Source organism: Gossypium arboreum, chromosome 7 (assembly GCF_025698485.1).
Source record: "Gossypium arboreum isolate Shixiya-1 chromosome 7, ASM2569848v2, whole genome shotgun sequence".
In the NCBI taxonomy this organism is placed as follows: Eukaryota; Viridiplantae; Streptophyta; class Magnoliopsida; order Malvales; family Malvaceae; genus Gossypium; species Gossypium arboreum.
Window position 1 is genome coordinate 72,681,648 of NC_069076.1, and position 130,135 is coordinate 72,811,782.

The 130,135-nt window shown below is 36.0% G+C and overlaps 2 non-coding genes and 2 pseudogenes across 2 annotated transcripts; 3 read left to right on the top strand and 1 right to left on the bottom strand.

The window, feature by feature from the left end:
* The first annotated feature begins 30,405 nt into the window (after positions 1 to 30,405).
* On the top strand, positions 30,406 to 30,509 carry LOC128295650 (small nucleolar RNA R71). Its single transcript, XR_008286210.1, has one exon. It is a non-coding gene; the product is annotated as a small nucleolar RNA R71 (small nucleolar RNA).
* Positions 30,510 to 47,126: 16,617 nt separating this feature from the next.
* On the top strand, positions 47,127 to 47,233 carry LOC128295882 (small nucleolar RNA R71). Its single transcript, XR_008286431.1, has one exon. It is a non-coding gene; the product is annotated as a small nucleolar RNA R71 (small nucleolar RNA).
* A 2,140-nt stretch (positions 47,234 to 49,373) lies between these two features.
* On the top strand, positions 49,374 to 104,124 carry LOC108476356 (probable polygalacturonase; annotated as a pseudogene).
* A 177-nt stretch (positions 104,125 to 104,301) lies between these two features.
* On the bottom strand, positions 104,302 to 109,175 carry LOC108476349 (mitogen-activated protein kinase homolog MMK2-like; annotated as a pseudogene).
* Positions 109,176 to 130,135: the final 20,960 nt, after the last annotated feature.

A 130,135-nucleotide genomic window follows, 5' to 3' on the forward strand; every position in this document is an offset into this window, starting at 1 on the left:
ATGCACTTTGGTGCCTCACTTATGCACTTCGGTGCCTTTGTTACACTTCAGTGTCTCTGATTCACACTACGATGCCTCTACTTGCACATTTGTGCCTCTGTATAGCATCAATAATGCCTGTGGTGTAGTTACCTGAGTATCTGAGTCGAGTTACTTAGTTCATCGGGCTAAATGTTAATGGAAAGTACAATTGAGTTATGGATGTAAATGTTGATACTTATTCAAGATGTTAGATGTTATTTATTTCTAAATGAGAACATTTATATTGATGAAATGTTGGTTGTGAATGTGATAAGTTATTTGTGATGAAGATTATGATTATCTATTTTGATATGAGAGAATGAACTAATTTAATTTGTGAATTTTGTACTTGAATATCAAGAGTTGTATATTATCTTTGTATATATTTATCAATCAAGGTAAGTTTGATGTTTAAAGTATGGGCTTACTAAGCTTATTAAGCTTATTTGTTTCCTTCATGCTCTTTTGTAGTTGTTAAGTTGTAGATTGACTAGACGGATCGATAGGAAGCTCACACTATCTAACATTTTGGTAGCTTTTATATTTTGTTTTGGGATGTGGCATGTATATAGGCTTTAGGTTGTTAATATGTTAAATGTTATGTTATAATGTTATATCTAGTTGAATGAATAGCTTTAAATATATACTTAAGTTGGTTTTGGTAGGTGAATATTTAAGGTTAAGGTTGGTTATAATGCTTTGGTATGGCAAATTTTTATGCATGTTTTATTATGGCTATTATGGTTGGTGAATGGAACTTGAATTGATGGTTATTATAATGTGAATTTTAAATTAGGCTATTTAAATGAGTGGACTTGATTATGGTACCTTTGAATGGCATATTTGTTAGTTATTAGGGTGTTTAAATGGATAAATATTGTCTTTTTTGGTTAGGTAACTTTTTGGCATGAATTGAATTTGCCAAATGAGATTTTTTACCATTATTGAGATAAGTATTGATACTTTGGCATTTGGTATCGATACTTGACCAAATGAACAGTATCTAAGCAAAATAGAATGTCAAAATGGTATCAATTTTCAATTGAGTTGTAATAGCCCAAAATAGGGTCTAGTTGGAACATAGGTTTCGGGACCACAAAATCTGAGATATAAATAATTATTTTATGATTATTTTGAGGTCTATGATATGATTGCATGATTGTGTGAAAAATTCGTGAAGAAATTCTATGCATAAAGTGCTTCATTCGAAGTTAGGGACTAAATTGAAAAAGTTACAAAACTTGCATTCTAGAAGTTTCTAGTATGAAATTGATTTGAAATATTAATTAGGAGGTCTTAAATAGCAATTTGACCAATTTCTAAGTTATGGACAAAATTGGACATGGATGGAATTTTGGAAAGTTTAGTAGTAAGGGTATTTTGGTCATTTAGGGTAAAATGAATTAAAATACAAAATTAAAAGCCAATTTTGCTCATCTTCTTCACCATGGACGTGTATACCAAGGAGACTCCATGGCTAGGGTTTTCAAGCTTCCCAAGCTCAATTGTAAGTCCGTTCTAACCCGTTTTCAAGTTCTTTACATTTTTGAGTCCCAAGAACTTGATTTAGCTTATGCTAGCAATAATTCAACCTAGGGTTCATATTTGGAAAAATACCCATAGGTAAAATTTGTGTATTCTGGTGTTTTATGATACAATATGAGGTTTTAAATTATGTTAGACAACTTGTGCTACTCGGTTTTAAGTGAAAACGAGCAAAAGGGCTTAATTGGTAAAAATACCTAATAGTCATAAGTATATGTTAGAGTGAGAATTTGATGTTGCCATAGAAGGAAAAGTGATCATCATGTCATAAAACATAAGAATAAGGGATGAAGTTTAATTCCAGAGCCTAGGGCAAAAGTGTAAATATGCAAAAGTTTAGGGCAAAATTGTAATTTTTCCAAAGTTTGAGTTAAGGACTGTTTTGAATAGTACATTAATTAAATAAGTAAAATATGATGTTTTAGATCCCGAAAACGAGATTTGAACCTAGAATGAGAGAAAATCGAAAATTGGGAAAGTTGGTAAAATGGCCGTTTTAATATCAAGGTAAGTTCATATGTATAATAAGCATTAATTTATGCATGTTTCAATGTAAAATTGATATATTTACTATGATCTCCGAGGTGTTGAAAGTATGTAAGTTGGTATGATAATAATACAACAATAATGATGTAATTTATATTTGAAAGTTAAATTTAGTGAATTAATTGAATTATGTTAAATTAAATGATTATGGTGCCAAGTTTATGAATTGATTTAAAAATATGTCTATGGTACATGAAGTGCATTGAATTATCATACATAAATGTGATTTCTATGATTATGGATATTATGGGAAATTGTAAGTTCATATGATTTTAATAAGACAATGTGTAATTTAATGTTATTGCGTTGATATTAAATGAGATGTAAGTTTATATGTAAGTAATACATCACTATTACTTGTATTATGATATTCTATAAAAATATTGGAAATATGTTTGTGGATAATTACTTGATTGGTGAAATTGTTGGAAAAGAGAGAAATCCGGTTGAACCTTCGGAAAGATTGGATGATACAGATGGTATGTAGCTAGGTCACATGTATAGTGCTGAGTGCACATCATGTGTACGAGAGAGCTACAAGACATTATGATGTAGCTAGGTCGCATGGGTGATACTATGTGTACACCATGTAGACAAGAGAGCTACGAGATATATGTAGCTAGGTCGCATGCGTGGTTCCAAGTGAAGGACACCATGTAGACAAGAGAACTACGAGATAAACTGGCTAGGTCACATGGGTGGTACTAAGTGTTCACCATGTGTACAAGAGAGCCGAACTATATGATGGGTGGAGCTATGTGCTGAAACCACCAAGTATGGAGGATTGATCCGAAGTGTTCAACGGGAGACTCTCTATGTATTGCTTTGTGAGTTTTGTGATGAATAAGTGCAGGAACTTGTTTATGTGAATGATGTGTTCATTAAGTGACCAGGATGTGGTAAGGTTATAAACAAGTAAGTTATACATGAGGATGATTTTATGGTGACCTTGTGATCATGGGCCTATACTTGTGATGTATGAAATGTGGTGAAAATGATTTGTGATATGTATGTTAAAATGAGGTTAATACAAAGAAAGTGTGAAAGAGTGAATTAGCAATAAAACTGTTTTGGACAGTAGCAGTGATGTGATTTTGAAAAATCACCAAAAATAGTATAAATTCAATCAGAGACTGAATGAGATATCAAATTAAATCTTAATGAGTCTATTTTCATATAAAAGAAACATACAAAGCAAAGGAGTTATATATTTTGAGATATTTATGTTTTTGTGAGATTGATTCAGAATGATTATGTGATCCCCTGTTCTGACTTTGGAAAATCATAAAAATTTGGAGAAAAATAATTAGAGGCTCAAAATTTTATTTTTAAAATCCATAATGAGTCTATTTTCAAGATAAATCAACAAGAACATTATCCGAGTTTTGTACTGTGAGATACTTATTTTTTAGTGAAGAGAGGTCAGAACTGTCAGAAAGTGAAACATGGGAAATTTTAATGAATAAACTGTACTAATTGGCTAAACAAAAAATTATGAAAATTTTATGGTGGAAATATATGTGAGTCTAGTTTCAGGGGAAATTTACAGATCTTAATTTGGAGATCTGTAGCTCGAATTATAAATAATTAAGTGACTATGACTTGTGTGGACAGTTTGATGTGAACATTTATTAGTAAATTGTGAAATCGTACTTACAAGAATGCTATATACATTAAGGATGTGGAATGGAGAGGAGGAGGAGGAAAATAAATATATGTAGAATACATGGAAACTATGGTATATGAAATATTGATGTAATGAAAGAAATGATATGTGTTTATAAGAAAACAAAAAGAGAATGTTATGTATCATGACATGTATATATATATATGACTAGTCTCAATGTAATGCTTGTTGGGTATGGAATTGAATTGAAATGTTTCAGGCAAACATGTTATTCTGTGCATCTGAATCATGGTATTTTATAAAGATATGATCTAGCTTTAAATATGAATGCTTGATGATTAAGCTGAAGATATTTGGTAAGATGATAATCTTGGTATAAATGTATAAGTGGTACTATAATAAACAAGGTAAAATGAGTATGAGAGACACATGTATGATGACATACAAATGCTATGTTTGTGGTTTAATTGAGGATGTTTAATCATTAAATGAATACCATGTTATATGCTTTTGATTTTGTATAAGTGTGTAAGAGATCAAGGTTGACCAAAGCTTGGAAAATAGCCTAGGTATATTCCACACAGGCAGAGACACGACCATGTGTCTCAGCCGTGTATGGAACACGACTTTGGGACACGGGCGTGTGGAGCCTTAAAGCAAGAAATTTCCAAGATTTTCGTAAGTTCTTGGTTTAGTCCCAAACCCTTTCTAAAGTATGTTTTGGGCTTCGTAGACTCAAATAAGGGACTATGTGTAAGAGAATGAACGCTTTGAAATATGAATAAAGTTTTATGGCTCGTATTTTAGTTTAATGTTTGTATGTTTGTCTGGTAACGCCTCGTACCTTAGCCCGGCCTCGGATACGGGTAAGGGGTGTTACATGAGTATTGATACTTTTTCATAAAATATCATACCATCAACTAATTATTGATACCATTGTTTTGCAAAGAAAACATAATTGAATTTTGGTATCGATTTTCTGAAAGGTATTGATTGGGTATCGATACCGACTGTGGAACTTTCATTTTAGCTTTAAAACTTAATGTTTTGTTTCGATTTAAGCCCAGATTATTTTTAATTTGTTTTTAGGGCCTCGTAAGCCTAAAATTAAGGCCTTCAGAGTATTTGTATTATGAACGGAACTATTTATTGAATTTCTTAAAATTATTTGAATAATTGTTTTTGAAATAAGGTGAAATATCTTGTTTTGCTTGATAACACTCTGTAACCTTAATCTGGTACTGGAAACGGGTTAGGGATGTTACACTTATCCTTTCCAATCTTTTTAATTTGGTCAAAAAATGATTTTTTTATCACACAGGTACAAAGTCTAGCTTATTCATTTGCCGGTTAATCAATAATAACTCACATCTCTTGTTTTGCTCAAATTTACACTTTAGTCCTTAAGTTTTTTAGAATTTACTATATAATCCTTTTTCCACATTCTTGCATCCATTTTCATGAGATTTTATTGTTTCCAATCCCAGAACAATACCATATGCCTTATAAAAAATTTTGGGGTGTTACATTATGGTTGCCATTTCCAACAATGTTGTCTCCAATGTTTGAACTTGCATTTTCTTTTTAGGAGTGTAATGTGTCTTACCATTGCACCCAACTACTTGTTAGACATAATTTATTAAGTCAATATAAGATATTCGTTGTTATAAAATATTATCTTATGGTAAATTTTTAAATTTTAAGAAAAATTCTTTTATATTATTCGTATCAAATATAATTTATGTTGCCTTTATTAGACTAAAAATAATTTCAAAATAAATATTTCGAGAAAATTAAACAAATAACGAAAATTTATTTATGTAAAATCACTAAAAAGTCAATGTTTCTTGGGGTAAACTATACAATGATAACCAACTATAAGCGTGTTTCTGTTTTGGCTATCAAACTATAAAATTTTTAATTTTCGTCACTAATATTATCATATGTTTCTGGTTTGGTCAACCTCCATTAAACCATTAACAAATATAATGATGTGGACTTTTTAAAATTAGTACAATTACAGATTTAGCCGTTAACACTACACATTCTATAAATATAATCACAATTCTAGATAATTAATCAACAAATTTAACCTTCCACATTTACAATTTCTATTAACTTGGTCATGTTCACCTCGTCCTTAATTATTCTTTCCCCAACAATCATGACAACTAACTTCTCATTGATCCCTTGTGCCCGTTGATTCTTATTCTTGTTCCCATTGTCATCTTTGTTATCCTTTGTAACACCTCATACTAGACTCAGTCGCCAGATTCGTGCTACGTGATGTCACAATCATTTTCGGAGCAACTACGATCAAATACAATCCAATTTAACTATGAATACATGTTAATAATTATATTACTCATTTAAAATATATTTTACAATCATTTTTAGGTCTTATACAAGCTTACGAAAGCTGTTAAGTTGATTTGAGATCGATTAGGGACCAAATTGTAATTTTGTAAACTATTGGGTTGACGTCGCAACTTCAGGGGTCCCTTGTTGCAACGCAACTCACTGACTTGATCTTGTTGCGAAGTTAAGGAGTTATACGTCGCAATGTGACTGTTTGTTTCCAAATGGTACCAAATTGTATCCCTTAAACACATAAACTGATCCCTTGTTGGAAAAAATCCTGTTTTGAAAACGGTTTTCTTGCATAGTAGAAAATAAAAATTTGAATACTGGCCCGGTTTGTGATATTTATAGCAATAACCCTAAACTGAAATCGTACTTGTGTTTTTGGATAGACAGGTCCTTAACCTTTTCTGGCTTTCAACAAAACGATCTTCTCTGCTATTCTCTTATCACGAACTCCTCGAGTATGAGCTCGAACCAATTGAATCAAAACACAGAGCTATAAAAAAGATTTCTTTTTTTTTTCTTAATGTGAAAGTGAAAAATCTCTTCTCAAATAGAAATCGGTAAAAATTGTTATTCTAGAAAATAGTTTTAATAGTTGAGAATAAATTCTCTCTATTTTCGGATAGAATAACAATATGTTAAAGTTGTGTAAATAGCCTGGGTGCCATCTATTTATAGAGAGAGAAGGTATAACCCTTGTTAAATTAGATAAGTTTATTTCAACTAGAAAACATTCTCCTTTTTAAAATAGGAATACATCAGCTTTTGGGCCCCTTTCATATCGGGTCCAATTACGAGTACTTCCTAGACTTTTTGGCCCAGTACTTTGTAATCTGATCCAACTCGATTCTGTTTTTCTATTTTTCAATATAAACTTTAATATTAAATAATTTTCTCATCCCAATTTTACCTCAGATAAAATTTTGGAGAAAATACATTTAATATTTCACGATTCAACTTGTTCACTATGATTGTATGATTTATTTTTATTTTCGTGCTTTAAAATAGCTCAAAAACATAAACTCAATCTTACGATCATTTTTGAGATATCCTTGTTGAATTCTAAATGATTTCATTTCTAAATGAATTCATTTCTCTCTTTCATTTCCATTTTGAGAAAACCACATTCATTTCCAAATGATTCTATTTTCTCAATTTTCATTTTGGAGAAAATCATAATCATTTCCTGAATGTTTTCCATTTCTATTTATTATGTTCATTTTGATTCAATACGCAATTCTTTTCTGATTTCAACGAGCTAGCGAAGGGACCAATAAGACATATGCAATTGAGGTTCAAATGATTTATAATTAACTTCCAGTTTTTTGCCTATTAATTAACAACTGATTTAGTCATGAAGTCATTCCTCTACAGTATCGTGATTGAGCTCTCCCCAACAGCATACCCATTACGAAAGCAACTAGATTAGTGCTCGGGGTAATATTTGTTCTCCCAATATGATTGTATTTTATCTCATGGTAACCATTACATCTTCCTTTATGAAAAGTTAATCACTATCAAATAGTGATCAAGTCATCCATCACAAAGAGAAACGACCTGTGGCCACATTTACTTTTCATTAACCATGTAATTCCAACGAGAGGATATCATTTACCTATGTCTCGGGTTATGAATTCCACTATTGTGAATGATGCTACATACTGTAGAAGTCGTACACCCAATGCACCAGCTTTCGATTCCTTACCTATTCGAACTTAGGCTTTTATTTACTTCAAAGTGTACAATCACACATGCATAGTTTGTCATCCACTTAGGATTTAGGTATGCCATATTATGAACATCACAAGTGAATAAGTCCATAAACGAATTTAGGATCTATTCTACTTGGGTCCTGTCCTATGTACTGTCAGTCTAGTCAGTTACATCTATTTCTCTATCTTTTAGGAGTCATCCGCTTTACTGCCCAATACAAAGCATCTCTAGAATTGGACTTGATAGACGATATAATAGTCTTTTAATTGGTTTGCTCATTTCTGATCAGACTAAAGACATGTTTAGGTTTGTCTACATAATACTGCATTTCAATAATATGATTCGACTACAGAATACTGCTTAGTTGACTGCATCTCCCTCGATCAACGAGGGAGAGATAAGAATTGACACTCAAAAATTAAAATACAATATATAAAATTACGAATTTACTGCAAGTATGACAAATCAATTGTAATACTTGTAGTGTTACAATGGAACACTAGAGTATTCTAAGGGTTGAACCCAAGAGAATCATTGATTGAACAATTTCTAAATAACGCCCGTGTAAAATAAAGATTCTAACCAACTAATCACAAATAGCTATATTACGACAAATCATGAAGTTAAGAGAAATTAATCTAATTTACTATCCAGTTAGTAAGGACTACAATCTAAAGCATGCAAAGTTGAAAAATTAAAAATTAGTTAAAAAATAGTGGTTTGTTGAAATTGTTGTGGTTTACTAATCCTTGAATTAGAGACCTAAATCACTTAAACTCCTAATATGACTACATTTTACCTCTCGGACCCCACTTTACCAAGTTAGAAAAATTAATCTGAATTATCTCTCGATCCCATCGGTTAACCTAGGACTAACGAATTGAGCCCCTAAATGATCTCCTCTCGATCTTACTTGCCTTAATGTTCCATTAGTTTAGTCAATCCTAAGTTTTTAAGTTCATTCAAATTAGTCCAATTTATTATGATTTGGTCCTTCATCCAAAAATCAGCTCACCACATCTTCATTAACCAACCCCTTAATAGTTTAGCTCCTCATGCTAGAAATAAAAATAACAACCATGAAATAATAATAATAAAAAAAACAAAGCCATTAAAGCAAAGCTTGAAAAAAATATAAAAGTTGAGATTTTTATGCAAGAAAACTTAAAAGCCATTTAAAGAGAAGCATTTAACAAGAAAATCTAAAGCAATAAACATAAAAGGAACAAACTTTAACAAATACAAAGTAAAATAAATTGAAATACATTAAACTAAATCTAAAAATGTCTTACAACTAAGGTACAGGGACTAAATGTGCAAACAAACCTAAGCTATAATGATAAATAACTTAACTAACACTGAAAACAACTAAAACAAGAAGAAAATTGTTGGGAAATGTAAAATATACAGTGAAAGAAGTGAAAACTAAGCCTAAAATAAGATAATATAGCCTCTGATGACTCCCTACAACACTCAATCAACCATTAAGTTCTTGATGGTGCATTTGGCCATTTTGGGTCTCCAAAGTAGCGTAAAACATAATATGTCATTTATTTAAATTAAAAAAGAAAACTAAGTAAAAACATAATAAAAGCACATAAATTGCTTGGAAATAAGCTCGTTAAGTGTAATGAGGAGCCTAATTTTACACGTCAAATTACGACAAATCAAACTCCCGCACACTTAGGTATTTGCTTGTCCTCAAGCAAAGAAACAAAACATGCAAAAAGCTGATGACCCTTGATCAATGAATTTATTTGGCAATTGGTGAAAAGGGCATGCACTATGTACCAAGTCCTTTTATTATCCAAGTTATAGAGAAAACAAAAGTAGAGGTAGTTTATTAAAATCAAATTTTACACATTATTCCATAACAATAAGACATGAAGATATGATGTATCTATGTATGAAAGAAATCGACTTATTCATTTACAATAAGTTTCAACAAGTTTCTGTATATACAAAGAGACACTAAGGTTACATAAGGCTTAGTGGCATGTAACATTCTGAGGCTTAGGTTGGTGCAGATTTAACCAAATGTAAGCTCAAAATGGTTCAAGCACTATGAATAGTATAGCACATGACATTATTCTCAATTGCACCCAAATGTGATTGTGTGATTTCACTACCTTATTTCTCCTTCTCTCACCTTCCATATCTTTCCAATAATGTGGATGAGATAGGTTGATTTTAGATATTTTTGTGCACTATGATTTTGAGACATTAGTTTGCTCTTTTCTCTCACAATGCTTTTGATCCTTACTATATTTCATTTCTTTTTATGCACAATTTTTAGTAAGAATCAATTATGAGCTAAATCAACCTCTCTTCTGTAACGCCTTAAATTTTAAATTTATGTTCTGATAAAATATGACACAAGTGTGTATCTGCTTCAGTGGTTAAGTGTTCTCGGTATGTGTGAGAGGTCCCAAGTTCAAGCCACAACTTGGGTGAATTTTGGTATTTTTATGAATAAAGCCTTAACCTTTCTCAGTAGGCTTAAGTTTAATTGTTGTAAGTGTATAGCAGAATGGGCCTGCTGGTCTAGTGGTTAAGTGGAGTGTCAAATTGCTAAAGGTTCTGTGTTCGAATCTCTACGTGGGCAAAAGAGCTTTTTTTTGCTCGGTTTAGCAGCTTAAAGTTTGAGTTGTATAAAAAATATAAGAAGTGGGTGGTTGAGATAGTGTAGGTAGTAGGGTTCTGAGTAAATCAGTGTTCCCCAAATTTCTCTCTCTTCAAAAAACTAATCTCTCTCTGCCACTTTCCTTTTCTTTTTCTTACTGTTTCCTTTTTGCTGCTGCCCCTTCTATAACCTTGCTACCATTTTTTTTGTTGTTTTTGATTCCCTCATATACTCTCAAATTTTTGTGACTCGTTAATTCAAATTTTGCGCGTTATTGGTAAGTTTTAGCTTTTTTCTAATCTAAACATTTTTGAATATTTTCTAAAAGGGGTTTCTATGCGGTGTTTAGGATTTAATAAAATGACTGTATATCGTTCGCAATCGACGAGTTAAGTACGTGGATTCCTCGCTTCGATCGAAGGTATGGTTTTCGATAGTTAATGGATGAACGTCTCGTTACAATCTTATTTAAGTTTTGATAAGGTTACTGAAATTAGGCATTGGAATGTCAGTTTTTAGGTTCTGGAGTGCTCGTGGTTGCTTTTGCATCATTTCGATACCAGATGTGTACCTGAGAACACAGAAAACGAGAATCCATGAAAGTCAAAAAATGAAACTGTCGACGCCACACTAGTGTGTGGTCGCCTGTGTGGTAGGCCGTATGGTAGTACACAGCCATGTGGTCAACAAATTAGGCCGTGCACGCTTGAGATGAACGTATGACAGCCATGTGATGGGCAGAGAGGCTGTGTGCTAGACACGGGCTCGATTAATTGGGCCGTGTGGGCCCATACAGGTAAACCACATAGGCATGCGGGATCGTGTGCCAGGCCGTGTGATTCACACAACCTAGGTCAATTTGGGTCATGTGGGCCCACATGCCCGCAGGCCACATGGGCATGTGAGCCTATTTTTCTGAAATAATCTATAAGGTTGCACGGGTCGCTTGAGTCAACTGTGACCTACCGTAGGGTCGGTAAGCATTACATAGACCCTTGTATGAATGATCTGCCTGTCTGATTTCCGTACTGAGCATGAATTCTGAAAGAGAAATGTATGAACTGTAATTGCATAATAGCATGACATTCTATGTATGTTGTATTGCATTGGGGTGGGTTGATGATTTATTGGAAGAAGTGTCTGAAAGGCTCTTAAGCCTGTTATCTAGAAGTTTTGTTGTGATATTCTGACTTTGCACCGCACTCCAGTGCAAATATCTGTTTATGTGCCGCATTTCAGTACAACATGGTGTATAGAGATGGGTGGGTTGATTCAGTCCCCACATGGTGTGTAGGGTTAGACGGAGATGGTGTGTAGAGGCTAGTGGGTAAGATTATGATATTCTGTTTTGATCTACATATCATATCTAAGATGGGCTAAGGCCTTAATTTATATCTGATTCTGCATCTAAGTGGGTTAAGGCCCATACTGATTTTGTAATGGGCTTAGGCCGAAACTATATATACATGATTGATTTATGATATTATGCTGAGTGCATGTATTCTGTGGGGATTACACACTAAGTTTACGAAAACTCCCCCTTTTCTGTTTGATCTGTTCAGGTAATCCCCAACATTAGACGGATCAGAGCTGCAGAGGACTCGACAGTGACCACCACGATTTCGTACTATGTTAATGCAGCTTTCCTTAGTTATCTGTTTCCTATTTTAGTTTGGGTTTTTACTTTGTAATTTCTGGGACTTTGGACTTTCTGGTTTTAATTCGGTTTTATACTGTTGATGTTTTGTTTTTGACAAGCATGATCAAAATTTTGTTTTCACCAATAACAAATGGTTTTCTTATAAACTAAGGTTTTTAGAATTAATTACGGGATTCCCTAAAATTGTATGTTTTCCAAGCTTTCGCGAAAAAGAGATACGTTTTTAATCATAATAAAGAATAATTAACTGGAACGATTTTTATTCGTCAAGTACGATTTCAAAAGCACTATCATGTGACATCGCCAGATTTGGTCATTACATCCTGACCAATTTTGGAGTATTATATTTAGTGGTATCAGAGCCTAGTTCAAAATTCGACTGTGAATTTTGGGTTCCAAAATTGTATTTTTTTAAAGAATTATTTCCAAATATTTTGAAATATTTTTGATTAAGTATGTGGTACACCGAGTCTCCGGCGCCAATCCTGTAAGTTCTTGAAACTCTGTTTAGAGTTGTCTGAAAGTATGATTAGAATATAGTGAAACTACTTTAGGTAGTATTTCACACTGAAAACACTCTAGGTAGTGTAAACTAAAAACTTTAGTGAGACTACTACTCGCGATAACCGACTCTGAACATTTTGATATTGTATTACATAAAATATCTGTTAATAAAATATTGGAACTGTTAACTAATACATAAAACTGTTAATACTGATAAATTCTAAAATTTACGATGAGCGCAAATGGTACTCATGGACAGGGTACTAGAGGCCGAGGTAGAGGCCGTATAGGGGCTCGAACTGAGTCCACTTCTAGGGATAATATACCGAATTTAGACACAAGTGAGATGCCAGTGTTGCCTGTTACTGAGACTGGGTCTTGTAATTGTATGGCTGGGTACAACGCATTTTCCCAGGCTATGCTCAAAATTTTGGAGAGGGTCGCTGGGCCCAATGCAGGATCTGGGGGCTGTGGATCGGTTACGGAACGACTCCGGTCCAACGGGGCTGAGTAATTTAAGGGTGTCACAGGAGTCACCCCTAACGTGGCCGAGTATTGGATGGAGGCCACAGAGAGAATTATTGATGACCTGGATTGTACTACTGAGCAAAAGCTTAAGGGATCCGTATCTCTACTTTGTGATGAGGCGTACTAGTGGTGGTTGATGGTTAAGGAGGGCACCCAGCCCGATCGACTGACATGGGATCTTTTTAAGACAGCCTTCTAGGGTAAATATATGGGGCCAATTATATTAACGCTAGGAGGTGCGAGTTCCTTAATCTCACTTAGGGAGATCGGTCAGTGATCGAGGATGAGGCCGAGTTCCTGAGGTTGAGCCGTTATGCACGAGGCATGGTGGCAACTGAGCATGAGCGCTGTGTCTGGTTTGAGGATGGTCTCAGGGACAATTTCTGAATTCTAATAGCTTCACAGAGGGAGTGTGATTTTTTTGTTCTTGTTGAGAATACGAAGATTGTCGAAGAAGTAAAGCACACTGAGCGTCAAAATCGAGACAGAGGAAAGACTAAGAGGGATTTGGAGCCCTCGAATTATGGGATAAGGCCTAAAAAAAAGACAGATCTGATGGGCCAGTGAGAGTTGAGCCTCTTATGGTACCTACTAGGGTGGCACTTTGTGGAAACTATGCTAGACGCCATCTGGGCGAGTGTTGGAGTACTACTGGGGCATATCTGAGATGTGGGTCCACTAAACACCATGTTTGAGATTTCCCATTGAGAACTGATTAGATACAAGCTCCAGTTATTGGGACTAGACAACCACCAAGGGTATTTCAGCAGTCACCTAGGGATCGGGGTCAGGCCAGGGGTGGTAACGGCATGGTCCAAGGACAGAGAGCACCGGGCAGAGGTGCTGGGCCGACGGAGGTGAGGCAGCCTGTTTGGTTCTATGCTACTCGTCGTCGTGAGGATAAAGATGCTCCGAATGTCATTACGGGTAAGTTTTTAATTTATAATGTACCTTACCTTGCACTAATAGACATAGGCTCTACCCACTCATATGTAACTAGTATCGTGTCTAAAACCTTGGGATTCCAGTGGAGAGTACTTCTAGTGGGGTAATTGTGGTAAGTTCGCTGGGGCAGTCTATCTGAGTGAGTAAATTATTTAGAGACATCCCGCTAAAGGTTCAAGGTATAGTATTTCTGGCCGATCTAATGGAGCTTCCATTTGGGGAGTTTGATCTATTTCTAGGGATGGACTGGCTGGTTAAACACCGGATGAGTCTAGATTGTGCAACGAAAAAGGTTGTCTTAAGGACCGAGGAGGACAATGAGGTAGTCTTGATTGGGGAACGACATGACTATCTGACTAATGTAATTTTTGCATTAACGGCAGAAAAGTTAGTAAGGAAAGGGTGTGAGACATTCTTAGCCTACGTCAGTGTTTCTGATTCAGAGAACTCTTCAGTTAAGGACATCAGAACCGTGAGGGACTTTCCAGATGTATTTCCTGAGGAACTACCAGGGTTGCCTTTGAGTCGTGAGATAGAGTTTGGGATCAAGTTGATTCCTGGTACAGCTTTGGTGTCTATCGCCATTTACCAAATGGCACCGAAATAGCTTATAGAGCTTAAGGCTCTAATTCAAGAACTATTAGATCATAGGTTCATTCATCCCAGTGTGTCTCCATGGGGAGCACCTGTTCTATTTTTGAAAAAGAAAGATAGGACAATGAGGATGTGTATCGATTACCATCAGTTGAACAAGTTAATGATCAATAATAAGTAACCACTTCCGAGAATAGATGATTTATTTGACCAGTTCAGAGGGGCTTTTATGTTTTCTAAGATCGATCTACGTCAAGATATCATCAGTTGAGAGTAAAGGAGACTAACGTGCATAAGACGGCATTTAGGACCCGATATGGACATTATGAGTTCCTAGTTATTCCTTTTGGTTTGACTAATGCACTAGCAGCATTTATGGACTTGATGAACTGAGTGTTCCAACCCTTTTTGGACCAATTCGTGGTGGTATTCATCGATGACATCTTGGTATTCTAAGACAGAGGATGAGCACGATGAGCATCTCAGAGTGGTTCTACAGATTCTTCGTGAGAAACAGTTGTATACGAAGTTCAGCAAGTGTGAGTTCTGGCTTCGGGAAGTGACATTTCTGGGACATGTAGTTTCTGCTGAGGGGATACGAGTCGATCCTCATAAGATTAAGGCAATGTTGGATTGGAAACATCCGAGGAATGTGTCTGAGATTCGTAGCTTTCTGGGGTTGGCAGGGTATTATCGACATTTTGTAGAAGGATTCTTCTTGATCGCAGCTCCGTTGACTAAGCTTCTACGTAAGGGAGTTCCTTTCATTTGGAGTGATGTACAATAGGAGAGTTTCGATAAGCTTAAGACTATTCTGACTCAAGCTCCTGTTCTGATTCAGCCAGAGCCCGGTAAGGACTTAGTGGTATATAGTGATGCGTCACATGTGGGTCTGGGTTGTGTTCTGATACAAGACGGAAAGGTTGTTGCTTATGCGTCTCATTAGCTTAAGATTCATGAGGCTAATTATCCGACGCATGATCTGGAGTTGGCAATGGTAGATTTCGCTTTAAAAATCTAGAGGCACTATCTGTACGGCGAGAAGTGCACTATCTACACTGATCACAAGAGCGTCAAATATCTCCTTACTAAGAAGGAGTTAAATCTTAGGCAACATAGATGGGTTGAGCTCTTAAAGATTATGATTGTACCATCGAGTACCATCTTGGTAAGGCCAATATGGTGGCCGATGCGTTGAGTCATAGAGCCATAACCGATCTGAGAGTGATGTTCACTCGACTTAGTCTTTTCGATGATGGGAGTATGTTGGCAACACTTTAGGTTAGACCAAGATGGATTGATCAGATCAGCGATAAACAAATGGGGAATATGTTTCTTGAATTGCATTTCCGTCAGGCTGAGAGTGGTACTACTACGGATTTGGGATTTATAAGGATGGGGTGTTATGTTTTCACGGTTGGATTTGTGTACCGAATGATGAGGACTTGAGACGGTAGATTCTGAGGGAAGCGCATAATAGCCCTTATGCTATGCATCCTGGCGGGAATAAAATGTACTGAGATCTGTGAGAGTTGTACTGGTGGCCAGGGTTGAAGCGTGAAGTTATTGACTTCGTTACTCGCTGTCTGACTTGTTAGCAGGTTAAAGCTGAGGATCAGTTACCTTTGGGGTTGTTGTAGTCAGTTAAGATTCCGTTATGAAAATGGGAGCGAGTAACGATAGACTTCTTTAGTGGGTTGCCTCCAACATCCACTAAGAAGGATTCTATCTGGGTCATCGTTAATCGATTGACCAAGTCTGCTCACTTCATTTCGATTAAGATAGTGAGGTTGAACGGGGTACCTGTCTCGATCATCTCTGATAGGGATCCTCGTTTCATGTCTCGGTTCTGGAAGAAGCTGCATGAGGCTCTGGGTTCGAGGTTAAAATTCAGTACTACTATCCATCCTCAGATAGATGGTCAGTCGGAAAGGGTGATTTAGATACTAGAGGACATGTTGAGGGGCTGTATTATTGATTTTTGAGGCAGTTGGGAAGAGTAGTTGCCATTAACAGAGTTTGCTTACAATAACAGCTACCAGTCTAGTATACAGATGGCACCTTACGAGGTACTGTATGGTCTTAAGTGTCGCACTCCTTTATGCTGGACTGAGTTGGGTGAGAGACGTATTCTGGGTTCGGAATTGGTTTCTGAAAGCGGTTTCTAATAGGCAGAAGTCTTATGCAGACTTGAAGCGTCGAGAGACAGAATATTCCATGGGAGACCTCGTTTTCCTTAAGGTCTCACCATAGAAAAAATTCTGAGGTTCGGTCGCAAGGGCAAGTTGAGCCCTAGGTTTATTGGACCGTACTGAATTCTGAAATGAGTGGGGCCAGTCGCATATTAGTTGGAGCTACCTCTAGAGTTAGATCGCATTTATGATGTTTTCCACATCTTAATTTTGAGATGCTATCGCTCTGATCCCACGCACATTGTTCCTATAGAGGAGATTGAAGTTCGGTCAGATCTAACATTTGAGGAAGAACTGGTTCAGATTTTAGATCGTAACATTAAGGTTTTAAGAAGAAAATCTATTCCCTTAGTGAAGGTGCTGTGGAAGCTATTTGGGAGCCAGAGGATTCGATGCGTCAACAGTATCCTCAACTTTTCTGATCAGGTAAAATTTCGAGGCCAAAATTTTCTTTTAGGAGGGTAAATTATAACGCCCCAAGTTTTAAATTTATGTTCTGATACAATATGACACAAGTGTGTATCTGCATCAGTGGTTAAGTGTTCTGGGTATGTGTGAGAGGTCCCAAGTTCAAGCCACAACTTGGGTGAATTTTGGTATTTTTATGAATAAAGCATTAACCTTGCTCAGTAGGCTTAAGTTTAATTGTTGTAAGTGTATAACAAAATGGGCCTGCTGGTCTAGTGGTTAAGTGGAGTGTCAGACTGTTGAAGGTTCTGTGTTCGAATCTTTGTGTGAGCAAAATAGATTATTTTTGCTCGGTTTGGTGGTTTAGAGTTTGAATTGTATCGAAAATCTGAGAAGTGGGTGGTTGAGATAGTGTAAGTAGTGGGGTTCTGAGTAAATTAGTTTTCCCCAAATTTCTCTCTCTTCAGAAAACTGATCTCTCTCTGCCACTTTCCCTTTTCTTTTTCTTGCAGTTTCCTTTTTGCCGCCGCCCATTCTATTCCCTTGCTACCATTTTTTGTTGTTTTTGATTCCCCTATCTACTCCCGAATTTTTGTGAATCATTAATTCGATTTTTGCGCGTTACTGGTAAGTTTTGGATTTATGCTAATCTAAATGTTTTTGGATACTTTCTAAAAAGGGTTTCCATTTGGCGTTTAGGATTTAATCAATGGATCGTATATCGTTCGCAGTCGATGAGTTAAGTCCGTGGATTCCTCGTTGCGATTGAAGGTATGGTTTTCCATAGTTAATAGATGAACGTCTCGTTACAATCTCGTTTATGTTTTGATAAAGTTACTAAAATTAGGCGTTGGAATGTTGGTTTTTAGGTTTTGGAGTGCTCGTGGTTGCTTTAGCATCGTTTTGATACCAAGTGTGTACCTGGGAACAAAAAAAACAAGAATCGATGAAAGCCAAAAAATGAAACTGTCAATGCCATACGGGCGTGTGGTCGCCCGTGTGGTAGGCCGTATGGCAGGCAGTACACGACCTTGTGGTCGATGAATTAGGCTATGCGCGTGTGAGATGGGCGTATGACACGGCCATGTGATGGGCAGAAAGGCCGTGTTCTAGACACAGGCTCGATTAATTGGGCCGTGTGGGCCACACGGGAGTGCGGGATCCTAGGCAGGCTGTGTGATCCACACAGCCTAGATCCATTTGGGTCGTGTGGGCCACATGGGCGTGTGGGCCCACACGGGTAAGCCACATGGGCTTGTGAGTCCATTTTTCTGAAATAATCTGTAAGGTTGCACGGGTCACTTGAGTTGACTGTGACCTACCATAGGATCGGTAAGCATTACATAGACCCTTGTATGAGTGATCTGCTTGTCTAATTTCCGTACTGAGCATGAATTCTGAAATAGAAATGTATGAACTGTAATTGCATAATAGCATGACATTCTATGTATGTTGCATTGTATCGGGGTGGGTTGATGATTTATTGGAGGAAGTGTCTGAAAGGCTCTTAAACCTGTTATCGGGCAACTTTACTATGATACTTTGACGTTGCGCCGCACTACGGTGCAAATATCTGTTTATGTGTCGTATTTCAGTACAGCATGGTGAGTAGGGATGGGTGAGTTGGTTCAATCCCCACATGGTGTGTAGGGTTGGACGGAGATGATGTGTAGAGGCTGGTGGGTAGGATTCTGATATTCTGTTCTGATCTACATATCATATCTGAGATGGGCTAAGGCCATAATTTATATTCGATTCTGTATCTGAGTGGGCTAAGGCCCATACTGATTCTGTAATGGGCTCAGGCCCAAACTGTATATACACGATTGATTTTTGATATTATGTTGAGTGCATGTATTCTATGGGGATTACACACTGAGTTTGCAAAAACTCACCTTTTTTTGTTTGATTTGTTCAGGTAATCCCCAGCATTAGATGGATCAGAGCAGTGGAGGACTCGGCGATGACCACCACGATTTCATACTATGTTAATGCAGTTTTCCTTAGTTATCTGTTTCCTCTTTTAGCTTGGGTTTTTACTTTGTAATTTTTGGGACTTTGGACTTTCTAGTTTTAATTCGGTTTTATACTGTTGATGTTTTGTTTTTGATGAGCATGATCAAAATTCCATTTTCACCAATAACAAACAGTTTTCTTATAAACTAAGGTTTTTAGAATTAATTATGAGATTCCCTAAAATGGTATGTTTTCTAAGCTTCTGCGAAAAAGAGATGTTTTTAATCATAATAAAGAATAATTAACTAGAACAATTTTTACTCGCTAAGTACGATTTCAAAAGCACTATCATGTGGCATCGCCAGATTCGGTCATTACATCTTCACTCATCACTCAAGTAAATTTTATAAGAAACCTCCGTACTATTCCTACCCAACCCTCAATGTCCATATCTTGATGTCCATTCAATAGTGCAATACAAAGTTAGGGACTGTAAAGAGTTGAGTTTCAAACTCAATTTCCACTCAATGTTTAAAACATAAAGGCTCATCTAGAATGTACAATGGAAGGCTCAAATTTGGGAACTAGGGATAATGTAGCATCTAAGGTTGGTCCTTTGGGCTCTAGGTTGCACAAACAATGCCTTAGGTCATCCCTTAGCATTTCAATGGATACAAAACCGAAACAAGTTTCTACTTATTTCCATAAATAATGGAAATTTCTAAAACATGAATGTATACAACTATCTTCATTCTTATTGATCATTTGGATAAAATAAAGAATTTTTCAACTACCTCTATACTATTATAGAATGTAACTAATTAAACTAAACAATTTATTCACAAAGCATGGAATTCATGAAGCATCAATTAAAATTTATACATTCAAAGAACTTAATCCACAATATCATGCCACAATTCAAAAATATCAATCGATTCATGTCCGAACACCATGCAATAACAAAAATCAAAGAAATAAAAGAAAATTCAATTTGATTTTTTTCTTAAAAAATGGCATAAAAGTCGAAAACATGAAAAAGACACATATAAACAAAGAAAAAAAATTGTGTATCCCTCCTATTTAAATTACACATTGTCCTCAATGTGTGGCCTAATACGAAAGAAAGAAGGTTACCAAACTTCCCTAGTAGTGTGATCGCTCATCGTGGTATGGTTGGGTAGTCCACCTTCGCATTGGCATTCGAAGTGGAATGATAAGAGTCTTAATGCCCAATTTTAGGCACATGGATGTGATGGGCTTACATTACATCAAGGCTTAACAACAAGGTCAAAGGTTAAAGAAATCAAAACAAGATTCGATCAAAGTCAGCATGTGAGGATGAATCTTTTTGAAAAAACGAGGAATGGCACATGCACGGAATGGGTTCATCAAAGTCATATGTTAGGTGACTACCTTCCCATCTTAGGTTGTCGTTAAACACCAAACATGCATAACTATACGAATCATAAGAAGGATAATATCCTTGCCTCCGATAGAGGCTGTAATCATCCCAGTTAGGCATTAAAGTACCATCAACATCAGACACAAATGAACCTTTAGGCCGCCTATAATTGTCATTAAATATGACTATCGGTCAACAATCAACAAAACAAAATTAAGAAAAGTATAAAAACAAAAATAAAATTTCATATCTATAAACTTAACTTTCACTAATTATCTCCATAACAAGCATGCAACAATCACATAAAAATCACTAAATCTAGCACCAACTCCTTGGCAATAAAGCCAACAACTTGACCGCCTCTCCCTTGATCGACAAAAGACAGATAAGAATCGACACTTGAGAATTAAAATACAATATAAAAAGACACGACTTTGCTACAAGGTGACAAATCGGTTGTAGTGTTTGTAGTCTTAATGTAACACCACCTAACCCTTATTCATCGCTAGAATAGGGTTACAGACCATTACCAGACTTTTCAGATGAAATACAAACATTTACATAATTATTTAACATAGACATCATAATTTAATTATATTATCCCTCTATTAAGCCTTCGAGGCCCAAAATATATGGTAGAAACAAATTGGGACTAAAATTGCATACTTTAGATATTTTTCGTGAAATTTCAAAAATTTTCCTAGGTGCAGGGGTCAAACGCCCGTATGGTCAAGGGACACACCCGTGTGGCCATTAGATATGCTCGTGCTTTAGGCCATGTTCGACCTCGTGTAACTCTCTAAGTTAGGTCACACGGCTAGCCACAAGCCTGTGTGCTAGGCCATGGCCTCACACGGCTGAGACACGCGCCCGTGTCTCTGTCCATGTGAAAATACCTGAGTATTTGTTTTAAAAATTTTAAGTTGCAGGGGACACACGACCAAACCACACGCCCATGTGTTAGCTGTGTGTCTTACACGGTCCAGTCACACGCCTGTGTGTCTGGCCGTGTGGACTCAAAATGAACCTTAAACATCAAGTTTACCAACCCTGTAGTCTTGAACACCAAGAAACTCAAAAACCAATCATTCAACCAATCCAAAACACATTCAAATACATATAAAACATGTTAAAACAACTAATCTAATGACCTAACTAATTTACACTCTTAAGTACTTCATATAATTTATACAAAACAATCTAAATAAACACCATTCAAGCCAATTTTAATTGCATACTAAAACACACCACTTAATAGATTCAACACATCACATATGTTCATGTATTCAACCAACCAATATCAACTTATAATTTACAATCACTCCACAAAATAGTATACAATTAGACATCCTAGGTACATGCCATTACCAAAAAGAAATAAACTTCACCACAGATTGAGTTCGGGATCGTTGTGGATACTAAATCGACGATAAAATTTAACACCTAACCTGTGCAAGGAAAGCAAACCGTACGCTGAGTTTGAACTCAGTGGTATTTCTATAATTCAAATGCTTAAAGGTAAATTAATAACATACACTTTAAATCATACTATAACCATAATTATACAATTAATCAATCAATAAGTATACATTTAGAAAACATTCAATTCTTATCATTTGCTATCCTAGATAGCTTTTCACAATAAAATTCACAAATCCATGTATCTCATTTGCATTTCACATTCAATACTTTTCATTTTCAATTGTAATATCATCTCATTCAATTAGCCCTATTAACATGACTCGGACTTGGACAGATACATGGATCCAACCAAACACACCAATCTAGCACCCAATGCCTCATCAGATAATTCGAAGTAATAAGTTGACACCTAGTGTCTCATTGACTCGAAGTTGAAATAATCCCTGAAAACTTCCAATCCTATGGCATGCCATCTATATCCGACTCAGCCCGATACAGTTAATAGGGTTTCAAATCACTTTTCAATTTCAATGAATATTCATATCAATTCAAATAATCACATATACTCATGAGATCAATTTAATTCAAATCAATATCAAAATATCATATACTCACCTCAACTACTTACCATGAACATTAAATCAAAATACAACAATTTAATAGTTAAATTTGGATTATAAAAATACAAACCATAATTTTCGAGCTACTCCTCGTTGACTTTTCCTTTCCCTTCTTAGTCGAAGTTTCCGGCACAATGTTAGCACTTAAGCTTTGAACCTTAAAATCCTAATTTTCTCCTTTTCTTTCTCTTTTTCTTTTCTCCCCTTTTTTCCCGTATTTCATTTTTTATTCTGTTTGTTCTTTCTTTTTCTTTTATTTCTTTTATTTCATACTTTATATTTTAATATAATAATAATATAATATAATAATATTAATATATTTACTTAAATAATAAGTAAGTTTATTATTACTAAATATATGTATATTATTTACACACATGGATTTATATTTCACCATACAATTACTATATAAGGATTAATTACTTATTTAATCCTTCACTTTTCTTTAATTAATAATTAAATTTTCACACTTTATTGAATTTAATCCTTATACTTAATTACCCTTAACTCAAGCTAATTTACCTAGCAAAAACCTAATTAACCACACAACTAACTTTGTAAATATTTTTAATAAATATTTATGAATCCATTTTACAAAAACGAAAACCCGAAAGTACACTTTTTAATACCGTGACTATCGGGTTGTTACACTTAAAATGGAACACTAAAGTATTCCAAGATCGGACCCAAGAGAATCGAGATTGAACAATTTTTAAATAATGCACATGTAAAATAAAGGGTTTAATCAAACTAATCACACATAGCTATATTATGACAAATCATGAAGTTAAGAGAAATTAATCTAATTTACTATTTAGCTAGTGAGGATTAAATTATAAAACATGCAAAGTTACAAAATAATAATTAAATAAAAAAATGGTGGTTGGTTGAAATTGATGTGGTTCACTAATCCTTGAATTAGGGATCCAAATCTCTTAAACTCCAAAAATGGTTCCATTTTACCTTTCGGTCTTCACTTAACCAAGTTAGACAAATTAATTTGGATTATCTCTCGATCTCATCAGTTAACCCGGGACTATCGAATTGGTGCCCAACAAGATCTCCTCTCAGTTTCACTTGCCTTAATATTCCCTTAAGGTCGTAAATTGATCGCGTTATTTTGTGATAGGTTTTAAATATTTATAATTACTCGTTCTTGAACTAACTATTATCGAGATGTAGGCAAGTGTACCTATCGAACAGTAGTATAGTTTTGGCAAGACCAGATTATCGAACCCAAAGGAACTAAAAGTACTAGTAATGACTGTCTTTTTATTATCTAGTCTAAGAATAATGGGGTTTTGTTTTAATTAACTAATTATCTAAACTAAGAACTCACAGAGAAAAGAATTGGGGAATTGCTTTTGGGAAAAATCGATTGACTTAAGACAATACCTAAGGAAAAATCCACCTAGACTTTACTTGTTATTCTGACTCCGAATTGGACGATTTATTCATTCAACTTGTTCCGTAGAGATCCCTAAGTTATGTTATTATCCCTATTCAAGACTAATAATGTCTAATCCCTAGATTGAATAACCGAGACTTTTCTCTAATTAACACTCTAGGGTTGCATTAACTCAATCTATGGATCCCTTTATTAGGTTTCACCCTAATCCGGCAAACTCTTGTCACCCTATGTCTAGACGCGCAATCAACTCCGCTTAATTATGATAAATGTACTCTTAGCCAGGGTCTATTCCTCCTTTGAATAAGAGCTTATCTTGAATCAGTATCCTGGGATATCAAAACAAGAATTAAGAACACATAATTAAGAACAAGTTAAATATTTATCATACAATTCAGAAAATAATAACAAGATTCGTCTTAGGTTTCATTCCCCTTAGGTATTTAGGGGATTTAGTTCATAACTAAATAAGAAAACATCTCAGAAAAATAAAGAATACAAAACATAAAGAAAACCCAAAACTCCTGAAGAGGAATTGAGGAGAGATCTTCAGTCTTGATGATGAATCTGGCTTTTGAGATGAATCAATCGGCTTCTTTAGAGTAATTCCTTACTCCCCTATTCTTCATCTCCCTTTTTCTCCTCTTCTAGGGTGTATTTATAGGCTTTGGAATGCCTAGAAGCCCTCAAAAGTGGCCTTTTCCGAATTGGACTTAACTTGGGCTCGACAGGGACACGCCCGTGTGACATGCCCGTATGCGATTACTTCAAGCCGTGTTCGAGCCTATTAGAATGGCACAGGTGTGTGCTATACCCATGTGAGTCATGCTTCGATTCTGCCAGATTGACACGGTCGTGTGGTCTACCCTTGTGAGGAAGTTCAGGTTGTGTTAAGTTCGTACTTTGGCCCATTTTCTCTGTTTTTGGCCCGTTTCTCGTTCCTTTTGCTCTCCTATGCTCTCCTAAGTATAAAACATGAAATTAAAGCATTAGGAGCATCGAATTCACTAATTCTAATGGAAAATCATCCATAAAATACGTTAAACATGGGGTAAAAATATGTATAAATTACGGTTTATCAAATACCCCCACACTTAAGCATTTGCTTGTCCTCAAGAAAAATTCTCAACTCATAATCAAAATAAATTCTTCTCAACTTATAATTTCTATCGATAATATCTCAGAATAATCAATAGGTAATCATACATTGAGAATACAACTAAAAAGAACATAAAAGTTTCAAACATTCCAAGTTGAGTATTTAATCATGCAAACATATGTGTCTCTCCGCATCTAAGTAATTAACTTTGATTCAGAATATCACAGAGTTTCAAATCCTCACTAAAGATTCACTCAAATCACTCGAGGTGTTTAAGGACAATAAATGAAGCACTCAATAGTCAATAATGAAAAGTCATTACCATAGGCTGGCATGAAAATCAAATCTCCACCACTATAATTTAAGATGATACATCAATCAAAAGGTCCTTAGAGGGTTGTAGTGAGGCTTGGTTAGGGGGTGTGGTCACAAGCTGAAAGAAAGGGTTAGAATCGAGATCGAATTGAAAAATTGCCTAACTAGAAAAAGAGTTAGTTTTCATTTGTGTACAACAGAGCTTCTCTTAGAATATGAAATTACAGATATGTATACATAGTTTTTTTTTTCTTTAAGAACAAGTTAAATAATATAAACTAACTATTAAGAACAAAACATAGCTAAGCAATCCATTCAACTCTAATCTCGACAAAAATAGGGATTAATTTAGGGGATTTCAACAATAATGGGTTAAAAGTCAATATTAAGGGTAATACAAGAAATGGCTTGTTAGGCTCAAGGGGGTTTACTAGGGGTTAATCGTGGAGGTAGACTTTTCATGGCATGAGTGGGTTAATCCTAAGTGCCTTAATCATTTTAATATATCAAATCAAATGGTGTGGTCTCGACATGTATAATCAAGCAAGTTCTAGAATAACAGTTCAATACTGACGCACTCAAAGCAATAATAAAAGTGAGCATGAAAGGATTAATAGATGCTCAAAAGGCTCAAAAATCTCACAAAAAATTATGGCTTTTTGATGTTTAGACTCGTGAATTCCAATTCAAAGTAATGCCTAGACTTAGGAAAACAACCTATAATTTTAAATTCTTAAAAATCAACTTATCATGCTTGATTCTCAAATGTCTTAAAGTTTAAACAATCAATGCATAAATCCCTATGTTTTAATTCAAGATATATCAATCAAAATCATAAATCAATTAAAATTTATCCTAAATATGATATGAGAGTTTTTCAAGAGAACAAGGTAATCATTCAGGGATTTTTTTGATAATGAAATAAATGCCCCCCACACCTAAGATGTACATTGCCCTCAATGTACAAAGATGGGTATTATAGAATATAAAAAATAAGAAAGGGAGAGAAGTGAAACTTCCTGTATAATGAATTCCTCGAACTGGAGTTTTGGAGAGTAATTGGTTCGAGAGTGGAGAAGGATACTCTGGCTGTCGTAGAGGTTCATTAGTCCATAAATCCTGCGCCAAAAAAATATTATATCTAGTGGTACCTATGGTCGTGGTCGATCAGGACATGGCAGTCATGGAGAACCTTTCCCTGTGGAGTTTTAGTTCCTATGTGACGAAGAGCTTAAGGGCTCTATATGACTGTTATAAAATCAAGAACTTTTTAGGGGATATTAGGAAGAATAATTACTCAAAAAGAAATAACCGAATTTAATAATTAAAAATAAAACTTCTAAAATCTAATAAAAAATAAAAATAGTTTCAATAAAAATTAAAAACATAAAATAAGAAATAAATATTTCTAAACATCTTCATTGTTGGATGGTTCGCGAGGTGGGATTGGCGATGAGATGTGGAGGTGTTGACAAATCTGCTGAAGAGTAGCATCAATGTTGTCAAATCATTGAAAACACTACTGCTCGAATCGGGTGAGGCACTCAGAGATGTCAGCATATGAAGCCGCCGCATGAACTGGACGAGAGGGTGGTGGTGGCTGAGTCAGTGGGTCCTCGTGTTGTGGGGGGACATTATCAAGAATCTCCTCGTAGGCCTCCTCTTCAGTAGATTGGGTGAGACGGTTCTGGGGAGGGTAGGTTCATCAGCCCTCTCGATCATCCTCATGCTAAGCATGCTCGAGATGCCTTGTGGAGACATCTGCCGATGAGGGTGAGGGATGATTCTTGGGCCACGGTGTTGAGGAGGCTGAAGTGTCGCGCCAGCCGGGTCATGCAGGGGCCAATGGAGATGACCCCCATTCGATGCCGTTCTGACTGGTGCTGAATCGTAAGGGCGATAAAATAGGCAAGGTCGATGACGTGCCCTTGCGACATGCACCATAAGAAGTAGACGTCGTGGGTGTTGACGACGCCAGTGCTCTCTCTCCTTCCTGTAACTGTCTGAGCTAAAATAGCGTGTAAATACCTCAGGAATGGTGGGAGAACTGATTCCTTGGAGCGGCTAGGATTGTAGGAGGCCGTGCTAAGGGCCAACGTGTGCCAGCATTTCGAGGGAGAGAAATGTATGTGGCGACTGAGAGCATGTAGTTCATTCTCCTTCTTGAACTCCTCCTTATATAGGCCTAGTGCAGCACCAAACTCTAGGACGCTTAGCTAGTGGATTAACCCACCTAAGCGAAACTGGACCATGCCGGGATCATCGTACCTTGTCATTACGGTTTAAAGATGGAACATTGAGCAGAGTTCTATTGTGAGCCCGAGGTATGTCGGTTCAATAATCCCGAAGAACAGCTCTCAAAGGTCTGTGGTTAGGAGAGCCCGAATCACGTCAGCCATCTGAACTTGTTCTATGGCAGCCCAGTCGATGCAGCAGCCTGCAATTAAGGGTTGGGCCCGTAGTATTTGAAAAAGCTCTTCTTGGGGCCCTCGGGGGAGCTACAGGAGAAGGTGGCAAATTTCTACAGTTGGACCCGTCGAAGATGACGATCCCTTCCTCTTCTTCGAGGCTAGTACGACCGATTTCTTTCCTCTTGAATACGACATGGTACCTGCGATCAGAATCATCAAGTCATCTTGATGAGTGGTCAAAGTAGAAGGAATACAATTTTCAATTAAAAAGTCGAATTTCAGCCACAAACAAACATAACTAATATAATAATTTCGTGACTTTATCATTGTATGTAGTAATGGCATGTGTAAGACAAAAGAATGAAGCTTTCCAAACAACATGAAATGTATGATAAATAATTGAAAAATGCAAATTACATGAGAGACATTGACATAGAAATGTCATGAGGATAGGCATGGTAAAGTCATGGGTATGAAGTTTCCTTAATCACTTGATTTTAACATGCATTGTATAATAACTAACCTAAGAATACAAACTAAAGGATAAAATAATGAGCAAAATGAAAAATAGTTCAAAAGAAATGAAGATTATGCTAATAATAAGCATTAGTAATGAGTAAAATAGAAGTGAAAGGAGTAAACAAACGCTAAGGGGGAGAGATTGAGCGTCAAAAATGAAGTTGGAGGTGGCGCACGGGCATAGCAGGGAGGCCGTGTGGAGTAGCAGCAGCTAGGGTTAGGGTTTTTGAATGGGGAAGAAAGTGAATAGTGCAGGGTATTTATATATTTTGGGCCACACGGCCAGGGCACACGCTCGTGTTCCCCAATTTCAGCTCGTGTGATTCGCGAATTTCAAATTTAGGTGCGTCTGTCATTTAGTACACACCAGTGTTCCTCGAGCATGTGGGATCACATGGCCATGTCGCACGGTCGTGTCTAGCTTCGTTCACTTCTCCCACGCCCATGTGTGCAAGCCCTACGTCCATGTTAATTGGGTAGGTTCGACCACGGGTGTTAGACACGGGCGTGTCGCACGCTCGTGCTGTTTTAGCAGGCTCGACCATGGTTCTTCCACACGGGCGTATCGTACACCCGTGTTGTTTTGGCAAGCTCAACCACGGCCATATCACATGGCCATGGCATTTTATCGTAGCTCGTGTTGGGGAAATCCTTGCCCTGTTTTCACACAGCCTTAAGCACACCCGTGTGCTTGGCCGTGTCTATGTGGAAACACCTGTATGCAAGATTTCTATTAGTAAGTTAGGATTTAAATACCAAAATTTAAAGAAATTAATATTGTTAATGCTCGGGTAAGCCCCTAGATCAGCTAATGCATGATTAACATCTAAACTACCAATTAAGCAAGGAATAGTAAAGCTCGCTGGGTCTTTTAGTTTGTTGGGTAGTTTATTTTGGAGAATGGCTGAGCAAACTGGGTTCAGCTCCACATACGACGCTTCGTCCAACTTCCGCTTATTTGCTAAAAGCTCGTTTAAAAATTTCATTGCGTTTGGCATCTACAATAGAGCTTCAATAAACGGTAAGTTAATATGTAATTTTTTTAAGAGTTTAAGGAATTTACCAAATTATTCATCTGAGCGGTCTTTCCTTGTCGCGTTAGGGTATGGCACATGAGGTTTATATTCAACAGTCACTGGTTTGTTTGTATTTTGATCTACCTTACCTTGACCCTTGCTTACCACAGTTTCTTGCCTCGGTTCTGGTTCAGGCTCAACTACTCCTTCGTCATCTTGAATATTAATTGCGTTGATTTGTTCCCTTGGGTTAGGTTCGGTATTACTTAGCAAACTACCTTGTGGTCGTTCGAAGATCAGTTTAGAGAGTTGGCCTATCTGGGTTTCAAGCCCTTGGATCGACGCTTGTTGATTTTTAAGTGTTGTCTCAGTGTTTTGAAAATGAGTTTCTGACACCGAAATAAACTTTGAGATCATCTCTTCAAGGTTTGGCTTCTTTTCCTGTTGGTAGGGTGGTTGTTGGTAGCCCGGAGGATGTTATGGTCTTTGATTTCCTTGACCGCCCTACGAGAAATTTGGGTGGTTCCTCCAACCTGCATTGTAAGCGTTACTATATGGATTGTTTTGAGGTCGAGGATTATTACCCATGCAATTTAATTGCTCGTTATCCATGTTGTGGCCAGAAGGTTGGTATTTCGAATGGTTTGTTCCACCTCCACTTGCTTCGCACTGCATTACTGGGTGAACCTATGAAGAATTAAGAAAACCATCAATCTTTTTATTTAAGATTTCTACCTGATTAGAGAGAATGGTGACCAAATCGACGTTATAAACGCCAGCTGTTTTCGTTGGCTTTGTCCTCATGACTTGCCACTGATAGTTATTCAGTGACATCTCCTCTATAAACTCATAGGCATCTTCTGGTGTTTTATTGTTGACAGTTCCGCCCGCCGCTGCGTCAACCATTTGTCATGTCGAAGGATTCAGACCATTGTGAAATGTTTGTATTTGGAGCCAAAGTGGTAACCCATGGTGAGGGAACCTTCTCAAAAGGTCCTTGTATCTTTTCCATGCATCGTAGAGTGTTTCTAAATCCATCTGCACAAAAGAAGAGATATCATTACGTATAGTCGCTTTAGCCGACGAAAAATATTTTAGTAAAAATTTTTCTGTCATTTGTTCCCAAGTAGTAATTGACCCTTGTGGTAATGAGTTCAACCACTATTTAGCTTTATTCCTCAATGAAAAGGGAAACAACCGAAGACGAATGGCATCATCAGAAATGCCATTGATTTTAAATGTATCGCATAGTTCTAAAAAGTTATCTAAATAAGCGTTGGGATCCTCATCCTGCAAACCATCAAACTGAACAAATTGCTGTATCATTTGAATAGTGTTAGGTTTTAATTCAAAAGTATTTGCAGCTACAGCAGGTCTAACTATGCTCGATTCAATTCATGTTAAAGAGGGTTTAGCATAATCATACACAGTGCATGGAGCAGGGATTAACCGCAATTGCAGGGGGTAGCTAATTGCCTTGGTTTTCAGCCATCTCTTCGGTTGGGGGTTGAGTATCGTCTTCTTGCTCGTTCTCCGTGTATCTTAAGTTTCGCCTTATTTCTCTTTTGTTTCTATGTATTGTGCAATCAATTTCTTCGTCAAAAAGTAGCGGTCCCGACGGGTTTCTTCTAGTCATAAATTATGAAAACCTGCCAAGAGAAGGAAAAAGTAAGTTAATAAATAATAATAAAAGTAAATTAAATTGCAAGAAAAATAAATGGCTAAAGTAATAAAAATTAAGCATTCCTAATAACTTAGTTCCCTGGAAACGGAGCCAAAAACTTGATCGCGTTATTCCATGATAGGTTTTGAATATTTATAATTACTCATTCTTGAACTAACTATTATCGTGATGTAGGCAAGTGTACCTATCGAACAGTAGTATAGTTTTAGCAAGACCGGATTGTCGAACCCAATGGAACTAAAAGTACTAGTAATGACTGTCTTTTTATTTTCTAGCCTAAGAATAATGGGGTTTTGTTTTAATTAACTAATTATCTAAACTAAGAACTCACAGAGAAAAGAATTAGGGAATTTCTTTTGGGAAAAATTGATTGACTTAAGACAATACCTAAGGAAAAATCCACCTAGACTTTACTTGTTATTCTGACTCTGAATCGGACGATTTATTCATTCAACTTATTCCGTAAAGATCCTTAAGTTATGTTATTATCCCTATTTAAGACTAATAACGTCTAATCCCTAGATTGAGTAACCGATACTTTTCTCTAATTAACACTCTAAGGTTGCATTAACTCGATCTATGGATCCCCTTATTAGGTTTCACCCTAATCCGGCAAAATCTTGTCACCCTATGTCTAGGCGCGCAATCAACTCCGCTTAATTATGATAAAAGTACTCTTAGCCAGGGTCTATTCCTCCTTTGAATAAGAGCTTATCTTGAATCAGTATCCTGGGATATCAAAACAAGAATTAAGAACACATAATTAAGAACAAGTTAAATATTTATCATACAATTCAGAAAATAATAACAAGATTCATCTTAGGTTTCATTCCCCTTAGGTATTTAGGGGATTTAGTTCATAACTAAATAAGAAAACATCTCAGAAAAGTAAAGAATACAAAACATAAAGAAAACCCAAAACTCCTGAAAGAGAATTGAGGAGAGATCTTCAGTCTTGATGATGAATCCAGCTTCTGAGATGAATCAATTGGCTTCCTTGGAGTAATTCCTTACTCCCCTATTCTCCGTCTCCCCTTTTCTCCTCTTCTAGGGTGTATTTATAGGCTTTGGAATGCCTAGAAGCCCTCAAAAGTGGCCTTTTCCGAATTGGACTTAACTTGGGCTCGACAGGGACACGCCCGTGTGACACCCCCGTGTGCGATTACTTCAGGCCGTGTTCGAGCCTATTAGAATGGCATAGGCGTGTGCTATACCCGTGTGAGTGGTGCTTCGGTTCTGCCAGATTGGCACGGCTGTGTGGTCTGCCCGTGTGAGGAAGTCCAAGCCGTGTTAAGTTCGTACTTTGGCCCATTTTCTCTGTTTTTGGCCCGTTTCTCGTTCCTTTTGCTCTCTCATGCTCTCCTAAGTATAAAACATGAAATTAAAGCATTAGGAGCATCTAATTCACCAATTCTAATGGAAAATAATCCATAAAATACGTTAAACATGGGGTAAAAATATGTATAAATTACGGTTTATCATCAATCTAAAGTTTTTAAGTTTATTCAAATTAGTCCATTTATTACAATTTGGTCTTTCATCCAAAAATCAACTGACCACATCTCCATCAACCAACCATATTAAAAGTTTAGCTACTCATGCTGGAAATAAAACTAACCGTGAAAACAAAAAAGGCAAAGAAGCCATTAAAAAAAAGCTTGAGAAAAAGATAAAAGTTGAGATTTTTATGCAAGAAAACTTAAAAGGCGTGTAAAGAGAAGCATTAAACAAGAAAATGTAAAGCAATAAACGTGCAAATAAGTTAACTAACTCTAAGAACAACTAAAACAAGAAGAAAAGTTGTTGAGAAATGTAAAATCTATAACAAAGAAAGTGAAAATAAGGAACCCTAGAAGAAGAGGAAGAAAAGCTAAGAGAAAACCTAGAGAAAACTAAGTCAAAACTAAGGTAATGTGGCCTCCGATGATTCCCTACAACACTCAATTAGCCATTAAGTTCTCGATAGTGCATTTGGCTATTTTGGGTCCCAAAAGTAGCATAAAATCATATAAATTGCTCAGAAATAGTCTCGTTAAGTGTAATAAGGGGCCTAATTGGACACGTCATATTATGAAAGATCATTAATATTAGTTAAACATTAGATAAGTAGTGAGAAACATTTGTGTCCATTTTTCTTTGCATGCAAAAACCATGTGAGGATAGTATACAAAGTATTGGTGTAATTCATGAATAATTTTATTAATCAATCTGTTTGAAGAGTTACAAGTGTACTTAAACAAGAATACTACATTAAGGCATCAGATCCATCAGTCTCCCACTTGCCCCAGTGAAGCAAATAAGTCATGTTTCACATTTCTATACCCTTCTATATGTTTTTTGAATAGCTCTTTAACTAGTAGAGTCTTGGCAAAACAAATCCCTAGGGTTTGTCCTCGGATGCTATATTTGACTACATCCATTATTCAGCCAAACACTAGTGTCTCCCTTATGATACTTTGTATCAATGTGTTTTGTCCTTATATGGTTTGTTTGAGCTTTAGCTATACCGACACTATTACAATTCCATAAATTTTCCCTACCTTATATTCGGCCCTCTATAGTGAAATTAGCAGTGCAACCCTGCTTAACACTTATTCATACCATGGAGCCGTCGTTTAGGACAAAAACGTAGACCGTCATCAATTTTTTTGAATCCCGACACATTTTGGAAGTCAAAACCAGGATATCTGATAGGACTAAAATCTCCTCTACAATACACAAGCATATGATCTTTTGTTCTCTGTAAATACTTAAGTATATGCTTAACTGCTTGCTAGTGTCTTGGTTCTAGATTCGCCTAATATTGACTTACCAACCCCAATGAAAAATAGATATCTGGGCATGTGCATAACATAGCATACATGAGACTTCCTACTACCAAAATATAAAGAACCTTTTTCATTTTCTCTCTTTCTTCTATTGTTTAAGATAATCCTCTAAAAAGAGATGAAATCCCAATACGAAAGGTTGATTTCCCTTCTTTGAATAGGTCATTGCATTACGCTACAATATCATGTCTATGTATCAAGCCTGAAATAGTGCTATCACTTTCTTCTTTCGATCCCTTAAGATTTGAATGCTTAGAACAAAATTAGTTTCTCTGAAGTCCTTCATTCTAAATTATTGGGTTAACCACAATTTAACCAATGACAGTATCCTTACATCATTCCCAAAGAGTAGAATGTCATCAACATGTAGAACAAAAAAGACCACCTTCATATGCCTTAAATTTTAATAAACAGAAAGTTATCTACATTTCTTTTGAATCTAAAAGTCTTGATCGTTTGATTAAACCTTTGATTCCATAAGTGGGGTGCTTGCTGAAGCCTATATATAGATCTAAGCATTTTGCAAACTTCATGCTTGTTTCCTTTGGCTATATATCTGATAGGTTGCATAATAGAGATGCTCTCTTTAAGATAGCCATTTAAAAATATTTTTTTAACATCCATTTTCCAAATCTCATAATTGAGAGCCACTGCAATGGATAACAATATGCGAATTGACTTGAGCATGACAACCAGAGAGAAGGTTTCTTCGTAATTGATACCTTCTTTTTTAGTATAAATTTTTCCTATAAGTTTGACCTTACAAGTTTCCATTTTTTTCATCCATAATTCTTTTCCTCTTGTAGATCCACGTACATCATATAAGTTTTATCCCTTCTAGAAATTCTAAAAGTTCTCGTACTGAGTTGGAGTCTATAGAATCCATCTTAGCTTTCATAGCTATTTCCCAGAGCTTGGAATCAACACTCTGCATCGCTTTATCATAGGTGAGTGGGTCATCATCTTCCTGGTCAATAGACTTAGTGCTAAAAACACTTCTACTAGATTGGAAGAACTCAAGCTTATGAAAAACCCCTCCCACTGTGACAAAGCACCCTATGTTTCTCATCGTTTGCAAGTCTATTATTAGGAGTTGATTTTGGAACCATTTTTATAGGGTTGTTTATATTTCTTAAAAGTTCTTCGAGTACCTCTTTATTTCGAGGTTTGAAGTCATTCATGTAACTTTTTGTTTGTGAGTCCAACTTCTTTTGTTCCTTTTGAGTTTTACAGGTCTATTATTATAGTTTTCTTTTTTGGGTTATAGAACAAACCACCTATTCTTCTTTTTGGATATCCTACAAACTTGCACAATTTTGTCTGTGCATCTAAAGTCCTCGCATCTTTTTTCAATACATGGGTTGGGCATCCCCAAGTTCTTAAGTGATTAAGATTTGGCTTCTTGCCATGCTGTAATTCATATAGAGTTTTCAATACTACCTTAGTTAGTACATCATTCAGAATATAGTAAGTCGTTTGTATCACATATCCTTAAAAAGATTTTGATAGCTTTGAATTACTTAACATCAAATGTACCATGTCTAACAACGTTTGATTCCTTTTCTCTGCCATGCCATTCTATTGTGGAGTGCTCGATGTGGTTAATTAGAATAGAATACCATTCTTTATGAGGTAACACCTAAGAACTCATCTGATAAATATTCTCCACCTCGATTAGACCGAAGTGTCTCTATGGGTAAACCTAGTTGTTTATTCACTTTCGCACAAAACTCTTTGAATTTATCAAATGTTTCACTCTTACGGTGCATTAGGTATACATATCCATATCTGGAATAATCATCCATAAATGATACATAATATTCGTAACCACTTCTTGCATTGATGCTCATGGGGCCACATACATCAATGTACACAAGTTCTAAGGGTTTTACGACACTCGTTCCTTTTGCATTAAAAAATTTCTTAGTTATCTTACCTTTCAAGCAAGATTCACATTGTGGAAGATCGATTTCTTTAAGCAAACTTAAGATGTCATCTTTCAAAAGTCTAGTGATTCTTTCTTGGTTAATATGACCAAGTCTCAAATGCCAAAGGTATGCCTCATTAGAGCAAGAAGTTTTATGTTTATTTTTCAATATTTCAGTCTCAATTAGTGAGTACATCTTTGGTTTGATATAATAAATATTATTTGAAATTCATCCATTAAATATAAGATTGTGATTTCTAAATATTGCAATTACATTATTAAAACTCATGGTCAATTCATCTTTATATAAACATGCAAAATTCATTCCATGATTTATTCCACTATAGTATTGTGACTGAGCTCTCCCCAATGATATCAACTTTATTAGTGCTCGCCCAATGTCCTTGTCATAAGTGTGTTACCCTGATAGGATATCCTTAATCTCTTTAGGATAATATTTGTTCTCCTAATATGATCCTATTTTTTCTCATGGTAACCATTACATCTTCCTTCATGAAAAGGCAATCATTATTAAATAGTGATCAAGTCATCCATCACAAAGACGAATGACCCATGACCACGTTTATTTTTCATCAATCATGTAATGCCAATGAAAGGATATCATTTACCCAAGTCTTGAGTTACGAATTCCACTTTTTTGAATGATGCTACATACTACAAAATTTGTACATCCAATGCACCAGTTTTCAGTTTCTTATCTATTCAAACTCAAGCTTTTGCTTACATAAAAGAGTATGATTCCCGCATACAGAGTTTGTCATCCACTCAGGATTTAGGTATGCCACACTATGAATGTCATAAGTGAATAAATCCATAAACAAATTTGGGATCTATTCTACTTGGGTCCTATTCGATGTACTGTCAGTCCAATCAGTCACATCTATGTCTCTATCTTTTAGGAGTCATCCACTCCGACGCCTAAGACAAAACATCTCCTCAATTGGACTTGATAGACAACATATTAGACTTTCTATCGGTTTGCTCATTTCTGATTAGACTAAAAAGATGTTTAGGTTTGTCTATTAATGTAACATGTCTTTCTATATTACGATCTAACCACGTAATGCTACTTAGTATTAGTTAAACATTAGACAACCAGTAAGAAACATTTGCTTCCATTTTGCTTTGCATGCAAAAAGCATGTGAGGAAAATATAAAAAGTATTAATGTAATTCATGAATAATTTTATTAACCAATCTGTTCGAAAAATTACAAGTGTACTTGGATGAAAATACTACGCTTAGGGAACTAGATCCAACAGCCCATTAATCCAGTCATTGAAGTAAAATACCATATCCAGATGCCCATTTCTAATCATTTTAACAATACATATACATGTACATTATACAACACATCACTTTTACTTTGTTAACTATGAAAATTTCCACATTTTAACCATTTGACCATTTGGTACCTATTCATACATCTAACCTAAGATCATATTTGCATATCAAAATCATTTCAAATTCAACTATCTCAAAACCTAACATACACATTACCATTTGGCCATATCAATTAACCACTACTAATTTAAATATCAACATGATCTCATAATATACAAAAACGACTCAAAATCTAGGTGCATGCCATATATCAAAACATAAATGAACTATACAAACTTTGTTGAGTCAAGAGCTACGATTTAGATGGTGAAATCAATCCTCAAGACTTTAAGATTCCGTAATACCTACACACTGAATAAACAAATCATACACTAAGTGATAACGCTCAATGGTACTTTTGTAACACCCTCTACCAGACCCGTTCATCAAGTCTAGGTATCGAATGCTACACTAACCCGAATGACTTCACAAAATTTCTATTTTGATTTAATTACATAGTTGAACAATTTGTATTAAACTAGTAATAAAAATTTAAGGCTTCATTTCCATTAGTCGATTACAATTTTTTTTGAAAAAGACTCAATAACATAAAATGACAACTTAACCCTGAGACAGAACCTCTACTGGTGCCCCTCTATATATATGTATTGTTGGCACATTTCACCTAGCACTGAGCGAAGTCTGGCTTGGTCCCTCTTGATTTCTGAATCTTTAACTAACCTGTATTCAAGTAGAAATCTTGTAAGTTCGAGAAGACTTAGCTTGATCCTCATAGAGAATTTAAGAAAAATGTGAGACATCCAGCTTGGAATTATTCTCCATGATAATCACATTCATTATTTCTGGCAAGCGACAATTGGCGATTACCCAAGAAATTCCTATATCCGTGGTCTTTACTAGATTTTAATGTTCTTGCTGTCTTGGTATACTAGAGCTCATGAAACAACACCTTAACCTTTACTTTGTTGATATATTTCCCAAAGAGGCTTTTTAGGACATGCAACTTCTAACTTTAGTGTATAAACCATATCTTTTTGATTCTTCCTAGCTATATTTGACCTCCACTTTTCACTATCCTTTAAAGGACACTACTAGTCATTCAACATTGGGTATTCATTTACTCTTATGAAAACCCTGATTAGCCTACTCAACCATTCGACTGAAATTTTTGTTAACGTACAATATATGGTTGTGTCCTATTGTAGACTAATCCATGCCTGCTTAAATCATGTGAAATCTTCAGCTTCCCTGGTGGACTAGTATTTGTGTATCCTATGAATACCGTAATATCTAAGGAGCCTCTTTTTCTATTCACCCTGTCTGGGTTTAAGATATAGCTTTGGCATCACTCATTATTCTAACGGTCTCTATTCCCTTAACACACCAAAATCACCTTTTACCCTTGACATCCCTCATAAACTGTGGACCTTCCAATTATAACCCTGTGTTTTACACCCTAGCAGAATTTCCCATGTTTACTTTCCCGACAAACCACCCCATATTTACTGTCTCGGTGGGCTACCCCATGTTTACTGTCCTAACGGACTACCCCTTGTTTATTGTCCCGATTGACTACCATTGGTTTTCATAACTGAGCTATGGTCTTACACCTTAAACCTTTTAGAGGTGTCACCCCTAAGGACTATACCATTGTCGCGGTTTCTTCTTATAGAGCCTGCTAACTACCATCACCGCAATGCTGTATAGAACGTAAATATTTTCCTTACAGTGTCATCCTAAAGGACTTGTTTCACGTATCAACTTAATGCTCAAACACCGATGTACCCCCTCCCCGCAAGGCCCGGAGCTTCACTTATCGCGGTTTGATCCTAACAATGCCGAACGGTGGAATCTTAACAGAATTCCAATTTCCTTATTCCTCCTTCCATTCATCCATTATATCATTCCTAACCTTGATGCTCAAACACCGTAGTGTCCCCTTCACAAGGCCTGTGACAGCCCAAAATTGACCCTAATCGGGATGTGGTTTCGGGACCACAAAACCGAGGCATAAAAATAATTTAAAATTTATTTTGATGCCTATAATATGTGTTAATTCATGTGTGACATTTTTGATGTTTCGATTTAGAGTTATAAATGTGAATTTCACTAGAAAGGATCTAGTAGTAAACTTTGAAAGTATGATGGGGAAATGTGTGATGACTAGTTGATAATGCATGCAAAAATAAAGGATTTGCATGTCAAATTTCCCCCCCCCAACATGAAGTGGCCGGCCATGACAAGGGTGTATGGGCTAAACATGTCATGAAACATGTTTTGTTGGTGTATTAGGGAGAAATAATAAACAAAGGTGTATGGGTAAGAAAAGAATGAAAAGAAAAAATGTGTGTGTGAGTGTGGTAACCCCCCCATTGCCGTGAGTTGTAGAGAAAGAAAGAAAAAAATTTGTTCATCCTTTCTTTGAGCCAAAACTAAGGAAGAAGGAGGGATTTTTGCTCCATTTTTGGTTTAGAAGAGATCTAGAAGGAGATTTGGCTATACTTGCATCAAGATTAAGGTATGTATGAGGTTGTGTCATGAGATTCATGCATGTTTTAGTTGCTAACTTGATGTTCATGTTAGCCATGGTTCAAATCCTTGTTATGCCATGGAAATGGTATTTGGCCAAGGTGGATATTGTGTTAAAGCCATTGCATGCTAAATGTGAAGCTTGCTAATGATGCATGTGGTGATGGATTGACTACTCTTGAAATTTCTTTGTAGCAATCTTGAGTAAAACATTGAATTTTTTTTGTTTAACCATGACCGAAGTTGAAAGGGTATGGTTGTGATGTATTTGGCCATGGTGCATTCATGAGCATGATTTATGCTTGTTACTTGAGTGGTAAAAATTTGTGTTTTGAATGGATATGAACACCTTGAGATTGACCTTGCACCTATAAGTGTACATATGTTTGCACATGATGTATTGGTATGACATACATACTATCTCAAAGTATGTATTTTCTTGTGATTATGTTTTGGTTATGAAGTAAATGATAGATGTGTATTGAGCTACAATATGTAAAGCATTAGCTAGTAAAATGTGTGCCATTCATGTGTGGTATTAAACATGTAATTGGCCTCAACATCAACATGCATAATCGGCCATGAATGAGTGCCTAAGAGGTTGTGTTGTTCGGCCATGAGTAAGCATGTTGAAGGCTTGTGTGTTGAGTTGATTCATGAATTCCGTACTTATGTGACTTTAATGTCTAGTGAATATATGTGGGCTAAGTGCATTGAGTTCCTCTTTTCGATACTCAAATGATTGAATCAATTTATTTGTTAAATTAAGCTCAAGAGCAAAGGGGGACCAAATCCGATAAAGGGAAGGAAAAAGTAGTCGAATAGCCATCGGAATCGTTCGACAACATCCGAGGTAAGTTTTTGAGTATCGAAACTTAGATTTTGATTCGATTGAGCAAGTAATAAGCAATCGAAATTGTGCCCTTGTATGTGGCCATTGAGCGAAATGATATTCTTGATTAAGTAAATTGTGCATAAAAGTTTGTTATGAAATTGAAACAAAGATGTGTATGAATGTGCGAATTGTGATATCGGGCTAAGCCCGAAGGCAATTGTGCGAGTTGTGATATCGGGCTAAGCCCAAGGCAATTGTGCGAGTTGTGATATCCGGGTTAAGTCCGAAGGCATTTGTGCGGGTTATCATAACGGGCTATGTCCCAAGGCGGTTGAGCAGTAGCTATATCCGGTTAAACTCGAAGGTATGTGATTTGAGAATTATAAGCTTGCTGTAAAATTTTCAGTTTATGCGCTTGTGAAAGTCCCAACAACAAGGTGCGTTTTGTGTGTGCTTGGCACACTATGAGTAAGTCGTGTGAGTATTCGCTCCAATGATAAATGAGCTATCGGCCTTAACTAAGCCGTTATTTTTGTATGAATATAAGAGTTGGGATTGTGAAGTAAGCATGTCATTGAGAAATTGTGCATATGAATTATTGTTTAGCTACTTGAATGCTATGCTTTGGTTGTGTGTAAATTATGGCTCGAAACTTACTAAGCATAAATTGCTTACTCCGTTCCTTTGTTTCTCTGTTTTAGATTTTGCTCGTTAACGATCGGATTCGGGATCATTGAAGTGAAGTCATCCACACTATCAAACCCCCTTTTGGTACTCTTTTGGTTGATCTTTGGATATGGCATGTATAGGACTACCTCGGTTGTTTTCAAGTACTTTGTGATGTATATGTATGCGGCCATGCGAAAATGGTTCGTAAAAGTGGAGTCTGAATTAGACCATTTGTGGTTTGTAATTTTATATGGTTTCATGATGTTATTATGGATTGGAATGGGAGTGTTGGTCACATGATCAGCCATTGGAATGGCTAAACATGATCATATGTGGACCTATGTATGACTAGACTATAGTTGGTCCATGGAAACTACAAAATGGGTAAAGCCTACTTTAAAAACAGATGCTGCCAGCTGCAGTGACGTGGATGTGAAAAATCACCAAAATTTGTAGGAATGGTATTAAATAGTGAGTAAGTTATGTAAACGAACCTTGACGAGTCTATTTTCATATGAAAGTAACGAAATGATCATATGAACAGTATACCGAGAGATATTAAAGTTCTCGTGAGACAGGGCCAGAACAGTTTCTGGGTCCCCTGTCGAGACTTTGAAAATTTACTATAAATTATCCAGAAAGAATTAGAAGTCATGCCTTATATGTGCAGATTCCATTTTGAGTCTAGTTTCATTAGAAACAAACGGCACCAGTATTAAATCCCTTTACAGAGAGATATTCAAGTTGTAACACACGAAGGTCAGTGTAGTCGACCCCTGTAACATGGGTGACTTTAACTAATAAACTGTACCAATTGGCCCGACAAAAAATTCTAGAAATAAATCCATGGATGGATATATGAGTCTAAATTTAGGGAAAATTTACGGAATCAGTTTCTGAGTGTTGAAACTCGAGATATGCTTTTTAAGGCGACAGTGATGCAGTTCTCCAGCCTGTCTGGAAATGTCAAATTGGTCGGTGCTATAAGTGGTTTTGGCTCGTTAACCCCTCATGTCCGACACTGGAAACGGTCTCGGGTTCGGGGTGTTACAAGGCCTGGACCTTTGCACATCACAGTTTGCACTCAGCAACACCATATCGCGGTATCTGATAGAAATTCTCACTTTTTCCCAATCCTAACTTCTTCTATCCCATTTATGGTTCCCTCCCATACCACGCATACAATGTAAATTTCTGTTAAAAGTACATCACGCCAAATAAAAGTTCAACAACTACCTAATGTTAAACAATCAACACATTACTGGCAAGATCACACCATAACGTTTATCAGTCAGAAGGTAGGGTGCAGAAACTCTCCTTGCTTCCTTATCCTTGTCAATTTAGCTTATTCAAATCATTAAAGCCTCCTTTGTCCTAGCAGCAGTTCCTCAATTTCTCCACCACCAAGCTTCAATTCATACCTCTGTTGCAACATATAGAGCTTTCTTCATCTGTATCCCCTTCTTCTTTAGTACGTCTTCAGAAGATGATGCTATGGAGAGGAGAAGATTTATAAACAAAATTGAGAAAATTTTGTCTTTATTCATGCCTATATATATACTTCTTCGACTATTTCCACCATCCGTTCTTAATCATGTCGTCCCCTACTTTGTAACCAGCTAATTCTAGTCTAACTAAACTGGAATTAGATTCTAGTTATTCACAATTTAGTCACCAAAACTTTCAAATTTCCCAAGAGGGTCCAACAATTTACTAGTTCTTTCAATTTAATCTTAGCTTTTTCCAAATTTTGGGTCAATAATAGTAATAAGATGTTACAACTCCCCTACCGTTAAAGAAAATTTTGTCCTCAAAATTTCATTTCTTACTTAAATTCCTCGAGGCTGTATTCACATTAATTTCTCTTGTCTTAGAAAATTCCCTACATACCTAAAGGCAGTCACTTTCACTTTTCTCATGGACATATTGTTGCCCTAACACTTAATATTTCATCTAGATTTCACCCCGTTCACTGGTGGCTCTACCCCGACTCTATGTGAAGGGAGATTAGCAGCATGATGACCATTTTGTACTTATTCTAGCGGATTCTTAGTTGCACCATCAGCCAGACACTTCTTACCACAAAATGGATAGGCATTTCTAGGATTAACCGGGGTCATAAGGTAGATACTCGATAATCAATTAACCCTGTCAAACATTTTTATTTTTTCGATTATCGAACTGTTTAAGAAAAACCCTCTTTGACTTGAAAATTATCATATATGGATCTGGGAATTTGAATCGTTTACTTCAAATTTCCTAAGCTTCCCTTAGACAGCTACTTAAACTAAAACGTTGGGAAGAGAGGTCTTTCATCTAAAATTACTTTTCAATTCCTTATTGACCAGGTTTCCTTCTAAATCTCTAGTTTCTCTCTTAGCCTTCTTTTTTCTCTCGTCTCAGTTTCTCTCTCTTTCATCCTTTACCACTTCTTAACACGTCCCTTGAGCGACATCGCGCATGTGCGATAAAAATAGTGAATTTATAAAATAATTTTTAAAGCTCAATTTTACTGCAAACGAACAGATCAATTGTAATATTTATAGTGTTAAAATGAAACATTATTGTATTCCAAGGATCAAACCCAAGAGAGATGGCGATTAAGCGATAGCTAGCATACACGATAGAGTCTAAGTAGCTACTAATACAATTTCATAGTCCAACAATTCATTATAAGAAAAGACCGTAAGAAAATTAAATATGCTACTCTAAAGACTAAATTGCAAAAATGTAAAATTAAGGGACCACCAAGAAATAACTAATCGTTGTTGGTTGAGTTCGATGTGGTTCGCCGATCCTCAAACAATGGACTTAAATCGCGTCAATTACTAAGTGTCTCCATTTTATCTTCCAGTTTCAATCTAACTTAAAAGAATTAGCTTCAATTTATCTTCCAAACTCACCGATTAATCCGAGACTAATGAACGGGTGCACGACAAGATTATCCTCTGGTCTCACTTGCCTCGATATTCCCTTAAGAGCGTCACTTCCTAATTTTTAGGCCTATTCAATTATTCTAATTTATTATGATTTAGTGCTTTGTCCAAATATTTCAGCTTATCCATATCTCTATCTACCAACTTCCTTTGAGGTTGAACTACTCATGATGAAAGTAAAAGAAATGAACATGAAAATGGAAAACAAAACAGTCGTGAAAGTAAAGCTTAAGAAAAATATGAAAGTTCAGATTTTTATACAAGAAAACGTAAATAACATGAAACTAAAAGAATTTAACAAGAAAATCTAAAGTAATACACATAAAAAACAAGGTTTAACATATTTAAAGTAAAAGAAATCAAAATACATTAAACTAAAGCTTCAAGTATCTTAAAGCCAAGGTACAATAACTGACAGTGTAAATAAACCTTAGCTACAATAATAACTAACTTAACTAACACTAAGAACATCAAGAACAAGAAGTAAATGCAAAAAAATAAACTCTAAATTATGGTAGAAGAAGAGAAAATTGAAACCCTAGAAAAAGTGTAGAAAAACTAAGAGAAACCTAGAGAAAACTAAACATAAAACTAAGCTAATGTATGTGTCTCTCCTCCTCGGCAAATTTTGGTTGTTTTAAACTGTCTTCTGATGACTTTTTGTTTCAAAAAATGCCTCTATACGAGCCTTGATTGATTAGTGGACCGAGTGGACAAAGACTACCCTTTTTGTCCAAGTTTGTCCCTGTAAATCCCCTAACCTATCTCTATCGTCGGATTAGGGTTACGGAGTATTACAATACATATTGGAACAATTTGTAGCATAATCTATTCAATTATTTAAATAAATACCAAATGTTTAAAACATATCATCATTCATAGTATAAATACAATTACGGACCTTATATCAAGCCTACAAAACCTAAAAATCAATTCAGGAACAAGTAAGAATTCATTTGAAACAAAATAGAAAAAATTAAGAAAAATTGAAAACAGGGGTCACATGGTCTGTGGCCAGGCCGTATGACATAGCTTAGGGATTTTATCTGTATGAGAAGACATTTAGTACTGTAAATGGATCCATCTGTTTGCATCAAGCTCTGAAGTGGCAATTCAAGGATCTGTTTTATCTAGCAATACCGTGTCCCCAACCTTAAATTGGTTTGTTCCATCCACATACTCATCATGGTGTCGCTTTGTCTCTTCATCGTGCTTTTTCGATTTCTCATTAACATGTGTCTGCCATTCATCCAGTTCATCGATTTGTAACATTCGTTCTTCATGAGTCGTTCTGTTTCTATTACATGGACTTAAATGTGGCTCTATTATGTTTTTTCGAGGGGTTTCTTGCAAGGAAGGTTGAACCACATGGTTACTCATATTAACAAAACTTGTAAAATCATCTCGATCACTAGATGTCTTAACAAAATCACGAGCTTGGAGAGTAATCGTTTTGTCACCTACATGAAGTACTAATTCACCCGTACAACCATCAATTTTAGTTTTAGCAATTGCTAAAAAGGGTCGACCTATAATCAAAAGTACATCACTGTCCTCATTCATGTCTAAAACAACAAAATCAACTGGGAATATGAATTTATCAATTTTTACAAGGACATTTTCAATAATACCCCTAGGAAATCTGTTGGTTCTATCTGCTAACTAAATACTCATCCTAGTTTGTTTGTGTTTCCCAAGACCTAATTGCTTAAACATTTTATAGGGCATGACATTAATGCTAGCCGCTAAATTGGCCAAAGCATTATTAATATTCAAACTACCAATAAAACAAGGCATAGTAAAACTCCCTGGATCTTTTTAATTTGTTGGGTAGTTTATTTTGTAGTATGGCTGAGCAAATTGCATTTAGCTCCACAGTCAACGAATCATCTAACTTCCTTTTGTTCGCCAAAAGCTCCTTTAAAAATTAAACAAAATTGGGCATCTGCGAAAGAGCTTCAACAAACGGTAAATTAATATGTAATTTTTTCAGAAGTTTAAGAATTTTCCAAATTGTTTATTCGTGTGGTCTCTCTTCGTCACGCTAGGATATGGAACTCAAGGTTTATATTCCTTAACAACTAGCTTTTGTTCATTCTGGCTTACCTTAACCTTATCGTCACTTACCATAATTTTTTGCCTCGATTCCTGTTCAGATTCAACTAACCCTTCTCATCTCATACAGTAATTGTATGAAGCTGCTCCCTTGGGTTAGTTTCAGTAACTGCCTTGTGATCATTCTGAAATTAACTTAGCAAGTTGACCAATTTGGCTCTCGAGCCCCTGAATCGATGCTTGTTGATTTTTAAGTGTTGCTTCAGTGTTTTGAAAGCGGGTTTCTGACATCGGGATAAACTTCGTCAACATCTCCTCAAGGTTCGACTTCTTCTCTTGCTAGTAAGGTTGTTGTTGGAAGCCTAGAGGCGATCGTACTCTTTGATTTCCTTGACCACCCTAAGAGAAATTGGGATGGTTCCTCAAGCCTGCATTATTGTGGTTACTATAAGGGTTATTTTGAGGCCAAGAATTATTACCCATATAATTGACTTGTTTGTTCTCTGTGTTAGGACCGCATGGTAAACATTCTGGATTGTTCATTCCTCCTCCATTCGTATCGCATTGCATTACCAGATGTACTTGCGTAGGAACATAAAACCATAAATTTTATTATTTAATTATTCTATCTGATTTGATAACATGGTGACTACATCTAAATTAAAGACACCGCCTGCTTTCATTGGCTTCATCCTTATAACTTGCCATTGAAAATTATTTAGTGCCATCTCCTCTATAAATTCATAAGCCGGTTCGGGTGTTTTATTGTTAAGTGTTCCACAGGCTGCTGCATCGATCAACTGCCTAGTTGAAGGATTCAAAACGTTGTATAAGGTTTGAAACTGTAGCCATAGAGGCAACCCATGGTGAGGGCGCCTTCTCAATAAATCCTTATATCTCTCCCATGCATTATATAAGGTTTCTAAGTTGATTTGAATGAAGGAAGAGATATCATTCCTAAACTTGGTTGTCTTAGCCGGTGGGAAGTACTTTAATAGGCATTTCTCGGTCATTTGATCCCATGTAGTGATAGAACCTCGTGGTAAAGAATTCAACCATAGTTTAGCTTTGTTCCTCAACGAGAAAAGGAATAACCGTAGGCGAATGACATCATTAGAAACGCAATTAATCTTAAAAATATCGCAGATTTCTAGGAAATTGGTCAACTGAGTATTTGGATCTTTGTCTTGCAAACCATCGAACTAAACAAATTGTTGAATCATCTAAATAGTGTTCGACTCAATTCTAAATTATTCGCAGCAATAGTGGGTCGTACAATACTCGATTCAACCCCAGTTAAATTGGCCTTGGCATAATCGTACATAGTACGAGGAACATAATCTGGATTTACAAGATTTGCAACAACTGCAGGAGGTAGTTGATTATTCTGATTATCACTCATCTCCTTAGTAATAATAATAATGTCCACTTACTCTTCTGCTAAATTCTGTCAACTTTTCCTTACTTCTCTACGACTTTTGCGATCTGTACTTTCAATTTCACTATCAAATAACAATGGTTCTAACAAGTTTCTCCTAGTCATAAACTAAAAGAACCTACAAGAAGCAAATAAAAGAAAAAAAAAATAGAATGTAAAAATTAAACTAAAAACAAAATAAAAATGGCCAAATTAATAAAAATCAAGTGTTCCTAATATTTTAGTCCTCGATAATGGTGCCAAAAACTTGATGGCCACTAAACTAACTATAAATACGAGTAAGGCAACCGTACCTATCGAACAATAGTATAGTTATGATGAGTAGGGAATATCATATCCATGAAGACTAAAAGTACTAGTTATTACCATTTTTCTATTATTTAGCCGATAAATTAAAGTGATTGTTTTTAATCTAAATTTACTAATCTAATTGAACTAAAAATGCAACAGAGAATGAAATAAGAAAATAATCGAAGATAACCATTGAGAAAGGCAATACCCAGTAAAGAATCCTCCTAGATTTCACTTATTATTATGAATCTGAATTAAATGATTTATTCACTTATGTCTTGTCCGTAGAAATCCCTAAATTATGTCAATATCTCTTTCGAGAGTAAGAACAACTGACTCTAGGTTGATTAATTGAAATCTTTTTTTAATTAAAACCCCTATTGACGCATTAACTCAATCTATGAATTCCCTTATTAGATTTGACTCTAACCCGGTAGATTCATGTCGTCCTATTTCTAGGATTACATGCAACTCCACTTAATTATGCTAGATCTACTCTTAAACAGGACTTTTGCTCCACTGAAATAAGCACATTAAACATGAATTAATATCCCTAAAATATTAAAATAAGAAATAAGCATATATAATTAAGAACAAGAATCAAGTATTTATCATGTAAATCATAGGTTTCATCCTCCCTGGGTATCTAGGGAATTTAGTTCATAATCTTAAAACTCAATAAAACTTTAAAAGAAATTAAATGGAGATCTTCGATCTTGAGGGAGATCTGTTTCTTAGTTTATTTTGATGGCGTTCTTCGAGTGTTTTCTTTGATCTTCTCTGATCGCCCTCTTATGCCTTCTTCTAATTGGTATTTATAGACTTTAGAGTGCTCAAAAAGCCTAAAAATTGGGTTTTTCTGCATATTTGGGAAGTAGGGTGCGAAATCGACACAGGCTGGCACATGAGTGTGTGGCCAGCCCATATGGAAATGCCCAAGCTGTGTAGATCCTGAAAATAACTTGTTTTCTTTTTTTCTAATTTTGGCTCATTTTTTCACTCCTTTCGCTCCTAAATGCTCTCCTAGGTATAGAAACATGAATTTAAAGGATTAAGAGCATCAAATTCACTAATTTGAATAATTAATCATCCAAAAACCCATTAAGAATGGGATTAAAATATGTTACTTTTATAGTTTATCAATGTCATCATAAAGAAGGCACAAAAGGTTGTCGTTGACCTTGATGTAAAGTTGTAGGTGGATGGTAGCGATTGTAAGAGGCTAAAGACTGAATGAGGCTCTTGAAGTACCAAGGAGAGTAGTGGTAGTAGGCTGGTCCACTGTAAATGACGCAAGAAACTATCAATCCTAAGAGGGAGCTCACTCTGCTCATCTTCCCATTTCACCCTAAACTTAAACTAAGTCTACTACTTCTATGGACGTTTCTCTCATTGAACAGAGTCCGTCTGATAAGTTTGCTCTCCAAAATTCCCCTTCTGCACCACCATCTCTCCCTACTGGATCGAGGCAACCTCCTATTTCTTCTGGTGGGACATCAAGTTTGCTCTCATGGAGGGACCATTATTTTGTAGGTTAGCCTCCCTTCTCCCCAACAGAAATTAGCCAACACTGGGAGAGGGACTTGCCCCAAGAACTAAAAGAATATACTCTCCCCTCTTCCTCCAAAGCTCTTCCTCTGTGGTTGATGTCACAAAAGTGAAACTAAATGGGATCAATTGGAGGTAACCCTAGCCTCTCAAAATCAATAACTAATACAACTCTACCAAGCACAGGAGGTCGCAGCCCGCCAAGCTCAAGAGTTCACCAAGTCCGACTCCAACTAGGAGTCTAAATACAACTCATTAAAAATGAAGTTTGAGATTTTCATCACTTGGTAGGCTTAGAAAGGAACTAGAAGAAAATAATGAAGCTAAGCAAAGACTATGGTGGGGATCACGGATTATCTTCTCAAGCTAAGGTCAAATTACATCCTTCATGCCCATGTTGTCGTGGGCCCCTTTGATGTGAGCCAAGTGGATTTAAGTTGTCTGCGCCAGTACATCAACAAGAATCTAGGCTTTAATGAGATGAACCCTTCTGGAGCTGAGTGAGAAGTGTTTAAGAAGAAATGGAAATATTCTAACAGTTTTTTCTTCCCACCCAAGCCTAAGCCCACCACTCCTACTTCTATAAAAGAAACTATTGATGAGGGGGAGGAAAATGCAAAAGAAACGGTTGATCTGCCTACTGGGGATGATGCCTACTTCTCTCTTTATTTGTAATAATTCCCCACAGTAATCAAAACTCCTATCTTTTTCCTTTCCTTCTATTTTCGTGCATTATATATGTCGCCTATTTAGTTATAATCCACCAATTTTTCACTTATTCTCAGTGCACTTACTATTTTATAATAACTCTTGAAGGATTAAACCAGATCTAAGGTAACATGTATATAGGGGCTATCCCATAACTTCCTACGTCCAGAGGATCAGATAAACCGAAGCTCTAATACCATTCAATTCGTAACACCCTCTACCTGTCCCATTTGCCAGGTCCAGGCATCGGATACTACACTAAGCCGAATAACTTCACAAAAATTTTTTTTTGGTTTAATTACATACTTAAACAATTTGTATTAAAATACTAATAAAAATTTAAGGCTTCATTTCCATCAGTTGATTGTAATTTTTTGGACAAAGACTCAATAACAAAAAATGGCAACTTGACCATGAGGCAAAGCCTCTAGGGTGCCCATCTATATACATGTACAGCTGCCACACTTGACCTAACACAAGGCGAAGTCTAACTGGGCCCCTTTCGATTTTTAAATCTTTAAATAACCTGTATTCAAGCATAAATATTGTAAGTTTGGGAAATTAGTAAGATCCTTATGTAAATTTTAAGAAAAATTTAAGATATCCAGCCTAAAATTAATATCTTTGATAATCGCATTCATTATTTTTGGCAGGCAATGCTTGGTGACTACCCAAGAAATTTCTATATCCATTGTCTTCACCATATTTAAATGTTCTAGTAGTCTTGGTGTACTAGAGCTCACAAACCAACACCTTAGCCCTTACTTTGTCGATCTATTTCCCAAAAAGTTTTCTTAGGACATGCAGTTCCTACCTTTGGTAGATCAACAAGATCTCAACCATTCTTTCTGGCTATATTTGACCTCTTCTTTTCACTATCCTCTAACAGACATTACTGGTCATTTAGCATTGGGCATGCATTTCCTCTCATGAAGACTCTGATCAACCTACTCAACCCTTCAGCTGACCTTTTTGTCTATTTACAATATATGACTGTGTCCTACTGCAGACAAATTCGTGCCTGCTTAAATCGTGTGAAATCTATAGCCTCCCTAGCGGACTAGTATTTGCATATACTATGTAAACTTTCATATCTAAGGAGCCTCTTTTTCTATTTGACATATAACTCTGGCATCACTTATTATTCTAGTGGTCTATATTCCTTTTACACACCAACCTCACTTCTTCTTGTGACTTGTCGCTCCAGCCACACCATGAACTCTACATCTCTTATAAACCTTAGACTATCTAGTTATGACCACCATGTTTTATGTCCAAACGGAATTTACCGTGTTTTCTATTTTAACAAATTACCCGATGTTTACTATCCTAACAGACCACCATGTGTTTATTGACCCAGTGGACTACCCCGTGTTTACTATCCCAGCAGACTATCCCGTATTTACTATCTTGATAAAATATCCCATGTTTACTGTCCCGGAAAACTACCATTGGTTGTCATAACTGAGCTATGGTCTTACACCTTAAAGCTCTTAGAGGTGTCGTAGTGTTTCCTCATAGAGTCTGCTGACCGCCGTCGCAATGATTGTAACACCCCTAACCCGTACCTGTCACAGGAATAGAGCTAGAGAGTATTTCTAGACTAATCTCATAAACAATCAAATAATTCAAATTACAATTCTCATAATAATTAAAAATTATTCAATTACATCATATAGTCCCTAATACGAGCCCTCGAGGCCTAAAAAAAGCATTATAAGTGGTTCGGAACTAAACCTGGAACTTAGGAAAATTTCGAAATAACATAGAAAATTTTCAATGTACAAGGGACACACGCCCGTACGGCTCGACCCTGTGTCTCACACAGCCAAAGACACGCCCGTGCCACAGGCCGAGTGGACATTCAAAATGGGATCACAAGGCCGTGTCCCAGCTTGTGTCTTACCTCGTGCAACTCCCTGACTTAGGTCACACGGCCAACCACACACCCGTGTGACTAGCCCGTGTACCCTTCAAAAAGACCTTATACGCCTGTGTGCTAAGTCAGGTGCTAGGCCATGTGAAAACTGGAGGGTATACTAACTTATGCCACACGGCCAAGTCACACACTCGTGTGCTGGGCTGTGTGGAGCTACTCACTTGGTTTCTACTAAAGTACCAGCAGACACACGGTCATGTCACCAAACCGTGTGTCATACACGGATGAGACACACGCCTGTGTTTCTACCCATGCGGACAAAAATAGGCTATTTTCCAAGCCATCATTCTCACCCAAAGTGTTGTCAACTTAGGTTGAACAATGCAAAAACAACCAAGGCAGAATTAAGCACTTATAACCAACCAATTTCAAGCCAAAATCATTTACTACCAATACGAAGAACCAAAATGCTCATAATCATCCCCACTAGCCATTCAAATTCATACCAATTTCACATCCAAGAAACACTTAAATGATCAAACTCATCTATTAGACTTTGTGCCTAAATCAACATGCATACCACATTCTCAAATTCCATTATTTTGTACTCAAAATACCAATTCACAACAAGACATTCACATAGCAATTGTAACCCAGACATCAAAGGTCATTTACACATATATACACCAAGTTTACCAAAATAAGCCAAATCACATGGCTAAACCCATAACCAAAAACATATATCATTTACAAGCCAAATCAACTGGCTATCAACATTATAAACATATAAACCATATTAACCACAACATCTATACTTGCCATATAACCAAGTACACAAGTTCAAAAGTACCAAAATGATAGTTGGAGAGTGTGGTGAGATCTCCAACAACTTCCAATCCAAGCAAGCTTTGAAATCACTATAAAACACGAAAAGGTAAACAGAGTAAGCTATTAAGCTTAGTAAGTTCGTATAGCAATAAACTCAACTTACCATATGAACACAATTTAAGTAATCAAACATAACAAAATATAACTCATATTGATCCACAAATCTATCACATATTCATTCACAAGGTTAGATATGAAATTCACAAGTTTTATAAACTCAAAGCTTATATGATTCACATACATACTCGATATGATACGTATCAATCACTTATTCTTTCATACCATCAATGTACCCATTGAACCATTCAGAATAATATCGAATACTCAGGAATCTCGCACCTTAACTACCAATACATGGTCGAAACCATCTCAATCTCATATCTCATATGTAAATGCTCATCTCGAGCTATCATCGGGTCTGCTCACACAAGCTAACGTTCAAGACATAGCTACACGGTGCTATTCACACAAGCTGACGAGTAACCGCAACACATGCCGAAAAACTCAGCCATCATTAGAACATACGGACCAATACCCAAAACACAATAACCCTTAATAACATGTCATTTGTATCCTATCTATTCCTAAGGTTCAACCGGGATTTCACACATCACCAAATCTTTGTTTAATATTTTTCATGAAGTCGTATCCATCAATATTTCAATAATAAAGCATTTAAAAGACAATTACATTAATACTTATTAACAAATGAACTTACCTAAAATTTGTACAGAGAGAATCGAGCTATCAATCCACTATTTTGTTTTTCTCCCAATCTAAGTCCGAACATTACTTTTCTTGATCTATATATAATCAAATTTAACTTAATTAAATATCATTCTATTCAATTTAACCCAAAAATCACATTATGGAAAAATTACATTTTTACCCCTTAAATTTTGAATTCTTTGCAATTTAGTCCCTAGCTCATAAAATGAAAAATTCATGAAATTCCATTTCAATCTGTACTAGCCGAATTCTATATAGACTTATAGTAGCCCAAAATTTTCATTATTTCACACATTTACCACATAATTTTCACATTTCTCAATTTAATCCCTAATTGATAATTTTATCAAAAATCACTTAACAAATGTTGTTTATCTAACAACAACCATCCATTTTTTACCATCAAACATCAAAAAACATACACATTCATCAATGTTAAAACCCTATACTTTCAACAATTTTGTAAATTAGTCCCTGGGCTAGCTAGATTAAACTACGACTCCAAAAACATAGAAATCATTAAAAATAGATCAAAAATCACTTACCTATTGAAAATTTACGGTTGGCTGAAACAAGCTTCTTCCATGGCTATTCTAACCTCAATTTTTGGTTGAAGAAAGAAATAAGGAAGAAAGCTTTAATTTGGTTCTATTTATTTTATGTTTATTAACTAATTTACTTAATTAACCTTTCAATAATTAAAAATTTACTCAATATGCCAAGTCAGCATCCTCCACTATCTCATTAATGGTCTATTTACTACATAGGGACCCCCACTTTAAGTTTCCATAGCTATTAGACACTTTTAACTAATAGAACTTAACTTTTACATTTTACGCGATTTAGTCCTTTTTATCGAATTGAGGATGCAAACGATTAAATTTCTTAGTGATTTCTTATACGACACTACTAACAAGTTGTAGACATTAAAATAATAATAAAACAAATATTTTGACCTTAGATTTATGGTCCCAAAACCACTATTCCGATTCCACTGAAAACGGGTTGTTACAACTCTCCCCCCTAAGGAATTTTTGTTCCTGAAAATCTTACCAGAAAATAGGTTAGGGTACTATTTTCTAATAGCTTCCTCGGGTTCCCATGTAGCTTCTTCAACAACCTTCACTAGAGCTATGCTTTTGTTTCTTAACTTTTTAATCTCTTCAGCTAAAGTTCTTATTGATTCTTTGTTATACAACATATCAGGTTGAATTTCAATCTCTGTCGGAGAAATTATACGCGACGGATTTGATCTGTACCGTCGTAACATGGATACATAAAATACATTATGGATCTTTTCTAATTCTGACGGTCAAGCTAGTCGATATGCCACTAGCCCAATTCTTTCATTAATCTCATACGGTCCGATAAATTGTGGACTCAATTTTCCTTTGCAACCAAGTCGAAGAATCTTTTTCCATGGCGATACTTTCAAAAACACTCTATCGCCGATTTGAAATTCAATATCTTTACGTTTCAAATTCGCATATGATTTCTGTCGATCTAAAGTTTCTTTCAAACTATCACGAATTACTTTCACTTTCTCTTCGGTCTCTCTGATCAAATCAACCCCGTGAAATTTTTTCTCACTAAGCTCAATCCAATACAACGGAATTTGGCATTTACGACCATATAAAGCTTCATACGGTGCCATCTTTATACTCAATTGAAAACTATTATTATATGCAAACTCAACCAATGGTAAATATTTTTCCCAGTTGCCCTCAAACTCTAAAACACAGCAACGAAGCATATCTTCGAGAATATGAATTACTCTCTCGGATTGACCATCGGTTTGAGGATGAAATACAATACTAGAATACAACCACGTACCTAAAGCTTCTTACAATTTCTTCCAAAATCATGACGTAAACCACAGATCTCTATCCGAAATAATGGAGACTGGTACCCCGTGCAATCTAACAATCTCAGAGATGTATAAATCAGCTAATCTATCGAGTGAAAATTGTGTACGTATTGGAATAAAATGTGCAGATTTTGTCAAACGATCAACAACAACCTAGATAGCATATTTCTTTTTCTAAGATAAGGGTAATCCCGATACGAAATCCATCGTAACTCTATCCCATTTCCACTCTGGTATCATCACTGGCTGTAGTAGTCTCGAAGGCACTTGATGTCAGCTTTAACTTGTTCACAAACCAAGCTTCTGGACATAAATTCTGAAATGTCATGTTTCATGCCTGACCACCAGTACATCTGTTTCAAATCACTGTACATCTTAGTACTCCCTGGATGAACAGATAAACAACCACTGTGTGCTTTGTGTAGAATTTTTGGAATAAGCTTAGAATTTATCGATACACAAAATCTACCTCGAAACAGCAAACAATCATCAAATCCGATCTGATATTCTGAATCAGTAGTCGACTCGCACTATACTCTTATAGCTTGCAATTCATTGCCACATTTCTAAGCTTCACAAATTTCCTGAAGAAATATTGGTTTAGCTTTTAACTCAGCTAAAATCAAACCATCATCAGATAAGGTTAACTATATGTTCATCGTCCGCAAAGCAAATAAAGATTTTCTACTCAAAGCATCCGCAACTACATTCGCTTTTCCCAGATGATAATCAATCACTAATCCATAGTCTTTCAACAACTCGAGCTACTTCATTGTCGCAAATTCAAATCTTTTTGAGACATTTTATACTCCAAAGTCTTGTGGTCAGTAAAAATATGACATTTTTCACCGAACAAATGATGTCACCAAATTTTCAATGCGAAAACAATAGTGATCAACTCTAAGTCGTGTATCAGATAATTCTTTTCATGCAGATTTAACTGTCTGGAAGCATAAGCTATCACTTTGCCTTATTGCATCAAAACACATCCTAAACCATTCAATACCGCATCACTGAAAATCACAAACTCTTTACCCGAATCAGGCTAAACTAAAACTGGTGCTTCAGTTAACAATGCTTTCAACTATTAAAAACTCTGTTGGCATTTCTTAGAGCACTCAAACTTCACATCTTTATGTAACAATTGAGTCATCAGTGTAGCAATCATCGAGAACCCTTTTACAAAACACCGATAGTAGCCATCTAATCCCATAAAACTTCTGACTCGAATACGTTTCTTAGTGGTTTCCAGCCAACAACTGCTGAAATCTTACTCGGATCAACTTAGATGCCTTCTGCTGAAACAATATGTCCCAAAAATCCAACTTCTCAGAGCCAAAACTCGCATTTACTAAATTTAGCAAACAGTTATTTATCTTGTAAAGTCTGCAATACAATTCTCAAATGCTCGGCAAGCTCAGATTCGTCTCGAGAATAGATCAGAATGTCATCAAGGAATACAACTACGAATCTGTCCAAATATTACCTGAAAATTCTATTCATCAAATCCATAAAAACTGCAGGAGCGTTTGTTAACCCAAACGGCATAACAAGAAATTATAATGCCCGCACCTGGTTCTGAACGCAGTTTTCGGCACATCCGAATCTTTACCCCGCAACTGATAATAGCCAGATCACAAATCAATCTTTGAAAATATTGTTGCTCCTTTCAACTGATCAAACAAATCATCAATTCTCGGCAAAGGATATTTATTCTTAATCGTAACCTTGTTGAGCTGACAATATTCAATACATAGTCTCATCGATTCATCTTTCTTCTTTACGAATAGAACTGGTACACTCTAGGGCGAAAAACTAGGTCGTGCAAAACCTTTATTTACTAACTCTTATAGTTGAGCTTTCAATTCTTTCAATTCTGTAAGAGTCATTCTATACGGAGCTATCTATATCGGTGATGTTCCTGATATTAATTCAATAGCAAAATTGACCTATCTGATCAGTAACAACCCAGGTAACTCTTCTGGGAACCCATTTGAATATTCACAAACCACTGGCATTGATTCAATCTTCGATTCAGGCACTTTTGTATCAAGTACATACGCAAGGTAAGCATCGCAACCTTTCCCCACATATTTCTAAGCTAACATCGTCGATATCATTATAGGCAACCCACTCGAATCATCGGATTCAATTCGAAGAATTTCACTATTCTGACATATCAGCTCAATAGTCTTCATCTACAGTTTACAACAACATCATGCAGAGTCAAACAATCCATACCCAAGGTTACATAGAATTCATCAAATGGTAAAAGTATCAAATCAGCAGGAAAACAATAACCCCGAGTCATTAAAGGATAATTTTTGCAAACTTTATCAACTAGAACGTACTGGCCTAAGGGGTTCGATACATTAATCACGAATTCAGTAGACTTAATAGGTAAATTCCTACTAGACACTAAATTCATACAGACATATGAATGGGTCAATCCAGGATCAATCAAAGTAGTTACATCAGTGTCATAGAGAAAAAATGTATTGGTGATAAATAACGCATCTTCGCGAGCACGAATAGCGTAAGCTCTAGTTGGCGCTTGAGCCTCAGATCTCATAGTAGAGTCCATTGTCACAACTTTACTACTAGTCACATTTCCATTATTTTGAGGTGGTCTCCCTCTAACAGCTGTATTGCTCAATTTTGTATTCAGAAATTTGTTTTTCTCGGGTAAATCAGGACAATCCCAAAAAAAATAATCCTGTGAGCCACATCTAAAACAAGCTTTACTATTCATCTAGCAGTCTCCAAAATGTCGTCTTCCACACTGTTGACACTCAGGTTTGTTGGTTTTGACACTACCAATACTTGATACTGAAGTAGCTTGAGCTTTTGGACTCGTGTGTTGCTTCCCACGATCTCTATTGGAATACCTCATTGAAGCTGTTGAACGGTTATACGAATCCCTTGATTTCTTTAAAGAAGAATGATAGGGTTTATGTAACACCTCTAACCCGTAACCATCACCGGAATAGGTTAAAAGGCATTACCGGGATTGTAACTCAATTCAAAACAATCATATATCCAATAACATCTTATTTCAGTAACTATCAATCATTCACATTCAATATGTACTTAAATCGAACATACAAAGCTTTAATCATGCATTCGGGACTAAATCAGTGACATATTAAAATTTTGGAAACTTAGAAAAATTTCAACATTTCAAGTATCACATGCCCATGTGAACAGGTTGTGTGCCTTAAACGGCTAGTAGACACACCCGTGTCTTAGACCGTGTGAAAATAGGGCATACATACTGACTTGTGTCACATGATCAAGGACACACCCGTGTGCCATGGCCGTGGAAAAACTATAGAGGTTACTGACTTGGGTCACACGGTCGGCCACACGCCCATGTACTAGCCTGTGTGTCACACACGGCTAGTAGACACGCCTGTGTGTCTAGGCTGTGCCAAACCTGTAGGGTATACTGACTTAATTCAAAAAAGTACCCCAGGGGACACACGGTCGTGCAGCATGACCATGTGTCGCACACGGGTGAGACACACGTCCGTATCTCTACCCATGTGGACAAAAATAAGCCATTCGTAAAGCCATTTTTCCACACTATAAACACAAGCATTCACAAGCATAAATGACCACATTTTTACAACTCAATAGGCAGCCATGATAACCATTTCAATACACATTATTTGTCATATCAAAACCTAACAATTACATGCCCAAATACCTATTTAACATCATGCATAATCCATTCATTTAACAACTACATATCAAAATTTCACTTGCATAATTTCATTCCATGATTACCTTGCCAAAACATACCAGAATTGTACACTTAATTCAACCAAAACATAGTACTAAAATAAGCCAATAACATGGCTTAACTTATGCACCAAAAACATACCAAAGTCATGATATCAATTAACATAACTATTATCTTTTAAACTAGTCTATACATGTCATATTTACATATATCCACAAAATCAAAAGTACAAATCAGAAATTGGATAGTGTGATGTGCAACTCCGACTTGTCTGAAATGAGCTAGCTAACAAGCCTTTATAAAACATAGAGAAAGAAACAGAGTAAGTTAGTAAGCCCATAAAATTTAGAATTAAACTTACAATTTATACATAATCAAAGCAATATATAAAATCCAACCAATTTAATTAACAAATACCTAATCACAAGTATTCATCACATGTTAGTCATTTAAAAATACATGAAACCATCAATTAATACAATACATTGCATCATTCCAAAATCGTATATCATGTATAACATTAGTAATATTTATAAACCTTCATATAAACAGTATTTGTGCCCGTTGAACTATTAGAAATTCAAAGGATACTTAGATGAATAACATCAGTAATCCGTCAATTCAACATCATTTATGCTCTTTCGAGCCATGATCGATAAGCTCCTCCTAAACTGATGCACAGTAAGCTCTATCCAGCTGAACAGTAAGCTCATACGAGCTGAAACAGTATACTCCAATGAGCTGAAAACAGTAAGCTCTTACGATCTGATATATCGGTAAGCTTATACAAGCTGTGGTGAGTCCGCAACAAATGTAGGAGCTCGACCAAATTGGTAACCCTAGTGACATGTCACTCGTATCCTATGAATTCATGCAGTTCAAACGGGGCTCGGTAACAAGTATAATATATCAATAAGGCATTTGTATTTCAAATATATTAATTACTCAATCACAAATATTCATTTCAAATATTTTCAAATATATAGAAATTTAATTCTAATTATACGAATTTACCTCGTATCCTCGAATAAAACTATCGGCTATTCGTCTACTTTTCGTTTTCCCCGATCTAGTTTCGGTATTTTCTTATCTTGATCTATATAATATCAAATTAACTCATTCAAACTTTCAGTCAATTCAATTTAGCCTAAAACATTCATTTTGGCTAATTTACAATTTTACCCTTAGACTTTTGACTACTTTGCAATTTAGTCCTTAACACATAAAAATGCAAAATTGCACAATTAGGCCATAACCCATGGTAACCAAATTTTATAGGGACTCCTAGCAGCCCATATCTTTTATCATTTCACACCTTTAACCACTACATTTTACAAATTCACAATTTAATCCCTATTTTGCATTTTTGTCAAAAATCACTTTACAAAACTTGTATATCTATCATCAAACCTTCATAATCTATTATTAAAAATTTACATACTCAAGCCTTCAACAATGGCATCATTCAAAGTCTATAATAGTTTCAAAAACGAAGGTACGAGCTAGCTAGATTAAGCTGCAACGAGCTTAAAAACGTAGAAATCATTAAAAACCGGGCTAAAACTATACCTTAATTGTAACACCCCAAACCCGGCCTAGACGTAATGGCTAAATCTGACGTGCCACATTAAAGTTAAAAATCCACGCTTTGTTTTAGTGTTTTAAAAAAATCGTCGTTTGATAAGGCTTAACCAAGTGAATGGAAGTTGTGCACCAGGTAGGTATCCAAAAACAGAAGAGGTGAGCCATGAAGGCTACTTAAGTACCAAGCTCTTCGAATGGATCCAATCCTAGACATGCTCACAACTATTGCCACACTTTGGTGCGAGCTTAGGTTTTGAGAAAAACGAGTTAGAATTTATTTAAGTAGATATTTTTGATAAACCATTTAATTGTATCGTTGCGTTACTTTGAAAACAATTATCATTTTGAAAACGCGGCCTAAGTCTAACCCATTTTGGATTGTTATCAGTAAAATATAGGGTATAAAATAAACTAATCCCAGAAAAATAATTAAAATGGCCTTATTACAACCCAAAACCAAATAATAATATTAATAAGATAAAACTTATAAAGAAATAAATTAGCTACTTATTGCAATTAAAAGAAAGCAAAAAAAGATTGTGGCCATCTCCTAGTCCTCTAACTCCAAACCATCTAAGCTTAGGGATTACCTTGCAGTTAGAAGCGGAGTGAGTTTACGAAAACTCGATGTGTAATCCCAATAACATACAAACAGTGAAAACACAATGTCGGTACAATCTGGCCAAAACCCTATTTAGTCTTGACATATCTTGGGCGAAGCCTTTCGTTTAATCTAGTTCTTGGGCAAGCCTTTTCATAAATCATATCACTTTGGGTGAAGCCTTTTCATAAATCATATCATTTGGGCCAAAGCCTTTTCATAAATCATTTCACTGGGCCGAAGCCTTTACTGTAAACGGTATGGCCCATAGGCCCATTTCAATATCACATGTAATGTCAATGGATGTATACAAGCCCATTTCAATATCATATGAAATACCAATGAATGTATGCAAGCCCATTTGGGGAGACTACTCGACCCACCATCCGCTACTCTCCACCCGTACCAACCAACACACCATGTGGGGAATGATTCAACCCACCCAACCAATATACCATTGGCAGCATAGCTGCTTTATCATATATCTAGAGGCCTAGCCTCTTTTAATAACTGGGGCAAAGCCCTTTTTGGTAAACTGGGGCAAAACCCTTTTCAATAAACTGGGGCATAAGCCCTTTTCGGTAAACTAGGGCATAAGCGCTTTTCAATAAACTGGGGCATAAGCCCTTTTGCACTTCCTCCATCCATATAAAAACTCAACCCAATGCATTTATGAATACATCATGTGCATTTCATACATATCATGTGCATTTCATACATATCCTGTGCATTTTATACATATCATGTGCATATCATATCAATCATGTATATCATATCCCATGTATCAAATTTATAATTAAACCCTAGGGATATAATGGTCATTTTTACCTAGGGGCAAAACAGTTATTTTCATACTATAAGGGTAATTCATAATTTTACCAAATATCAGGACTTTCCATGTTCATCAATAATTATCAATATTTCCGAGTGTTTAAACAATGACCTTTAATCCACTTTATCAAACTCGGGCTTTTGGGCCCAAAACCTCTAATGGGCCCTACGAATGTCGATTTAGTCCACTGAGCCTGCTTAATCCAAAATTTACAACAATACTAACCGTGTTATCATGCAACTTTTCTAAATTCCATTTTCTATCAATTTTACCCAAATGGGCCCAATTCCAGCCCATTGAGGCCCAACTTACCATCATGCACAAAATTGTGCTTTTACCTGTTCCATCGATCCAACCACCGATCATATCGTATCTATCGCACTTTATGCAAAGGCAAAATCACAAGTTCCCGAAATACCGGTATTTTAGCATTTCGGCTTCTTAGCAAATATTAATCTAAGCTATTACAAGGGTTAGTACACACCTGTTACGGGTTGAAGTTGAAACGTTTCCATAATCAATCACTTACGATAGCCACCACCTGTCACTCAAACTTAACTATTCCAATATCAATATATGTAAATCCTAAGCACATCAGTCATACGGAACATAAGGGCGTATTCATCATTTTATCATACAAGGGTATTACAGTCACTTTACCCTAAAAGGGCTTTACGGTCTTTTTACCTATTAGGGGTATTTTAGTCATTTCATCCTACAAGGGTGTTTTGGTAAATCTACAAATCAAGGGTATTTCTGTGATTTTATAAATCAGGGGTATTTTGGTAATTTTACAAATTGAGGGTATTTTGATAATTTCACAAACCAGTGGTATTTTAGTAATTTTACAAACTAGGGGTGTTTTGGTAATTCTACCCTATAGAGGTATTTCAGTAATTTCACAATCGAGGGTAAAACGGTAATTTTGTAAATCAGGGGTAAAATAGTAATTCTGTAAATCGAGGGTAAAACAGTAATTCTATAAATCGAGGGTACTTTGGTAATTTTTACAAGTCGAGGGTATTTTAGTAATTTTACAAATTAGGGGTATTTTAGTAATTTTGTAAATCGAAGGTAAAACGGTAATTCTATAAATCGAGGGTAAAATAGTAATTCTATAAATCGAGGGTAGAACAATAATTCTGTAAATCGGGGGTACTTTGGTAAACTAAAGTATCCTAAACAGGGATAACAATACGAATAGGCCTAAAGCCAATTCTCGACCCAAATGGGCCCACACTCTCGTGTGGCCCTTTTAGCCCAAATCTAGCCACAGATATAAGATTCACCTAGCCTAGTCCAATATTTACTACACAATCAAACAACTTATCCAATTGGGCCCGTGGGCCCATTGGGCCCACATGACCCCTTTCGTCCCATCGCGGCCCGAAGTAGCCATCCTATAGCTAGAGTAGTGAGAAATACACACCTGATAGGAGACTAGAGTTAATCCACGCTTCGAGCACTCTTAGCCGACGCCCAACCCAAATGAGCACGCCATACAGCGAAAGGGATCAGCCAAGAAAGGTACCTCTACTCTCTTCATGGTTCTCTCTATTTAAAGCCGACCAGATCCCTCTTATGTTAGCTTCCTGATGTGGGATCCCTCCATCATCAGAGCTTAAATTCAACACCAACTCTTGCCACCCCCTGTTAGCAAAATAAATGCTCCTTGCTTGCCATGGGATTCGAACCCATGCCTCCCCTCAGATGCTCCACATGCTACTTGCCACTAAACCACAAGGTTTTTTGTGTCATATTTTATCCCTAATTAATTATAAGGTCTAAAGGCCAAAGTCCAGGTTCCCTGAAAAAAACCAAAATAAATTACAAGAGCCAAGGCTTGAACCCAGACTCCTATACAACCTTAAAGACGCCAAAACCACTAGACTACATGCTTCCTTGTGTCATTTATTTACCACAATAATTTAAAAGGCCCTCATCCAAGCATCCAAGTTTTTTTTTTCACTTAATACCAAAATTTTTACTAAAGCCCAAGTTTAAACCCAATATTTCTCCAACACTTTTCAAAGCTATTAACCACTAAAGCAAACATTTAATTGTTTAATTTCATTGCACAATTAAATACCTATATACAACCTCCTTATGGACCCCCACTCAAGGCCCAATACTTCTAGGCCCAAATTCGGGGTGTTACAATTCTACCCCTTTAAAGAAATTTCGTCCTCGAAATTTTCCACTCTCAGACTACACCACCACACTTCATTGCAAGACTCGATACTAATAATACTAACATACACCCAAAACATTTGTCCATCAGAGCGGATAGATTTCACATGCAACCAATTTCTACATTTCTAGAACACACACCAAATAAATACTAAATCTAAATTCAAGCATTACAGTTTACTCTTAACTAGAGAGTTTCAGTATAGTGCTACTATCTATAGTGGTTTCTCAATATAGCATTTCAATCTATAACAGTAAACAGAGTTAGAGAAATTACAGAATTGGTGTCGGAGACTCGGTGTGCCACACCTCCAGTAACATCTTTTCAGAAACAAGTCAAGTTTCGTTGAGAGATTTCAAAACAAAATTTTAGAAAAACCCTTTTCAAACCCCAATTTCGAAAAAAGAAAAACAACAATAATTTTCTGCTACCTATACCACAGCCGAGTTTTACAACCTAAGCTCTAATACCATTAAATATAACACCATAAACCCGGCCCAGACGTAATGGTCGAATCTGACGTGCCACATTGAAGTTAAAAATCCACACTTTGTTTGTGTTTTAAAAAAACCGTCGTTTGATAAGGCTTAACCAAGTGAATGGAAACTGCGCACCAGGTAGGTATCCAAAAACAGAAGAGGTGAGCCATGAAGGCTGCTTAAGTACCAAGCTCTTCGAATGGATCCAATCCTAGACATGCCCACAACTATTGCCACACTTTGGTGCGAGGTTAGGTTTTGAGAAAAACGAGTTAGAATTCATTTAAGTAGATATTTTTGATAAACCGATTAATTGTATCGTTGCGATACTTTGAAAACAATTATCATTTTGAAAACACGGCCTAAGTCTAACCCATTTTGGATTGTTATCAGTAAAATATAGGGTATAAAATAAAATAATCCCAGAAAAATAATTAAAATGGCCTTATTACAACCCAAAACCAAATAATAATATTAATAAGATAAAACTTATAAAGAAATAAATTGGCTACTTATTGCAATTAAAAGAAACGAAAGCAGATGGTGTGGCCATCTTGAGTCCCTCGCAGCTCCAAACCATCTAAGCTTAGGGATTACCTTGCAGTTAGAAACGGGTGAGTTTACGAAAACTCAGTGTGTAATCCCAATAACATACAAACAAAGAAAACACAAGATGTCGGTACAATCTGGGCCAAAACCCTATTTAGTCTTGACATATACTGGGCTAAAGCCTTTCGTTTAATCTGCATTGGGTCAAGCCTTTTCATAAATCATATCACTGGGCTGAAGCCTTTTCATAAATCATATCACTGGGCCGAAGCCTTTTCATAAATCATTTCACTGGGCTGAAGCCTTTACTGTAAACGGTATAGCCCATAAGCCCATTTCAATATCATATGTAATGTCAATGGATGTATGCAAGCCCATTTCAATATCATATGAAATACCAATGAATGTATGCAAGCCCATTTGGGGAGACTACTCGACCCACCATCCGCTACTCTCCACCGTACCAACCAACACACCATGTGGGAATGATTCAACCCACCCAACCAACACAAAGACCGGCAACATAGCTACTTTATCATATATCCGGAGGCCTAGCCTCTTTTAATAATCGGGCAAAGCCCTTTTGAATCGGGCAAAGCCCTTTTCAATAAATCGGGGCATAAGCCCTTTTGATGGCCGGGGCATAAGCCCTTTTCAATAAACTGAGGCATAAGCCCTTTTGCACTTCCTCCATCCATATAAAAACTCAACCCAATGCATTTATGAATACATCATGTGCATTTCATACATATCATGTGCATTTCATACATATCATGTATATCATATCCCACGTATCAAATTTATACTCAAACCCTAGGGGTATAATGGTCATTTTTACCTAGGGGCAAAATAGTCAATTTCATACTATAAGGGTAATTTCATAATTTTACCAAATATCAGGGTTTTCCATATTCATCAACAATTATCAATATTTTCGAGTGTTTAAACAATGATCTTTAACCCACTTTATCAAACTCAAGCTTTTAGGCCCAAAACCTCTAATGGGCCCTACGAATGTCGATTTAGCCTACTAAGCCTGCTTAATCCAAAATTTACAACAGTACTGACCGTGTTATCATGCAACTTTTCCAAATTCCATTTTCTATCAATTTTACCCAAATGGGCCCGAAAGCCTATTGGGCCCAATTCCAGCCCATTGAGGCCCAACTTACCATCGTGCACAAAATTGTGCTCTTACCTGTTCCATCGATCCAACTACTGATCATATCATATCTATCGCACTTTAAGCAAAGGAAAAATCACAAGTTCCCGAAATACCGGTATTTTAGCATTTCGGCTTCTCAGCAAATATTAATCTAAGCTATTACGAGGGTTAGTACACACCTGTTACGGGTTGAAGTTGAAACGTTTCCATAATCAATCACTTACGATAACCACCACCTGTCACTCAAACTTAACTATTCCAATATCAATATATGTAAATCCTAAGCACATCAGCCATACGGAACATAAGGGCGTATTCATCATTTTACCATACAAGGGTATTACAGTCACTTTACCCTACAGGGGCTTTACGGTCTTTTTACCTATTAGGGGTATTTTAGTCATTTCATCTTACAATGGTGTGTTGGTAAATCTACAAATCAAGGGTATTTCTGTAATTTTGTAAATTAGGGGTATTTTGGTAATTTTACAAATTGAGGGTATTTTGATAATTTCACAAACCAGTGGTATTTTGGTAATTTTACAAACTAGGGGTGTTTTGGTAATTCTATCCTATAGGGGTATTTCAGTAATTTCACAATCAAGGGTAAAACGGTAATTTTGTAAATTAAGAGTAAAACAGTAATTTTGTAAATCACGAGTAAAACAGTAATTCTATAAATCGAGGGTACTTTGGTAATTTTTACAAGTCGAGGGTATTTCAGTAATTTTACAAATTAGGGGGTATTTTAGTAATTTTACAAACCAGGGGTATTTTAGTAATTTTGTAAATCGAGGGTAAAACGGTAATTCTATAAATCGAGGGTAAAATTGTAATTCTATAAATCGAGGGTAAAATTGTAATTCTATAAATCGAGGGTAGAACGATAATTCTGTAAATCTGGGGTACTTTGGTAAACTAAAGTATCCTAAACAGGGATAACAATACGAATGGGCCTAAAGCCTATTCTCGGCCCAAATGGGCCCACACGCTCGTGTGGCCCTTTTAGCCCAAATCTAGGCATAGATATGAGATTCACCTAGCCTAGTCCAATATTTACTACACAATCAAACAACTTATCCAATTGTGCCCGTAGGCCCATTGGGCCCACATGACCCCTTTCGGCCCATCGCGGCCCGAAGTAGCCATCCTATAGCTAGAGTAGTGAGAAATACACACCTGATAGGAGACTAGAGTTAATCCACACTCCGAGCACTCTTAGCCAACGCCCAACCCAAACGAGCACGCCATACAGCGAAAAGGATCAGCCAAGAAAGGTACCTCTACTCTCCTCATGGTTCTCTCTATTTAAAGCCGACCAGCATCCCTCTTATGTTAGCTTCCGATGTGGGATCCTCCATCATTAGAGTTTAAATTCAACACCAACTCTTGCCACTGTTAGCAAAATAAATGCTCCTTGCTTGTCGTGGGATTCAACCCATGCCTCCCTCGGATGCTCCACATGCTACTTGCCACTAAACCACAAGGCTTTTTGTGTCATATTTTATCCCCAATTAATTATAAGGTCTAAAGGCCAAAGTCCGTGTTCCTAAAAAACCAAAATAAATTGCAAGAGCCAAGGCTTGAACCTGTGCTCATATACAACCTTAATGACGCCACAACCACTAGACTACATGCTTCCTTGTGTCATTTATTTACCACAATAATTTAAAAGGCCCTCATCCAAGCATCCAAGTTTTTTTTTCACTTAATACCAAAATTTTTACTAAAGCCCAAGTTTAAACCCAATATTTCTCCAACACTTCTCAAAGCCATTAACCACTAAAGCAAACATTTAATTGTTTCTTTTCATTGCACAATTAAATACCTATATACAACCTTCTTATGGACCCCCACTCAAGGCCCAATACTTCTAGGCCCAAATTCGGGGTGTTACATTAATTGACAACTGAAGCTTGGCCAATTGAAAACTTAAGTTTTCTATTCTTTCTTCTCAATTTTTGGCAAGATGATGAAAGAAATAACATAATTTTGGGTTTTGTTTTATTATTACTACTACATCAACATAAATTACTATATTAACCTTATAAATCACTTAAATCATGGACATAAATGTCCACTAACCTTAATCTTGGTATAATAACATTATAAGGACCTTTAATTTACTAAACCATAGCTATTAGGCACACTAAACTAATAGCACACAAGTTTTACGCTTTACGCAATTTAGTCTTTTTTACCAAATTAAGCATTTAAACGGTAAAATTTCTTTACGAAACTTTCACATAATTAATCTATCATGCTTTACACCTTATTAAAATAATAAAATAAATATTTTGGCTTTGGATTTGTGGTCCTGAAACTACTGTTCTAATTTAACCTAAAAACGGGTTGTTACAGTTTAGTCATTTACCTCTTTCTCGAATCTCTAGCCTCAAAATCGGCTTTTCTCTTTTCTTTACTAAGTTCCTCAGCTTTGCAAGCTCTGCCGACCAAAACAACAAATTCTTTCAATTCTAGAATTCCAACTACAAGTTTAATATCTTCGTTCAACCTGTCTTCGAACCACTTACACATAATTTCTTTAATAGAAACACACTCTCGAGCATACATACTTAATCTTACAAATTCTCTTTCGTACTAGATCACAGTCATACGACCCTGTTTCAACTCCAAACATTCTTGGCACTTTTGATCAATAAACCGTTGGCTTATATATATCTTTCCGAAATCAGTCTAAAAGAATTCCCACGTAACTCATTCTCTCGGCACGACATATATTAAAGTGTTCCACCACTGATATGCAGTATCTCTCAGAAATGATACAACACATTTAACACATTCCATTGGTGTACAATACATTTCATCAAATACTCGGATTGTATTCTCAAGACAAAACTCGGCTCTCTCAAGATCATCATCAACTGTAGCTCTAAACTCTTCAGCCCCGTACTTTCAAATTTTATCCACAGGTGGCTTACTCATATGCAAAGGTTCTAAATCTTGAGAAGCTACGGGAACCGGTTGGGGAATAGGTGGGGGTAGAGGTTGCTGAGTAGCCGGATTTGTTCAGACAAACTTAGTGAACCATTCGTTCATCATTTGGGAAAAGGCTTCCTTAGCCTCTCCTCCTTGACTCTCAGATACGGGTCTCGATTCAGACGATGCTGCTCCATGAACAGATGCTGGCGCATTACTTTCTACATCATCAGCAACTATTCAATTGGGATCCATTGCTATGTGAAAACATGATTTAAAACTGTTAGGAGATTTCACACTGTCACGGGTTATATATGGCATGTATAGCTAGACTCACACACGCTACGTTAGCTCGAGAATCGACTAAACCGTAGCTTTGATACCAATAAATGAAACACCCCTAACCAGTATCCGTCACTGGAATAAGGTTAAGAAGTATTTTCGGACTAATCTCATAAACAATCAAACAATTCAAATTACAATTCTCCTACTAATTAAAGCCACGTCCATGCCACATGTCGTGTGGACATTCGAACTGGGATCACATGGCCATGTCCCAGCCCGTGTCTTACCCCATGTAACTCTCTGACTTGGGTCACACGGCCAACAACACACCCGTGTGACTAGCCCGTGTACCTTTCGAAATAGCCTCATACGCCCGTATGTCAGGCCGTGTGAAAACTGAAGGGTATACTGACTTATGCCATACGGCCAAGTCACACGCCCGTGTGCTGGGCCGTGTGGAGCTACTGACTTGGTTTATAATTAAGTACCAAGGGACACACATCCGTATCACCAAACCATGTGTCACACGCGGATGAGACACATGCTCGTGTCTTTGCCTGTGTGGACAAAAATAAGCTATTTTCTAAGCCATCTTTCTCACCTAAAGTGTTGTCAACTTAGGTTCAACAATGCACAAACAACAAATGCATAATTAGGCACTTATAACCAACCAATTTCAAGCTAAAATCATATACTACCTGTAACACCCCTAACCCGTATCTGTCGCCGGAATAGGGTTATTAGGCATTACCGTTGAATTCACATCATTCACATACATAACATATTCATTTATGCATTCAAATATAAAACTCATTCAAATCACTCACATCATCCCTTATAAGGCTCTATGAGACCTTAAAATATGCTCAGAAGTGGTTCGGGACTAAACCAATCACATATAAATATTTCCAAACACTTAGAAAAATTTCATGAAATCATAGGTCACACGCCCATGTGAATTGGCCATGCGCCTTACACAGCCACCAGACACATCTGTAGCGTAAGCCGTGTGAGAACAGGGCATACATACTGACTTGTACCACACGGCCAAGGACACGCCCGTATGCTAGCCCGTGTGCCACACATGGCCAGTAGACACGCTCGTGTGTCTAGACAGTGTCAAAACTGTAGGGTATACTGACTTTAAATCGAAGGGTACCCCAAGGGTGTCGCACACGGCTGAGACACACGCCCGTGTGGACAAAAATAGGATATTTGCAAAGCCAATTTGCCACCCTAATCACAAGCACACATAGCAACCAATATAACACCATTACAACACATAAATAAACAACCAAATGTACCAATTCATGCACATATCATGTCATCTATACACAACCATTTCAGCTATCCAATTCCACAACCAAAACCTACCAAATCATTATGCCAAAATCATCACAACTTACATAAGTTCCAAATGCATAAACTCATCATCTTATCATCTATTTTATGATACAAAACCTACTAAAATGGCAACCACATATCATACCAATACAAGCCAATACATATGGCATTTTATACATCACAAAAACAATTTATCAAACACATCATTTAGGCCAACTTAAATGACCAAATACATATCAACATTTCCAACCAAAGTAAGCCAAATCACATGGCTAAAATCTTAACACAAAACATATCATCAACTCACTAGCCTATACATGCCATACATTAATATTTACAACATCAAAAAAAAAAACCAAAATATCTTTTGATAGTGTGACAACGGTCCTTGACGATCCCCGAGCTCACGGTACCTTCGATAATCTATAAAACAATGAAAAACACACACAAAGTAAGCTTTCAAAAGCTTAGTAAGCCATATACAAATAAACTTAACACATAAGATAATTATAAGCCAATTTATCCATGGAATCCATAGCAAATCATATACACAAGTTTCATAATTCACATCTAACTCACTTGTCATCATTTATAACCATACTCACCTTTCATTCTTGAATACCATATACATTTCATACGTACCTGAATCGGATACTCATTCACATTTTCATTCCATTCTCAATATTGCCCATTGAACTGTTTGGAATCGATAAGGATACAAGGATAGATCGTAAAGCTAGTACAATGTCATATCCCAGATATGGTTTTACATGTTATCAAATATCGATGTCACTGTCCCAGACAAGGTCTTACACGAAATCACATACGGTGCCAATGTCTCAGACATGGTCTTACACGTAAATATCAAATCGATGCCAATGTCCCAGACATGGTCTTACACGATATCACATCTAGGAATCCTATGCCATGACATATGTATCTTATTCTATTCCTATGGTTTGTACGGGACTTTCAGACATCGTAACACTATCGATGCTTTCTCAATTTCACATATTCATCTTCCACAGCCATTCATTATACCTCAATACCATATAAGCATGATTAAATCAATTTAAATACATTCATTTGCATATGAACTTACCTCGTACGGGAACGAACAGATTGAAATGACTATTCGACCACTTTCTACTTTTCCCGATCTAATTCCGATTTCTTTCGTTCTTGGTCTCAATTAAGGTTAACCATGGCCAAATGCTCAAACCCTATTCATGGCTTTTCTAACATACATTTTCAGTGGAAGAAATAGGGAAAGATGGACACAAATTTGTTTGGTTTTATTTTATTAACCTTCATTTCATTAATTACTAATTTAACCTTAGTAATAACATTAAAATTCCACTATCTCATGTCCATCTATGTCCATTCATTAAAACCATGGTCTAATTACATCATAAGAACCTCACATTTATTAAGACATAGCATTCAGCACTTATTCAATTAAAACACAACTTTTACATTTTATGTGATTAAGTCCTTTTATCAAATTAACATTCAAACAATAAAATTAAATCACAAAATTTTCACACATACTTATTCACATGCTGTAAACACCAAAAATAATATTAAAAAAAATTTTCGACCTCAAATTTGTGGTTCCAAAACCACTGTTCTGGTTTAGCTAAAATCGAGCTGCTACACTACCAATACCAACAACCAAAATGCTCATAATCATCCCAAATAACCATTCAAATTCATACTAATTTCACATCCAAGAATCACCTAAATGATCAAACTCACCTATTAGACTTTGTGCCTAAATCAACATGCATACCACATTCTCAAATTCAATCATTTTATACTCAAAATACCAATTCACAACAAGGCATTCACATAGTAATTGTAACCCAAACATCAAAGGCCATTTACACATATACACATAACCAAGTTTACCAAAATAAGCCAAATCGCATGGCTAAACACATAACTAGAAACATATATCATTTACAAGTCAAATCAATTGGCTATCAACATTACAAACATATAAACCATATTAACCACAACATCTATACATGCAATATAACCAAATACACAAATTCAAAAGTACCAAAATGACAACTGGATAGTGTGATGAGATTTCCGACAACTCCCAACCCAAGCAAGCTTTGAAATCACTACAAAACACGAAAAAGTAAACAGAGTAAGTTATTAAGTTTAGTAAGTTCGTATAGCAATAAACTCAACTTATCATATGAACACAATTTAAGTGATCAAAATAACAAAATATAACTCATATTGATCCACAAATCTATCACATATTCGTTCACAAGGTTAGATATGAAATTCACAAGTTTCATAAACTCAAAGCTTATATGATTCACATACATACCTGATATGATACATATCAATCACTTATTCTTTCATACCATCAATGTACCCATTGAACCATTTGGAATAATATCGGATACTCGGGAATCTCGCACCCTAACTGCCAATACATGGTCGAAATCATCTCAATCTCATATCTCATATATAAATGCTCGTCTCGAGCTATCACCGGGTCTGCTCACACAGGCTAACGATCAAGATGTAGCTACACAATGTTGCTCACACAAGCTGACGAGTAACCACAACACATGCCAAAAAACTCAGCCACTGATAGAACGTACGGACCAGCACCTAAAACACAATAACCCCTAATGACATGTCATTTGTATCCTATATGTTCCTAAGGTTCAACCGAGATTACACACGTCGCCAAATCTTTGTCGAACATTCCCTTGAAGCCGTATCCATCAATATTGCAATAATAAAGCATTCAAAACACAATTACATTAATACTTATTAACGTATGAACTTATCTCGAATTTGTACGAAGAGAATCAAGCTACCAATCCACTATTTTGTTTTTCCCCAGATCTAAATCCGAATGTTGCTTTTCTTGATCTATATATAATCAAAATTAATTTATTTAAATATCATTCTATTCGATTTAACCCAAAAATTATATTATGGCAAAATTACACTTTTACCTTTTAAATTTTGAATTCTTTGCAATTTAGTCCCTAGCTCATAAAATGAAAAATTCATGAAATTCCATTTCAACCCATACTATCCGAATTCTATATAGACTTATAGCTGCCCAAAATTTTCATTATTTCACACATTTACCACATAATTTTCACATTTCTCAATTTAATCCCTAATTGACAATTTTATCAAAAATCACTTAACAAATGTTGTTTATCTAACAACAACCATCCATTTTTTACCATCAAACATCAAAACACATATACATTTAGAAATGGTAAAACCCTATACTTTTAACATTTTTTCAAATTAGTCCCTAGGCTAGCTAGGTTAAGCTACAACGACTCCAAAAACATAAAAATAATTAAAAACGGATCAAAAATCACTTACCTATTGACAATTTATAGTTGGCCGAAACAAGCTTCTTCCATGGTTGTTCTAAACATCCATTTTCAGTAGAAGAAAGAAATAAGGAAGAAAGCTTTAATTTGGTTTTATTTATTTTACGTTTATTAACTAATTTACTTAATTAACCTTTCAATAATTAAAAATTTACTCAATATGCCTAGCCAACATTCTCCATTATCTCATTAATGGTCTATTTACTACATAAGGACCTCCACTTTAAGATTCCATAGCTATTAGACACTTTTAACTAATAGAACTCAACTTTTACACTTTATGCGATTTAGTCATTTTTATCGAATTGAGCATACAAATGATTAAATTTCTTAGTGAAATTTTTATACGACACTACTAACATGATGTATACATTAAAATAATAATAAAATAAATATTTTGACCTCAGATTTGTGGTCCCAAAACCACTATTTCAATTTCACTGAAAACGGGCTGTTACAGTGATGTGCTATAGAACTTAAATATTGTCGTCACGATGTCATCCCAAAATATGTGTTCCACGTATTACCTTGATACTCAAACACTGAAGTTCCCACCTACAAGGATCGAAGCTTCACACATCGCATTTTGCTCCCAGTAGTCCCGAATGGCGGAATCTTAACAAAATTTCAATTTCCCTATTCTTCTATTTGTTCTTCCATTACATCATTCCCAACCTTGATACTCAAACACCGCAGTGTCCCCTCCTCAAGGCTCGGAGCTTCCCACATTACGGTTTGCACTTAGCAATACCGTATGGCGGTATCAAATAGAAATTCCTACTTTTTCCCAATCCTAGCTTTCTCTATCCTATGTATGGTTCCCTCTCATACCATGTATACAATAATTATAATATATCATTTTTCAGTGGTGTCAAAAACAATTGTTTTGGGACCACAATTTTGATATGTGAAGTAGTATTTTATTGTTTCATTTATATTTATGGAGTTACATTAGAAGCGTATTAAGTTTTGGTGAAGAAATTTTAAAGTTTAGTTTGTTAATTAATTAAAAAAGACTAAATTGTAAAGGTTGCAAAAGTTAGTTTTATTAGTAATAGGTATTAAATAGTTATGGGAATGGAACCTTATAGACCCAAATAGAAAATATGACATGTGTTTATATATAGTGGATGATTAATGAGTTTTGGGGGTGTAAATTGAGTGTTTATTTAATGGCAAAATGGTAAATAGTTAAGTTAGGTGAAAATTAAATAAAACAATTAGGCTATCATCTTTTCCCTTAGTGTTTACCTAAATTGGAGAAAGAAAGAAGCCATAGATATTAGTTTGAGCATTCGGTGAAGTTTCGGGTGACATGTAAGTTCATTTTAAGCTCGTTCTTGTATTTTTATTTTTTTAAGATCGTTGCAACTAGGTCCAACTAACCTGCACTTTCTTTTTTGAAATTGTTAGGAATTTTGAATTTCACCATTGATGAATTCTTGATGTTTTGATGCTAAAAGATGAGTTGGAGTTGTTGGTTGTTAATTATGATTATTTATGAAATGGTTTTTGTTAGTTTTTGAGTTAAAGATTAATTTGATAAAATGTTAAAATTTGCATAGTATTCTTGTGAATCTTGAATACTTGTGGGTTGTACTCATATGGGAATAAATTTGGCAAGTATGGGTATTTGGAAAATTTTGCTAAATTGGGAGATTTTAAGTTTAGTGACTAAATTGTAAAAAATGCAAATGCAAATATACAATTGTTTCTAGTTAGTCATTGAATGTAAGAAATTTCATTAGATATTTATATGAAATTGAAATGAAGCGATAGTAGTTTGGTTTGGAGTTGTATATTTATATATATAAGAATGTATTAAGGATATAATATACGTACAGAAATGATGAAGTGCCTCTATATGATGAGAATGTATTAAAGTAATGGATTTATGTGTATTGCCCAATTGAACATGGTAATCACGTAGGATACGATTGGCATGCCAATAGGGTTAGTATGTGCGCTTGTACAAAATTTGCATTTTAGTGCCTCTGTATACACTTCGGTGCCCCTGTTTTGCATCTATGATGCCTCTGTTGTGATGTAGTTACCAGTGTATCCAAGTTGAGTTACTTAGTTCATCGGGTTAAAAGTTAATGGAAAGTATGGTTGATTTGTGGTTCTAAATGTTAATGCATACCTAAGATATTAGAAAGCATCAAGTGTTCAATGAATTACTTGTTTATATATCTATATGAGTACATTTATATTGATGAAAAGATGTTATGGAATTGTTGAGTTTTTTTTATAAAAGAATTATCATGACTTATGCTATTACGTGAACAAGAACTAATGTGAATTACAAATGTATATTTGGTTATCAGGAATTGTAAATTTATCTCTTTGTACTTTGATATCAATTAAGGTAAGTTGATTTTAATGATTTAAGTTATGAACCTACTAAGCTTCCCAAGCTTATCTGTTAAACTCATGTCTTTTGTAGTTGTCAAAGTTGTAGAATGACTGGACGGATCGACAGAAGGCTTACACTATCTAACCATTTTGGTAGCTTTACTTTTTATTTGGAATGTGGCATGTGTATAGGATGTGGTTATGTGAATGTTAAAACATGTCTTGCTTTAAGTTGCAAAAATTTGTATATGGATAGTTGATAGGTGTTTTACAAGTTTAGTTCTTTTAGGAAGTGTGTGATATATATATCATATTGTATTAATTAGATCTATAGTATAAAGTGGAAAAAGTAATATATGTATATAGGCTTTTAAGTTGTTAATATGTTAAATGTTTTTATGCAAGGTTATATTTAGTTGAAAGATTAGTTTTGGATGTTTATTTAAGATGGTTTGCGGTTAAATGGACCTTTAAGGTTAAGGTATGATATTAGAGCTTTGGTATGGTAAGCTTTTATGCATACTTTTATTTGGTCATTTGGCTGATGATTGAATTATGAATAGCCGGCTAATGTTAAATGTTTTTAATAGCTTAGTTATTTGAATGAATACTCTTGATTGTGGTGCCTTTGAATGGCAAATTGGTTAGTTATTTAGGTGTTTGAATAGATAAAATTATTGACTTTTTTGGTTAGATAACTTTTTGGTATGAATTAAATTTGCTAAAATGAGATTGTTACCACTATTGGGAAAAGTATCAATACTTTGGCATTTGGTATCGATTCTAGACCAAATGAACAGTACTTTAACAAAACAGAATGCCAAAGTGTGACAGCCCAAAATTGACCCTAGTCGAGATGTGGTTTCGGGACCACAAAACCGAGTCACAAAAAACTATTTAGGTGTTATATTCTGTGCTTATTGTATGTGGAATTTGTATGTGTAAAAATTTCGTGCCTTGATTTTATTAATTAGGTGCTAATTTATAAGAAAGGACCCATGTGATAGGACTTGAAAATGCGATAGGTGAAATTTTAAGTGGCCAAATAATGCATGAAGTAAAGACATGAGGGATTTGCATGTCAATTTAGCCAAATTATAGGAAGTGGCCGGCCATGGTAATGAAGACAGACAAAATGTGATGGGTAAAGAATATAATAAACATGTTGTGATAACATGTTGTGGGGGGAACAATAAAATATGAGGGAGTGGGAAGAGAAACCAAGGTTGTTTCATCCTTGCCCCCCCATTGTGCCGTATCTAGAAAAAAAAAAAAAGAAAAGTGTTCATCCTCCTTAGCTTGGCGAAACTCAAAGGAAGAAGGGAGATAGCCTATCGGTCACCCTTAAGCTTGGAACAAGGTAAGTGATTTCATGTTAGTTCTTGAAATATTAGCATACATTAAGCTAGTTACTAAGTTTCCTACTTAGCCTTGTCAAAATCTTGATTGTGTGGTGATAGTGGGTAATCGGCCATGGAAGAAATGGAGGAAAATGATTGTTGTCTTGTGTTTTAAGGAGAAATGGTGGATGGGTGGAGGAAACAAGTTTTTGTTCTTGTTTCTTCTTGGCCGATTCTAAGGGAGCAACCATTCGGTTTTTAAGCTCTAAATAAAGTGAGAAATTCATGTGAATTCTTGAAACGTTAGATGAAATTGAGCTAGTTACCAAGTTCTCTAGGTAACCCATGCTAGAAATTGTGATTTTGGGTTGACTAGGATTTTCGGCCATAGTAGTCATTGAGGATTAAGGTTTATGTTTCATGCTAAACTTGATGAATCTTGGTGTATGGGTGTTTGAACTAAACTAATGATCAAATAGATGCACAAATACAAAGTAAGAAGAATCGACTATTGTATGTAATACTATTGCCGAATGTGAAAATACTATACTTGAGTAATGATTGTGGTTGGAGTTGATAATACGAAAGGAATGCTTAAATGTGTTTGTTTAAAGAAGAAATTGATGAAGAATGTATGTGAACCTAGCAAGTGTATTCGGCTTAGTACCTTATAATGTGAAAACCTTGGAATTTATTTTTGATTTCGTGTATGTATGACCAAGAACAATCGGCCTTATAATGGCGTTTTGGTTTAAAAAGTCGATTGATAGTTTATAATAAAATGAGTTGATATGAGATGCTGAATGTGATTAACAAGTAAACATTATTGAGAAAATATTGAATACTTCTACTTGCATTCGTTAAGCTCAAGAGCAAAGGGGAGCTAAATCCGATAAAGGAAAGGAAAAAGTGATCGAATAGCCGTCAAAGCCGTTCGACAACATCCGAGGTAAGTCCTCAAGAAATGACCCTACTCGAATTATTGTGAAATGAAAAATTGATGTGTAATGACTATTGATTTATGTGTGTATGAGTATTTGAATGATACCGGCTAAGTTCAAGGCGATTATGCTAGTGATATGTTTGTGTTTGAGCCTTAGTAACGAAAATGAAATATGAATGGGAAATGATTATTGATGTATATGTGTGCATGAGCAATTGAATGATATCCAGGCTAAGTCCCAAGACATTTATGCTGGTAATTACATCCGGTTAAGACCAAGGCAATTGTGCTAGTGACTACATCCGGCTAAGACCAAGGCATTTGTGCAAATTGTGAAATCCGGGTTAAGTCCCAAGGCCTTTGTGCGGGTTACCATAACCGGGCTATGTCCCAAGGCGTTTGAACAGTAGCTATATCCGGTTAAACTCGAAGGTATGTGATTTGAAAATTATAAGCTTGCTGGAAAATTTTCAGCTAATGCACTTGTGAAACTTCCCAATAACAAGGTATGTGTTGTGTGTGCTTTGCTGCGCTAGGAGTAAGAGCGTATGAATATTCACTCCTATGATGGAACGAGTTATCGGCCTTAACGAAGCCGTTATTTGTGTATGAACATAAGAGTTGGGATGGTGAAGTAAGTATGATTATGTGAATGTGTATTAATGAAATGATTCATTTGGCTATGTGAATGTAATGCTTTGGTTAAAGCTGATTTTATTGCTTGAGACTTACTAAGCATAAAATGCTTACTCCGTTGCTTTGGCTCTCTGTTTATAGATTTTGCTCGGTAGCAATCGGATTCGGGATCATTAAAGTCGAAGTCATCTACACTATCAAAGCCTCCATTTTGGTATAATTTTGGTTGAACTCGAAATGGCATGTATAGGACTACCCTATTGTAGAAGGTCATGTACCTTTCGGTTTTATGTAAGCTTGGATAGCCATGCGAAAATGGCTTATATACGTTGTTAGTATGATTCTATAATCGTTTGTATGATGATCATTATGAGGTATGGAATGGTTTTGAAAAGATTAGCCATTGGAATGGTTAATCATGATCACACTTGTACTATGCATGCATAAAGGGCCAATTGAATCGTGGAAATCATGAAATAGGTAAAGGTTACCTTGGAAAACAGATGCTGGCAGCAGCAGTGTGTGGTTTTGAAAAATCACCAAAATTCGTAGGAATGGTATTAAATAATGAATAAATTATGTAAATGAACCTTAATGAGTCTACTTTCATGTGGAATAAACGAAACGGTCATAGGAGTTACATGTTAAGAGATATTAAAGCTATTGTGAGATAGGGCTAGAACGGTTTCTAAGTCCCCTGTCGCAACTTTAAAAATTTATTATAAATTATCCAGAAAGAATTAGGAGTCATTCCTTATATGTACAGATTCCATTTTAAGTCTAGTTTCATTAGAAACAAACGGCACCAGTATTAAATCCCTGTACAGAGAGATATTCAAGTTGTAACGCGCAAAGGTCAGAGTAGTCGATCCCTGTAACATGGGTGACTTTAACTAATAAACTGTACCAATTGGCCCGACCAAAAATTCTAGAAATAAATCCATGGATGGATATATTAGTCTAAATTCAGGGAAAATTTACGGAATCGGTTTCCGAGTTTTGAAACTCGAGATATGATTTTTAAGGTGACAGTGATGCAGATTTCCAGCCTGTCTGGAAATGTCAAATTGGTGGGTGAAAAATGTGGATTTGGCTTGTTAACCCCTCGTGTCCGACACGGCGATGGTCTCGGGTTCGGGTGTTTCATTTTATTGGTATCGAGCCACGGTTTAGTCGATTCTAGGACTACCGTAATATGTTTGGGGTCTAGCTATACATGCCATTAAGTGATAAATTGATAGTGTGGAGATTTACGACAATTTGAATTTGTGTTTGTTTATAGCAATGGATCCCGATCCCAATCGAGCAATAGCTGATGATGTGGAGAGTGTGGCGCTTTGCTCCGCGCAAGGGGACAGGCCGGACTCTCAACCTATGGCCAACAATCCGAATGATGAGGCTAGGCAAGCCTTTTATAGTGTGATGAATGATTGGTTCAACCAATACATTCGAACTAACACTACTGTTCCACAACCTCCATTCCCGACTAATGCAACCCCACACCTACAATACCTCCGAATGGCGGCCAAATAAGGTCAAGTAAGCCCCAATCGATGAATTCGTAAACATGGGGCCACTGAATTCAAGGCTACGGATAGCGACGATGCCGAGCAAGCTGAATTTTGGTTGGATAACACTATCCGGGTGCTCGATGAGCTATCTTGTACACCCGATGAGTGCTTAAAGTGTACCATCTCCTTGCTACGCGATTCCGCCTATTATTGGTGGAGTACTCGACTTCGTGGTGCCTAGAGAGCAAGTAACTTGGGAATTCTTTCAAACCGAGTTCAAAAAGTATATCGATCGAGATTCATCGACCAAAAGCGAAGGAATTTCTTGATCTTAAGCAAGGTTCTATGTCGATTCTGACTACGAACGAAAATTTGTGAGGCTTAGCCATGCGCGAGAATGCATTTCGTCCGGCTATTATGTGTAAACGCCGAGGATGGGCTGAATGATGATATAAGGATGTTCGTTGGCATTCTCGAAATACGAGAGTTCGTAGTACTTGTTGAGCGAGCTTGTAAAGTCAAGAGCTTAGAAAGGAGAAACAAAAGTTGATGTGAGAACTGGAGAATTCGAAAAGATCCTCGGAAAGTCTCTTCAACAGCATCGAAGAGATTTCGAGATGATGTGAGCCGGTCTAGAGGCGCCGGGCTTTTCTAGACGAGGACGCGATCGACCCCTGTGACCACACGAGTCACTTGATCGCCCGATGGTGGAAATGATCGCCGAGAGAGGCGAGTGTCTGCATTGTGGCAAATGGCATTCGGGAGCTGTTGGTTCCGTGATCGCTCTGCTATAAGTGTGGATCGGCCGACCACCTTATGAAGGATTGCCCGAGGTTGCTTGAACAAAATGTAAGTCGAGTGGAAACCCGGTGCTACCACCGCCGAGGTAGGCAACCTAGAAATGTGGGCAATGTTAGTGGCGGTCGAGAGGATCTAGAGATGCTACCATCGATCCGAGGCTCGTGCTCTGCTAGGACTTATGCCATCTGCCAGACGCGAGGATGCCGCCTCACCGGATGTCATTACCGGTACTTTCACTCTTTTCAATACTAATGTGATTGCTTTGATTGACCCCGGTTCTACTCATTCTTATATATGTGAAACCTTAGCATCCATAGAAGACTTTGCCTATTGAGTCTCATCGAGTTTGTAATTCGGTGTCAAACCCTTGGGTCATTACGTGCTTGTCAACAAAGTGTGCAAGAAAAGTCCCCTAGTGTTCCGAGGTTCTTGTTTTCCGGCGGACTTGATGCTTTTGTCGTTCGATGAATTGACGTTATTCTTGGTTTGGAATGGTTGACCATGCACGATGCGGTTGTAAATTGCAAAAGCAAGACTATCGATTTGAGGTGCGCAAATAACGAGATAATTCGGGTTGAGTCTACGGACTTAAAGGGTTACCACCGTAATATCGCAATGTTGGCCCGAAATCAGAAGAAAAGGGTGCGGCGTACCTTGCGTATGTGCTCGATGACAAGGAATCGAAAAGAAACCCGAATCGCTGCGGTGGTTTGTGAATACCGGATGTTTTCCTCAAGAATTGCCGGGTTTACCACTGCTCGGAAATAGAATTTGGCATCGAATTGGTACCGGTACCACTCCAATTTCGATAGCTCCGTATCGTATGGCACCAACGGAATTAAAGGAGTTGAAAGCTCGATTGCAAGAATTGGTGGATAGAGGTTTTGCTCGCCCGATTTTTTCGCCTTGGGTGCGCCGGTGTTGTTTGTGAAAAGAAGGATGGAACCATGAGGTCGTAGATCGACTATCGTCGACTTAATAAAGCGACGATAAAGAACAAATATCCGTTACCACGTATCGATGACTTGTTCGATCAACTGAAGGGAGCCTCGCTTTTCTCGAAAATAGATTTGAGATCGGGCTATTATCAATTGCGAATTCGAGATTCGGACGCACCCAAGACCGCCTTGAGCGAGATATGGTCACTATGAGTTCCTAGTGATGCCGTTTGGTCTTACTAATGCCCTGCGGTATTTATGGATTTAATGAATCGGATCTTCGACCATATTTGGATCGATCGTAGTCGTGTTCATTGATGACATCTTGGTCTATTCAAGAAATGAGACCGAACATCTTTGAACACCGAGGTTAGTCTTTGCAAATTTTATGGGATAAGCAATTATATGCTAAGTTCAAGAAGTGTGAGTTCGTTAAGAGAAGTTAGCTTCTTGGGTCATGTGGTATCTGCATCGGTATTCGAGTCGATTCAATAAAATTTCAACCATACTTAATTGGAAGCCTCAGAAATATTACCGAGGTTCGAGCTTTTTGGGGCTTGCTTGGTTATTACCGATGATTTGTAAAGGTTTCTCAACGATAGCCACGCCGATGACGGCTACTCCAAAAGGATGTTAAGTTCGAATGGACGGAGAAATGTCGAAAAGTTTCGATCAATGAAAACTTATTTGATGAAGCCCCAATTCTAGTGCAACCCGAATCGGCAAAGAGTTTGTCATCTATAGTGACGCCTCCTACTTGGGTTAGGTTGCGTATTGATGCAAGAAGGTCGAGTTGTGGCCTATGCGTCGAGGCAATTAAAGCCACACGAGAAAAATTATCCGACCCATGATCTCGAATTGGTCGCCATCGTATTCGCCTTGAAGATTTGGCAACATTACTTATTTGGTGAGAGGTGCCATGTGTACTCGGATCACAAAAGTCTCAAATATTTGATGACCCAAAGAGACTTAAATCTGCGACAAAGACGTTGGCTCGAGCTGTTAAAGGATTATGAGTGGTCATTGACTATCACCCGAAAGGCGAATGTGGTTGCGGATGCCTTGAGTCGTAAATCATTATTCGCTTCTGAGCGATGAACGTGCACTTGTCCGTTCGATCCGACAACGTGTTAGTAGCTGAATTGAAAGTCAAACCATTATTGATACATCAAATTTGTGAAGCTCAGAAGGTCGACGATGAGTTGGTTGCAAAATGGGTCGAGTGTGTTCCGAACAAGGAATCGGAGTTTCAGATCGATGATGACGATTGTTTGAGGTTCAAAAGTCGTCTGTGTGTTCCAAGGAATTCGGAACTTATTTCGATAATTCTGAACGAAGCCCATTGTAGCCGAATGGCAATCCACCCGGGGAGTACGAAGATGTACAACGATTTGAAACGTCGGTTTTGGTGGCATGGTATGAAACGAGACATCTCCGACTTTGTTTCGAGATGTTTAATATGTCAACAAGTGAAAGCGGAACATCAAGTGCCTTCAGATTACTTCACCGATCACGATACCCGAGTGGAAATGGGATCGAGTCACAATGGACTTTGTGTCCGGACTGCCGTTGTCAGCAAGTAAGAAGGATGCGATTTGGGTTGTTGTTGATAGATTGACTAAGTCGGCTCACTTTATCCCTGTGCGTCAGATTTTCATTGGATAAACTAGCTGAATTGTACGCTTTCTCGATTGTGAGATTACACGGGTACCGATTTACATTGTGTCGGATAGAGATCCGAGGTTCACCTCGCGATTTTGGAAGAAATTGCAAGAAGCTTTGGGTACCAAGTTGCATTTCAAAGACCGCCTTTCACCCCAAACCGATGGTCAATCCGGCGGATAATTCAGATACTTGAGGATATGTTGAGATGTTGCATCCTCGAGTTCGATGGTTCATGGAACGGTACCTACCTTTGATTGAATTCGCTTACAACAATAGTTTTCAATCAAGTATTAAGATGGCGCCTTACGAGGCTTTGTACGGTCGTAAATGCCGTACACCATTGTTTTGGACCGAGCTCGGTGAAAACAAAATTTTCGAGTGGATTTGATTAAAGATGCTTTGAATGAAAGTAAAAGTAATCCGTGAAAGTCGAAAATAGCCTCCGATCGTCGAAGTCGTCGCGGATTTGAAACGAAAGGACATTGAGTATCGTGGGAGATAAAGTGTTTCTTAAAGTTTCGCCGTGGAAAAGATACTCAGATTCGGCCGTAAGGGCAAGTTGAGCCCGAGATTCATTAGGCCGTACGAAATCTCTGAACGAGTTGGCCCAGTTGCGTATCGTTTTATTTTGCCCCCTGAACTCGAAAAGATTCACAACGTCTTCCATGTTTCAATGCTTCGACGCTATAGATCGATCCATCGCACGTGATTGATCCATCGGTTGAAATTCAAGCCAATATGAGTTATGAGGAAGAACCGATTCGTATCCTGGCACGTGAAGTGAAAGAGTTGCGAAACAAGCGGGTTCCGCTAGTGAAAGTGTTATGGCTCAAACACGGTGTAGAAGAAGCTACTTGGGAAACCGAGAACTCTATGAAAGAGCGATACCCAACCCTATTTACCGGTAAGATTTTTGGGGACGAAAATTTCTTAAGTGGGGGAGAGTTGTGACAGCCCAAAATTGACCCTAGTCGGGATGTGGTTTCGGGACTACAAAACCGAGTCACAAAAAAATATTTAGGTGTTATATTCTGTGCTTATTGTATGTGGAATTTGTATGTGTAAAAATTTCGTGCCTTGATTTTATTAATTAGGTGCTAATTTATAAGAAAGGACCCATGTGATAGGACTTGAAAATGCGATAGGTGAAATTTTAAGTGGCCAAATAATGCATGAAGTAAAGACATGAGGATTTGCATGTCAATTTAGCCAAATTATAGGAAGTGGCCGCCATGGTAATGAAGATAGACAAAATGTGATGGGTAAAGAATATAATAAACATGTTGTGATAACATGTTGTGGGGGGAACAATAAAATATGAGGGGAGTGGGAAGAGAAACCAAGGTTGTTTCATCCTTCCCCCCCCCCATTGTGCCGTATCTAGAAAAAAAAAAAGAAGAAAAGTGTTCATCCTCCTTAGCTTGGCCGAAACTCAAAGGAAGAAGGGGAGATAGCCTATCGGTCACCCTTAAGCTTGGAACAAGGTAAGTGATTTCATGTTAGTTCTTGAAATATTAGCATACATTAAGCTAGTTACTAAGTTTCCTACTTAGCCTTGTCAAAATCTTGATTGTGTGGTGATAGTGGGTAATCGGCCATGGAAGAAATGGAGGAAAATGATTGTTGTCTTGTGTTTTAAGGAGAAATGGTGGATGGGTGGAGGAAACAAGTTTTTGTTCTTGTTTCTTCTTGGCCGATTCTAAGGGAGCAACCATTCGGTTTTTAAGCTCTAAATAAAGTGAGAAATTCATGTTAATTCTTGAAACGTTAGATGAAATTGAGCTAGTTACCAAGTTCTCTAGGTAACCCATGCTAGAAATTGTGATTTTGGGTTGACTAGGATTTTCGGCCATAGTAGTCATTGAGGATTAAGGTTTATGTTTCATGCTAAACTTGATGAATCTTGGTGTATGGGTGTTTGAACTAAACTAATGATCAAATAGATGCACAAATACAAAGTAAGAAGAATCACTATTGTATGTAATACTATTGCCGAATGTGAAAATACTATACTTGAGTAATGATTGTGGTTGGAGTTGATAATCTGAAAGGAATGCTTAAATGTGTTTGTTTAAAGAAGAAATTGATGAAGAATGTATGTGAACCTAGCAAGTGTATTCGGCTTAGTACCTTATAATGTGAAAACCTTGGAATTTATTTTTGATTTCGTGTATGTATGACCAAGAACAATCGGCCTTATAATGGCGTTTTGGTTTAAAAGTCGATTGATAGTTTATAATAAAATGAGTTGATATGAGATGCTGAATGTGATTAACAAGTAAACATTATTGAGAAAAATATTGAATACTTCTACTTGCATTCGTTAAGCTCAAGAGCAAAGGGGAGCTAAATCCGATAAAGGAAAGGAAAAAGTGATCGAATAGCCGTCAAAGCCGTTCGACAACATCCGAGGTAAGTCCTCAAGAAATGACCCTACTCGAATTATTGTGAAATGAAAAATTGATGTGTAATGACTATTGATTTATGTGTGTATGAGTATTTGAATGATACCCGGGCTAAGTTCCGAAGGCGATTATGCTAGTGATATGTTTGTGTTTGAGCCTTAGTAACGAAAATGAAATATGAATGGGAAATGATTATTGATGTATATGTGTGCATGAGCAATTGAATGATATCCAGGCTAAGTCCCAAGACATTTATGCTGGTAATTACATCCGGTTAAGACCAAAGGCAATTGTGCTAGTGACTACATCCTGGCTAAGACCAAGGCATTTGTGCAAATTGTGAAATCGGGTTAAGTCCCAAGGCCTTTGTGCGGGTTACCATAACCTGGCTATGTCCCAAGGCGTTTGAACGAGTAGCTATATCCGGTTAAACTCAAAGGTATGTGATTTGAAAATTATAAGCTTGCTGGAAAATTTTCAGCTAATGCACTTGTGAAACTTCCCAATAACAAGGTATGTGTTGTGTGTGCTTTGCGCTAGGAGTAAGAGCGTATGAATATTCGCTCCTATGATGGAACGAGTTATCGGCCTTAACGAAGCCGTTATTTGTGTATGAACATAAGAGTTGGGATGGTGAAGTAAGTATGATTATGTGAATGTGTATTAATGAAATGATTCATTTGGCTATGTGAATGTAATGCTTTGGTTAAAGCTGATTTTATTGCTTGAGACTTACTAAGCATAAAAATGCTTACTCCGTTGCTTTGGCTCTCTGTTTTATAGATTTTGCTCGGTAGCAATCGGATTCGGGATCATTAAAGTCGAAGTCATCTACACTATCAAAGCCTCCATTTTGGTATAATTTTGGTTGAACTCGAAATGGCATGTATAGGACTACCCTATTGTAGAAGGTCATGTACCTTTCGGTTTTATGTAAGCTTGGATAGCCATGCGAAAATGGCTTATATACGTTGTTAGTATGATTCTATAATCGTTTGTATGATGATCATTATGAGGTATGGAATGGTTTTGAAAAGATTAGCCATTGGAATGGTTAATCATGATCACACTTGTACTATGCATGCATAAAGGGCCAATTGAATCGTGGAAATCATGAAATAGGTAAAGGTTACCTTGGAAAACAGATGCTGGCAGCAGCAGTGTGTGGTTTTGAAAAATCACCAAAATTCGTAGAAATGGTATTAAATAATGAATAAATTATGTAAATGAACCTTAATGAGTCTACTTTCATGTGGAATAAACGAAACAGTCATAGGAGTTACATGTTAAGAGATATTAAAGCTATTGTGAGATAGGGCCAGAACGGTTTCTGAGTCCCCTGTCGCAACTTTAAAAATTTATTATAAATTATCCAGAAAGAATTAGGAGTCATGCCTTATCTGTACAGATTTCATTTTAAGTATAGTTTCATTAGAAACAAACGGTACCAGTATTAAAGCTCTGTACAGGAGATATTCAAGTTGTAACGTCATGAAGGTCGAGCAGTCGATCCCTGTAACATGGGTGACTTTAACTAATAAACTGTACCAATTGGCCCGACCAAAATTCTAGAAATAAATCCATGGATGGATATATGAGTCTAAATTCAGGAAAATTTACGAATTGGTTTCGAGTTTTAAACTCGAGATATGATTTTTAAGGTGACAATGATGCGATTTCCAACCCGTCTGAAATGTCAAATTGGTGGGTGAAATATGTGGATTTGGCTTGTTAACCCTCGTGTCCGACACCGGCGATGGTCTCGGGTTCGGGGTGTTACACAAAGTGGTATCGATTTTCAATTGAGTATTGATACTTTTTCGTAAAATATCAATACCATTTTTCGCAAAGAAAATTGAATTGAATTTTGGTATCAATTTTTCTGAAAGGTATCAATTGGGTATTGATACCAACTACAGAACTTTCATTTTGGTTTTAAAACTTAATACTACTAAATGTTTGAAGTTCAAAATTAGATCCTATTAGAGTTTTGAAATTAAATTTTATATATTAGTTTACATGTGATTGATGTTTTAATTATTAGAGTTTTGTTGTATGCTTTTAAATTATTTGAATAACTGTTTTGAAATGATGTGAAATGTCCTGTTTTGCTTGGTAACATTTTGTAATCTTAACCCAGTAATGGAGACGAATTAGGGGTGTCACAATAATCATGTATAGAATACAAATTACCGTTATAAATCCATCGCGCCAGATAATCGTTCAACAACTACCTACTTTAAAATAATCAGTACATAACTAGCAAGATCACACCACAATGTTTATTAGTTAGAAGGTTAGGTGTAGAAACTCACCTTGTTTCCTTATCCTTGTCAATTTAGCTTGACCGAATCGCTAGAGCCTCCTTTTTCCTAGCAGCAGTTCCTCAATTTCTCCACCAACAAGCTTAAATTCATACCTCTATTGCAACATGTAGAGCTTTCTTCATATGTATCCCATTCTTTTTCAGTACGTCTGGAGAAGATGATGATATAGAAAGGAGAAGATTTATAAACAAAATTGTAAAAATTTTGTCTCCACTCACGCCTATATATATACTCCTTTGGCTAATTTCCACCACCCGTTCTTAATAATTTTGTCCCCTACTTTGAAACCAGTCGATTCCAATCTAATTGAACTGGAACTAAAATCCAATTAATCACAATTTAGTCACCAAAACTTTCAAATTTCCCAACAGGGTCCAACAATTTACTAGTCTTTTCAATTTAATCCTAGTTGTGCCCAAATTCTGGGTCAATAATGGTAACCGGGTGTTACAATTCAAATACATCCCTCCACCATACCAAGGTCTCAGAAGAGATATTGAATACTTGATGATCCGCAACATATGCTAGATCTTGAAATAACATATCATAATCTTCACATTATCAACTATCCCGTACACACACATGCATATAACCCTATTAGCATGCCAATTGTATCCTAGTCTTTTACGAAGTTCACATGGGCATCAACCATTCATATATGGTAACCTCATTTCATTTCATCATCAAGTCATATATATATATATATATATATATATTCAATATCATATAGCATAATTCATATCACGTATCATATATCAATAATATCACACTCTTTTATACTATATTTATGTAATATCCTAAATTAGGGCTTAATCGGAATAGTGGTTTCGTGACCACAAATCCGAGATAGAAATAATTATTTTACAATGATTTTGATGTTTATGATATGATTGCATGATTGTGTGAAAATTTCGTGATGAAATTCTATGCCTAAAGTGCTTAAATTGAAAGTAGGGACTAAATCGAATAAGTTGCAAAACTTGCATTCTAGAAGTTTTAGTATGAAATTGTTTTGGAATATTAATGAGGAGGTCTTAAATAGCAATTTGACCAATTTTAAGTTCATGGACAAAATTAGGACATGGAAGGAATTTTGGAAAGTTTAGTAGTAAGGGTATTTTGGTCATTTAGTTATTAAAATGAATTAAAAACAAAATTAAAAGCCAATTTTGTCCATCTTCTTCATTAGGCCGAAATTTCAAGGGTTCTCCATAGCTAGGGTTTGTTTCAAGCTTCCAAGCTCCATAATAAGTGATTCTAAGCCCAGTTTTTAATGATTTTACGTTTTTGAGATCCCTTAACTCGATAAAGCTTATGTTAGCAATAATTTAACCTAGGGTTTATATTTGGAAAAATACCCATAGGTGAAATTTGTGAATTTTGATGTTTTATGATAGAATATGAAGTTTTAAATTATGTTAGACAACTTGTACTACTCGATTTTAAGCAAAAACGAGTAAAAGGGCTTAATCGGTAAAAATACCTAATAGTCACAAGTACATGTTAGAGTGAGAATTTGATGTTGCCATAGAAGAGAAAAGTGATCAGCATGTTGTAAAACATAAGAATAAGGAATAAAGTTTAATCCAGAGCCTAGGGGCAAAAATGTAAATATGCAAAAGTTTAGGGTAAAATTGTAATTTTGCCAAAATTTGAGTTAAGGATTAATTTGATAATGTGAGTATTAAATAAGCTAAATGTGTTATTTTAGATCAAGAAAGACGTGGAATCGACCTCAATCGAGGAAAAGAAAAGATTGTGGACTAAATTGCAAAATCTTTGTATTTTGGTACCAAGGTAAGTTCATGTGTAAATAATGTAGCATAATTGTTATTTTTAAGTTATTGATATTAATTATGTGTTATGCTGAATTTTATTATGAAATGTATGCTTTGTGGTTAATTTCAAATAATATGTAAATTATGTGAACTACTTATTAAATATAATTGTTACTGAGTATTGATTTGGCATTCTACTAAGACGGCAAGGATAAGTGTTCGAGGAAAAGCCCGTTTGAACCTTAGGAATAGATTAGGATACAAGTGACATGGCACTAGGATGGTTGAGCATCCGAACTCGTTGAGTTGAGTCCGAGTTCACTTATGGATGCGAATGTCCGAACTCGTTGAGTTGAGTCCGAGTTCGTGAGATGTAACTAGGCATCCGAACTCGTTGAGTTGAGTCCGAGTTCACTTATGGATGCGAACGCCTGAGCTCGTTGAGTTGAGTCCGAGTTCGCTTATGGGCGGGTTACATGATTGCTTGATTGAATATGTGGCACTTATGTGCAAGTTATCCATGTATCCAATTATATTCGATGTGTTCAACGGTAAAGTTCTACTCAAATGGAGGAAAATTTGAGATGTAAAGAGACGTATTGGTAAGTGATATGAAATGGATATTTTGGACAGGTATGTATTTAACCCTCGGGTTGAGTATTGATACAACCACGATAAGGTAATAAGATGATGAAGAATGATTAAAATGTGATATGTGTTTTAGTGATGTATGCTAATGTTGACCGGTATAACTGTTTGTTATGTTACTTATTATTTGCATATGAACTTACTAAGCATTTATGCTTACTCCTCCTTCTTACTCATTGTAGTTTTGGACAAGCTAGCTCAGAGTCGGGATAGGTCGAAGGCTCACCACACTATCCGTAAGATTTTTGGTAAATGGCTTGTAAATTTAAGTATGGCATGTATAGCAATATACCCATTTTGTGTAAATGATCTTATGGTATGGTTGTGAAATGGTTGAGGAAATGCTTGATAATGATAAATTATGAAAATGGTTAGTTTAGATTATGTTTGATGTTAAGGAAAACTATTAAGATACTTAGTGCATAAAAACTCATAAAAGGATGAAATTTACCATAAACAGAATACCGCAGCAACACTAATGCGAGTTTGAAAATTTACTAAAATCATAGAAATTGAATTTGGTGGTGAAATACATATCAAATTGAAGCTTATTATGTCTAGTTTTACATGAAACAAATGAAACAAGTAAAGGAAGTATATGTTAGAAGATATTTGAATTTTAGTGAAACAGAGTCATAGCAGTTTCTGAATCCCCTGTTCCTACTTTATAAATTCACCATAAATTGTAAAAATATAATTAGGTGGTGTATTTTATATCCTCAGAATCCTTATTGAGTCTAGTTTTAGTATAAACAAACCTCATAGTCATATTAATTTTTTACAGAGAGAAATGTGGTTCGTAGTAAACAGAGGTCAGACCAGTCGAGTCCTGAAACAGGGGTAACTTTAACTAATAAACTGTACTAATTGTCCCAACCAAAAATTATAGAAAAAAATTAGTAGATATTTTTATGAGTCTAGATTCAGGGAAAATTTACGGATCTTAATTTTGAGTTTCGTAACTCGAGATATGATTTTTCTTGTGACTGTGACGCAAGTAGCTTAAAAGCTGTGAATGTAGAAACAAATAATTCAAAGTTCTAAAATGTTAAACTAAGCTTAGTAACACCTCATACTCGACTCCGTGACGGTCTCGTGTGGGGCGTTACATTTAGTGGTATCGAGCAGGTTTAGTCGGTTCTCGGACTACGTGTTGTATGTACGGATTTTGCTATACATGCCATATGTATGAATTGTGATAGTGTGACGACTTGACCTTTTAAATGAAATTTTTTATATAGTAAATGGATCCCGATCCAGTGTGGCGATGAAGTCTGAGTAATGCGCCACTCCGGCTGATGGAGCAATACGATCGAAAACCCACCCTCATGTTGGTCGGGGAGGAGGGAAAGGGATCGGAAGCCTTTCTCCAAATGATGAGTGCATGGTACATCGAGTTCGTTCAGACGAACCCAAATGTACGACCTCCCCACCTCCCCAATTCCTCAACCTATGCCTCCAATGCCTCAAGGAGTGGATATGATAAAATTTCACAGAACCCCGTTGATAGAATTCGTAAACAAGGGATGAAGAATTTAGAGCAAATATTGATGATGATGCGAGAAAGCGAGTTCGCTTGAAAATTCTATCTGGTATTTGATGAATTATCTTGTACACCGAAGAATGTTTGAAATGTGCTACATCTTTGTTGAGAGATTCAGCCTATAATTGGTGGAAGACTTTGATTTCATTGGTACCGAAAGAGAGGGTAACACAGGAATTCTTTCAAGAAGAGTTTGGAAGAAATATATTAGTGAAAGATTTATTGATCGAAATGTAAAGAGTTTCTTGAGTGAAGCAAGGTAATATGACAGATCTCGAATATGAAAGAGAGTTTGTTCGATTAAGTAAGTATGCGGGGAATATGTTCCTCTGAAGCCAAGATGTGCCGACGATTTGAAGACGGGCTTAACGAAGATATTAAGGTATTTGTTGGGATCCTTGAACTAAAAGAAATGGTGGTACTTGTCGATCAAGCTTGCAAGGTGAAGAATTCTTGAAGGAAAAGAAAAGGTAGAATCAAACACGAAATTGGAAGAAAAGACCAATGAGTAATGCACCTCACAAAGAAACCGGAAAGTCAAGAAATATGAATCCTCGTTCCCAAGTTTCAATTGGGCAATCATATGGAAATTTTAAGAAGCGAAATGTGGGTCCTAAATCTCGGACTACTACGCACTAGTGTGGAAATACGAGATTTGTTAAACCCGAAAGTGCCGGTGTGTGGTAGAAATCATTTTGGTCCGTGCGAGCAAATGAATGTTTTCGATGTGGTTCTCCGGATCATTTTATTAGAGACCTTGAGAGAGTGAGAAAGAAAAATTTCGAATGTAAAAGCTAGTGGTGCGGACTCGAGGGAAGGTATCCAGAAAAGTTGGAAGTGAAACAAGCGGTAAGAATGTAGCGAGGATGCACCTTAGACTCGAAGGAAGGGCTCCGCTAGAACTTATGCTATTAAAGCGTGAAGATGCTTCCTCACCGATGTGATTACTGGTACATTTTCTCTCTATAATGTTAATGTTATTGCTTTGATTGATCCGGTTCTACTCATTCATATGTGTGCATGAAATTGGTGTCTAGTATGAATATACCGTTGAGAATACGAATTTATGATTAGAGTGTCGAATCCGTTAGGCAAATGTGTATTGTTGATAAAGTATGTAAGAAATGTCCTTTAATGATTCGGGATCATTACTTTCCGGCCGACTTGATGTTGTTGCCGTTTGATGAATTTGATGTTATTTTGGGTATGGATTGGTTGACATTGCATGATGCTATAGTAATTTGCAAAGAAAAGGTTATAGAATTAAAGTGTGGAAATGGTGAAACTCTGCGGGTTGAATCGGATAAATCGAGGCATTGCCTAGTGTGATTTCTTCAATGTCGGCTCAAAGATATCGAGAAAGGGTTATGAAGCTTATTTGGCGTATGTAATTAATACAAAAGAAGTTGAAAAGAAAGTTGAATCGGTCTTGGGTTGTATGTGAATTTGGACGATTTCGGAAGAATTGCGGGTTTGCCTCCGGTCGGGGAAGTAGAATTTGGTATTGATTTGATACCGAACAGCTCCGATCTCGATTGCTCCATATAGAATGGCACCAACAGAGTTGAAAGAATTAAAGTCGCAGATTGCAAGAGTTGGTGATAAAGGCTTTGTGAGACCGAGTTTTCACCTTGGGGTGCTCCGTGTTATTTGTGAAAAGAAGGATGGTTCTATGAGATTATGTGTTGATTATCGGTAGTTAAACAAGGTGACAATCAAAAACAAGTATTCGTTGTCGAGAATTGATGATTTGTTTGATCGGCTAAAAGGAGCGACATGGTTTTCAAAGATTGACTTGAGATCCGGTATTACCAAGCTGCGGGTAAAGGAGTCGGATGTACCTAAAACGCTTTTAGAACAAGGTATGGTCATTATGAATTTTTAGTTATGCCATTCGGATTGACAAATGCTCTCTTGTGTTTATGGATTTAATGAATCGCATATTTCGCCATACTTGGACAAATTTGTTGTGGTGTTTATAGATGATATTTTAATTTATTCAAAAGATGAGACGAGCATCTTGAGCATTTGAGGATAGTTTTGCAAACTTTGAGAGATAAGCATTTGTATGCTAAGTTTAGTAAAAGTGAATTTTGGCTCCGGAAGTTGGATTTTTGGGTCATATTGTTTCGGTGATGGTATACGGGTTGATCCTAGTAAAATTTCAGCCATTGTTGATTGAAACCACCAAAAACGTAACTTAAGTTAGAAGTTTCTTGGGGCTAGCTGGGTATTATCGGCGGTTTGTAAATGGATTTTCTATAATTGCTGCTCCTATAACTAGATTACTCCAAAAAGATGTTAAATTTGAATGGACGGAAGAATGTCAACTGAGTTTTGAAGAATTGAAAAAGTTATTAACAGAGGCACCAGTGTTAGTACAGCCCGAATCAGGTAAAGAATTTGTGGTGTATAGTGATGCTTCTCTAAATGGTTTGGGGTGTGTGCTCATGCAAGAAGGAAAAGTGGTGGCATATGTTTCGAGGCAGTTAAAACCTCATGAGAGGAATTATCCTACTCACGATTTGGAATTGGCTACGGTGGTGTTTACTTTGAAAATTTGGCGACATTATTTGTATGGTGAAAAATGTCGGGTATATACCGACCACAAAAGTCTTAAGTACTTGATGTCACAAAAGACTTGAATTTGAGACAACGAAGATGGTTGGAGTTGTTGAAAGATTACGAGCTTGTTATTGATTATCATCCGGAAAAGCGAATGTGGTTCTTGATGCTTTGAGCGAAAGTTGTTGTTTGCTTTGAGAGTTATGAACACTCGGTTGAAAGTGTCGATGATGGTTCGATTCTAGCGAGTTAAGAGCAAAACCAATGTTTTTACAAGAGATTTCAAACTCGGAAAAATGATCAAGATTTGCTAGCCAAAAGAAAATAAAGGTGAAGTCGATACGGGATCGATTTGAATTGGTTCGATGGGTGCTTAATGTTTAAAGATCGATTTGTGTAATCAAGAATGAGGAATTGATTCAAAAGATCCTACAGGAAGCACATAGTGGTTATTTCTCGATTCATCCGGTAGTACGAAAATGTATAATGACTTGAAGAAAATGTATTGGTGGAATGGAATGAAAAGAGATATATCGAGTTTGTGTCCAAATGCTTAATTTGTCAACGGTGAAAGCTAAACACCAAGTACCTTCAGGATTACTCCACCTATTATGGTTCTGAATGGAAATGGGATCGGATTACTATAGATTTTGTTTCAGATTGCCATTGACTCGGAAAGAAAGATGCCATCTGGGTAATAGTTGATGATTAACTAAGTCGGCTCATTTTATCCCAAAGACGCATTTAATTATTCTCTTAACAAGTTGGCTGAATCAGTATATTAAAGAAATTGTTAGATTACACGGAATACCATTATCGATTATTTCAGATAGAGATCCAAGGTTTACCTCGCGGTTTTGGCAAAAGTTGCAAGACGCGTTAGGTACGGTTAAATTTCAAGATCGCTTTTCATCCACAAACCGATGGACAATCGAGAGAGTAATTGATTCTTGAAGACATGCTTAGATGTTGTGTATTGGAATTTCAAGGAAGTTGGGAAAGATATTTGCCGTTAGTAGAATTTGCTTACAACAATAGCTATCGACGAGCTTGAAAATGGCATCTTATGAAGCATTGTATGGTCGCAAGTGTCGAACGCTTTGTATTGGATGAACTCAAGGAAAATCAGATTTATGGAGTTGATTTAATAAAAGAAATCAAGAAAAGTGAAGATAATTCGAGATTGTTTGAAAGTCGCTTGAGATAGATGTAAATCTTATGCGGACCTAAAGCGAAAGGACATTGAGTTTCAAGTTGGTGATAAGGTATTTTTGAAAGTGTCTCCATGGAGGAAAGTCCTTAGATTTGGATGAAAGGGCAAGTTAAGTCCGCGTTTTATTAGACCGTATGAAATAATTGAAAAAGTTGGACCGGTAGCATATCGGCTAGCGTTACCACCCGAATTAGAAAAGATTCATGATGTGTTTCACGTATCTATGTTACGTCGGTATCGTTCGGATCCTTCACATATAATTTCACCGACAGAAATTGAACTGCGACCGGATAAGACTTATGAAGAAGAACCGATTAAGATTTTAGCTCGAGAAGTCAAACAACTAAGAAATAGAAGTGTTGCACTTGTGAAAGTGTTGTGGCAAAAGCATGGGGTAGAAGAGACTACATGGGAAACTGAAGAAACTATGAGAAACCAATACCCACACTGTTTCTGGGTAAGATTTTCGAGGACGAAAATCTTTAAAAGGGGAGAGTTGTAATATCCTAAATTAGGGCTTAATCGAATAGTGGTTTCGTGACCACAAATCCGAGATAGAAATAATTATTTTACAATGATTTTGATGTTTATGATATGATTGCATGATTGTGTGAAAATTTCGTGATGAAATTCTATGCCTAAAGTGCTTAAATTGAAAGTAGGGACTAAATCGAATAAGTTGCAAAACTTGCATTCTAGAAGTTTTTAGTATGAAATTGTTTTGGAATATTAATGAGGAGGTCTTAAATAGCAATTTGACCAATTTTAAGTTCATGGACAAAATTAGGACATGGAAGGAATTTTTGGAAAGTTTAGTAGTAAGGGTATTTTGGTCATTTAGTTATTAAAATGAATTAAAAACAAAATTAAAAGCCAATTTTTGTCCATCTTCTTCATTAGGCCGAAATTTCAAGGGTTCTCCATAGCTAGGGTTTGTTTCAAGCTTCCAAGCTCCATAATAAGTGATTCTAAGCCCAGTTTTTAATAATTTTTACGTTTTTGAGATCCCGGTAACTCGATAAAGCTTATGTTAGCAATAATTTAACCTAGGGTTTATATTTGGAAAAATACCCATAGGTGAAATTTGTGAATTTTGATGTTTTATGATAGAATATGAAGTTTTAAATTATGTTAGACAACTTGTACTACTCGATTTTAAGCAAAAACGAGTAAAAGGGCTTAATCGGTAAAAATACCTAATAGTCACAAGTACATGTTAGAGTGAGAATTTGATGTTGCCATAGAAGAGAAAAGTGATCAGCATGTTGTAAAACATAAGAATAAGGAATAAAGTTTAATCCAGAGCCTAGGGGCAAAAATGTAAATATGCAAAAGTTTAGGGGTAAAATTGTAATTTTGCCAAAATTTGAGTTAAGGATTAATTTGATAATGTGAGTATTAAATAAGCTAAATGTGTTATTTTAGATCAAGAAAGACGTGGAATCGACCTCAATCGAGGAAAAGAAAAGATTGTGGACTAAATTGCAAAATCTTTGTATTTTGGTACCAAGGTAAGTTCATGTGTAAATAATGTAGCATAATTGTTATTTTTAAGTTATTGATATTAATTATGTGTTATGCTGAATTTTATTATGAAATGTATGCTTTGTGGTTAATTTCAAATAATATGTAAATTATGTGAACTACTTGTTAAATATAATTGTTACCGAGTATTGATTTGGCATTCTACGGAAGACGGCAAGGATAAGTGTTCGAGGAAAAGCCCGTTTGAACCTTAGGAATAGATTAGGATACAAGTGACATGTCACTAGGATGGTTGAGCATCCGAACTCGTTGAGTTGAGTCCGAGTTCACTTATGGATGCGAATGTCCGAACTCGTTGAGTTGAGTCCGAGTTCGTGAGATGTAACTAGGCATCCGAACTCGTTGAGTTGAGTCCGAGTTCACTTATGGATGCGAACGCCCGAGCTCGTTGAGTTGAGTCCTAGTTCGCTTATGGGCGGGTTACATGATTGCTTGATTGAATATGTGGCACTTATGTGCAAGTTATCCATGTATCCGAATTATATTCCGATGTGTTCAACGGGTAAAGTTCTACTCAAATGGAGGAAAATTTCGAGATGTAAAGAGACATATTGGTAAGTGATATGAAATGGATATTTTGGACAGGTATGTATTTAACCCTCGGGTTGAGTATTGATACAACCACGATAAGGTAATAAGATGATGAAGAATGATTAAAATGTGATATGTGTTTTAGTGATGTATGCTAATGTTGACCGGTATAACTGTTTGTTATGTTACTTATTATTTGCATATAAACTTACTAAGCATTTATGCTTACTCCTCCTTCTTACTCATTGTAGTTTTGGACAAGCCACTTCAGAGTCGGGATAGGTCGAAGGCTCACCACACTATCCGTAAGATTTTTTGGTAAATGGCTTGTAAATTTAAGTATGGCATGTATAGCAATATACCCATTTTGTGTAAATGATCTTATGGTATGGTTGTGAAATGGTTGAGGAAATGCTTGATAATGATAAATTATGAAAATGGTTAGTTTAGATTATGTTTGATGTTAAGGAAAACTATTAAGATACTTAGTGCATAAAAACTCATAAAAAGGATGAAATTTACCATAAACAGAATACCGCAGCAACACTAATGCGAGTTTGAAAATTTACTAAAAATCATATAAATTGAATTTGGTGGTGAAATACATATCAAATTGAAGCTTATTATGTCTAGTTTCACATGAAACAAATGAAACAAGTAAAGGAAGTATATGTTAGAAGATATTTGAATTTTAGTGAAACAGAGTCATAACAGTTTCTGAATCCCCTGTTCCTACTTTAGAAATTCACCATAAATTGTAAAGATATAATTAGGTGGTGTATTTTATATCCTCAGAATCCTTATTGAGTCTAGTTTTAGTATAAACAAACCTCATAGTCATATGAATTTTTTACAGAGAGAAATGTGGTTCGTAGTAAACAGAGGTCAGACCAGTCGAGTCCTGAAACAGGGGTAACTTTAACTAATAAACTGTACTAATTGGCCGAACCAAAAATTCTAGAAAAAAAATTAGTAGATATTTTTATGAGTCTAGATTCAGGAAAAATTTACGGATCTTAATTTCGAGTTTCGTAACTCGAGATATGATTTTTCTTGTGACTGTGATGCAAGTAGCTTAAAAGCTGTGAATGTAGAAACAAATAATTCAAAGTTCTAAAAATGTTAAACTAAGCTTAGTAACACCTCATACTCGACTCCGGCGACGGTCTCGGGTGTGGGGGCGTTACAATTTAGTTCAATCCAATTCCCAATATTCAATATCATTCAATATTGTCAACCAAATCAATTCATATAACTTATTATGATCAAATTCATATCATCACATATTCCACTCCATTATTCCAATCATTTCTATCATCAATTCATAATATAAGGCATTTATCAATTTATATCTTACTTATTTATATTTTATTCAATTTAATCCAATTTCTAAATTTTCATTTTCACCAATCACAAATCAAGTTATAAGAAAATTAATCATCTTACCTCAGTAGCTAAACTGCCACAATCATGTATGTCTATATATTACTCGAATCATGAAAGTACAAACTGATAATTCAACTACTCATCAATACTCTTGCATTTCCTTTCTCTCGTGACGGCCCAGCATCGTCTTTCGCTATGATAAATCATTCAATAAATAAAACAATATCATATTTCATTTAATCCACATCCAAATACAAAGTCACACATGTTTTGTATTTTATTCAATTTAGTCTCTATACTCAGGATATGTTTATCTTTCGATATTTAGCATTGGATCAAAATCGAATTTCACATTCTTTCATTAGGAACACTATACTTTCTATTCCTAACATAATTTCATGGTAGTTTTTCAATTTTATTCAATTTGGTCTCTAATGTTACAAAGTTAACTAACAAGCTTATTTAACTTTACAATGTAGTCATTAACATAATCTAAGCTTAATATCTATCAAATTCAAGCCTAAATCAATAATTTTTCAACAATGACAACTTGCTAAAAGCTTAACAATTTAACAAATTGATACATGGACTAGATAAATCAAGTTCCAATGATCATTAATCTATAAAATTTTCAAGAAATTTAGTTTGGTTACCTTATTAAAATCAATGGTCGAATGAATAAGATGTTTCAAGCTTTTTCTTTTCTTTTTTTTTTCTCTTCAAGAACCAGTGGAAGAAGATGAAGATTATCATCCTTCTTTCCACTACAATATCATTATACCTTAATTAACTTAGCTTAATTAATTTAATCTAGTTTAATTAGTTTTAATAACATATTAATATACATAATTTAATTATAATTTAAAATAAGTGGGACAATCATCATCATCCACTATCTATAATTTAATATTAGTTTATTTACCATTTTGGTCTTTTGGATAATAGCTATCTAAGTCCCCAAGCTTTTTCTTAATTAAAATTTAATAGCGATTGGACTTTTACAATTAAATCCTTAAGCTTTAATTAACTATTTTCTCAGTTAAATTACTTAGCCGAACATTATTATATTCTCATAATAACTTCGTTAATATTCTTATTTTATATTTATGGACTCTGTTTACGAAAATTGGGTTCCGAAATCATATTTTTCGACACCACTACAAATCAGATCGTTACATCCTTTTGCAGTAATGTTGCTGCTACAGTTCGCCTCTTTTGTTTCCCTTCGTCACTAACTAGTCTACATCACAATTGTTTTTTCCTGCCTCGATCGCAATAATTCATTATTCTTCTCCCTCGATTCTCATCACTCATAAGGAAAACCCTTAAGGATCGAAGTCACTTGTCTATCCATTTATTCTCTTCTCTTTCTTTTCTAACTTCTTTGATTTATAAAATATTATTTAAATGAAATACGTTATATATTGTTTATTTATTTCTTTTTTAAATGTGCAACACACGTGAGGAAAAAAACTTTTTTTAAGTATCAATTAAGGACACTTGTCAACTTCTTAATCATGCTTGTGGAGTTAAAAAAATTCTACCTTATGAGTATCAAATAATTATCCAATTATTATTATCAAAAAATTTTAATATCTAAATTAATGATTAAATTAATAAATTATAAAAATTAAATAGTGCAATTAAAGTAATGATCATAATTGTTTGTGGTGAAAGTCTTTGAAAGAAAATTGCTACACTTTTCCTTTTTTGCATTATAATCATGACCATTTTCATTAAACACTGTCCTAATGAAGTTTTTTTCTTTTAAAACGTCTCCAAATATGTCTAAATTCAAAGGTCTAAAAACAAATCATTATGCAGTCGTTGTCTTTCCATGTTTCAAATTGATTAAATTTGTAAATTTAGAGAGTTAAATTTATTGTATTATTTAGAATTAAAATTAAATAGATAAAATATTTCAATATTATTGTTTAAATGTGTAATTATACCAAATAAAAAAAAAATCACACCATCATTCCCCCATCATTCCCGTCAATGATTTAGCGGCCAATGGTACTACCGACGGTCAAGGTTCATTCTGGTGGCAAAAATTCCACAAGGGAAACTTGAAATACACCCGGCCTTACCTAATCGAGTCTATGTACTTCTTAACTCCCCATCATGGAATGCTAATCCAGTTTATAGCAGGTAAACCATTTTATGCTATCTTCAATCTCATCCCTTCCCGTGAAAAAAAAGACATGGGAAACGTGATTAATTCTTGGTTTTTATTTATTTGATGAGGATGATGACGACGATGATAATAATAATGCAGCAACATTCTTATACAAGGCATTACAATCCTCTCTCCTGTCAAATCTCCTAACACTGATGGCATCAATCCAGGCATTAACAAAAAAAAAAACAACCCGGCAATGTTTTTCAGAACATTAAATTGTCGTCAACTTCTTGTTAGTATTTGTTTTTCTAACATGTTTTAATGATCAGATTCTTGCACCAATGTTAGGATTGAGGACAGTTACAGAGTCTCAGGGGATGACTATATAGCAGTGAAGAGTGGTTGGGATGAATATGGGATTTCATTTGGGATGCCCACCAAACAGTTGGTCATCAGGAGGCTGACATGCATTTCTCCTTACAGTGCCACTACCGCGTTGGGAAGCAAGATGTCGAGCAGAATCCAGAATGTCAGAGCCGAAGACATTTACGTGAAAAGATCGTCTTTGCACACTATAAAATGGGTGCTTTGGATGAGCGGGAACTATAAACATGCTGATAATCACTACGATTCCAATGCATTGCCAGTGATTCAAGGGATCAGTTATAAAAGACGGCCCATAACGTGTCGATGGCGGCCAGATTGGAAGGCATCGAGGGTGATCCATTTACTCAAATCTGCATAGCCAATGTCACAATTGGAATGGCAGCTAAAGCAAAGAAGGTGCCATGGACTTACACTGATGTTGAGGGGATCACAAGTGGAGTTAGTCCTCGGCCATGTGACCTATTACCTGATCAAGGACAGAAGAAAATCACAGCTTGCGACTTTCCGGCCGAGCCTTTGTCAATTGATAGAGTGGTGCTCAAAACGTGCACCTATAGGGTCAATCATATGTGATTGAATCCATTAAAGTAAAACCTAAGTCGGTTGTTACATGTAAGGTTCTCATAATTATCTTATGACAAGTTGCATCATATTATAATAAAGTAAAATTCTCATACAGTGATGAGTTATATAGATTATCCCTGTAAAATTGCATTAGAAATGGTAATACCAACATCACAAGAATCACCATTCACAGCATAAGACACACCAATTTTTGTACACAACTTTCTTACTTCAAGAAAAACAAAACCAGATAGCACCAATTGAACGAGATAGCTAACAGACCATAATCAGAAGGAACTCCAGGAGGGGCCAGCTTGATGTAACCAATATATACAAATAAAGAAAAAAGAAAAGAAGTTTCATCATAAGACTGGAAAGTTATAGAATCAGCAGATCAGTGCAATGAAGCCTTATTGTATATTACTGTACCAAGGAAAACCTACATGACTTTTGACTTAAATGCATGCTCCAGGCGTGCATATTACTGGTTTACTCCTCAAGATAGAATGAACTGGTAATAGCATCATCAGCCGGATTAACTAATCTCTCTAACAAGCCTCCAACTAGGAGTCAAAGCTCACTCTGATGAGCAACAAGGGATTGAAAGTGGAATAAACTATTATTCTGTTCACGAGTATTCAAGACCAAGGCACAAATGGACTGATGAGCCTCTACATGATATTATAGCAAACACAAGGCACTAGGTACACTATACAACAAATGATCCTCAATGAATTGGGTCTGGATTGTATTTTACAGATTCTCTATAGATGAGCTCCTTGATATTTTCTTCAGTAAAAGATGGCTGCTCAAAATCAAAACTGAAAGGCCTTGGGCATACAGGCTCCTCATTGATGTCATGAAGAGGTGCCAAGTACGGGTGACATAGAGCTTCATCGACTGCAATAAACAATAAAAAGTTGCCAGCAAATGAAGAAAGGGCCTTAGGGTGGTGGAGAAGGAAAATTGGCGAGCGACGGGTGGGATAAAGAAAGGGATGATTCAGTTCTGAGTATAAGAATCGTGCAAATTGTCCGATGCTGGTAAAATAATTAACACAACATAGCAACTTGTGCTTAAAACAAGCTTAGAACTATATGAATCTTAATTATGAAATACATGTAAGAATTCAGCAACTAGTTATACCTGTAATGCGCCTATGCGGATCAAAGATAAGCATCTTCTCTAGCAAATCAACAGCACCAGGTGACATGTTAGGAAATCTAACAGAAAAATTTTGCCTTGGGTATTGTGGAAGCTGTCTAACGTATCTTCTGGAATTGTCACTTCGAAGGAACCCACGGCTGGAATCATCAGGTGAACCTATAAGCTATTCAAGAGAAAGGAAATCATGTAGAAATTGAGCATACTTTGTTCAACTTCTATCGAAACAATAAACTGCTCTACACCTTTGGAAAAATATCTACAGTTTTTCTTAGGCCATAATTGTCAATCGGATACCAGCACTAATAAAACACAAATAAATTAAGATAGGATGTCAATGCAGAGTCCATATCGATCTGACAGAATTGAAACCGAAGGTAAAGGAGGAGAATGAGTTAAAAAGCAAGTTTTTAGACAATCATATACTCATTACTTGGAGATTTTGATTTTGTATTAGACCTTACAATCTATATGCTCAATCATTTAACTACTAGTTCAGATCCGAGGTAACATTTCTTGGATGGCCCTGACTATTGCTGGTTTGACCTTGTTAAAATACAAGATAATGCAGTTTCACCGAAGAAGCAAAATACATCTCAGAATCTTACAACCATAGGTCAAAGGGGAACAGGCCAAAACATATACCAAATGGCATGGTAGTATGCAAGTAAAAGATATTCACAGTTCGACAAATATGCAGTGTTAAAAGAGAATCTAAAGAGGTTTCTTGTAGTTTCTAGTGAGAAATTCTGTAAAATACCTCTGTGATAAGCCCCAACTGATGCACATAGTCTCTTCCAGGGAAGATGGGTTGCCTGGTCATCATTTCACCAAGTATGCAACCTACCGACCAAATATCAACTGCAGCAGTGTACTCGGAACAATTTTGAAGTAATTCTGGCGCCAGATACCAACAAGTGACTATACATTCTGTCATAAAGTCAGTTTCGGATGTCGTACTTGCAAGCCCAAAATCCACAATTTTAAGGTTGCAATTAGCACTCAGAAGCAAATTGCTGGGCTTTAAACCACGATGCAATACATTTGCTGAATGTACATACTTAAGCCCTCGTAAAATCTGATATAGAAAGTACTGCAAGAGTGAAACTGCATGATCAACAATAGTTCTAGCTTCCAGACAGCTAAACATAAATCATTTGATGTTTCTAACTAAATATGACAAAAGACAGTAGGAAGATCCTGTTATATATTTAAATGAGAGGATGCTTTTGATACCAACCCGACAATGATCATCTGTCAATTGTTGGTCAGATCGTATGATTTGATGAAGATCAGTGTCCACCAGTTCATAAACAATGTAGACATCATTAAAGTTCTCCTCTCATGGAGGCAGATGATGTCTTTGATGGCAATCACCTGAAGAAAAAAGGGACTGACCAATCAAACTATAATTCCACAACCAGATATTACTACTTCAGTGTAGTCTCATGCCATTATTAATATGCATATACAACAAGTGAAGGAACGTTGTTAACCAAACCTAAGAGTAAGAAACCAACATAAAACATGGCCGTAAACTTGCAAAGATAAAAGCATTAGCCAAGCCAGAAAAAGGAATTCTGATAGTCATACACATGGCAAAATGTAATGTGCTCAAGTTTCATTGAAGCATATAAAGACTGATAAGAAGAAATTTTATAAGATTCAAGAGAAGCCTGGTTAGATAGTGCTTTCTAATATGAAAAGGTAAAATAGTGTTCATGCACAATATCATAAGATTAGCCTGTCCTTAAAGGTTAAAAGTTAATTTAGGGTTAACAGATAATCTTCTCAAGGAACTCAAATCAACAGAAAGGTTAGCCCAAATCCCTCTAAATACACAGATAGGGACAAAATATAGATATTGTTTAGCCATAGAAACCTGACCTTATACAAGCAAGAAGCCTAACAATTAGGAGTCTACGACTAAAACAACATTATTGAAACGTCCATCAAAAAGTTAAACATGGGAACTATGAAACCAAAACAGCACTTACATTCTCATGATCCATGTGACGAAGAAGCTTGATCTCTCGCAATGTCCTTTCAGCATCAATCCTATTGTCAAATGCATTACCAATTTTCTTGATAGCAACCTTCTCACATGTCTCTGAATTCAAAGCAGCACTGAGAAAAAGAAAGGGAAATCAAATCTTAGCCTCACATTGTTACTAACAAAATAGACAGTAAGTCAAATGAACAGAATGTTAACTTTCTTTCAATCTTCTCAGCCTGAAAGGCGGAACCTAAAGTTATTCACTTCAATGGAACCCTAGAATTTGGCAGCTTAATTTCATCAAAAGCAATCACACTGCCAAATACATTTTATAAACTGTATTACCAAGAGTTTTCATTTTCCTCTAGTATCCATATACAACGACATGGCTATGAAATTATGGTCCTCAAAATACTTGTATTAGCCACATACCCTTGTCTAACACTCAGTCCGGGTAATATACTTAAGTTTGATTACAGTGCACTAAACCTAAAATTGTAATTTAAAGGGGGGTTGGCGCGGGGGACTACCTAGCCTGTTTGATCATAGTAATAACTAACTTATTAATCATGAAACTGAAATCTAACAAAAGAAAACTGATCAGATATTGACTTCTTGAAAAACTATCATGTTGAAGCTCTAAGACTAAAACAAACCCAGAGATTGAAATAAACAGGAAGTGAATCAAACTAGAAACTTAAACCGAAACAAAGTTAGCAGGGGAAAAAAAGTCTTACCAGACAATACCATAAGCACCACGGCCGGTAGGGCGAACAGGAGGGATGTATTTCCTGGAAACTTCGAAGTGGTTACCATAAACGTTGTATAGAACATAGCGTCCACCATGAGTTGGTATTCCTTTGATGCTGTGAGCCCCTGGCCCATAGCTTGACTCCATTGACATGCCTGACTCCAACCCAAAATAAAGAAAGACTTTCTACAGTAATAACAGCTAAAATCAGAAAGCTAAGGCTATTTTACCGAACTAAGCCGGCACCCATATAAAAAATCCCCCACTCATTAACCGATGATTGCAACAAAGAGAAATAAGAGTAGAGAATAGAGAAAAGATAGGTTAAGAGAAAATTTTCATTTCATACTAATAACTAACTTATTAATCATGAAACTGAAATCTAACAAAAGAAAAATGATCACATATTGACTTCTTGAAAAACTATCATGTTGAAGCTCTAAGACTAAAACAAACCCAGAAATTGAAATAAACAGGAAGTGAATCAAACTAGAAACTTAAACCGAAACAAAGTTAGCAGGGGAAAAAAGATCTTACCAGACAATACAAAAAGCACCACGGCCGGCGGGGCGAACAGGAGGTAGGTATTTCCTGGAAACTTCGAAGTGGTTACCATAAACGTTGTATAGAACATAGCGTCCACCATGAGTTGGTATTCCTTTGATGCTGTGAGCCCCTGGCCCATAGCTTGACTCCCTTGACATGCCCGACTCCAACCCAAAATAAAGAAAGACTTTCTACAGTAATAAAAGTTAAAATCAGAAAGCTAAGGCTATTTTACCGAACTAAGCCGGCACCCATATAAAATCCCCCCTCCCTCCATTCCTCCCTCCCTCCCTCCCTCCCTCCATTAACCGAGAGAAATATGAGTAAAGAATAGAGAAAAGATAGGTTAAGAGAAAAGTTTCATTTCATAATACATGGCTCCTCCTACTCCCCTTCTGCTGTGTTGAGTTTAAATCAGAAACTAAAGATCAAAAAACAAAAACATTGTGTTTGAATAAGCAAAAATGCCATATAGTTCAATTACATGGTAAAAAACAAATCTTGCTTGTGCAAGTATCCATGGCCATTTGCATGCTACAGCTGTGTTGCTTGGTCACTTGCATGTTGCTGCATTGTTACTACCTTTCAACACTCCTCCTTGGTTACAAAGCAATAACTATAATTTCCTTCTTCAAATACTCGAATTTAGTGACAGCCAATGACTTGGTCAAAATGTCTGCGAGCTGAATCTCCGAGCAGCAATGGATCAAGTTGATTTCCTTTCACAACTCTGGATCAAGTTGATTTCCTTTCACAACTCTGCCTCTCTCACAAAATGATACTTGATCTTACCATGAAATACAGGATTCTTGGCAATTACAACAACTGACTGATTGTCAATTTTGATCTCTATTGCTTCCACTTGATTAGCATTTAAGTCACTTAAAAGTTTCCTAAGCCAAATGGCTTGATTAACAACAGTAGCAACTGCAATATACTCTACCTCTATTGTGAATTGAGCTACTGTCTGTTACTTCTTAGAACTCCAACTAAAAACACCTTAACCTAGAGTGAAGAAGTAGCTCGATGTACCCTTCGTATCATCAACTAAACTAGCCCAATCATTGTCTGAATAGCCAACCAACTTCAGCTCTTCAGCTCTCTCAAACTTCACACCATAGCCTAAGGTCCTAAGGTCCCTTTGACATACCTTAAGACTCTTTTAGCAGCCTTGAAATGAGCTACATTGTAGCAATCCATGAACCTCGATAGAAGGCTAACAACATACATGATGTCTAGCCTTGTTGCGTCAAGTTAAGTAGGCACCAATTAGACTTCTGTATCTCTTCTCATCCACACGATCATGATCACTGTTGCTTGAGAGTTTTTTTCCTAGTGCTACAGGAGTGCTAGCAGGCTTGCAATTTGTCATGCAAAACTAGAACCTTCAATGCAAAAGCTTGCTGGCTTATAAAAATACCATGCTCATTCTGATTCACTTCCATACCGAGAAAGTAGGTCATCAAGCCTAAATCAGTCATCTCAAAAACATCTTGCATCTGCTTCTTAAAATCTTCAATCAATTCACTTCTGCAACCAGTAACCAACAAGTCATCCATATACAAAGACACAATCAGCAAAGTTTCTTTTTCCACCTTTTTCACATAGAGTGTAGGCTCACTAATGCTCTTTTCGAACCCCAGCCTTGATAAGTATGCATCAATCCTGTTATACCAGGCCCTTGGAGCCTGTTTAGGCCATACAAAGTCTTTTTGAGCTTGTAGACTTTGTGCTCTTCACCAAGGACCTTGAATCCATCAAGTTGTTCAACAAAGATCTCTTTCTTGAGAAATCCATTCAAAAAAGCTGATTTAACATCCAGCTGATGCACTTTCCACTACTTCTGAGTAACCAAGGCAAACAACAGCCTTATGGTGTCCAACCTTGCAACTGGTGCAAAGGTTTCAAAGAAATCGATGCCATGCTACTGACTATACCCCTTTACAACCAACTTAGCTTTGTGCTTGTTCAGTGACCCATCTGTATTGTTTGGTCCTGAACATCCATTTCACACCAATGACCTTTCTGTTTGTTGGTCTATCAACTAGCTCCCATGTATCATTTTTGTGGATCAGCCTCCATAACTTCTTTCCAACAGCCCTCCCTTGTAGCTTCATCAAAACAGGAAGGCTCAACAGTGGTCAGACTATACCTCTCATAAATGTCCATTAAGGTTCTAGTGCCTCTGACAGGTACATCATCAAAATCATTCTCAGTTTCAGCTTCAATTTTAACATGCTACAGATCAAGATCATGCTGATCTTGCTTAGACAAGCTTTCATCTGTTCCATCCCATTTCCAACAGCTCCCTTCATTAAATTTCATATCCTGCTCACAAAAATCCTCTTAGTAGATGGATCAAAGACCCTATACCCTTTTTTCACACTACAGTAGCCAACAAAGACTCCAGGCATGGATCTCTTTTCTAGCTTAGTTCTCTTCTCAGCTGGCACTAATGTATAGCATAAATAGCCAAACACCTTCAAGTGTGAGACAGTTGGTTTTTGACCAAACTAGGCTTCAAAAGGTGTTTTGTCTTTATTAGTCGGCAATCTATTTAGCAAATACACAGAGGTATTTACTACCTCAGCCCAAAAATTGTTAGGCATCTTGCCTTCAAACAATAAGCACCTGACCATATCGAGAACAGTCATGTTCGTCCTCTTATAAACACCATTTTGTTGTGATGTGTAGATGGTGGTTAATTGATGCTGAATTCCAGCTTCATCACAAATCTTCTGGAACCTTTAAGACACATACTCAGTCCCATCGTCTGACCTCAAAATCTTCAGGTTGCAATTGGCTTAATTCTCAGCCAATGCCTTGAATTTGGAGAAGTAGTCAGCCACATCTGACTTTTATTTCAAGAAGCTCACCCAATAGAATCTGGTGCAATCATCAATGAACAATGCAAAGTACCTACTGCCATTCAAAGAGGAGGTCTTCATAGGTCCACAAATGTCTATATGGACCAGTTGAAGCCTCTCTTAAGCTCTTCAAGCTTTGTTGATAGAAAAAGGTAGTCTAGTCTGCTTGCCAAGCTTACAAACCTCACGCACATCATTCTTAGGCTCGATCTTAGACATGTCTTCAACTAAACTCATCTTGTGCAACAAACCAAGTGACTTATAATTCACATGCCCAGTCTCTTGTGCCACAAGCATGATTCATCAGTTAGAGTTGTATGTGCCTTTGCTTCTAACTGATTCATATCCAAAGCGAAGGATCTATCATGCATAGCTACTGTCACTAACACTTGATTAAAAACATTCTTGATCACACAAGTCTTTCCTTCAAAAATAAGAGAGTAACCATTCTCTAACAACTGACCAACACTAAATAGATTCTGGTCAATATCAGGTACAAAAAGAACTTCTAAGATAGTCTTATTACCTGATTGAGTGCAAATCACAACCTTGCCCTTGCCTTTGGCCTCGATGAACTCACCATTTCCAATTCTGACTTTATACATAAAGCTGATGTCTAGCTTCTTGAATATGCTTTTGTTTGAAGCCATGTAATGAGTGCAGCCACTGTCAATTAGCCAATTCTTCCTGACTTTGCTCGAACTTGCAAAACAAAAGGCAGTGAAAACATGTTCCTCCTGAGCTTGAACATCCTTAGCAGCCTGAGCTTGATTCTGCTGATGTGGTTGTGTTTTTGCCTTGTTCTTACAAACTTTCTCAATATGGCCAAGTTGCTTGCAGCTTCTACATTGAATGTCGGGCCTATACCAGTAGTATTTTTCTAAATGAGTGGACTTCTTGCAGTGAATGCATGGTGGAAACTTCTTTTTGGCAGCATCCTTCTTCCCTTTCTCTTTCTTTTCTAGCTAAGGCTTCTTGCCCTTGTAACTTGAGCTCGAGCTTTAGCTCTCTCTACTCCTGGCCTGAAAGGCTTCCTCAGAATACTTCTCTATTTTATTTGCTCTTCTTTGCTCTTATGCGTAGAGAACATTTATCAGCTTTGTCAAGGGTATAGTTGATAGGTCCCTTGAATCTTCGAAAGAAGAAATTTTTGACTCATACTTCTATGGTAGAATAGTAATGACCTTTTCAACTATCCTCTTGTCACTAAACTCATCTCCAAGCAGTCTTATGTTGTTGACTGTAGCCATAATCCTGTTAGCATATTGCTTGATGGTTCCAAACTCCTTCATCCTCAGATTCTCGAAGTCCCTTCTTAAATTGATCAACTGCTGCTACCGGGTCTTGTCTGACCCTTGAAACTCTTCCTTGAGTCTGTCTCAGGCCTGCTTTGAAGTGTCACAAGCCATTATCCTCATGAAGATCACATCTGAAACTCCATTTTGAAGGCATGACATAGCCTTATACTTTTTGATAGTGTCCTCATTATGCTGCCTAATTTGAGCTACGGTCAGATTAGCTCTCAAAGATGGTGGTTCTGTGTCAGCTAGAACAACACTCCACAATAGGGGTGAGTATTCAACCGAGTCGAGTCGAATCAAGTAAAAAAAATTTGAGTTAGTCGAGTTGATAAATCTTATTTTAGCAACAGAACTCAATTTGAATTTTTTTGAACCAAGTGAAAAAATTTTGAATTAAGTCGAGTTAAATTAACGAATCATATTATTTATACTCAATGTTATGTTTACATGGACCGATTAACTAGTAGACGAAGTACAAAATTATTTAACTACATAAATAATATAATTGTTTTACCCTTTAACTTAATGCGTAAATATTTATCAAAACAACGATATTTTGCCTTTTAACTTAATAGTTTTAACTTTTAACTTTATAAAAGGTAAACATTTATCAAAATGACATAGTTTTGCCTTTTCTTATTCAGATTTTTGGATAACTCAAATTGTGTAATTCATATTCGAGTTAAACAAAAAAATTTAATTTTTTATTCGAGTTGATCTGAATAACTCGATTAACTCAAATAACTCGAATTATTTAATTCAAAATTTAAATTTTTATCGAGTTTTTCAAATCGAATCGAATTTTGCTCATCTTTACTCCACAGATCATAAGCCTGTAGATATGTCTTCATCTTCACAGCCCAAAAGTTGTAGTTCTCACCAATAAAGATAGGTGGTGGTGGTGGTGGTGAGAAATTCATCCTTTTGCAGCAACTAAACAAGCCAACAAAGGTAGATTTTGTTTCTTTTCTTTCAAGCACGAATCACTCAAAGGATTAACACAAACCAACACATAGCAAAAGCCCTCAAAGATGACAGGCTATTGATACCATTTACTGAGTTTAAATCAATAACTAAAGATCAAAAAACAAAAAATTTAAGTTTGAAAGATGAAAACCGAAGCAAAACTCAAATGTTGGATGATAAAAAAAATCAACTTCATTACTTGAATAAGTAAAAATGCCATATACATAAGTAGTTCAATTACATTGGTAAAAAATAAAACTTGCTTGTACAAGTATCTAAGCTATTAAATTAGCTTAAAGACAACCTAAATGACTACTAAATCAGCTAAGTACATGATTAATCCTTAGCTAAACATAACAGAAAAAGATTTCAACCAAACTAACAAAAAGTCAACTATTACAAAAGCTTTACAACATAATTACACCATGGACATTTGCATGATGTTGCTGTGTTACTTGGTCATTTGCATGCTGCTGCATTGTTGCTTGGTCACTTGCATGCTGCTGCATTGTTGCCACCTTTCAACATGCTGGTATTATATAGATAGGAGAAGGTTGCCTTGTGGGAAAAGAACAAAAATGGTTACAACTGATCATGCCAGCTATCTCGATGCTATGCACCATTTACTTAACTCCTAAAATGCCCCGTTTTGTTCCCCATACACCCCAAACAAACCATTTCATTCAACCCATATATAAAACATCATTTTGAATAGTAATTAAGCAGAAAACAGAATTTAACATAAATTTAAAAACCTATTTTAAACCAGTTTTTCCTCCTGTAACAACACTTCCCCCATCAAAAGATTTTTGTCCTCAATGATCAAAAGTTGGATAACATTTCTTCAAGTCAAACAAAACTTCTGAAATGGCATCTTCTAGAAAGGAGTTGGCCCATTCGACTAGGACTTCAATAATAGCTTGGTAACCTTTCTTTGCCACATGACGTTCTACAATGTGAGTTGGTTCTTTAAACAACATACCATCAAGTCTAATACGTGGCAATGTAACAGACATAAGTTGATATCCCACATGGCGCTTCAGCTGCAAAATATGGAATGTAGGGTGAATTTTAAACTGAAGTGGCAGTTGCGAAGTGTAAGCCATTGTACCAATCTTGGCCACGATGAAAAATGACCCAAAATATTTTGGACAATTTCTAGTTTCAAATTTTTCGCAAGGAGCGCTGCCTATAAGGCTATAATTTTAAGTAGACAAAGTCTTCCACTTGGAATTGTCTTATACTCCTCTTTTTGTCTGCATAGTGCTTCATACGGTTTTGAGCACATTTGAAATGGTATTTGAGCAGTTTTCGAGCAACCTTTCATGTTTGCAAGTTGTGATCTACGCTCTCAACCTTAGAGGAACCTGCCAAGTAAGGTAAGTGTTGCGGAGGGGTTGTCCATATAAGGCCTCATAAGGAGTGGTTTGGATGGCGGTGTGAAAGGTGGAGTTATACCACCATTCTACCAAAACTAACCAACTAAACCAATCTCCAAGTCATTCTCCAGTCATGCATCATAGGTAACTCTCGAGGCATCTATTGAGGATTCCAGATTGGCCATCACTCTCTAGGTGATAATGTAATAACCTATTTTTAGTGGTGTCGAAAACAGTGGGTTCGAGACCACGAATCTGATAAGTGATTTATTATTTTTAATGTTTATTTAATTTCTATAGGGTGAGTTTAATACAGTATTAAATTTTTGTTAAGAAATTTTGAAGTTTAAATGGTTAATTAAGTAAAAAGGACTAAATTGTAAAAGATGAAAAAGTTGAATTCTATTTGATAAAAGGATCAAATGGATATGAAATTCTTAACTAATAGACTTAAATGGTAAATATGCCATTTTATTTTATAATGGACGGTTTTATGTGATTAAATGAATGAAATTTGGATAATTTTTAAAAGACAAATTGGTAATTTGGTAAATTAATAACATAAACTAATAGTAAAACAAAGTGATCATCTTTTTCCTTGAGATGTGAAGAACTAAAAACTCCATGGAAGAACTTGGAAGGTTTGGCCAAACATATTCCATGCATGTTGGTGTTTTTTAATGTTAGTTTTTAGTTATTTTTATGTTTTTTAAGTTCGTTTTAGCTTAGTCAGCTAGCCCGGGGCTTAATTTGTAAAATTGTTACAGAATGAGGGATATGTTAGGAATGGAATTAATGAATTTGTGATGTTAATTGATAGATTATTAAACTTGGTTGTTAAATAAATTTGTGTTGTTAAGTGATTTTTGATGAATTTAGGGTTAAGGATTAAGTTGTTGAAAGTGTAAAACCCATTGGTTTTAAAGTGAAATGTTGGTAATTATGGCCTGTTCAAGACCCTTAGTAAAATTGGCTAGCATGTTTTAGTTAGAAAAATGGTGAAATTACAAGTTAAAAATTTAAGGACTAAATTGTAAGAAAGTTAAAGTATTAGGGGTAAATTTGCAATTTGGTGATGGAAGGGTTTAATTGCATAAAACTACTTATTTGAATGCTAGAATTATGATAATTGAGTTAAATTATTATTTAGATCAAGAAAAGAACCAACCAGACTTAAATCAAAGAAAGGAAAAAGCTTTAGATTAGTCTCCAACTCTACTTTTGAGACTATAGTTGTCGAGGTAAGTTCGTATGAATTATAATCTTACTAAAAATAGTTTGATTGATTATTTGTTATATTATGCTAGTTATAAACTGACTTGAAAATATATATATCGTTGATTTGAGTAATTGACGGATAAATAATCTCGTTCGAACCTTAAGAATTTTTAGGATACGAATGACATGTCATTAGGGATTTCATGTTTCGGGTGCTGGACTTAAATGTCCTACCGATGGCTAAGGTTATGCATTTGTTGTATCTTTTTCACAACTCGTGTAAGCAGCATCGTGTAGCTAACATTTCGACCCACAACTTGTGTGAGCAGGCCCATTTCACAGCTCGTGTGAGCACTATTCAAAAGGAAAGGTTACGGTTATATGGAAAGGCATATTATGTGTGAGCATTCCCGAGTATCTAATGAAATACTAGATGGTTCAACGGGTAAGTAAAGGTAATTGGCAAAACATGTGTTCAAATGGATATTTTCTCATAATCTATTGAAAAGGTAAATTTGGATGAATACAAATGAATTGAAGGGAACTAAATGATTATGTGATGAATGTTATGTTCATGAAGATTCATTTGTGAAATGGTTGATTTTCTATATGCATTATACATGAGTTTACTAATTTGTGCGTTTGGTTATGGTTATAGGATTTTATTAAGCTTATGAGTATGGAAAAGATGTTATGCACATTTTATAAATTGAGCTTAAGAATGGTAAGTTATGTTTGAGTTTATAGGAGCTTACTAATCACTAGTTGCTTACGTAATTATTTTCCTTTCTTTCATAGTTTATCGGAAGCTAGATCAGTTGGAAGTTTTTCGGAGTACTAGCACACTATCCAACAATCACTTTACTAGTTTTTGAGTTATTTTGGCCAAGGTTATAAATGGCATGTATAGGACTTTATACACTGGTAGTTCTTTAATGTGTTAATGATCAATTTGGTATGAATATGCTTTCAGAGTATATATCTTGTTTGATGGACTTTTAATGTCTTGGAAAATTTATGTTCTTTGGTCACTTTTAAGTACTTGGTAATATATGGTTCTTTCGGTATGTTTATGATGAAGATTGAATGGTTTATAATTGAGGTCATTAGGTAGCGAAGTTGAATATGTTTTGTGCTTGATATGTGGCATTATAGCATTGTTTTGATTAAAGTTGTTTTGGTATAAATGTGGTGTCTTTGAATGGCATATTGGTTAGGTGAAATAGGTTTATTGAACTGATATGTTTATATGTGTTTGGAACGTATTTAGGTCTTTTGAATGTATGCACAAATGGAGTGGTTGATTGAGTAAGTTTTGAACGTCAAATAACTTATTTTTAGGGTTAAATTATGGAGCACACGGTATGGGACACGGACTGTCACACGGTCGTGTGTCACTTATTATTTCAATACAGTGAGTTACACGGTCTAGCACATGGCCTGTGACATAGCCGTGTGACCTAACTCAGTGAGTTACATGATTTTAGACACGAGCTGGGACACGGCCATGTGTCCCTTTGTTCGAGTATCACACGGTCTGGATTATGTCACATGGCCTGGCCACGCGGCCGAGTGACCCCTGTTTTCAAAAATTTCAACTTTTCCCTAAAATTTTTTGATTTGTTTCAATTTAGTCTTTAATTTGTTCCAAACTATTTTTAAGGCCTCAAAGGCTCGATTTAACGGCCAAATGTATATTTTTGCTAGGTTTGTAATGAGTTTTAGGTAATTAATGTTAAATAACATTATTGATATGTTTTTATGTTAATTGTTCAAATTTGTATGGTAATGCTCTGTAACCCTAATCTGACAACGGAGATGGGTTAAGGGTCTTACATTTAGTAGTATCAGAGTAATGGTTTAGTTGATTCTCAGACTGGGTGTAGCCGATATAGAGCATAGAATACATGTCATTTTATAATCTGTGATAGTGTGTATCTCCTAACTTAAATTGAATCATGTTCTATATACAGGTAAAAGATGTCATCCAACCGAGCTGATTCCTGTAAGGTTGAAAGTAATGCACAAGCCTCTGATCAAGAAGCAACTAATAGTGGGCTAGTAGTTGAGGGCCAAGGAAGTGACGCAAAAGAAGCTTTCTTCTATATGATGTCTGAATGGTTCTCTGAATTTGTTAAAACAAACCCAATGGCTCAACGACCTCCACCCCTCCCGTACCCTAATTTGTCCCCTCTATTCCTTAAGGTCCGGAACAAGTATGTGTAAGTAAGCCTTCGATTGATAAAATACGTAAGTATGGAGCAGAATAATTTCATGGAACAGCTGAAGAGGGCCCTGAAAAAGTCAATTTTTTGTTAAAAACACTATTAGAGTTTTTGATGAACTGTCTTGTTCTCCATTTGATTGTTTAAAATGTGTGGTGTCTCTACTAAAAGACTCAACATATCAGTTATAGAATACTTTGATTGCTATGGTACCAAGGCATCGTGTGAATTGGGATTTCTTTCAAACAGAATTCAGAAAGAAATATGTTAGTCAGCGATATCTTGACAAAAAGTGGAAAGAGTTTTTTGAGTTAAAATAAGTCCATATAACTGTAGCTGAATATAAAAGGGAGTTCGTCTGACTTAGTAAATATGCTAAGGAATGTGTATTCCAACAAAAGCTATTATGTGTACTCGATTTGAAGATGGTTTAAATGAAGACATCAAATTATTAGAGGGGATTCTAAAATTGAAAAAATTTGTAGTATTAGTGGATCAAGCACATAAGGCTGAAGAACTTAGTAAAGCTAAAAAAAAGGCAGATTTTAAAGCTCGTGACATAGGTAAATGATCGACGGGAAAATCATTTCCATCTCCACCGAAGAAATCAAAAGAATTCCACAGTCGCTTCATTCGGACTTTTGAGAAGAGATAAAAGGAAGCAACATTCAAGTTCGAGACCTCAGACTACCTCTGTAATAAGTGTGGGGAGAGTTCATAATAATAAACATAAATGTCAATAGTACAATTTTAGAGAGTGAAGATTGAGAGATGGATCATGCTTTAAATGTGGTTCATATGATCATTTTCTTCGAGACTGTCCTAAAAGGTCTAATAGAGAGAAAGCTTAGAACACACAGTCAAGTAACACGGCTGCAAGAGGGAGGCCATCCAGAAATAGTGGTAATGCACGAAATACTCAAAGTGGAACGAAAGATTTTACAGTTAGATCTAAAGCTTGGGCATTAGCTAGAGCCTATACAATTCAAGCTTGTGAAGAAGCCTTGGCACCTAATGTGATTATCGGTACATTTTTTATCTTTGATACTAATGTTAATGCTTTAATTGACCAAGGGTCAATGCACCCATATATATGCACAACCTTAGTGTCGGATAAGAAAATAATTTTTGAGTCAACTGAATTTGTAATCAAAGTAACTGATTCGTTAAGTCAGTATGTGTTAATTGATAAAGTTTGTAGAAATTATCCTCTGATGATTCGGGATTGCAACTTTCCGCTTGATTTGATATTATTACCATTTGATGAATTGGTTGACTCTTGATATGGATTGGTTGACTCTTTATGATGTTGTTGTAAATTGTAAACGAAAGAAAATTTTACAGAAATGTCAGAATGGTGAAATAATCCAGGTTGAATCAGATAGATGTGACAATTCAACTAATGTCATTTCAGCTATGCCATCTCAGAAATATGTCAAAAAAATTTGTGAGGCATATCCAACTTATATATTTGATTCCAGGGCTTCAAAATTGAAATTAGAGTCAATTCTGACTATTTGTGAATTCTCGGATGTGTTTCCAAAAGAGTTACCAAGGTTACCGCCAATCAAAAAGGTTGAATTTGCTATTGAGTTAGCACCTGGAACTTCTTCGATATCGATAGCTCTGTATAGAATGACACCTACAGAATTGAAAAAGTTAAAAGTGTAGCTGCAAGAATTTTCAGATAGAGGATTTGTTCGACCTAATTTTTCTCCCTCGGGTGCACTTGTACTTTTGATAAGAAAAAGGGCAGGTCAATGGGATTGTGTATTAATTATCGACAGCTTAATAAAGTCACAATCGAAAACAAATATCCATTGTGGTGTATCAATGATTTGTTTGATCAACTGAAAGGTACAACAGTGTTTTCAAAGATTAATCCCCATTCTGGATATTATCAGTTACGGGTTAAAGATTCTAATATGCAAAAGACTACTTTTAGAACCAAGTATGGACATTATGAATTTTTAGTTAGGTTATTTGGTTTAAAAAATGCACCTGCTATGTTTATGGATTTGATGAACAGAATATTCCTAACGTATTTAGACAGATTTGTGATTGTATTCATTGATGATATTTTGATTTATTCCCGAGATGAAATTAAGAATGCACAACATTTGAGAGTAATATTGCAAAAATTGTGTGAGAAACAGTCATTTGCTAAATTTAGCAAGTGTAAGTTTTGGCTTCCAAAAGTTGGATTTTTGGGACTTGTTGTATCGGCGGATGGTATTAAAGTTGATCCGAGTAAAATATCAGCAACTATAGACTAGAAGACTCGGAGAAATGTTTCAAAGATCAGAAGTTTATTGGGTTTAGCCGGATCTTATCAAAGATTTGTTAAAGGATTTTTAATGATTTCTACACCATTGACAAAGCTACTCCAGAAAGATGTTATCTTTGAATGGTTTGAAAAATGCCAACAAAGTTTTGATCAGTTGAAAGTATTGTTGACCGAATCCCCTATGTTGGTTCAGCCAGAGTTTGGAAAGAAATTTGTGACCTATAGTGATGTTTCACTTAATGGTTTAGGTTGTGTCTTGATGCAAGAAGGCAAAGTGGTAGCTTATGCTTCCCATCAATTGAAACAATACGAGGAAAATTATCCGACTTATGATTTAGAACTTGTAGCTATTGTGTTTGCATTAAAGATCTGACAACATTATTTGTATGGAGAAAAAAGTCACATCCTCACAGGTTACAAAAGCTTAAAGTATTTGATGTCACAAAAAGAATTAAATTTGAGACAACGTAGATGGTTGGAGCTGCTAAAAGATTATGATTTGATCAACGATTATCATCCAAGAAAAGCTAATGTTGTTGTTGATGCTTTAAGTAGAAAATATTTACTTGCTTTGCGAGCTTTGAATACTCTATTGATGTTGATTGATGATGGTTTCATTATAGTAGAATGAAAAGCTAAACTGACATTTTTACAACAGATTTGTGAAGCTCAAAAAAGTGATTCCGAGTTAATTGCTAAATGGGAGCAGATTGAAAAGACATTTGATTCAGAGTTTCATGTTAGTTCTTATAGTAGTTTATATTTTTGAAACAGAATTTGTGTTCCGAAAAATTCTAATATTATATAGAAGATTTTACAAGAAGCTCATGGCAACAATTATTCGATACACCCTGGTAGTAATAAAATGTATAGTGATTTGAAACAAATATACTAGTAGCCAAATATAAAACATGAAATTTCAGAGTTTGTATCTAAATGTTTGATTTGTCAACAAGTCAAAGCTGAGAATTAAGTACCTTTTGGACTATTACGACCTGTTATGATTCCAGAATGGAAATGGGAATAGGCTACAATGGATTTTGTATCAGGGTTACCTTTGTCTCCACGAAAGAAAGATGTTATTTTGGTTATTGTTGATTGTTTGACTAAATTCGCACATTTCATTCTAGTACGTATGGATTATTCAATTGAGAAGTTGGCAAAACTATACGTTTTTGAGATTGTTAAATTGCATGGTGTGTCAATATCGATTATCTTCGAGAGAGATCCACTATTTACTTCTAGATGTTTGAGTAAATTGCTTGAAGCTCTGGGTATTTGACTACATTTTAATACAGCATTCCATCCACAAACCGATGGTCAGTCTGAGCGAGTGATACAGATACTTGAGGATATGCTCTGTTGTTGCATTTTAGAATTTGAGGGTAGCTGAGAGAAATTTCTTTTGTTGCTTGAGTAAAGATATAATAATAGTTATCAGGAGAGTATTAAAGTGGCACCGTATGAAGCCTTGTATGGTCAAAAATGTAGAACTTCATTATACTGGACCGAATTAAGTAAGAAAAAGCTTTTCGATGTTGATTTAATCTGAGAAACGGAAGTAAAAGTTAAAGTAATTCATAATTGTTTGAAAGTTTCTTCTGATCGTCAGAAATCATATGTGGATTTAAAAAGAAAGGATATTGAATTTCAAATTGGTGACAGAGTGTTCTTAAAAGTATTGCCTTGGAGAAAAGTTATTCGTTTTGGCTGAAAATGGAAGCTTAGACCATGACTCATCGGGCCGTATGATATCATGGAGAGAATTGGGCCAATAGCTTACCATTTAGCCTTACCATCTGAATTAGAGAAAATTCACAACTTGTTTCATGTATCAATGTTATGGTGGTATCAATTTGACCCTTCACACGTGATTTCGCCTGTTACTATGGAAATTCTGCCAGATATTTCTTACAGTGAGAAACCGATCAAAATTTTAGCTCCAAAAGTTAAAAAATTAAGGAATAAATGTATAGCTGTATTAAATTTATTTGGCATCGTCATGGGGTCGAGGAAGCTACATGGGAACCAGAAGAAGCTATGAAAGTGTAATACACGAACCTGTTTTCTCATAAGATTTTTAGCGACGAAAATTCCTTTAGGGGGAGAGTTGTAACAACTCATTTTCAGTGGCGTTGAAAACAGTGGTTTCGTGACCACGACTCTGACAAGTGATATATTATTTTAATTTTTATTTAATGTCTATAGGGTTAGTTTAAGGTAGTATTAAATTTTCGTTTAGAAATATTGAAGTTTAAATGATTAATTAGGTAAAAGGACTAAATTGTAAAAGATGAAAAAGTTGAATTCTATTTAATAAAAGGATCAAATGGCTATGAAATTCTTAGCTAATGTACTTAAAAGGTAAATATACCATTTGATTTAATAATGGACGGTTTTGCCTGATTAAATGAATGAAATTTAAATAATTTTTAAAGGACAAATTGGTAAATTGGTAAATTAATAACATAAACTAATAGTAAAATAAAGTACTCATCTTTTTGCTTGAGATATGGAGAATTGAAAACTCCATGGGAGAAACTTGGAAGGTTCATCCAAACATAATCCATGCACGTTAGTGTTTTTAAGGTTAGTTTTTAGTGATTTTTATGTTTTTTGAACTCGTTTTAGCTTAGTCTAGCTAGCCCGGGAGTTAATTTGCAAAATTTTTAAAGGTTGAGGGATGTTTTAGGAATGAAATTAGTGAATTTTTTATGTTAATTGATAGATTATTAAACTTGGTTGTTAAATAAACTTGTGTTGTTAAGTGATTTTTTATGAATTTAGGTTTAAGGATTAAATTATTGAAAGTGTAAAACTCATTGGTTTTAATGTGAAATGTTGGAAATTATGGGCTGTTTAAGACCCCTAGTAAAATCGACTAGCATGTTTTAGTTAGAAAAATGGTGAAATTGCAAGTTAATAATAGAAAGAGGAAATTGTAAGAAATTTAAAGTATTAAGGGTAAATTTTTAATTTGGTGATGAAAGGGTTTAATTGCATAAAACTACTTATTTAAATGCTGGAATTATGATAATTGAGTTAAATGATTATTTAGATCAATAAAAGAACCAATCGGACTTAAATCGAGTAAAGGCAAAAGCTTTGGATTAGTCTCCAACTTTACTTTCGCGGCTATAGTTAACAAGGTAAGCTTGTATGAATTATAATATTACTAAATATAGTTTGATTGATTATTTGATATATTATGTTAGTTATAAACTGACTTGAAAATATATATATCAATATTTTGATTAATTGACGAATAAATAATCTCGTTCGAACCTTAAGAATTCTTAGGATACGAATGACATGACATTAGGGATTTTATGTTTCGGGTGCTAGTCTTAAATGTCCTACTGATGGCTAAGGTCTTGCATTTGTTATTGAGTCTCCACAACTTGTGTACGCAACATCATGTAGCTAACATTTCGACCCACAGCTCATGTGAGCACTATTGAAAAGGAATGGTTACAGTTATATGGAAAGGCACACTATGTGTGAGCATTCTCGAGTATCCAATAAAATTCTAGATAGTTCAACGGGTAAGTAAAGGCACTTGGCAAGGCATGTGTTCAAATGGATATTTGCTCATAATCTATTGAAACGGTAAATTTGGATGAATGCAAATGAATTGAAAGGAACTAAACGATTATGCGATAATGTTATGTTCATAAAGATTCATTTGTGAAATGGTTGATTTTTTATATGCATTATACGTGAGCGTACTAATTTGTGAGTTTGTTGATGCTTATAAGAATGTATTAAGCTTATGAGTATGGTAAAGATGTTATGTTCATTTTATAAATTGAGCTTAAGAATGGTAAGTTATGTTTGAGTTTTTACAAGCTTACTAAGCACTAGTTGCTTACGTAGTTATTGTCATTTGTTTCGTAGATTATCAAAAGCTTGATAGGTTAGAAGCTTGTCGGAATACTAGCACACTGTTCAGCAATCACTTTGGTAGTTTTTGAGTTATTTAGGCCAAGGTTATAAATGGCATGTATAGGACTTTATACATTGGTAGTTCTTTAATGTGTTAATGATCAATTTGGTATGAATATGCTTTTGGAGTATATATCTTGTTTGATGGACTTTTAGTGCCTTGGAAAATTTATGTTCTTTGCTCACTTTTATGTACTTGGTAATATATGGTATTTTTGGTATGTTTATGATGAAGATTGAATGGTTTATAATTGAGGTCATTAGGTAGCTAAATTAAATATGTTTTGTGCTTGTGATGTGGCATTATAGCCTTGTTTTGATTGAAGTTGTTTTGGTATAAATGTGGTGCCTTTGAATGGCATATTGGTTAGGTGAAATAGGTTGATTGAATTGGTATGTTTAGATGTGTTTGACAGGTGTTTAATTCTTTTGAATGTATGCACAAATGGAGTGGTTGATTGAGTAAGTTTTGAACTTAAATTGGCTTGTTTTTAAGGTCAAATTATAGAGTACACGGCCTGGGACACAGGCTGTCACACGGCCATGTGACACATACAGCTTGGCTACACAGTCGTGTGTCACTTATTATTTCAATACAATGAGTTACACAGTCTAGTACATAGTCTACGACACGGCTGTGTGTTACAAGTCAAAGAGTTACACGGTCTGGCACATGGCTTGCGACATGGTCGTGTGACCTAACTCAGTAAGTTACGCAGTTTAAGACACGGGCTGAAACACAGTCATGTGTCCCTTTGTTCGAGTATCACACAGTATGGGCTATATTGTACGACCTAGCCACACAGCCGTGTGACCCTTATTTTCAAAATTTTCTAATTTATTTCAATTTAGTCCCGAATTGTTTCCAAACTATTTTTAGGGCCTCAAATGCTCGATTTAACACCCAGATGTATATGTTTGCTAGGATTTTAATGATTTTAAGGTAATTTATGTTGAATGAAATTATTGTTATATTTTTATGTTAATTGTACAGATTTTTATGGTAATGTTCCATAATTCTAATTCGATGACGGGGACTGGTTAGGGGTGTTACAAATAAGCTGTAAATAACTTGATCTTAGTGCCCAACCTGCAAAAAAGTTATTGCCAGAAAGAGCTAGCGAAAACTCATTCTTGATCCAATACTATTGCATCAAGAAATCCATACAACCTGTAAACATTGTCAAGAAAAGCCACAGCCACAGTAACAATAGAGTACGGATGAGCCAAAGTAATGAAATGACCGTACTTAGTAAGTCGATCCACAACTACCAAAATGGTATCCTTCCACTTTGAAGTTGGAATACCCTCAATGAAGTCCATCGTTATTTCTAACCAAGCTTAATTTAGAATAAGTAAGGTTTGAAAGAGACCAGGGTGAGCAAATGTGTCGTATTTACAACAATGGAAAACTAAACACTCCCTTGTCCACTGCTTAACGTTAGTGTTCATACCCTTCTAATATACCACACTTGTCATTTAGGGTCGAGTAGCTTTGATTCCTGAATGACCTCCTGTAGCGCCTTCATGAAACTTAGCAAATAACTCCTTTCTGAGAGTTAAGTCAGAACCTACCACCAATTTCCCTTTTCTTTTTAAGAATTTACAGTCCCAAGTATATTTGGGATATGTTGAGGGTTGTTGTTGTAACTCATCACAAAGTTTCTGAAGTCTCTGCTTCTTCTGCCATGATGCTGGTACCCTGCTGAAAAGATCATACACTATCGAAGAGCTTGCCATCAGCCAACACTAACCCTCCCCTTGATTATGTTGTCGAGATAACCCATTAGCCACTATATTAGTATTACCCTTCCTATAAAACACCTCGAAATCATATCCCAACATTTTTGCTACCCATTTTTGCTGGAAATGTGTAATTGCTTGTTGATCTAAGAGGAATCTCATGCTTTGATGGTCAGTTCTGATACAAAATTGGCATCCTACCAAGTATGGGTGCCATTTCTTGACAGCTAACAATGCTACCAACATTTCTTTTTAGTATATGGACGGTGATTGATACCTTGTTTCTAAGACCTTACTGAAATAAGCGATTAGTTGACCCTTTTTTTTGTAACACGGCCCTAACCCCTGTATTGCTAGCATCAGTGTCGATGCAGAAGCTTTCATGAAAATCTGGTAATATTAGGACTAGTGACGTGCTGAGAGTAACCTTCAGAGCCAAGAAGGTTTGCTCAGCCTATGATGACCAACATCATTCTCCTTTCTTCAACAGGTCAGTTAAAGGTTTTGCCATGGTACCATACCCCTCAATGAACCTTTTATAATAGCCTAATAAACCAAGAAATCCCCTAAATTCTTTAAAAAATCGAGGAACCTTCCAAGCCATTGATCTATGGCCACCTTCCCTTTAGAAATAATATGTCCCAAGTAGTCAATCTGTTCAGACTCAAATTGACACTTACTTTTCTTTGCAAATAGCTGATGACTCCTTAAGATGCCAAAAATTATTCTAAGATGCTCCAAATGATCCTACCAAGAAACCGAATACACAATTATATCATAAAAAACTAATAAAAATTTTCTTAACAGTGGTTTAAAAATAGAATTCATAAGAGCTTGAAAAGTAGATTACGCATTGGTGAAACTAAAAGGTATGACTAAAAATTCGTAGTGCCCTTCATGTGTTTGAAAGGACGTTTTGTGGATGTCCGATTCCCGTGTTCTAATTTGATGATAGCCTGATCTGAGGTCCAATTTGGAGAATATTGCTGCCTTTCCCAACTCATCTAGTAACTCTTCAATAATAGAAATAGGAAATCTGTCTTTGACAGTAAGCTAGTTCAAGTTTCTAGAATCAACACACATTCTCTAAGTCCCATCTTTCATTTTTACCATGACTATAGAGGATGCAAAAGAGCTATTATTGTCCCTAATGATGCCAGCTTGCAACATTTCTTATACCATTTTCTCCATTTCATTATTCTGTATTGGAAGGTACCTATAAGGTCTCAACTTAACCACAGTTGGGGGTAGTCCCTTAGGCTCTTGAAAAATGTCTTGGAACTCCTCTAACAAGGGTTGAATCATCTCAGGAGAAGAGATCATGGTAGCCATTAGGAAGGCTTAGTCAGAGGCTAACACCAACACAGCACCAGGCCCTAAGAGTCTACCAACCAAGGATAGGCATTTAGAGGATTGAGTATCATCTAGTACATGAATGTTCCCAAAATGAATTCTATGTAGCACACAAGGTTTCTTTTTATATGTGAACCGCATAATAAGGGAACTAAATTCCCAGGTGATAGTGCCTAATGACAACAGCCACTGAACCCCTAGAACCATATCACACTTAAGTCGTAGCACATAAAAATCAGTGTAGAACTTGGTCGTGTGCACCTACCATTCAATAACTCTAGATATCCCATAAGCTATTAATGTGGCTCCATTGGCGACAATAACCGTCAATTTGTTCAAAGGGCTAACTGGTAAGGCCAACTATTTTACTAATTTGGTACTGACAAAATTGTGAGTACTCCCTAAATCAATCAATATAATAACCTTAATGTTACCAATATTGGCAGCTACTCTTATTGTGTGAAAGTTTTGGGAACCTTTGATAACCTGTAATGACATCACTAGACCTGTAGGATAGTCTTCTCCCATGTTAATATCTTCCGACAGGTCACTGTATTCTTAGTATTCTTCATTTTCCCCCTTGGCACTATGATCTAACAACAATTAATACAATTTAGACCTCATGCATCTATGACCTGCACTGTATTTGGCCCCACATAAAAAACACAATCCTTTTTTTCCTTTCCTCTATTTTAGCTGGGGATATGAACTTAGGTGGCCCTTTGGTCTGGATTGGGATTGTTGTACCACTGCCCCTATACTAGTGGCTGCTGTAGGAGCTAAATTTTTAGACACACCGGTGTACATAGTAGGTAGTGGTGTGGTGCGTCCCTAAGTTCCCCAACTAGATAACAGTCCCTTTCTAGGCATTCCATTAAAAATAACTTCCACATGATGAGATACCAGGAAAGCCCCTATCAAGGTTTTGGGTTTTAATAGCTTTACATATTGACAAATATATATTCACAAATTTCCAATGAAAATACTAAGGGCATATGGTTCTAGTAACTGAAGTTGATTGAAAAAACTCATAAACGAGTCCTGGTATTGATCTACTATTGTTATTTGCTTCAAAGCGATTAATTCAATCATAGGGTCTTGAAAAGTCTGAGAACCAAACCTATCTTTCAAACTCTAAGCATAAGCCTCTCATTCTGGTATATGGAAACCACCCTATCATTGAGCATAAAAATGGTGTCAGTCTAAGGCTTGACCCTCCAAATGCAGCATAACTACCCTTACCCTATTGTGTACACGCACCGCTTCTACCAGAAATTATTGCTCAAGCTTGACCCACCATCCTCTAAAATTCGTACCATCAAAGTGAGGGCATTCCAATTTAGACGAGTTGTAACTAACCTCAACATTTCCACTCTGCTAGGAGCTACTGTCCTTTCTTTGCGGAGGGTAGCATGGCTTTTTTAGAAGGAATTTAAGTGGAGGGTCCTTTGGGGGGAACCCAGGCGAAGGGTTTCCCAACACCCCTTTCCATTTGTCAGTAGGTAAAAGTTTCCCTAAGTACTGCTCAAATAAGCCTTGAATCTGACCTTGAAGTCTATTTTTTAGCTCCTCTTGGAGTTATTCCTTCATCTCCTTAAACCTCTCGGTAATACGACTGCCCAACTAGGAAAACTCAATATAAAATTTGGTGACATCCTATTGTAAATGTGTGACGTCCTTCTGCAAACGAGTGGAAATCCCCTCCCCGACCATGAGAATTGTCAAGTTCTGATACCTTTGTTAGAAATTGATTTTTAGAAATAAGATAAATGCAAAAATTGAGAAATAAGAGTAAAGAATAGAGATAAGATAGGTTAAGAGAAAAACTTCATTTCATAATAGATGGCTCCTTCTACTTCCTTTCTACTGGTATTATACATATAGGAGAAGGTTGCTTTGTAGGAAAAGAACAAAAACGGTTACAACTGATCATGCCAGTTGTCTCGATGTTAGCATCGTTTACTTAACTCCTAAAACGCCTCGTTTTGTTCCCCATACACCCTAAACGAACTGTTTCATTAAACCCTTATATAACGCATTGTTTTGACTAGTAATTAAGCAGAAAACAGAATTTAACAGAAATTTAAAAACCTATTTTAGACCAAATTTTCCTCCCATAACAAAATTTTTATATAGGTGTTGTTTTTGAACTTGAGTCATTGTTGTAGATATTTTATTGTTTTAAGTCAATTTGGTAAAATAGCTTAAAGGTATAAAAAAAGAATATGGGGAATAGAATTTAGGATAACATGTCGGTGGGTGTAAAGTATATTTTTTTTCTTAAAAAATTTCCCCTTTGGGGTTTTTCCAATATAACATATGTATATGTGAATCTCCGGTGAAGATTCCACCTTTCAGATACACATACATGCCATTTTTTAAATGCCCCAACTACCACCACAGCTGACTTCTCATTTACCCCCTGCACCTGTTATTTCTTATTCTTGTTCTTGTTGTAATCATTGTTATCC